We start from the raw sequence: 144,179 nt of genomic DNA on the forward strand, positions 1-144,179 counted from the left end.
TCCATTTTTGATGTTTGACAGAGACATCTCTCAAGCCCTACCGCACTCTATGTTACATAATATGGGATTCCCACGCCTACTCAATCCTCCCACCGTGTTTCTCCACCCCATATCTTCAGTAAACACTACCAAAAAAAATACACTAACAAAAATTCTTGATGTTTATTGGATTTCTTGACGAAACCATTGAATGTACTATGTTCCAAATTTGGGTTGATGCAGCCTAAAACAGAATCAGGGTGTGGTTGAGGGAAGGCTAACCTTGCGTTGGTTACATACATAAAGTCTAAAAGCAGGGTAGAGCCAGGTTTTCTGGGGCCTAAAGTGATAAAATTTGAGGAATTATCTTTTTTTTTTTCCTTTTTGCGTTATGTGGGCCTCTCACTGTTGTGGCCTCTCCTGTTGCGGAGCACAGGCTCCGGATGCGCAGGCCCAGCGGCCATGGCTCACGGGCCCAGCCGCTCCGCGGCATATGGGATCCTCCCAGACCGGGGCACGAACCCGTATCCCCTGCATCGGCAGGCGGACTCTCAACCACTGCGCCACCAGGGAGGCCCCAGGAATTATCTTTTAAAGAAAAAAATTCCACAAAAATACAAAGTTAGGTACAGGGGCTTGGAAGGAGCCCAGATAAGTGAGGGGTACTGAAACTAAAGCTTCATTTGCTTCAAAGTAAACCCACCTCTGCCTATAAGTCAGTGAAATTGTGGAGACTTTTCCTAAAAGAAATACAAATATTGCACAAGACTGTTCTTTACATAAGACAAGAACCACAGAACTCTGGATAGAATGGAGAAAAGATGGGAATATATAAAAATAAAGTTGTTTGTAATGTCAATGCTTATCATTCATTATCTAAATCATTTCCTATATACCTATCATTGACACATTCTTTTAATTAGATGCATGTCTGATATAGAAACCATCTCATTATGCTACTATAATCAGATGGGAGCAGTTTATGTCATTAAACTTAAATATATGGCAATTCCCAGTGTCGAGGTAAGTATATATAGAATGTTGATTGCACTGGTTTCCAGTTACTCTTATTAAGATTTGCAGATAATCTGCATGAATTATAGAGCATACTATTATTATAATTATGGGGTTAAAATAAACAGAAAGTAGGTTGGACTTTTTTTTTTAATTCTTCTAACAATGGGGGATGCCTATCTGAGAAAGAAGAAAGAGGTGTCACATCACTGCCAGCAGGCTTTGACCACCCAACTTTCCTAATCCTGTCCTTCCAGACGCTTGGGGATTCAGCAATTACTTGGCATGTGTAAGCTCTCCAGAATCCTACCTACAAAGTCCTTATACACTTAAGCTGGAAAGAATTGGTATCTGTTGCTTGCAACCAATGTGCCCTAGCATAGGAAGTGAGGTGTTGATATCTCTGTGGAGGGTAAGCTATCACTAAGTTAACAGGGACTCACTTTCTGAGTTTCCAGTTATGTTCAATTCTCCCTATAATCTTGGATCTGAATTTGGGGGAAATCTAAAAGCAATCTTAAAACTAAAAATTCCCTTCCTTTCTCCCTCAAAAAACTATTCATGCAAACTTTAAAACATTTAGTTCCTTTCATACCTCATTAAATCTGCCGTACTGTGTCTAAAAATACAAGCAAAATGCAATATGAGAGTAATAGTGTCTCATATGAAAATCCCCAAAAGACAATTATTTTTTTTAAATGCTTATAAGGTCAGATGAATTTTGGAGTTAAAAAATTCTCTCTTGTGATTTGAGACTTCACTGAGTATTTTTTTTTTAAATCCTCTTTAAGATCTAATGTGCAAGTTTGTAGTCACCCTTGGGGGACTTTTAGTTTCAAAATATTAATTAAAAATGATTAGCTAATTTTTAAATCAATTAAAATATTTTGGCAGATTTATATTTGGGTGTATGTTTATATACCATAAAAGAGATTACTGTTGACAAATTGAAATTAGATAGCCAGTTACCTCTGATAGCAGCCTAATTGCTTTATGTACTTAAACAACAAAAAGAAGTATAGATATAGAGAATTTTCCAAGCACAGCATTTTCCTGATATTTTCACTACCAGCTTAGTGAATCACAAGACTCTCAAATATACACAGAGAAAGTGAGCCCTCTGTGGAATTACTCAGAAGAGACCTCCACTTACCTAGCTTTCTATATCAGATTATGCTGGAGACAGGCCTTTCCTCTTCCCTGATCAAGACTGGACTTAAATTCAACAACTGCAGAGCTACCCACTGTAGTATCTTCAACGTATATTTCTCAGAGTTGGGCCAAATGTATTTCTAGGCTTGTGTATGAAAGTGCTTTTATTTATTTATTTATTTATTTATTTATATTTTGGTCCTCGTTGCTGTGTGCAGGCTTTCTCTAGTTCGAGCGGTGGCTACTCTTTGTTGCGGTGCGCGGGCTTCTCAGTGCCATGGCTTCTCTTATTGAAGAGCACGGGCTCTAGGCGCGCAGGCTTCAGTAGTTGTGGCACACGGGCTTAGTTGCTCCGCAGCATGTGTCATCTTCCCGGACCAGGGCTCAAACCTGTGTCCCCTGCATTGGCAGGCGGATTCTTAACCACTGCGCCACCAGGGAAGCCCCTGAAAGTGCTTTTAAAACAGCAAAGAAATCTATGTCCAATGTTGTATTGTATTAAACATTCATAAATTGCTGATAATTACAAAATAACCTTTGACTTTTTCTGCCTGTACTTCTGAATCACTCAAATTAGGACATGCTCTCTCAAGAAACAGTGTATCTGATCTTTTAGAGATTACTTACTAACCCTAGTTAAAGGCAGGGTATGGGAGTGGAAAGCTATGGTTTCAGCACCACCTCTACACTTCTAGATAACATTTGCTGATATTGAGATTATAGAGATGGTGTGTGCTATAAAGTCAAAGAGACATGCAAATGATAAAAGTCTTGGTGACACCCATATTTGGGGTGTTGTTTAGAAATCAAAATTGAAGTGGAATATTAACTGGGATTTTTTAAAAATAGCAATGTGACTTATGGGGTGGGGAGATGGCTTCAGAAAGTGTGGTTTTGTGGCTCACATAGCAGAGATGGTACACACGGCCATGTTTCCATGTGTCCCAGCTCTGGGAAAGGATCTCAAGTTGTCTCTCTTCAGTCACACCAAGTAAAGGCAGTAGGGTTTTCTCTCCCATGTCCCACAACCCCCTGTTTGTCAAGGGCCTAAATTTCTGGGTTTGTGTGTATTCTGTAGAGGGGCTTGGGAGTGACATTCCAACCTGTAAGTGTTCTGGGTCACTACAAGGGGAAGATCCATACTGAGGGTTTCAGATGGAGCTGAACAGGCATCAGTTTTTCCCATCACATTAGTTCTCACCAAATATCCACTAGAAGGACAGCTGCTGTAGCTACTCTGCATAAAGTGCAGGCACAGGCCACATGGATGGGAATGCATGGGCACTGATGCACTGCCATGCCCTCAATGGTGGTCACATGGCAGGAGCCAGCAGAGGCTCAAGGTTCCTCTGCTCTTCCTCATGTGGTCCCTCCAGATCTTTTCCTCTCATTGCATGACCTCCTCACATGTCACAGTCCATTCATACTCCTCTTGTGCCACCCACCACTGCTGGCCACCCTACTCCAATCTGCTGAGGGCTCTTCATCTGTTTTCTTCACTGGTGATTGTGTGCATGTGTGTCATCCTGCTTCAATTCTCCCTTTGACTAGCTTTACTAGCTTTGCATTCCTACAAGTGACAGTTGCCGGCCTCTGAGTGCACCCCACACAACCTGCCCTTCCCAGAAGGTGGGACACAGTTAAAAACTGGAATGTGTTTCTTCGGAGCAGTAAGCTACCCAAGAGCATGTAGGTTGAACCCAAATCCTAGTGAAGTGCTCACATCTTTCCAGTAGGGAATCACTACTTCTTTCTCTAGACACTCTCCTTTCTCCCAGCATCGCTGACCACACCCACCCCACCCAACCCAGATTGCTCAACCTCAGATAGAGCCACGGCTTCCCTTGAGATCGACAAGCTGGGGCAACACTTGCTCAATGAGGGTGAGCAGCTGCTCTTGCTTAAAGGCAGGGAGAAGTATCGGGTGAAACACCAACACAATCTCCTGCCACTCCTTCTTCCTCCCCAGGGTCACTAAGTCTCTGAGGTGTGGTCACATAGTTAGAATAGTTTTTGTCTCCACTTTCTGGGCCCTGTCTCATGCCCACTCCCACCCCTCCTTCAGATCTCCCAAGCCTGCTCTAGTATCCCAATTCCTAGCTTTAAAGTCTCTTCCTTGCCTAATTATGGGGTGCATCCTCTCGTTTCACAGCAAAGACCTTCTTAATATATCCCCGGTCTCCATACTTTTCACCTAAGATTGTACAGCGTTCTCTCTTCAGGAAGAGTCAATAGTTTCAGCACCTATATGTCTGCAGTTGGGGTCTTTCCATGCCCATCCTTTTCTGTGAAACACTTTCAATCACAGGCCTATGATAGTCTCTGTTCCAAAATCAGCTGGGACTTCAGAAAATTTTCTTCCTTGCTGCAAACCATTTTTCTCATAGGCTCACAACTCTGATTTCAAGCTGGCTTGTTCCAATGCTCATCTAAGATTATATTAGTTTGTGAAGCAGAGGTGCCATATACGAGGATTCTTCATCATTTCAGACAAGTGTCCATGTGTAAGGGATATGAGGTTCAACAATCACAAAAGTTGAGTATACAGAGATAGAGTTTTCTTGCTACCTTCATAACTAAACACACCTCAGACACTCCTTTTTTTCTGCTGATGCTAAAAAAGTAATCATTTATGAACTGATTTTAAATCAATTAAATCACAGTCATTTAAGAATATTAAAATAGAATGTTACAGTCTGAGTTGTGGCTGAAGCCCCCAAATAATGGATGCCAACCATTCCCACATTTGACTTCCTACAGTGGAGGTAATTAAAACAAAAACAAAAACAATTACATAATCATTGGCTCCTAACCCACTCTTGAGTATAAAGGGAGTAGTATGGAATCTTTCCTGCAACTTCTAACTAAGTGAGAGAAAGTTCAACGGGCCCAGTCACAAAGCTTCCCACGCACAGATGGGATGAGAAGCGTTCAACTAAACTGTGTTCTTCTCTCACAATTTTCTTTGCATAATTGTTCAGCATGGAGAGAAAAGGCTAATTTATTCTTACTACTTTAGATGAACTCTAGGGCAGGCCCCTTAGGTTATCTGACTTTCCTCAGATGACACCCTCTAGTCATGTCAGTGCTGCCTAAAACAGACTTGTTTTAGTAATTAACGTGTGCTTTATGTAACAATCCAAAACTTAAATTTCATTCAGAGTTCAAGTTTCCACTTCCCTTAGCTCAAGCCCATGATAGCTGGGAAGCCAGCAGTGGAAAAGGAGAAGGCAGATTCTTCCTTCTTTATTATGGAGATTTATTCTGTCAGCATCTCCGGGAACCTGCTGTATTTACCAGCTACGGTTTCTGATCACTCAGGGCTTGGAGCATGGAAAGGGAGAAAAGATAAGGCAAGAAAAAGTTTTGCTCAATTGGCACCAATCTGGAATTGGTCTCCACAGAGATTGGCGGGTATTTAAGATAGATTCTTTCTCTTGTGGGTGTCTCTTCATAGACTTGGAAGGATGCTCTATGCCAGCCCTGGGTCTGTTTGCTGTCAGATCTACTCTTACTCTACCTGCCCTGTATTTCAACAGAGTCGGTTTCTTTGGGTTTGACCAAAGAAAAGGTGCTGAATGGGGATTGGAAGGTGGGTTGGGGGGAGAAGCCAGGGTACTTCTGCCCATCTCACTTTCCCTCCTGTGGCCTCTCCAGCAGCAAGCAAATGGCTGCACTTCCTCAGAGAGTCGGTCCTGCTGAAAAGTCCCACTCTGATTCCAGCTTCTTTCTGATGGTCCCAGCCCATGGGGTCCAATATCACCACCCCTCACTTTGCTCTCCAACCTGAGGATGTAATGGTTTCCTGCTCTTTCCAATCTCTGGGTTACCTCTCCATCCCCTTTCTGGTTCTCAGCTCCTCTGTTACCTGCGTAAACAGTTCCCTGCAGTAAGTTTCCTTCACTGTAAATACTTGAAGGTGCTTTCTGTTTTCCTAGTTAGACCCTGATGATACACTCCAAGTGTATCTCCCAATACTGGGGATCTCATCTTCAGTTCCCGGACATGAGCATGTACTCTGGCTAACCATTTGCCACTTCTCCCTCCTTCCCTGGTCCTTGGGGATACTTGAGTATCTTTCAGTTGGGACCTCTTTTCCCTGCCAATGGCCATCTTAGATGGAATCTAACTCAAACCAACTACACGTGCCCTAAATCTGATCCTCAAGAAAAACACACTGTAGAAACTGTCAGTGGAAGTCTAATTACTTCCTGTTTTAACCTGGGTTCCCCTAAAAGCAGACTCTGAGCCAAAGGTGTCTGAATAAGCAATTTCATATGGGAATATGATCCCAAGGAATAGGAGTAAGGGATGAGGGAATGAAACATGGATGCTCTATTAGTTTCCTATTACTTCTGCATCTTAAAAACAATACAAATTTATTATCTTATAGTCCTGAAGTCAGAAGTCTGAAGTGGATTTTACAGGCTAAAATCAAGGTGCCGGCAGTGCTGGTTTCTTTTGGAGCCTCTGAAAGTAGGATCCGTTCCCTTGGTTTTTATCACATTCTAGATGCTGCCGGTATTCCTTAGCTCATGATTCCTTTTCCACAAAACTCCAACCTCTTGCTTCCATCATCATACCTTCTACTGCCTCCTTCTTATAAAGACTCTTGTGATTACATTTTGGGCCATCCAGATAACTCGGGATAATCTACCCATCTCAAAATCCTTAACTTAATAATGTCTGAAAATTTCCTTATGCCCTAAAAGATAACATATTTACAGATTCCAGGGTAAGAACATGGTCATCTTTGGGTGTCATTTTTCAACCTAACACAGATGCACTGGCCACTGCTATGGACAAATCATTCCTGCGGAACCTTCTAAGTAGTCTTATGCAATCCATCTCAGGTCCACCCACCTAGGGGAAGAAAGGGAGACAAAGTTCTCTGGCAGCACCCATCCCTTATTGATCAAGCTTATCCCATGGGTGTTAACTCCCCCATAAGTCCAGGAGTCAGTGCGTTAGTGCCGAGTGGGGTCCTACGGCATCCCATGCCACAGCCTCAGAGAACCCCCAGCACAGAAAACAAGAGGTTCTAGGTAAGATATAGTCAATTTTCACTTCCCCAAATAGATTGAAGCCTAGATGGCTAGAGTAAGAGGTGAAACCTAAAGAACCTAAAGGGATTAATAATAGGCATCCAGTTGACTTCCTTGCTCTAATCTGAAGACACAGGAAATTTTAGCCAGTTTGCTTCTCTTTCTCAGGCATCAGGCCTCTCTTTCTTCCTTAGAACACTTCTTACAAGGCTTCAGGTGAACAGGAAGCATCCCATGGCCACATCTCATGGGGGAGAAAGAGGGACAAGGGTACAAACCCTTCAAAAGCCTAAAATGGAAGAATCAAAATATATCTCTAGTGACTACCACAAGGAACCAATACAGAAAAAAGCTCCCAAAGATTGGACTAAAGCACCAAGAAAGGAAATTTTTAAAAAATGTTTCTCCCTCTGGCTAGAGACAATTATTACCAAGAGTTCAAACTCTTCTCAGAGAGCACCAGGGAGAGAGCATTTGAGTCCTAACCTGGCATATTTTCTAAAATGCTACCAAAGTGACAGAATCAGAAGGTAAACAAGATAAGCTTTTCAGGTCATTCATGTTCTCAAGGACAACTGCCCTTTGATGAACAAATATCTGGATTTGTTGAAAACCTTAGGGCTGACTTCACTCTTCTACCATTTATCAGAAATGGGAGAAAAGTATTTGCTTGTGTCTGGGGACTGGAGTTGCAGTAAAGCACAACACCTCCACACTGATGCTCAAGAGTGTGAACTAAGATAGTACTGTCTCGCTTATCAGGTAAGCAAAGACACAAAGGAGAAAATAAATGTAATTTTGAAGAGGGGATGAAAAAATGAACATTCTGACAATTGCTTGGAATGTATAAATTGATCATTTTTGAAAGGCAATCTGGTCTTATCTATCAAAATACAATAGGTGCTTGCCATGTGACTCATAATTATACTTCCGGGAAAAAATATCTTACAGAAATACATAAGCAAATGAGCAAAAAAGTATGTTAAAGCATATTTGTTACAACATTGTTTTGAATTGGAAACCATCTGAGAAGGTATTTTAGAAAGAAAAAGAGTTAGTTCTTCATGTACTGACATGGAAGGCATTCACAATCTATGAAGAGAAATTAGCAATTTGCAGAACAGTGGATGTGTTATGATCCAGTTTATATATTTTTAAAATAATATTTGCATCTGTGAAAACTTAGGTAGGATTTCATTATAATGTCATATCCTTAATATGTTTTGGAACAAACACTGCATTATATTGTCACTATCATGGCCAACATCAAGGTCATGCAAGAGAAGCTGTAGCACTAGAGCTACTTCCTCTGTGGTTCAGATAAACTTTTTGTTTATCATAATAATGGTAAAATGGGTGATTAAGATGATAGGAATGAATATAAGCTCTGTGTTAATGAGAGTGCTAATAGTGATAAGAAAAGAAAATTCATTCTCTTGAACAAAAATTGTATATAATCAAATGCTAGATGTGTCCAGTGATGTTTACATTTTGTTGCTATTCTTATGAGTTACTCAAATCCTCAGAGGTAAAAAATAATTTTGCTTTAAAATTCTAAACTCTACAGTTCCAACTCCTTTTCCTTTTAAAATAATTTATTATGTGCCTTTTTAAAAAGCAAGACAAGATTCCTGAAGAAGACAATTATTGAGCTACAGCAGAACAAATTTATATATGTTCATAAAAATCTAAAAAGTCTGAAGACTTCAGGCTAACATGGCAGACGGAACATGACTGTAACTTTCTTGCAAATCCCCACTAAAATAAGAGTGAAAGAATCAAATCAAGATATAAACCCACCCCTGTAGCATCAAGTTTTATATGTTACATCTGAGGGTGCATTTATTTTCATCTTACTGTTAATAAGATTTATTATATTTATTCAATATTTCTTCATATCGATGTACGTCATTTTTATCATTAGCTTTATGGATGTGATAGTAAATAATGTTTTAATTGTTTTTATATATTATTAAATAGCTTAGGCATAAAAGGCATGAAAATTAATGTTAAGCATTTTTGTACTTTCGAAGCTTAATAAAAGTTAATAATGCATTCAAAAAGAAGATTCACAAGGACTAAGAGAATGTAAAAGGATATAGTAGTAAAAAATCGGTGTCAACACATTTTTGGAAGATGGAAAAATGGAACCAAAATGGAACCAAGGAACCAAAAGCTGAACAAGTGCCCTAATTAGGGGGTGGGGAAAGGGAGGAGCAAGTGAATGAAGCAAGTCACCTCATTCCACAAAGCCCAGAAAGACTCAGGTACTGGGGGCACAGTTGCCTCAAAAGTTGGGCAGAGGACCACAAACAGGAGGAGAGTCTGGAAGCCTGGGATAGGGAGCTAGACGTCCAGATCCCCTTCCTCATCTGACACATCCAGGCAATGGCTGCTGACTGGAGTTCAGAAACATGTGGCTCTCTTGCTTTCCCATCCACAAGATATTGAAACTCCTGCATGGGAGTCGGGGTTAAGATAGTCTCTGGAGGGAGAATAGCAAAAAGATTGGGACTGCCGCCTGCATCTTTGTAACCCTGGGAAAACTGCCACCACCCCAGCAGGAAGGAGGAGGACTCCAAGAGAGTGGAAAAGGCAGAGGAAAAGCTTGAGCCCTTGTAAAGGAGAAAACCAGAGCCTTCTCCAGAAGAACCAGAATTTAACTTCAAGACTGAAAAAGTAAAGCTGTTTAATCAGCATTACATGAAATGATAGAATGTCCCTTTGTAATTGGTTTTGCCTCAAAGCAGTACCCCACCGTTCTGAGAGCACTTTTTAAAAAATAACCATTGTCTACCCTGGGAGAGGGAAAAAAGAAATGTTTAATCTAAGGTGGCTGAAGACATCAAAGTTAAATTCCAGACTTGTATCCACTACAGTCAGCAGAAAACCCTGCCAACATAGATAGCTTATTTGGGAAATACCCAAAGCAGCAAAAACCTAGAGCAAGTATGAGGAGATTTCCTGTCCTTGGAATTAGATAGAAAGAAATCTGGGGACATACTGTGGTGACCCACAACTTCAGTCAGTATGCACAAGCCAAAGACACCAGGGGTTAGGCAAGCACCCAGAACTACCCAGTGTTACAAGAGAAATATTTTTTCACATATGAGATTTCTATTCAAGTCCACTTGGATCAAGAGAAGGGGAACCTATTAAGAAGTGTTCGCTATACCTGGTTACAAAGGTATAAGAGAAGTCCCAAGAAGACGAACAATTTGAAAAATTCAACAAATTTAACTCAACTTGTCAGTGACAGTGAAACTTGGGTCACTATCCAGACCCAGCTGTATGAGTTATCTCTTGCTATAACACTGTTACATAAATACAACCACAAACTCTAAGTGACTCACAAGCATAAACATTTATTTTTCTCACTAGTCTACAGGCCATTTGGGTAATCCTGGTGCTCTGGGACAGGCTTAGCTGATCTTGGCTGGACTCACTCATGGATCTGCAGTCAGCTGGAGCCTGGCTGTCTACAGTGGCCTCAGTACACATCTGGGATATCTCCTGTCTCATTCATGTAGTTCCTCGATTCAGCAGGCTAGCCCAGCCTTGTTCTTATGAAGGAGGCTGGGGTCCAAGAGAGGGAGCAGTAGTACCCGAGGCCTCTTGGGGCCCAGGCTCAGAATGAGCACATCTTTATATCTGCTGCACTGTATTGGCCAAAGCAAGTCACAAGGTCAGCCCAGACTGAAGCGTGGGGAGGTAGAGCGCTTCTTTCTAGGAGGTGCTAAAATTTCACATCACAAGGAGCACGGTTACAGGGATGGGTAATCAACGGAGGCCATTAGGACACTTAATCTACCACACCAGCATTTGACGTAAGAGAATTAGTTCTGTGAGTAAATTGAAAGAACTTGGTTAAAGGCAATGTGATATCCTGGAAGAAAAAAAAAAAATATTAGTGAGAAAACTGCTGAAATCTGAATGAAGTCTGTATTTTAGTTTAGAGTAATATTCATTTCCTAGTTCTGAAAAATTCATCTTGGTTATAAGATGTCAGCAAGAGGGGAAGCCAGGCGAAGAACATATGGGAACTGTACTGTTTTTGCAACTTTTCTATAAAACTAAAATGAATTCAACAATAAGAAGTTTATTTAAGGAGGGACATTATAAAAAGAACCTGGAGTGTAGGCCATGTCGGTGTGCAGCACCCTTAACCGGGAGCATTCCTGGGTCACGGAGACTGCTCTATCCTGTATGCAGAAACCCTACTGGCCTGGGAAACTTTGACAGCATGGGGGGCACTGAAAAGCCAGAGCAGGTGGCTTGGCCAGGGCCATGTCTCTGCAGACCTCCCAGGTGACAGCTACACTGAGCCTCAGGCTTCGGCAGGGCAGGCGCCAGGCCCAGCAGGGCAAGTGTTTGTGCCAGGATCCTTTCTCAGTGTGCATAACGGGGTGTTGACCCAGCTGGGCCTGGTGCTTAGAGCGCAAGGCACACAGCCACAAGGCTGCAGTGCTTGGAGAGTCTCTTTTCTTCCCTTTATAAACAAGTGAAATCCAGACTGAACCATCGTCTTCTGACTTTGTGAGAGGGTCAAACTCTGATCTTCTTCGCCATGCTGTATCTCTGAGTCTAACATGGAGGCTAAATGAGACACAGAAACACACAATTATGGTACAACGCAATAAGTTCCAGGAAGTGGGCATAGGTTTCTTGTCTGTTCTGCTCTCTTCCTTCTGGAAATGCCAACTTCCTTCCAGGGTGGTTAAGATGGGGTATCTCCCCTACCCCTGTGTGCTCCAGAGGCAGGCATATGACATAGGACCCAGACCTGGTTGCTCAGAGCATCCCATCCCTCTGGGCACCGTATGGTTAAGGGAGAGGCACATGCTCCAAGTGGGGTAATCAGACCTTCTCCAACACATCTGAGATAAGGTCTCTGGGAAGAGAAGAGTCTTCTTTCTCTGGTAATAGAAGCAGTTATAAAAATATAAAAACAGACTGCCTGAAGCTAAAGACTACCAGAGGGAAGACCCCAGATATGGAGAGAAAAAAATCATCATAAGGTAGTTTAAGCTCCTGGATGCAGCCAAGCCTGAGGTCAGAGACACCTCTTGGGTCTCCATACTTCTGGCTATAATCTAGTTTGAGTTGGGTTTCTCTCACTTGCACCCACAAGAATTCTGTCTAATGCAGCGATCAGTAGTCAGAAGTGGGGTATTGCAATTGACAGGCATTACAATGTGAATTTGATTGAAAACAAGTGGTATGCTGGGCAGTGAAAGTGACCTTTCATTACCTGGGAATGTGACAGTACTTTGTAAGTGATAACAAAGCAGCTGGGAAGATTTTTCCTATCTGTATCCTGGGGACTCAATCCAGTTCATTTCTGTGTGTCTGGGGAACCAACTATGACAAAGTTAAAATGGGTTGACTGTGTTTTAGTCAACCTTCAGTGTGGTCCTTAAAGTTTCAGGCCAAGCTCGCCTTCTGACAGGAGACAGGAAGGGTCCAGATAGCCTCACCAAAGAGATCATTTCTTTCTCGAGCAATCTTTATGAAGACACAAAAACTTATTTTTCTATATTGAAAGGAGACAATATTGGGGAAACCTAATTTCCCCAGTGCCTACCAAACACTTCAGGCTATACGCTTCCCACCTCAAAAAGACTGTAATTTCACCATTTTAAAGGGACATCCCCGAGGATGAACCCCATCTCATTATCCCAGCCTGTTCCAAGGACAGGGACCAAGAGGCAAAAAGGTAAAGACATTGCTAAGAGACAGAAACTCTGAAACCAAGTTGGATTCAAGGACCATGATGTGGTATGATTGCATCTTAGTTGCTAGCCTATTGGATTTCCAGAAATTGTATAGGCTGGCCTCCCTCTGAGATTTTAAGGAAGTGCTATTTCAGAGACTCTGCAAGCCCTGTAAACAGGCTTTGTGATTGATTGCTCAACCCTTGAGGCAGTCCCCAGGCTGCCGGAAATCTGCACCAAAAGGAAATGGGCTACAGTTCTCCAGCACCTCTTCCTGAACTTCATGGTTAGGTTCAAGGAAAGGACTGCAGGAAGCCATATTTTAGACTGCCTCTGGCCCAAGCCCCAGTGCAGCGTGATCAGCAGTAAACCGGATACTGCATTTTCATGCCCATCTGGCTTGTGTGTCTAACACACAATTGATTCCAAATCTGGAATCAAAGGAAGAAAGGTAAATAATTAAGCTCCACCTCAAACCCCAACACTGGGGAGTTGGTACTTTCTCCTGTAGGCATTCGGGAACAGTAGGGACTTATCACCAGTTTTAAACAGGTTTAAGGCAGATAAAACCTGTGGTGTGCTTCGTAAAGGTAACTATAGCAGCACGGTGGATGGGCAGGAAAAGGGTAAGACTGGAAAAATGAACCAAAAAAAAATTAGTAAGCGATAGCAATAAGAAAACTAATAAAGGCTTGAACAGAGTTACAATGAGTAGGGGAAGCACTGAGAGACACCAAGATTATGCAGAAGATGAAAAGCTCACTAATGTAGGAAACACAGCAAAAGGAATATATCCTGTAAGAGAGCACCAAGATTAAACTTTGTGGATTGTAAATGGATACAAGTCACTGGTTTTGTTTCTGCTGGAGAGAGAAGGAGAGAAGCAGACAGCTGGAATTCTGTCCAAAACAGAAGGGAAGATTTTTAAATCCCTGTTTATTTTACACTTGAAAAGGATTCGTCCTGAAAATTGCCAAGCTGCTAAGATGCTCTTAAGGGATTTTGGCAAGATATACACAAAAGAACGCCTTGGTTAGTTACTGAAACACAGCCCCCTGGGACCTTAAAGCATAGCAGGCACTCAGGAGACTCTAGGTCCACTGCACAAAGTTTTAGGTTAGGTAATGAGGCTAATTACATTCTTTTTAGCTTCCCTTTAACCTGGATGAGAGCACGGTGTTAAGCAATCCTCAGGGACTCAGAAGACTATAGAAATACGCAGACCAGAAAAACTTACAACACACTTTTGTGATTTATAAAGGCCAAAAGAGATGATTACCTGCCCAAGGGAGTTTAGCATCAGTCCTGTTACTTGAACATCCCTTCCCTTACTGGGATTCTATTAAACACTGAATTTCTCAGTGCTGTACATTTCCTGCTTTGTCACAGCTTTATTTTAGTCCCTAAATAATTCTACCAGGGGTGCTGAAATAAATCCTCATTGGTCTCTCAGGCAAATGTAGATCCAGTATGGCAGTTACCGTTTGTCTATCATACAGGGTCTCTGTGAGGATTAAATGAAATCTTGTGGGGTGAGTGTCTAGCTTAGATCCCAGCATGTAATGAGAAAGCACATATGGCGGCTAGCCACAGTTACATGTAGCACTGAAAATTGTGGCTTTAGCTACAGAAGAGTTTAGAGAAAAGACACTTTGCTATTACAAATATCTGATAACCCATCCCTAGTTTCACCCCAGTATGTACATCTTCCCCACCTTGATGCTTCTCCAGAATTACATCTATGACAAGAATTCAGGAACTTAGATGTTTAACTTAAAAAAAAAAATTTAACAGTCATCAAAACACCCCTCAAAACATTCTTTGTCTAGGTCTACGATTATTATTCACTAGCATACTTATGCTTCTAACTCTTTGCAAAGAGTAAAAATTGTTTCTCGTCATGAGTGAGAAGACAAGTTCTTTCCCAGAAACAGCTTAAAGTTCTTCTCCAACTTGGCCAGCTGCACTTGAATTCAGGGTTGCCGCCCTAGAAAGAATGTGGTTGTGTTCGAGTGGAATGAGTCACTGAATTCTAAGCAGAGAAGTTTTCATCTCTTTAAGAGGAGCAGCGGTGAGTTGTTTTTTTTATGGTGAAATAACGCTTAAAGTGGACCAGGACGAGAGCCGAGAGCCGTCCCAGCTCATATCCTCTTTTCCATGCCTGGCAGCTAGAAGAGGAAAAGAAGAACTGATGAGAGAGAAAGAGAATATTTGAACTCTGGCAACGGGCCACTCGGCTTTGTTGATTTACCAAGTAATCCTGGCTCCGAAAAAAGGTCCTTGGGTGACGGTATGGAACATTAAGCCACTCTGGGATGCCCATTAAATACTTGTTGGCCGTCTGTAGGGAGCCCTAGACCTCATCAAGTCCTGCTGCCCTACGTGCTGCTGAGAGCTCTACAGATAGACTGCATCCCAGCTCGATCTTCTTTGGACTCTATCTATAGAGCTCGGCCATTGTTTTTGAGATTTGCAACACTACAGCATGGCTCCATCATCAATCATGTAAAGATGAGTTTTTACTGAGTAGTCCATACAAAGAATGAAGTTTTCAGATGGACTTATGAATATGTGACTCACCCAGGCTTTTTTTTTTTTTTTAATATTGTTGAGGATGGATCGATTTAATGTTACCAATGGTCTTCTATATAATACTTCATGGAATCATCACATCTAATTTGAGAAAGATAAAGTCAATAACATCAGTTCTATTTGATGGACTCACATAATAGGCATATAGTGAACACCTACTAGAGTGTGAGCTGTTCTGCTAGATGTTTTGGGAAATACAAAGCTGAGTAACACAAAGTCCCTGCTCTCTAATAGCTTATAATCAAGAGGAACAACAAAGCAGAGACACATGTAACTACAGTACAAAGTGGGCTATGAAAAGCTTTTTTTTTTTTTTTTTTTTTTTGCGGTACGCGGGCCTCTCACTGTTGTGGCCTCTTCCGTTGCGGAGCACAGGCTCTGGACGCGCAGGCTCAGCGGCTATGGCTCATGGGCCCAGCCGCTCCGTGGCATGTGGGATCTTCCCAGACCGGGGCATGAACCCGTCTCCCCTGCATCGGCAGGCGGACTCTCAACCACTGCACCACCAGGGAAGTCCTATGAAAAGCTTTTGATTGTTTTCCGTAGACTAATGGAAAAGCATTGAAGGATTGTATGTGGGAGAGTGACACAATCGTAACTTTAGAAAGATCACCGGGCCAGCAGGGTGGAGAACAGATTTAAAGAGAGAAAGTGAAGCAAAAAGCATTAGGAGGTTATGGCAACAATCGAGGCAAAATATAAAGGAGGCCCAACCTAGTGCATGGACTACAGAGGGAATGCATGAAAAGATTTTAATCAGAGGAAATTAATAAGATGGGGTGGCAAGTGATCAACTGATGAGGGAAGCAGAGGGAATGTAAAAATGAACAGCGAGGCCTCTGCCTTCGGCAGCTGAGTGGGAAGTAGTATGTTCACTGTAGGAGACCTTGGCAGGGATGGAGACGGGCATTCAGACCAGGCCGAGACAAGAGAGCAAGGGAAGCCCTAGGGAACAATGCCACCCATGACAGAGTGTGGGGTACGTGGAGCAGCTTCACAGCAGACCAGGTCCAGAAAGCAGGCTGTGCAGGATGTGGATGCCAGGCACAGAGTTGGACTTTAATTCAGTGATCAAGGGAGAGACGTTCAAGCAGTAGAACAACATAATAGAAGCAGTTCTCCTGGAAAACTAACCTAATCAACAAAGAGACTAAGATCCCAAAAGGTTAAGTAGTAAGAAGACACCTAGCCAGTGGAACTAAAATGCAGGTCTTTGGACTCCTGGTCCATTCTATACAAGGGAGAGGAACTTGGCTGCTTCTCAGAATTCTAAATGTGCCCTCCTGTCTCCAGTAAGTCTTCCTCCCTTAATGAATTCCCCAGCTATGATATTTAGTTTGGACCAGATATTTAGCACATTAAGAAAATGAATGAATACTTCCACTATTTTTTAGTAACAACCAAAGAGCCCGGTCCAGTGTTCTAATCACAAATGCTCAAAAAAATCCCAGTGATTGCTAAATGCAAATAATGGCAATGGTCTTTAAGACTCCTTCAAAGGTAGGAATCTAGTGGGAATAAAAAGGGTATAAAAACACTTTAAAAATAATAAAATGGCTTCCAAGCACACATCAGTATTATAAGACAGCAATAATAAGAAATACATTTTACTGCGGTTTTATTCTGTGATAGCAGTTATTCCATGAATGATTTTGTTTTGTCTTTACAAATATCTATTTGATAGATGAGAAAACAGACGGAAGGTTAAATAATTTGCTCGATGCCATGTAGTAAATGGTGGAGTCATAATTTAAGCCCCAAGGGAACCCTCTGACACTGTTAGTAGGAATGTAAATTGGTGTAGCCACTATGGAGAACAGTATGGAGGTTCCTTAAAAAATGAAAAATAGAACTACCATATGATCCAGCAATCCCACTCTTGAGCATATATCCAGAAAAAATGAAAACTCTAATTCAAAAAGATACATGCACCCCAGTGTTCACAGCAGCACTATTTACAATAGCCAAGACATGGAAGAAATTTAAATGTCCATCGACAGATGAATGGATAAAGAAGATGTGAGATTATATATATATATATATATAATTGAATACTACTCAGCCATAGAAAAGAATGAAATAATGCCATTTGCAGCAACATGGATGGACCTAGAGATTATTATGCTAAGTGAAGTAAGTCAGACAGAGAAAGACAAATATTATATGATATCAGTTATATCTGGAATCTAAAAATAGTACAAATGGATGTATTTACAAAACTAAAACAGACTCACAGACATAGAAAACAAATTATGGTTACCAAAGGGGAAGGGGGGAGGGATACATTGGGAGTATGACATTAACAGATGCACACTATCATGTATAAAATAAATAACAAGAATTCACTGTATAGCACAGGGAACTACATTGTATTCAATATTTTGTAATAAACTATAATGGAAAAGAATTTTTAGAAAGAATATAGATAGATAGGGCTTCCCTGATGGTGCAGTGGTTGAGAGTCCACCTGCCGATGCAGGGGACACGGGTTCGTGCCCCCGTCCGGGAAGATCCCACATGCCGCGGAGCGGCTGGGCCCGTGAGCCATGGCCACTGAGACTGCACGTCCGGAGCCTGTGCTCCGCAACGGGAGAGGCCACAACAGTGAGAGGCCAGCGTACCGCAAAAAAAAAAAAAAAAGAATATAGATAGATAATGTATAACCGAATGACTTTGCTATACACCTGAAATTAACACAATATTGTGAATAAACTATACTTCAATAAAAAACAAAAAAGAATTTAAGCCTGGATCTAACTCCAAAACCCAGCTTTTAAATAGTCCGCTATTCTGCCCTTCAAAGTAGTTGACTAGAGAGAGTTCAAAAGAAGCTAGAAAGAGAGCAGCAGGGTTTGTTTGTTTTTCTTGTTGTTTTGTTTTCATCAGGAAAACAGTGATTTTCATAGGGCTGTACAGGCCATTATAGCAGACAGTTGTCTTTTACTCAGAGCCAAAGTGAGAATCTACCAACTCAGGAAAAAAACGTTCCCAATTGCAGCCGAACTATTTGGGAAGAACAAGTTCTTATCACGCTGGAAATAAAGACCAGGAAGGAGGACAGGATGAGAGGGAAGTGGGCTGCCATTAACCTCGCTTATGTTAAATAAGCACTTTGATGAACAGAAACAATCACGAAACCTCAGTAAACCAACGTCTAATCAGCACGTGTGCTTTAGGCACGCGTGAGTTTGCATGCACTCATGCTCTCCCAACACGCACAGAACTTGAGGGGAAGCGCTGGAAAACCGAGTAGCCAAAGTCAGCCTAAAGCAGTGGGCTTTCCTGTGAACTTCTCAGAGCTATTATTTTCATGACATAAAATGCTGTGCTTTGGTTCTCCCTTTTCTTTAAGGCCCTTGGGTAGATATTTTTTTTTATGGATGTCATTATTTGCTAAAGTAAATTTAAGAGAGAAATTCCCATGAGAGCAAAATGAGGAGTTTTTTAAACAAATATTTTGTAATATAACTTTACCACAACGGCTCTCTTACCATCTTTATTCATGAGCAGGCAGTGAAGTTTAAATCTGCTCCTTCTGTAATCTATCTCTTGAGAAGAATGAAGGTTGAGCTTGATGAGAGGGAAGGCTCACAGGAGAGAAACTCCTGTGCTGGGCTAAGCAGTCATTCTAGTTGAGAAGGGATTATGGGAAAGAGGAACCATAAAAAATACCATGATCAAAGCAACATGTGGGAAAGGAAACAGAAAGAAGTAGGGTGATAAAAGTACATAAAAGCAACATGATTAGAGCATGCAAAAACTGATTTTTTTTACAAGTATTAATACTTTAATTTTTTTCCAACATTATTTGACCTAATATTCTCAGTTTCATAGTACTGTCTGGATTATATCAAAAGTGTTGACCCATTGTAGTATCAAATTTGGGAGCCATATGGTCAATCCCATCAGCAGCAAAGTATATGACTACTCCAAAATAATCAAGTGTTGATTCAGAGGAGGAGTATACACAGAAGTAAAGGATGAGAATTAAAAAGGCAGGGGGCAGTGGGGGGAGGAAGGGGGTAGGAACCACTCACAAGCACAAGAAATTATTCCTTATGGAACAAAATGCATGTTTAAATTTTATATTTAAGTTGCTAAGAGCAGATAAAACAATTGCAGTAGTTTAAGAAAAAGGAAACAAATAGTAAATCTCAAAGATGTTGTTACTACAGCTATTCAAAACTATAAATTAAATAGATATAATACACACTGAAACTAAATGCATTCCAAAAAAGAGAGGAAATGGAAAATATCAAATAAAGCAACAGATAATCTCAATAAATGTACTGACCCTCAAAATGTTGTAAGTCTAGATGAACACTTAAAGGCAACTTATTCAAGAATACTCAAACCTAAAAGAAAAGTTATTTATTTACATGACAGAATTATCTGAGAGCTTATGAATACCATTTATCATGTTTTACAAGTGAGACAAATGTCTTTAACAGAAAAATAAAAGATTTTTGCACTCAGTATGTCAAATGAGTTGTTAAAAAAAAGTTAAAAAGGACTTGGTCTAGGATCACCAAAGATATTACAAGAAATTATTTACCATAACTCCTTCTTTCTTGGTTTTTCTATAAATAGTAGTTTTACATTGGAAAACTTGGGAAGGATTTACCATTGAATCATAGATCTGGAAAGAATCTCAAGCAGTTGTCTAAAAATCCACATTCTTCCAAATGGTAATGATTTCAAACCAGGCAAAACTTATTCCTATTTAACATTTTCTTACAAGGCTCAGAAAAGGAGAGGCTACAATCAGTCCTGAAAATGCCCAACAACCTTGAAAGATCGTTTTTAACTCTATCATGAGACCAATAAAAATAAAACAATCAACTTTCAGAAAAGACATTTTTCCTAAATATGATTGTCTTTTGGAATTATATTAATGTGTTGCTTTCTTCTTCTGATTAAAATGTATAAACTAAATTATTTTTAGCCTATTTTGCTAAAATCAAAAAATTATTTAGGTTAAGTAAAGAGACCAGTTAGTCCAAGGAAGAGCCTTGGGAAAGACCCAGACAAGCACCAGTCTGGCTCCAAGGAGACCCTATGTCTGCTGTAGGCAAACTATGAAGTGACTGACTCACTGGGTGAATCACAACAGCCTATGTATGTCTGGATATGACAGTGGAGGAGTAACTAACACTCCTGTGCACTATCTATAGTTGGGATCTTCAGCCCTAGACTTGGAAAAGGCCCTCCACAGCCCAGCTTCCTTTTAACAAAGATGAAAAGCTAAGAGAAATTTTCCTCCCTTCTAAATCAATGCCCCTAATTTCAGCTTGGAGGATGTAAAAAAAGGGAAAAGTTGGTACCTTGTGGAAGTCACAGACTCAACAGCAAAAGTGCTCCCTTCTGAATCCTCCCCATCTCCTCTCACACTCTGACTCTCTTAAAGTTCTACCCCAGATCTTCACATCCACAGTTCATCGGTAATTATCATGTATCTCCTATGGGCCTGGAAATATGCTATCTGTTGTTGAATATAGCATAAAAGCATTTTTGCTCAGCTTGCCACCCTAAAAAACCCACAAAAACAACCAAAAATATCTAAAAATACAGAGAAAAACCTCCCACTTCTACAAAACATGGGCAGTGTCACAACCACAAACCACACACCTTGAGGGCCAACCTGCCAGGCACTGTGCAATCTGGACTAAGGTAACTGCCTAGGTGCACAGTTTCTCAGACATCAGGTGGGATAAAGACATCCCCTACTAGAAGTGAAGGTCATAGCCAATAATCTTTGAACTTAAACCATGTGTTCTTGTCATGAGGACAGATGATGAGAGATGCAGGGAATGTTCCTGAACAGTCATAGTGCAATATTACAAAACTGGAGAAAGGAGAAGGAGCTCAGAGTACAAGCATGTCATCTTGCCTTTTCAATGGGATGATCCAGCCTCTTATCCAAGGGAAATAGCCAGACATGAAGCAGAGTGGAGGGAAGAGAGGAAACAGTGATGGGCAGAGAACTGTGAGCCTGTGATCCAAATGGCTTTGTTGTTAGCTATACTATCCTCTATATACCAAAAAAACACAGGGAAATTGTGTCCCTAGGCAAAAGGGGAATGTCACTTTGGGGAGGGAGAAAGTTTTCAAGACAAGAAGCCCTAAGGGGGCAGTGGGTATCCATGACTTACTCCACCACTGCTATCCCTTCAATGTTACCCCCAATACCCCTTCTTTAGACACACACACACACACACACACACACACACCAGGACCAGGAGTAAGGTAAGGCAAGCAAGGAGACCAGGGAAACCCTGAAAGTCTGTTGTTTTTAAATTTTGCACCCCAGGCACCTTGCTTGCCTCACCCTAATCCCAGTTCTGACACACAAATGCTGACCAATTGTCAGTAAACAATTGGTTCTATTCAAAATGAAAAATGAATAAGGAAAAGAAATAAGAGGAAGGTAAGAGACAAATAGCTCTCCTTGGTTTCATAAAAAAGATAGGCAAAATTATCTGAAGGAGGGGGGGAATATAAGCCCAAAGAAAAAAACAGTTCAAAGAAGAGCTTGTTCAATTATAGAAGAATATCATATGCAAGTAAGCAGAGCTCAGGAAATAAATGGAAGAGAAAAATAAAAACATCTCAGAGATAGATGCAACACAAGAAGAAATTAAGAAAATGGAATAAGCAGAACTGAAAATATCCTCAGGGACATAATAAATAGGCTTGAGAAAATTAAACAAAATGAGATGGAAAGAAATAAGATCATTAAAATGTCTAGAAAAAGTGATAGATATGGAAGACAGACCAAAAAAATTAACATACACATAATATTTCTTGAAGACAGAACAGAATAAATGGAACAGAGGAAAACATACAAAGATATCCTAGAAAAATAAATAAATTTTCTTGAACTAGATCCTTCCATGTACAAATTATAAGACTACAACATGTAGCTGTATAAACAGTACCAGTATGATCAATGGAAGTATATACCCTGGCAAAGTTACTGATTGCCATTAAAAAATAACAAACTTTTAAATCTGGGTATAAAAACCAAGTAACTAATCAGGTAGACCCCAGATTTCTCCACAAAATTTCTTAATTCTAGAAAACATTGATGAAATATTTATAGTCTTGAGAGTAAGTTTGAGCCAAGAACTTTATATACAGCCAACTTTTTCTTCAAGGGCTAGAACAAAAGCAAAAGAGAAATATCTTCAAGTGGGCAAGAACTTGGAAATTCCATAACCCATTAAGACCTAAAAAAGGAAAGAAGAATGAAAAACTGGGAATTCCCTGGCAGTCCAGTGGTTAGGACTCAGCACTTTCAGGTTTGATCCCTGGTCGGGGAACTAAGATCCTGCAAGCCATATGGTGCAACCAAAAAATTTTTAATTTAACTTAAAAAATTAAAAAACTACTAGAAGGTAAAATTCAATCAACACAAAAGTGAACCAAAATAAATTACTTTGGAAATGACAGGTGGTAAACATTGAATCAATGTGTACATAGAACTATGCTTAAACAAAATATGTATCCCCAAAATCTTGAAAATAAAAATATTACAATATGAATAATTTAAAAAACTGCCATAGAGGTGAAAGCTGGAGGGAGGAGGTGGACTAATTTTGTAATCTTCAGAGTAAGGAGTCAACAGATACTGTCTAAAATTTAAATCTGTAGTTTTAAAAAATCACTACATTCTCTCTATCCTCTTAGCAGGATTCCTTGAGAGCCACTTTGCCTTACAGTGAAAACTTATCTTAATTTCAGCAATACTTCATTTTAATTCAGTTTCTTCCTTTTTATTAAATTAAAATAAAAATGCCTATCACTTTCAAGTAGCACACCTAGAATAACCCCATCTTCCTTTTTTTTTTTTTTCTTGGAGTATAGTTGCTTTACAATGTTGTGTTAGTTTCAGGTGTACAGCAAAGTGAATCAGCTATACATATACATATATCCTCTCCTTTTTGGATTTCCTTCCAATTTAGGTCACCACAGAGTAGAGTAGAGGTCCCTGTGCTATAGAGCAGGGCCCTCATTAGCTATGTATTTTATACATAGTAGTGTATATATGTCAATCCCAATCTCCCAATTCACCCCACCCCCCCTTTCCCCCACCTTGGTGTCCATACGATTGTTCTCTATGTCTGTGTCTCTATTTCTGCTTTGCAAATAGGTTCATCTGTACCATTTTCCTAGATTCCACATATATGCATTAATATATAGTATTCATTTTTCTCTTTCTGACTTACTTCACTCTGTATGACACTTTCTAGGTCCATACATGTCTGTGCAAATGGTACAATTTTGTTCCTTCTTATGGGTGAGTAATATTCCATTGTACATATGAACCACATCTTTTTATCCATTCCTCTGTTGATGGACATTTAGGTTGCCTCCATGTTGACTATTGTAAATAGAAATAGTGCTGCAGTGAACATTGGGGTGCATGTGTTTTTTTGAATTATGGTTTTCTCTGGGTATAGGCCCAGTAGTGGGATTGCTGGGTCATAAGTTACTTTGTTTTTTAAGGAATCTACATACTGTTCTCCATAGCAGCTGTATCAATTCACATTCCCACCAAAAGTGTAAGAGTGTTCTCTTTTTTCCACACCCTCTCCAGCATTTATTGTTTGTAGATTTTTTGATGATGGCCATTCTGTCCTGTGTGAGGTGATATCTCATTGTAGTATTGATCTACATTTCTCTAATAATTAGTGATGTTGAGCATCTTTTCAAGTGCCTCTTGGCCATCTGTATGTCTTCTTTGGAGAAATGTCTATTTAGGTCTTCTGCCCATTTTTCGACTGGGTTCTTTGTTTTCTTGATATTGAGCTGCATGAGCTTTTTGTATATTTTGGAGATTAATCCCTTGTCAGTTGCTTTGTTTGCAAATATTTTCTCCTGTTCTGAGGGTTGTCTTTTTGTCTTGTTTATGGTTTCCTTTGCTGTGCCAAAGCTTTTAAGTTTCATTTGGTCCCATTTGTTTATTTTTTTTTTATTTTCATTACTCTAGGAGGGGTTATAAACGATCTTGCTGTGATATATGTTAAGGAATATTCTGCCTATGTTTTCTTCTAAGAGTTTTATAGTGTCTGGCCTTACATTTAGGTCTTTAATCCATTTTGAGTTTATTTTTGGGTATGGTGTTAGGAAGTGTTCTAATTTCATTTTTTTTTTACATGTAGCTGCCCAGTATTCACAGCACCACTTATTAAAGAGGCTGTCTTTTCTCCATTTTATATTCTTGCTTCGTTTGTCATAGATTAGGTGACCACAGGTGCATGGGTTTATCTCTGGGCTTTCTATCCTGTTCCATTGATCTATATTTCTGTTTTTGTGCCAGTACCCTACTGTCTTGATTACTGTAGCTTTGTAGTATAGTCTGAAGTCTGAGTGCCTGATTCTTCCAGCTCCATTTTTCTTTCTCAAGATTGCTTTTGCTATTTGTGGTCTTTTGTGTTTCCATGCAGACTGTAAAATTTTTTGTCCTAGTTCTGTGAAAAATGCCATTGGTAGTTTGATAGGGATTGCATTGAATCTGTAGATTGCTTTGGGTAGTAGAGTCATTTTCACAATGTTGATTCTTCCAATCCAAGAACATGGTATATCTCTCCATCTGTTTGCATCATCTTTGATTTCTTTCATCGGTATCTTATAGTTTTCTAAGTACAGAACTTTTGTCTCCTTAGGTAGGAACATAGCCCCGTTTTTCTATAAGTATTTATATCTCTGTGTATCTATCTTTCTAATATACATAGAAAGGTGTCTAAAATAACCATAGGTTATTTCTGGGTGGAGAAATTGAAGAAGATATTTAATTTCAGTTTTTTACTTTTCAGCATTGTTTGATTTTTTAATGGTGAGCAAGAATTTTTTTTTTTTAGAGATAATGTCAGTATTCTTTATATGATCAGGTACAGAGAGAAGGAAACAGGAGGAAGAGGAAAAAGAAGGGAGGGAGGTGTGAAAAGAGGAAATTTTCACTGCATACACTCAAGCCATGTGTGGCCTTTGAGGGAAACAAGACTAACACACATTAAACAATTAGTGAGTTTGGCCCAGAGTCCTACTGCTACACTCTCACCAGCAAAGAGCCCAGGAGTGCTTGTGCGCTTATCTCTCTCTTTCCCAACAAAATACAACCAATTCTACTTCTCCTTCCTTTTGCTCTGATAAGGGGTGCCAATGGGAAACAATGTATGCTTGTGTTGCTCACTCCTTCCCTTGAAATATGCATTTGGTTAGCTTTTTGGTGGACATCGTGCCTTAATATAAAGGGGAAATTATAAGGGTGAGAATTTCTCAAACCATTGCTAGGAAGTGGCAGGGACTTTCTTGTCAGGGGAATTTCAGCTGAATTAAGTTTCTCAGGCTAGTACTTGTCAATTGTTTGTCTAGACCATCCTACCAGAAACAAAACTCTTTATTTCAATGTGGGAATTTTTGATGGTGTGGTTCTGACATGAGGACATTTGTAACTTTCCCTCCATCCTGAAATATTACCCCACACCTGAGCAGTTCAGGAGAGGATGAGCTGCAGGAATGGGATAAGCCCATGACTGGAAAAGGATCCAGGATACAGTCTGGCATAGAGATGGAGTGGGGTATCTATTACACATATTGTACAGTGATTTCTTTTTAAGATGGAAGTTTAACATTTTTTTAAGGTAACCCTCTGCCCATTCAAGAGATAAGTAATGGGGCTTCCCTGGTGGCGCAGTGGTTGAGAGTCCGCCTGCCGATGCAGGGGACGCGGGTTCGTGCCCTGGTCCAGGAGGATCCCACGTGCCACGGAGTGGCTGGGCTCGTGAGCCATGGCCGCTGAGCCTGCGCGTCCAGAGCCTGTGCTCCGCAGCGGGAGAGGCCACAGCGGTGAGAGGCCCGCGTACCGCAAAAAAAAAAAAAAAAAAAAAAAGAGATAAGTAATTGACTCTTTATGCTTAAATGGCTTCCCGCATCTCTCTGCCTGTGTTGGCAGTCTCTGACTCTGGGAGAATCTTTGCAGGCTAGAAGTTGCCCCGGGAGGGACCCTCAACGAATGAGCGGTATGAGTCAGTGAATAAATACTCTGCAGTAGGAGGGTTCTGAGATGTGTTCCACAGTCCTTCAGAAGCCCCCCAGAAGGACTGAGACCCAATTCCTCATACCCCCAGTCCACTCATTACTGCACTTTTCATTGGTTTTCCTCCTTTCTTTGTCTCACATCCCCACCATCTCACAGTGCTTTCTGGGACCACATCCCAAAGAAACTACTGGTACTCAAACATTTATTTCTGTTTTTGGCAGAAGCCACCTATATTAGTCAGCTCAGACTGCTGTAACAAAATACCACAGACTGGGTGGCTTAAACAACAGAAATTAATTTTCTCACAGTCCTGGAGGCTAGAAGTCCAAGATCATGGTGTTGTGAGGGTTGGTTTCTAGTGAAGCCTCTCTTCCTGGCTTGTAGATGGACACCTTCTTGCTGTATCCTCACATGGCCTCTTCTCTGTGTACAGGCACAGAGAGAGGGAGAAAGATCTGATATCTCTTCTTCTTCTTATAAGGACACCAGTCCTATTGGATTAAGGCCCTTACCCTTATGATTCATTTAATCTTTATGACCTTCTCACAGGCCCTGTCTCCAAATAGAGTCATATCGGGAGCTGAAGCTTCAACATATGAACTGGGGGAAGGGGAAGACACAATTCAGTCTGTAACGACATTTCCAGGAGGGAGACATCAGTTCCACTTTGCTTCCCCAGGGACTCTCCATCACAAGTGTGAGAGCCACTTAACCTGAGTCAATAGAAGGATAAGTAAGTTGTCCCACTGTCTGGCTACAGGCTTAACAAGTTTCAACAGGTGTTACCATCAGGGCTGTAGACGAAGCTTCAGAATAGCAGGGCATCACGGCTTGGAGGTCTCCAGCTCTTCTTACCAGCTTAGCTGAAATGAGTAGCATCCAAGTAGTGGCAGTGGTAGGAAGTGTAGGATTTCAACATACTTTCACAGAAGAGAGGAGCTGGCAATTTCTCAAAAGAAATCTCATGGCCTTGAAAGTCAAGCTATAGACTTACGTTTGAATCCAAACCCCAGATACCCAATGAATGGAAGATATTGTTTAAAAAATTACTTATGGTCCATATATTTTTGTTCCTAAGTGACAGAACCATAGTTTCCTCTTTTGCAAAATAGTAAAAATAATACTGAATTGCAGGGTTGTGACGAATAAATGAGACTGAATATGCAAAATGCTTAGCCCAGGGCCTGGCACTCCACAAGCATGATTTCCCTTTCCCCTTCCACAAATATGAGCATCCTTCTTCCTCCCCAGGAAACTGGGACTTATACTGGTCCACTCCAGTATATCATTCACAGGTATTAAGAACCACCTCCAGGTTCTTGTGTCTCCAATCAAATTTTGTTAAATGAAAAAAAAAATTCTCTCTTTTCATTGGACTTCTTAAGCTTTCTGATTTTAACCAACGTGAAATTTTGGATGCACTAAGAATTTTTTGCTCTATTTTTATTTAACATCTTTATTGGAGTATAACTGCTTTACAGTGTTGTGTTAAGTCCTGCTGTACAGCAAAGTGAATCAGCTCTACGTATACATATATCCCCATATCTCCTCCCTCTTGTGTCTCCCTCCCACCCTCCCTATCCCACCCCTCAAGGTGGTCACAAAGCACCCAGCTGATCTCCCTGTGCTATGCAGCTGCTTCCCACTAGCTATCTATTTTACATCTGGTAGAGTATATATGTCAATGACACTCTGTCACTTCATCCCAGCTTCCCCTTCCCCCTCCCCATGTCCTTCCCCTCCCTCTAGTCCTTGTGAGGTTTAAGTCAACAAGGACTAGAGGGAAATGCATGTTAAAATATGTGGAAAATCTATGTGACACTTAATAGGATCACACTGAGTCAAGCTAAACATGGGAGCCAAACTTAAAACGTCTGATTGTGTGTCCATAAGCTAAAATGCAGCTGAATAAGTAGATATTAAAGAAAGCAGCAAACCCAGGCACTGTCCTGCTTCCCATATGAAGTGGGTAAATATTAAAAAGACACTGGGAGGTCATTATAGTTTAGAATCACTGCATAGCAGGCTAAGAATAGGGAAGGAGAAATGGAAGGCAAGGACAGAAGGAAGGAAGAGAAGGAAGGATTAAATCAGTAACAGAACAAACCAAGCCAACCTTCCTCTACAAATACCATTTCTGCCAAGAGAATAGAGGACGCTAATAGTGTTCCATCTTCAATAATCCACCTAACAACAACCTCTAGTGTAGCTACTGTAATGATTTATGCAGTAATTAGCAGAAACCCTCCTTATCTATATTATCTCATGTGGATTTGCAGAAAAGAACATAATGTATAAACCCAAAAATAAGAAAATTCTAAGAGACATAAGCACACACCCAAAGCTACTATTGGACATAGAGAAGTAAAGAGAAAGAATTGTTCTTTCCTGACGTCAGAATGTGGCAGGTTTAACACGAAAAGGGAGGTTATCTGTGGATTTGTCCTGTTTTGTTTGGTTTTGTTTCGATGACAGCATCTGCTGAGAGACTTTTAAAAATGGAAGGAAAAGCTACAGCAGATCTAGCAGAGACAAAATGAAAAGCTATCTTTCCTGAATCCCAAACAGCAGCAAATAAAAAGGAGAGAGTAACAAAAAGGTCATCTCACACTCGTGGCCTTCTGGGTTTGGGGTTTTCCTTTTTCCTTTGGCCACTGCCCTGCCATCCATTTCCATGTTGTTTTTCCTGTTGAATCAAAAGTGATTATTTTCCAGAGGCTCTGCTTGTTTAGGTCATGGGAATTGGAGGTTGTTATCACTGTTGTTACATTTGTGATGATTCTTCAGAGTAGCAACAAAGTCTACAATGTTTATGAATTTATTTTCTAGTTTGATCTTTCTATCACCTTTACTCTTCCAGATGGGTTTCAATTGCATCTGTATTGCCTCCCCTGTTGTTTATGAAAGTACACCTAATGTTCATTATCCAAGGCTGCCCTGCATTAACCTCATAGAGTTATATGAGCAGAGAAATTTTAACACATAAGAGACACAGAGTTTTTCTTAAGTCTTATTAATCATATTTTGAAAGGGATAAATGTCTTGACAAATTAGTCTGATTATCTGGTCAAGTAAAAGGAAGGTCTTCAAATCATCAGACAAAATGTATTCCATTTACATCTCTAGTGTGTCTAAAACTATACCCAGGCACCGTAAGGGACGTGGCATTTTTAAAATACAAGACTTGGTCCTTGCTCCTACATAGTTTAAAATTTAACTGAAACAACTTCGAGAGCCTTGAAAAGGCAAGCAAGAGGAAGAGGGGTCTCAGGAGGAACAGGAATGCCAGCAAGACCTTGAACTCTTAGGATTCATGGAGAGGTAGACAAGGGACTCCAGCCTGGGAATAGCAAGATTAAAGACATGTGGGAGGGTTGCTTTGAGAATTTTCAGGAACACTGAGTAAACCTAAGAGGAAGCAAGCAGAGAAAGCCAATTAACATGTTAAAAGAGAGTTTCAATTATTTCAACTCTAAGAAGGGGACATTTTTCTGCTCATTACAGCTTCAAACGCTCTGACTAGATGGAGTATTTTTCCCCATTTATCTCAAGTTCTACTTCCTTTAATGCACAGCTTTTTTGGTAGTAAACTAAATACAAGACCTGAAGTAGTGTTTCTCCATAACCAAAGTATGACCTCTTTCCTACAGAAACCACGTGTTAGCAGCACATGTTCCTCCCACCACCTGCCCACCCTACTGTCAACCTAGTAATAGTTGGGTGTGGGGGAGGGCTAAGAAAGCATGAGGGCCATATGGGCTGGGTTTGACTTTTTCTGTTTTGGGGGTTTGGTGGGATTTTCCTGTTAGTATTTTATATAGAGATAATATTCTATTAATTACTTAACTTCCACTCCATTGGAAATGGAAATAGTGCTAAAAAGCCACACCTATAAAACTCTGGGCTCTGCTGTTTAACTTTGAAATTTCCCTTTAATTCTCCTCCTTCGATTGGACCAATGTTCAGGTAAAGCTGTGAAACAACCTGAAGACAAATAAAAGGGAAGACAAATAACAATAGGTACCATTTACTAGTATCTTTCGTACGTCAGATCTCTGCCAAGTACTTTACCTGCATTATCTCATTTAATCCTTCCCACCATGCTAGGAGGTCAGCATTATAATCCCTACTTTATAAATAGGGAAACCGACAGGTTGAGCAGTTTCCCAAAGTCACATTCTAGTGAGTGATGGAGCTAGAATTCAAGGCCTAGGCCTGCCCTTAACTACCATGCAAATTTCAATATGGAATGTGGAGAAAGTGAAAGGGAAGAAGGGTTACAGAAGAGAACAACTGAAAAGATGGTACTGGTGTCAAAATGACTGATCTATGGTTCTGAAGCAAGAAGGTCGCTGAATAAGTACCAGGATTAAAGAGTTTAAAACTGATGAGAGATACAGAACTGATGAGCAATACCTAGAGAGTTAATATTTGTTCTCAGCTATAAATACTCTGAGCCATTAAAATACAAATCAAAACCATGAGATAAAAAAAAAACCCATGAATCAAAACCATGAGATAAAAAAATAAAACCCACGAGATACCACCTCATACCTGTCCTAATGGCTATTATCAAAAAGACAACAAATAACAAATGTTGGCGAGGAGGTGGAGAAAAGGAAAGCCTGTTGGTGGGAATGTAAACTGGTGCAGTCACTATGGAAAACAGTATGGAGTGTCCTCAAAAAATTAAAAATAGAACGACCCTACAATCTAGCAATTCCACTCCTGGGTATTTATCCAAAGGAAGAGAAAACACTAGCTTGAAAAGATATAAGCACCCCTATGTTTATTGCAGCATTATTTACAATAGCCAGGATATGGAAATACCCAAGTTTCCATCGATGGGTGAATGAAAGGTAAATGTGGCATATACATACAGTGGAATATCATTCAGCCATAAAAAAAAATGAAATCTTGCCATTAACAACAACATGGATGGTTCTTGAGGGCATTATGCTAAGTGAAATAAGTCAGATGGAGAAAGACAAATACTGTTATCAACTCACTTATATGTGGAATCTAAAAAACCTGAACTCATAGAAACAGAGAACACATTGGTGATTGCCAGAGGCAATCTAGGGTAGGAGAAATGGGTGAAGAGAGTCAAAAGGTACAAACTTACAATTATAAAATAATCAAGTCATGGGGATACAATGTACAGCATGGTGATTGTAGTTAATAATACTGTATTGCATATTTGAAAGTTGCTAAGAGAATAGATCTTAAAAGTTCTCATCATGGAACTTCCCTGGTGGTCCAGCGGGTAAGACTCAGTGCTCCCAGTGCAGGGGGCCTGGGTTCGATCCCTGGTCGGGGAACTAGATCCCACATGCATGCTGCAACTAAGGCCCAGCACAGCCAAAAATAAATAAATAATTTTTTTAAAAAAAGTTCTTATCATAAGAAAAAAAATTTGTAACTATATGAGGTGACAGGTGTTAACTGGACTTATTGTGGTGATCATTATACATGTGGCAATGAATACAAATATTGAATCTTTATAAAACTAATATAATGTTACATGTGAATTACATCTCAATAAAAAAGATGATACGAGCTCTTAAATTCTCTATCTTTACCATAAATTATCTGTGTGGGCTCTGCTCTGCATGGATATAGTCAAAATGAAAAAAGTGACCTTCTCAGAAAAGCCATAGACTAGAAGCTCCAGAGGTGTTGCCCAAGAAGGAGAAATGGTCTCTATTTTTATACTTTCTTATGAGGAAATAAGATCAACAGAAGAACCAAGGAGTAGAGGAATAAGCTCTCTCAACAATATCATGCTTATCTTCAAAGCACACTATCTGGAACATTTTGTCATTTTTTTAGACCACCAGTGTTGAGAAAAGACTATTTAGTCTTTTAATTTAATTTAAATGTAACAGGATCTTTTTTTGTAGGCTAGACCAGGGGTTGTGTTGGACCAGCATCTGGATCTAGGCAACACTCCTGGAAGTACTTAGGATCTTCCCTAAGACCCTAAAAAATTGTCTTTCAGCATCACAGGATGTTCAGGGACATGCAAGACATGGAAAGGACTCAAACTGTGACAACGGCGATATTCAGGTACATTAAAAATAGGTCTTCTGGAAAAGTCCAGGGAAAACTAGATGTCAGGAAAGGACAGCCAAGTGCCCAAAGAAAAGCACTGTAAATAAGGAGAGCATCTGGGATGGTAGATGAGAAGTAGCACAAGACCTGAGTATCCAAAGCTGCAGTGCTGACTGGTCCAGAGCAAGGAGATGCACTGACACCTTTTGAAACTCAGTCTCTTTTTTTTTTGTGTGTGTGTGTGGTACGCGGGCCTCTCACTGTTGTGGCCTCTCCCGTTGTGGAGCACAGGCTCCGGACGCGCAGGCTCAGCGGCCATATCTCACGGGCCCAGCCGCTCCGCGGCATGTGGGATCTTCCCGGACCGGGGCACGAACCCGTGTCCCCTGCATCAGCAGGCGGACTCTCAACCACTGCGCCACCAGGGAAGCCCTAAAACTCAGTCTCTTGATGGTGCCTAAGCCCTTAAACCCAAGCAAAAGGAATTCACTAAACAACACCTGGGCATCTTTGTCTCTTGCGATCCAAGACTCAGGATTTAAGCACAATCCATAATCCTACATATCTGTTCTCATCACTAGTTTGTTCAAGCCTCAGGGAAACTCTTCACATCTCTCATCCTGTCTTTGAAAGAAATGACAACTTTGTCCAAATGCCATGAAGGTTTGTGGGCTATGCCCCTGCCAACTTCAGAGATTGACAACGCTTCAGAGCACATGGATGATGTGAGTAGCAAAAAGTACTTAAGGAAGGGAAAAACATATTAAATAATGTGTCACAATCACCCCCCATATTATGAATATAATGGATTCTTGCATAATGAAGTATCATTTCCCATTACTACTGAGCATCCACTGTCTTCCTTCTCTTCATGTTTCAAATTGGGGTTCTAGAGGCATTCATAAATCACACCACTTACAGCAGTTGCATATGCAAGATGAGAAACGTTCTTCAATATTAAATAGTTCACATTACTCTTAAATTATATGTATATAAGTTTAACTTTAAAACTATGCATAAAGATCTAGACAAAATATGCATGAAGCAAAATATCTTTTTTTTTACACTGGCAACTAGATGGACATTGAACACTAGAAGTAGTAATAGTTTTATTTTTATAGGTATATTTAAATTATTTAATTTATATTCAGAAAATTAAAATACCAGCTTTATTTTTTTAATTGATTAAAATTTATGATATTCATTAATTCCCATTTGAATTTTACCTCTTAATTTCAATAGATCTTTAATATTTCAGAAGAAAAAAAGAACCTTTTGGAAAATATGAAAAGATTTTATTTTTCAATGTTTACATTTATCTTAATTTGTTTTTAAAAAGTGTGTTCAAATTTAGTACACTATAAATAAAATTATTTTTTTCATACTTTAGATCATCAAGGTTGAAAACAAGATAAAATCATGGTAGAAATACAAAATGGAGTTCAAAAAAGTAAAAAGATTGAAATTTTAAAAATAGAAATTTCATTTTAATGGAGGGACATTTGTCAAGAAAGGAGGATAAGATATATTTTATATAACAGTATTTTCACTTGGTTTATACTCAAGAATTTAGACTTTTACATGTGGAGCTCCATTTTTACTCTTCCTCTGGGTCTTCCTCTGTGCAAAACTGTATCAGTAAGACCCTAAGCCACTCTGCTGTATGAATTGCCACTTGGCCACTGGAGAGCTTGTAATATAATTGAAACAGATGTATCTCTTGAAGTCTGTTTATGAGACAGTCTAATTATCTCCCACACACCCATGTGCCCAAGAAGGAGAGAGCTGGGCTCTAGAAGGAGAGGACACTTTCCTGTTGATCGAAGGGTGAAATGAACAGCTTGGGTCAGGAGCAGCAGAATTCCAGACCATGGCAACTCAGAGGATAAACACTCCAGGTCACTAGAGGTCAAGGGCAAGTTGTGCATGCCAAGCAGAGAGACAGCAGCCAACCTACAGGACCAGAAGGGCCCAGACAGCCAGCTTCTGCCCTCTCTTCCTCTGTCTTCTGGAGGATTCCCTGAGTAACACAGTAGCCATAACAAATCAGGGCCTGCCTCTCAAAAGAAGCTGTCATTGACCCATTAAATGAGAGGACTACTACTGTGAAAGTCACCTCAACCAGGGGACTTCCACAAGCTGGTGGAATCTAAGAAATATTCAGCTTCTATTGATACAAATGAAAATATTTTATATGAATGTTATTAAGTAACAATATCCCAAGGCCAGCCCTTAAGTAATATAAAACTTAGAAATAAAGACATTATAAAGAGCTTCCCTGGTGGCACAGTGGTTAAGAATCTGCCCGCCAATGCAGGGGACATAGGTTCAAGCCCTGGTCCGGGAAGATCCCACATGCCGCGGAGCAATGAAGCCCGTGTGCCACAACTACTGAGCCTGTACTCTAGAGCCAGCGAGCCACAACTACTGGACCCACGAGACACAACTGCTGAAGCCTGCATGCTTAGAGCCCGTGCTCCGCAACAAGAGAAGCCACCACAATGAGAAGCTCACACACGGCAACGAAGAGTAGCCCCTGCTTGCTGCAACTAGAGAAAGCCCACGCGCAGCAATGAAGACCCAACTCAGCCAATAAATGAATGAATGAATAAATAAATAAATAAATAAAAATACATTATTAAGCAAGACTAATCCATTTAAAAAATTTCCCTGAATACAATAAAATACTATTTTGAGATATATATTTAAAAATCTGGGATTTTCAGCTTCTTTAGTCTCACACTTTAACTACATAATACAACATATGAGGTACTTTAAGAAACCAAAAAGTCACAGAGATAACTTGGTGAACTTTAGGTTGGCTAGTTTCTTTGAGACATAATTGACATGTTATACTCTTCTACGCCATAAATGTCATAGGTACCACTGAATAAACATACTTGAAAGAGAGGCTCTCTGTTCTAAATCAAGCATAGCAAAGAAAATGTGTTCGGAAAGGATTCTTATTCTAAGAACTATAAAACTTATTATAATCAGCTTTTTTCTGGGGAGAGGATTCCATTCTTTTATAATTGTCAACATTTCCTTGAAAACAAATGGGAGTTTCTCTCTCTGCTTGGGATATTTGTCACCAAAGGACAATTTTACTGAGGAACTTATCTCTCCAGTCATTGGTGAAAATGTGAGAACTTTCCAGAAGAACATGTTCTGTAAGTCTCCCATCGGGAGGAACCTCTAATGTCCTCAGCCACATTCAAATATTTCCAGTGACTAAATTTCTATGCAGGAGGCAGTCTTCCCAGATTGGTCCACTCGAGGCAGATGAGGGGAACTGAGGAATAATGTAATGGAATTGTCTGAATAGTTAATATTTCTCTCTGCTACTTAGGGAGATTTTCTTCAGACCATTTAAATAGGCATAATATTCACCACACGTGTTAGCTGTCCTAGAACTATTTTAAAAAGACTCTTCCAACTGACCTCTTTTAAACAAATCATGCCTCTCTCTGGAGTTGGAGAAGCAGCCCACACTCAAATACCAGTTTCCCACTTGGAACACATAGCCTGGGGAATTTTCCCATTCATCTCCTCATTTTGTTGGCTCTCTTATGTTAGCTATGTCTCTCACTAAGTTATTTTGAGGGCAAGATCTTAATGATCCAGCAATCCCACTCCTGGGTATGTATCCGGAAAAGATGAAAATCGTAATTCAAAAAGGTACATACACCCCAATGTTCATAGCAGCACTACTTACAATAACCAAGACATGGAAACAATCCAAGTGTCCATCAACAGACAACTGGCTTAAGAAGATGTTGTACATAGATACAATGGAATATCACTCAGCCTTAAAAAGGAACAAAATTGGGTCATTTGGAGAGACGTGGATGGACCTAAAGAGTGTCATACAGAGTGAAGTAAGTCAGAAAGAGAAAAACAAATATCATATATTAACAAATATATGTGGAGCCTAGAAGAATGGTATAGATGATCTTATTTGCAAAGCAGAAATAGAGACACAGATGTAGAGAACAAACATATGGATAGCAAGGGAGGAGTGGGGGGTGAGAGGAATTGGGAGACTGGGATTGACACAAATACATTACTGATACTATGTATAAAATAGACAGCTAATAAGAACATTCTATATACCACAAAAAAATCTACTTAATGCACTGTGGCGACCTAAATGGAAAGGAAATCCAAAAAAGAGGGGATATATGTATAGCTGATCCATTTTGCTATGCAGTATAAACTAATACAACATTGTAAAGCAACTATGCTCCAACAAAAATTAATAAAAATAATAACCTATAATAGAAAATAATCTGAAAAATATATATTTATAACTGAATCACATTGCTATACACCTGAAACTAACACAATATTGTAAATCAACTATGCTTCAATAAAAAAATTAAAATTAATTAATTAATTAATTAATTAAAGCTAGTATTTAATGAGCATTCACTATATGTCTGACATTGGGCTATGAGCTATGCATGAATTATCTCATTTAATCCTTTTGCAACACTATGAGTTTGGATCTATTAATATGCTCATTTTTCAGATGGAGGTGCTGAGGTTTAGAGAGATTAAATAAACTGCTCCAAAAATCTGATACCAGAATCCAGACTCTGAAGTATTTAATTGCATTATTTCTAAGAGACATATTTTTTCACATTTAAATATCTCTGGGGGCCTCCCTGGTGGCGCAAGTGGTTGAGAGTCCGCCTGCCGATGCAGGGGATACGGGTTCGTGCCCCGGTCTGGGAGGATCCCATATGCCGCGGAGCGGCTGGGCCCGTGAGCCATGGCCGCTGAGCCTACGCGTCCGGAGCCTGTGCGTCCGGAGCCTGTGCTCCGCGACAGGGGAGGCCACAACAGTGAGAGGCCCGCATACCGCAAAAAAAAAAAAAAAAAAAAAAAAAAAAAAAAAAAGTAGATCTAAATATCTCTGGAATTGCTGGGGTATCTGACAATGTAAAGTTTATTACAATTAAAACTGGCAGTGGTTTTCTTCCTTAATGGTACTTAAAATAACACTGTGCCTCACAACCTATGGCATCTCCATTTTTCTGACCTAGTTTAGTCATTTTTAATTTCTGTCTTAGTCATATTTAATTCTCCCATAGGACCTGACCCCATCCCAGTACAGGGTAGACATTCAGTAATTCCTTGCTTATCCTCCTCATTTACTCCTCTTTTTCCCCCAGTTTTACTGAGATATAACTGATATATAACATTGTATGAGTTTAATGTATATACCATAATGATTTGATATATGTGTATACTGCAAAATGATTACCACAATAAGTTTAGTTAACATCCATCAGCTCACAATAGGGCTCCCCAATGTGTCTGCCCCTTCAGGGTGATTCCAGGTCTCTCTTTCCATTGACCAAGTTGCCCTGTGATTTCAGGGCAAAAGGTGAGACATCCCTAGTAGCTTATTATACTAGCTTGTGAACTGGCACAAGAATGACTAGTGTGTAGTCATACTTAGAATTCAGACCCCCAAAAATTTCATACACATCATACAGCTCAGACAAAAATGACAAAATAACTGGGCGACATGTTGTCTGTAGATCAAATGAGCTTGTCACACCTGCATCTGCTCTTCTCACGAAGCAACGGAGACCACATGGTATAGTGGTCTCCATCACCAGTTATACTCAGCACCCACATGTATCTCCCACATGGGCAAATATCCCACACCCATCAATGTCTGCAGCTCCCTAACACCATCCCATCAAACAGACTTGAGCAGCATCTTTTCTGGTCCCACAAAAACCTCCCAGATGCCCCGCCACTCTTTCCTTTATATACCACTGATGATAGCTTTGGTATAATTCATATAACTTTGCTCTTAGAAAGAAAGCTAGACAGGGGCTTCCCTGGTGGCGCAGTGGTTGAGAGTCCGCCTGCCGATGCAGGGGACACGGGTTCGTGCCCCGGTCTGGGAAGATCCCACATGCCGTGGAGCGGCTGGGCCCGTGAGCCATGGCTGCTGAGCCTGTGCGTCCGGAGCCTGTGCTCCGCAACGGGAGAGGCCACAGCAGTGAGAGGCCCGCGTACCGCAAAAAAAAAAAAAAAAAAAAAAAGAAAGAAAGCTAGACAAAAAATCCAAGTGTAAATATAATGAGAATGACCTGGAGTACCCCTCATTTACATATCATAAAAATGTCTGAGGGACAAACAAGAATCATACTAATTTTTTTTTTTTTTTTTTTTGCGGTACGCGGGCCTCTCACTGTCGCGGCCTCTCCCGTTGCGGAGCACAGGCTCCGGACGCACAGGCTCAGCAGCCACGGCTCACGGGCCCAGCCGCTCCACGGCACGTGGGATCCTCCCGGACCGGGGCACGAACCCGTGTCCCCTGCATCGGCAGGCGGACCCCCAACCACTGTGCCACCAGGGAAGCCCCATACTAATTTTTAAAATAAGACTGCAATGTTTATCTAGAGTAAGGGAGTAATTGCACCCAACTGAGTTGAAGCCAAGACATAAATTTCCGGTGGTGCCGGAAGTAAATCTGCCATGTATATGGGCAGTTCACCTTCCGGCCCTGAGTCTATGAGGCTTTAAAAGCAGGCGACACACACATACCCCAGCACCTCCAAACTATCTGTCTAAATTTGCATTTATGGAGGCTGTTTTCAGGTGAAACTTCTGCTCAAACCTAAAGACAAGCAAGCAAGTCAACTAAATGAAAACAGTAAAAAAGTAAAGAGGAAAAGCCCCTGAGGGGAAAGTGAACAGGATTCGACATCATTTAAATAAATTTCAATCACCTATTGTGGCTCTGCAGGCCTACCAGGGCATTCTCTAGTGCATGTGGTGGGTAAAATGGCATAGAGTGGAGCCAGCCTTCATTTGCCTTCTATGCCTATCACCCTTCTGGCTCATTATTTGAAGCTCTCCTCTTCCTGCAAATTCTTGAGACTTGCAGTCCTCACCTGTCTCCTTATTGGCCCCTTTTTGCTCTAATCTAATTGGTTGACTTAATACAATTCACATTTTCCATCTTCAACAACACCCCCGTCCCTTCCTGTCCCCCCCAGAAGTACACTACACCTTCAGAGCTTGAAATGTTCTATTTTTCCTGCCACATCTTCCCTACCAAACAGACTCTCCACCTTTGTCAGGACAGCCACTAATACTTTAGAGCCAGGAAACGCAAATGCTGAGACCTTGCTGTATACTCGCAGTAGGCTAAATAAATCCCAACCTGCAAATATAAAAAACCCATCAGTCACCCATGAGACTTGGAAGCCAAAGGCGCATGAGCTACCACAATCTGCTGACATTGAAGTCTGAACCACAGGGCAGCCTGAGTGAGCTGGGGACTTGAGGTCAGCTTGGAAGGGCAGCCACCCTTGGAATCCCCATGGCTGCCCACAGTTCCAGATGAAGTTCCCTCCAGCAGTCCCAGGAACACATGCTGAAGTCTCAACCCAGGATCCAATGGGCTTCTGAATTAGTCAGGGCTCTCTAGAGAAACAGAACCAGTAGGATGTGTATACATAGGTTTGTTTTAAGTGATTGGTACAAGTGATTGTAGGGCCTGGTGAGTCTAAATTGTGCAGGGCAGACTAGCAGCCTGGAAATTCCAGCAGAGTTGATGTTATAGTCTTGAGTTCAAAGGCAGACTGGAAGCTGAATTCCTTCCTCTTCCAGGGATCTCAGTCTTTGCTCTGAAGGCCTTCAACTGATTAGCTGAGGCCCACCTACACTATGGAGGTTAATCTGCCTTATTCAAAGTCTAATGATTTAAATGCTAATCATATTTGAAAAATACCTGCACAGCAACATCTAGATTCGCGTTTGACCAATCAACCATGGCTTAGCCAAGTTGACACATAAAATTAACCACCATGGGTTCCAAGAAGCCTGGTCTCTTCCCAGGAAGCTCCAAGCACTATCCCCTCTTCTCCAGGACACTTAGCCTGGGAGCTGATCCAGCCTCCATAAGAACAAAGTCACACACACACACACACACACACACACACTCACACACACACACACACACACACACCCCATAGTCTTATCCCAAACATCGGTGAAGGATCCCAAAGGCCCAGAGACTTCTTAGCCACCCCAGATTCCAAGGGCAAGTCTCTCCTCTTCAGAGCACAACACGCTGTCGGAACATGGAGAGTGGGGTTCTCATTCCCCACACCCTTGCATGGATCATAACAGAACCCCATCACCCCACCAAAAGAATTGAACTGGGCAGTTGATAGAGTCACAAAATCCACCTGTCACATACTTTTAGACTGTGTCTCTTGAACATCCAAACAGAACACTCTTAAGTATTTATTCTTAAATTACTCAGAGATCTCTAGACTGGTATCATTTTACTTAAAAATTGGGCATCTTTAGTATGTCAACATTTATACATGTCAGGAAATGTGTTCATTTAATCTCTAAGCTTACCCTTCATTTCAGAAATAGACCAAGTCCCTACTGTTTTTGGTAACAGAAATGATAGCAGTGAGAAAACACACATATAAGAAGATACCTCCCAGACTCAGAGGCCATGTGAATTTGGTCTCTGAAGCCACAAAGTAAGTCAGGAGGCAGAGATGACTGAAAACAAAACAAGGGGAAAGTGTGTAGAGCGCTCATTTCCCTACAGTTGGTATCACTTCTATACACAGAGGCTTTGTAAAGCATTCTGGAGGCCAAGGGAGAGGAATGTCATTCAGGAGAGTGAAAAACAAAATATGAACCACGGCATCACCACCAGGGAGAAGATTTTCCAAACACCTCTTCATTTTCTGGCAAAACAATTTCAAGCAACAGTCACATCCTAAAATAAGTGACTGCAGATCCTAGTAGCATTGTAGAAATGAAATTAGTTCCTCTATGCTTAGTACAATAGATTATTCAAATAGTAATGGACAGCTGCTGCCAGTGCCCTAAGAGCCTTGCATTCAAGGAGGAAGTGGCCACAATTTCTGCTTCATGCTGGTCTGTTCCCTCCCCTAATCTGCCTTGTTATCATCATTGGTAGTTAATATTTATTAAGCGTCCATGGTACATAAGCATCTGGCAGAGACTAAAGCTACTCAGTGGGCCCCTTGGCCTGGTTTCAGCCCCAAAATGTCAAAAAGACCAACCACCAAAAATCCATAGCAAGAGGGAGCAGACTTGCCTCATCGGACAGAGAGTTGCCTGATTACACAACAGGAAAAAGAAGTGGCCAGAAAAGAACTTGAAAGAGGAAAGCAGATTTCTGGAAATGTGTCATTTCTTTCCTTCACCCATTGGCCTCTTTGGTAGGACTTTTGCAACGAAAGGATAATTATTTACAGAAATGGTTCACAGCCTGCCAGAGAGAAGATCAGAAAAATATTAAAGATTTCTTGTTGAATAGAGGAGGTTTTGATTTCTGAAGAATGACAAAGTTCTTCTCCATTCAAGTTGTAGTTAGTCTCTGGGAAAACCGAACATTTACAGTTGCCCTGGTGCCACAAGTTGAATTGGGCATACAGAGAAAATGTCCTCATACCGAACAGGAAAATGTGCATTCCTGTTTTCTAGTAGGTCATTTGGGCCTGAGTCAAATTCTTGATATACTGGTCATGTGACTTGAAACAACTCACAACTTCTGTGTCTGAGTCTCCTCATTTGTAAAACAGAGATGACAATGAAACCAATCTGAAAGGGTTGTTGTGAGGATCAAGTGAAATAACACATGTAAAAAAAAACTGTACTAACGGTTTAACTAGCACAGTACTTGGCACACAGTAGGTACTCAAAAAATATTAACTATAGTGTGAGAGCACTTTGCAAACATCGAGTATGACACAAATGTCAGTTACCTTGTATGACATGAATGGTTACAGAATCATCTTTTCATTGCTTCCAAATAACATGTTTCCTTTCTGCAAACAGACCCACATGGTAAAAGGTGTCTTGTCATGGTGAGCTTCCTGTCTGGCTAGAGGCCGAATTAAGAGGGAGGTGCCCTCCAGAGCTGGGGAGGAAGGTGAGGGAAGAGGTGCTGGTTCCAACCTCCCCCTCTGCCATTTTAACGGGGTTGGAGAGCCTGGTCCCCTGGAAAGTCCTTCTGTTGTTCATGCAGCCATTCTTCATCTTGCTACGCAATATTATCGCTTTAAAACATTTGAGAGTCACCTGACAGAAAGGGTATCTCCTGGCAGCGTTCGACTGGGGAGGAATGAGGGATTCCCCAGCCCTCACCTTTGTTCCCTTTCTCCTCCTCTACCACACCCTGCAGTGGAGCTCTGGATCTCTGCACAGAGCTGCCATTCCTGCACATGGGAGGCAGCCTAGTGTGATGCTGAAATGTCAGTCAGGGTCAGACGACATGAATTCAAATGCCATGTGACTTTGAGAAAGTTACCTTACCTCTCTGTACCTCAGTTTCCTCATCTGTTAAATGCAGATAATGGAAATGCTTACATCAAAGGTTTGTGGTGAGTATTAAATGTGATAACATATGTAAAAAATAGATAGGTGATCAATAAACATTAGCTATTAGAATCACCATCTTCATCATCATCATTATTGCACACATTCCTCACTCCTTTTAGAACATCCACCCACAAGCTTGACAGTCATTCTCTCTGTGAAAGTACTAAATCATCTTCTATGGCAACCGGTGACACTAAGTGAGAGGAGACAAAGAGGACAAATGCAGAGGGGCCACAAATGCATTACCGGGGGTCTGAAGTAGAATAGTTCACCAGCATGAAAGAGGGCAAGCCCTGCGTGGAGAGTTGAGAGGGGAACGAAATAGGATATCCTTGAAGTCACTAAGGTTTACTATCTAGTACAAGGTTACAGTCTTTAGAAATGACTCATCTGTGCTTCAGGGCTACCTTCTGGTTTCACAGATGAGAAAAGTAGGGCCCTGCAGTAAATGAGTTGCCCAGAAGTTCACAACAGAGACTAGAACCCAGGTCTCCTGACATCTAGTCCAGCACTCTTCCATGACTTCCAGGACTCTCCCTTGTACTGACAAGTTGTACAAACTCTGACCCAGGTTGAGAGGGAGGGAAAGGCAGGCTCAGGGCTGGAGCCTCACTCGTTGGGGGACCATCCCAGCTGCATCCACCAGCAAGCTGACCTTCTTCCTGTCCTGTCCTTACTTCCTTATTGGTCAGTTCCTCTTCCTCTCCCAGGTCCCAGCCAGGCTTGCAAAAAGATACAGCATGAACATGGCTAAAGCAATAAAATGCAGGTTCCCAGGGTCAAAGCCCTCCTCCGGCCCCTCTCCTCTCTTCCTTATTCACCCCACTTCCTCTATGTTCTTGTCCTTTCCATCTAGGACCTGTAGACCTATGTGGCCACTAGCCCTATAGACTCTCCCTTGGACCCCTGCTTTCCCTGATTCCCTTACCTTCTCCTCTCACACACTGCAGGAAATGCCTTTCTTTGCCCTTCCATCCAGCCACCTGGCTATCCCCGCCCCCTCCTGTAAATCTCAATTGCGGCCTCCCTAGCTCAGCATCTTTCTGAATCACTCCCACCCACTGTCAGATGGGATTCAAGAGCCACCCTTCCTGGTTCCCACGTGTGTATTTCTATCTTTGCATCCTTGCACTTACCACACTTTTTACAGTTCGCTTCCCTGGTACCTAGAGCCCTTTGAGGGCAGTGACCATCTGCTTTCACATCCCTGGGACATAGCATAGTGCCTGATCCAATACTAGATTCTCAATAAGTATTTGTTTGAATGAGTGTAACACAAGTAAAGCTCTCCCAGCTATGCCATTTGGTACAACTGCCCCTGTTTGCATGTCAGTGACTTAAAACCCTTTCACGAGTTCCTTAACTGATGAAATAAGCAGTGGTGTTATTTTCTGTTCTGACTCTGATTTTCATACCTCCTCTCATGAGACGTCCCCTCACTTCTTTTTCTTTCTTCCAAAATCTACAGTTTCAAAATTAACCTCTCAACTTAAGAGGTTAAAACGGACTTGATGTCACAGGGGTTGCACAAATTGTGGAATCCTTGACTAAACAGGAAGTACAGTTCTTGCAATGACAGACACACCAAACTGATGGTAGAGAGGTCTCCCTGCATTCAATACACATGCTATAGCTGAAGGAAGGTGCCCTGGAAAACCACACCTCCACACTCAGGGTCACTTACTCACTTGGTGCCACCCAAGAAGTTTACGAGGTGCCCCTGGTGCATTCCTTCTTCTCAGTTTCCTACTTAACCCCTTTCTCCTCAAACCTCCAGCCCCGCCTCCTTATTCTAACCCTCAGCTGCTGTGATCTTGCTTGCCCTTTCACTGGAAAGAGAATCCACCCAAAGGGAACTCCCACAAGCTCGCACCTCTGCACACATACCCCACGCATCCACACCTGTGCCTTTGGACTCTCCTCCTCTATCCTGGAAAAGGCTAACGCTTCCACCTGTGCACTAGATCCCAACCCTTCTCGCCTCTTCTAGGATATTTCTTCAGCTCTTCTCCCCAATCTCACGCAGCATCAATTTTTTCTTCTTACGCTGAGTACATCCATCAGAAAACAACATGCCCTCTACCACTCACCTGACAAAAAAGAAAAAGAAAAAAAAAACCTCTCTCCCTAGCTACTTCCACATTTTCTCCTTCCCTTTATAGCAATGTGCCCCAGGAACTGGCACGAGAAGTGTTTTCAACTTAATGCTCTCTGTTGTGACTTGAATCTACTCCAGTCATACTTTTACCCTCAAAACTCCATCCAGATCCCAAGCCCCCTCCACGTTGCTAAGGCTATGGTCCAAACTCCGTCTTCATCTTACTGATATTTCAGCAGCATTTGAGGCAGGTGATAACTATATTTTTCTGTCACCTCCCTCTCTGACTTTGAGGACCCCTCACTCTCCTGGTTTTTCTCCTACCTGTCTGGACACACCATCCTGATCTTCTTTTCTAGTTCCTCTTCATCTCTCAAATCTCTAAATGTTGGCATATCCCAAGCTCAGACCCCAAATTCTCTATCTATACTCACTCCCTTGATAATCTTATTTAGATTTATAGCTTGAAATGCCATTTTCATGTTGGCCATTTCCAAAGATGTCTAATTAGCATCTTCAGCTTATCATGTCTAAACCTGAACTCTTGATACATACCCCCAAATTAGCTCATTTGATGCTAACTACAACTCAGTTCTTTCAGTTGCTCCATCAGAAACTCTTGGAGTCATCTTCAGCTCCTTTTTCTCTTTACCCTACATCAGCTCTGTCAGCAAATCCTGTTGACTCCACTCATTTTCTGCCTTCATCAGCATCTTCTATTATTATTAAAAAGGTCTAAGCCATACACAACTACAGAAGTTCAAAAGGAACCACAGATGCTGTCAAGAATGCCAGAGAACACAGATGACCCCAAGAAAGAGCCACAACTGTGCCTGACCCTCAGAGCCCTCCTCACTCCCTACCTCCCCTGACACTTCTCCCTTACCCCCTCGTTAGCTAATAACATTGCTTAATTTTTTGTTTTGAAATATTTACAGATTCACAGGAAGTTGCAAAGAAAGTACAGAGATCTCACGTATTTTTTTATCCACTTTCCATTGATGTTACATCTTACATAACTATTGCACATTATCAAAACCAGGAAATTGATATCCGTGTGTATGTATTGCTCCATATCATTTAATCATACATATAGATTCCTGTAACCACCACCACAATCAAGAGACAGAACTATTCCATCATGAAAAAGAAATTTCTCATGCTACCCCTTTATACTATCTACTTCCCCTCACCCTTAACCCCTGCAAATCACTAATCTGTTTTCCATCTCTTTGATTTTTGTCATTTCTTTAATGTCATATAAATGGAACCATATCGTATGTGATCCTTTGAAACTGGCTTTTTTTCACTCAGCGTAATACCCTTGAGGTCCTTAGAAGTTATTGTGTGTAACAATAATTTGTTCCTTTTTTATTGCTAAGTAGTATTTTGTGGTACGGATGTTCCACAGTTGTTTAACCACCCATTTATTGAAGGATATTTTGGTTGTTTCTGGTTTTTTTACTATTGCAAATAAAGCTGCTATGAATAATCCTGTACTGGTTTTTGTGTGATCATAAGCATTTATTTCTCAGAGATAATTGCCCAGGACTGCAATTGCTGGGTTATATGGTACATGTATGTTTAGGGTTTTATGTTTGTTTGTTCTTTTCGTTTTGTTTTAGAAACTGCCTGACTATTTTCCCGAGTGGCTGTACCATTTTACCTTCCCAGACTTTTCCAGAATCCGACCACTTCTCACTACTAGGAGGCTACCCTGATCCGAGTTGATGTCCTCTCTCCCCGGCTCACCTTAATAGCACCGTAACTGCTGCCTCTACTTGGTGTTCTCTCCCTACTCCTTCTATCTACTTTCAATCCAGCAGCCAGAGTGATCCTGGTGAAATGAAATTCAGGTTGGGTTACTCTTTTGCCTGAGACCATACAATAGCTTCTCATGCCACCCTGAGAAAAGCCAAATCCCTGACCATGACCTAGATGGTGTGCCTGTCCTCTGACTCTATTTCCCATTACTCTCCCCATCACTCACTCCTCTCCAGCTATGACAACAGCCCCCTTGACCTGCCCTACACTCTTGTCGACTTCACATTTGCTGTTCCCTCTGCCTGGAACGCCTTCCCACATATCCCATTCCCAGACTCCTCAGAACTTTATTCAAACATCCCTTTCAGGGAGGCTTCCCCCTGAGGTAGGCTCCTCCCTACCAACCTCCTCCCCTGCTTTGTTCTTCTCCTTATACATTATCACCTCCTAACATGTCACATGCTTTACTTACCTTATTACCTCTCACCCTTCACTGGAATGCAAGCACCCTGAAGGCAGATGTTTGTGTCTATTTTGTTCACTGCTGAATCCCCAGTGTCTAGAATAATTCCTGGCACATAATAGATGCTCAACGAACAGGTTTTAAGTGAATGGATGGATAGGTGAGTCAATAATCACTAACTACAAAAATGTGATTGCCAGCATTTCATATTTGTACACAACATCCCTGGGTGGAATGCCATTCGCAGCACATTGAAATGGAAGCCAGAACAAAGCATCAAGATCATTTAAAAATGTTCCCAGGAAATAATGACAAATACATATTTGTAAATGGGCTCATCAGTACTGCACTGGGCCACGCTGCTAGAGTCTTTGCATTTCTGTGTCACTAGAACAAAACTCTGGAACTGTCCCAGTTCTGAAGGGTCACATTGGTACACACAGCTCAGGAAGCTGAACAGCAAATCACAAGTTTATTCCCTGATAACCTGGACAACAAGGACACATACAATTCACATCACCCTTTGGTTGTCGATCCAAACACAAAGATGGAATCCTTCACTCCGACAATGACTGCTTCTCAAAGCCTAAAAGAACAAAATCTCACCTCATTACCCACTGCATTACAGTTTGGAACCAACCTTATACTTGGTAAGAGATAAAATTTAACCAAAACACAAAGAGTTCACAGTGGGTAGAAGAAAGTTCAAAGCCAATGAAAAGACCCTGTTTATAGGCTGACAGGTAGCAAGGCATGGCATGGACATGCTAGAAAACAATTCTGAGGCTAATTTATACTTACTGATATCAATTGCTAGTTTTTTGAGCGCTTCCTCTGAAAATAGCCAGCAATTATATAGCACATATTACGTACCAAGGACTATTCTAAACAGATTACTAACTCAATCAACACCCCCAGCCCAAGACAACACTAGGAGGCAGATACTATAATGAGCCTCAGATTACAGAAAGTTTTACTAATGGGTCCAAAGACACACACCCGATGAGTGAGGCCCCCTGGACTTGAACCTGGGCAGCCTGGCTCTGGAATTTGTGTTCTTCACTTTGCGTCTCCATTTTGTGCTAATGTCTCTGCTAACATGTTACCCTCATTATCTCATTGAATGTTTAAAACCACACCAAGTGGTAAGAGAAGGGGAAACTGAAGCTTAGAGAGGTGAACTAAGTAGCCTGGGAAGTGGCAGCGAAACTGCCAAACTCAAGTCAGCCTGACTCTTTTTTTTTTTTTTTTTTTTTTTTTTTTTTTTTTTGCGGTATGCGGGCCTCTCACTGTTGTGGCCTCCCCCGTTGCGGAGCACAGGCTCCGGACGCGCAGGCTCCGGACGCGCAGGCTCAGCGGCCATGGCTCACGGGCCCAGCCGCTCCGCGGCACATGGGATCCTCCCAGACCGGGGCACGAACCCGTATCCCCTGCATCGGCAGGCGGACTCTCAACCACTTGCGCCACCAGGGAGGCCCCAGCCTGACTCTTAATATCCATCTGCACGGCCTCTTCCGGCCCCTATTACCTTTTCCTATGCGGTTCCCCTGGTGGAGGGTAGGTTGCTGTCCCTTAGCTACCCTCCCTCACTGCCCTCTGTCCAGACTGCAAGTCTCCACACACACAAATTAACTTCTCCTTCCTACACATTTCACTCAGTTCTGTAAGAAAGGAAACGTGGGTCGTGTCTCACTGAGGCTTTCCTTTGAATGAAGTCTGCTGCTTAACTCAAATGAAGTTTTTATCGGTCTGGCTTCAGACACTAAGGTAAGAATCTCAGAGAGCATTATGGATGTATTTTTGACCAAGAAGGTCTCTTTCTGATAGGCCATAAGTCATATCCCCTGAGCAGTCATCTTGATCTATAAGGAAAGCTGGCCAAACCACAGGAGGACACATACTGGTTGTGGGATCTCTGACAAGTCAGATCATCTCTGTGCCTCAGTTTCCCATGTGCAAAAATACACCGACCTCGTGGGCTGTGAGAGGATTCCTTGAGCTATATACAGTGCTTAGAATAGCAGTGCTTAGAAAAGTTCCTGGCACAAGGTAAGTGCTGTGTAAGTGTTTGCTATTGTTACCACGATTATTAAATGCCTGGCTCACTGCCCTGGCACGGGGTGAGGAGATGGGCTCCCTATCTCTTCATTCCCAAACTCCTCTCAATCTAGAAATACTTTCTGCCACGGGTTTTCAAGAAAACTTGCTTTCTGCCTCGTGAAGTGGAGAATTTGGGTTGATTTAATAATACTTGCTATTTATATAGTGTTTTTCTTCCTTGAAAGACCTCTGTGCAACCAACAGTTCTTTCTATGACCCTGAACAAAGAAAGATTCTTTAACGGGAAATTTGTAAAAGAAATGTTGTGGGCCTCATGTTCAGAAATCGCTGAGCTGGTCAGAGTCTGCTTACTGTGAGAAACGTGACACAAACTACCACAAAACGAGAACTTGCAGGGTGCAAGAAAATGCACTTTGTTCAAGTGCAAAAAAAAAAAAAAGCTCTTTTACATTTATCGGTATTTGAGAGTAAATTTGCATTATTCTGAATGCTTTGCATGCTGCTTCTTAGGCTTCTTTTAAAAGAAATTTAAGAGAAGGAAAAGAAAAGAGAACAGCACAATTAAAAAAAAAAAAAAGCATCCCTTTCTTATCTAACTCCCTCAGTGGAGATTTAACAGAATGAGACTGTTAAGCAATGTCATCCCATCTCTTTGCACAATCCACTGACAATTTTCACCTCCCTTGTTGGAAACTTCTACGTTTCCTCCCTCTTCTTCAGTGTACTGTTCATCTTCCTCATCCAGAATCTATTCTTTCCCAACCCCTGAATTTTAAATTATTCACACTTAACTCTTTCCTTACTTTGTGCACTAAGTTCTGAAACATAGGCAGGAAATGCATTCTGCTTCCTACAACTTCAGAAACATCTGAATACACACTTCCATAATAATTCACCACAGTAACTCGCAACATGGCAACTTCAAGTGAAAGGATTTGCTCAGGAAATTATGAGAGAAATCAGGTAAATGGTTAAACACCTACATGGTCAGAGATGAAGGGGTTTGCCTAAGAAGGGTATCATAAGGCACTCTGCTTCCTGTGAGCCTGAGGACAAGAGCTGCAGCCCTCCGAGGCAAATCATCTAGGTCTAGCCAACAGTGACTCCCCTCTTTTACCAATCTGATTAAAAGATCCCCTTTTGTACCCACATGGCTTTCCTTTCCAGATGTCTGGCCTGTATTTGGCATAAAAGACATTGGGCCATTCGCAGCTGGGAGCCCTGTGATTCTGCCCCATGGGTAAGACCTGCCTGGCTGAGGGCCTCATCTAGAATGACAGCTCAGTGGGGTCGGTCTACAGCCATATCCCCCTCACTGTCAATGGCTCTCACACATGTCTTTGACTGTAACCTCTGTGTGCAAACAGTGCCACCATTGCTTTGACTTCTGGTTACCACACAGCCTGTTCACGGGCACAGATAAGAGCTGTGTCCAAATAAGCAGAGTGCTGTTGTATTTTCGTCATTAGATTGAAGGATTAAGTTACCTAATTATGGGTGTCCTTAAGTCCATGGTAGCCAGATTTATACAGTTGAGTAGGATTTGCGTTGCTGGGAAAACATACACTCGCTTTGCATTTTATCCCTGTAGCTTTGCTTGGTTCCAAGAATTCTCTTTGAAGTCAGCACTCTTCAGTTCAGATGATTAGCACATTACTTTAATAAGGTCAAAGCCATTAATCTATTCAGTTGTCAGTTATTGTCACTCAATTCCATGTCACAGACTATACTAGTCCTAGTCAATTGTCTCAGAAATGACAGTAGGTTACCAAGAAGACCAACTTACGAAAATGCAGCCAGGTCAGCGCAAATCCACTATCCTAAGAGATGAAACAATTCAAGCATCTATCCCACCAAAAAGAAATGGGTCATTGTCCTGTGAAAACAGTTGCACTGACTATAGACGTGTTTCATTAAGAGTGCCATTTACCCAGTGTTTATGTACACAACTCCAAGCCAGCACCTGTACTAATACCTAATGTCTGTAATTAATATCTACAGTGTCAAAAGATGAGAGTCTAAGGTTCACACAATTAAGGACATCACCACAACCAAAGCCTTCATGGATTTTCTCTATGGTCTTAAAGCAGAAAATGCAATGAAATTGGCTTTGCCTCCAGAGTAATTGTGGCAAAGTTTAGAATGCCATCAGAATGTATTATATCAGTAAACTGAGCATGAAGGCTGATCACCAATACAGATCATTTTTAACAAAAAACATAAAGAGCCTGAAGTCGGTATTTCCCACATCAAAACAGCCAGAAGAGTGAATGTTCTGGCCCAAGGACAGGGCTCACTGTGTCTCAAGCGTAGATATAGCCCCATCGATGAAGATGAATTAATCGAGCTCCTTTTTCCAAATGCCATGGATTAGTCAAATCACACAACTGACCCTCCTGGTTCTAAATAGAATATCTGTGGCTTGTCCACAGAGATAAGATGCATTCATCTGCTGATACCAGCACTCATATATTAACTAAATTCAACAAATAAGCATTAACCACCTAATTCAGGCTTAAGAATATAGTATCCTTGTGGAGCTTGAATTCTAGACAGCCATTGATCAAAGAATTATATAAATACATATAAACTCCCATCTGTGATAAATATTATGTGTGAAAGGTTTCTAGTCCTAAAAGAGCAGAAAATAATCAGACCATATAAGTATTGTGATTATACTGATCAAGTGGAAATAAACATAATATTTAATTTTCAGAATTCTTGTGGAGATTAAGTTTGATATATACAGAAACATATTCTTAAACGATACATACTTAGATAAAAATAAGGATCATTTTACTATAGTGGATAGACTATGTTGAAATCATAAGTAATAAATAAAATCTCAGTAACTAAATACATAAAAGGTTTATTTCTTACTCGAGCAAAATCACTGGCAAGTCTGGAAGCTCTCCAGGGCAGTTCCTCTCAAGCAGAGAATCAGGAATCCAGTCCACTTGCATTCTGGGGCTCCAACATCTCAAGATGTGGCTTCTAGATCATGGTGGCAACAAAGACTCTCAGAGCAAGGGATCACAGAGTCATGCACTGGTTCTTAAATGCTCCATCTTCCCACAAGGGCACTAGCAAATGTCAGGGAGAGCATGCCTATTCAGTAAATAGTTCTGCCATGAGTGGGAAAAGCATGGTTATTGAACAAGTTATCGAACTTTTTCTGAGACCATTTTCTCACTGATCAAGTGGAAAAGGTGATTCACGCTATCTCACAAGGCTAGAGAATTAATGTGAAGAACTTATACACCGCAAGGAGCCATAGAAAAGGCTGTTACTGCTCTGTCTACCACAATCACCAATGACACCAACACCAAGGGGAAGAGTAAAAATTGAGTTGAAGAATGATAGGCCTGGACTACTTTCTCAGCCTGGCACCTAAGAATTGACAGTATCCTAAATCATGTCATTTGCAGGTAGAGTAGGGGAGTGAAAACAGCATTGAAGAAAACCAGTACAGACCCTGGCCCTCCACACTAACCTCCTGGAAGGCACAGTTTGGCTTCTGGGTCACTGCACATTTACCTAATTTTCTTACTGGGCTAGTCTAAAACTGTCTAATTAAGACACCCAGTTTTTTTTGGGTTTTTTTGTTTGTTTTTTAAGAAAGCTAAATATACCTCATTACCTAAGTACTTTCTCATCCTGAATCATATTATTCTGGATCAGAGATGAGGTATATGACTTGTTTAACTGGCATTATTATTCCCTATTTGACCATTATAGAGCCAATCGTCCTGATCTAAATTACAGACCCTTCCTTACCTAACTAAAAACCAAGAAACCAATAAAGAAGCAATTCCTGGTTATCATTATGGCTCCCAGTTGTCTTTGCTAAGATGGAAACTCAGGTGGTATTTATCCATTTGAAAAATATTGTGCTTATTTATACTCTCTTAAGCAACCATCCTCAGCACCAATATGTCTGCTAAATATGCTCCCTTTATTGCTTTGGTGATAGATTCGACCATTACGTACACCGCATGACAAATGTATCTCTGGGGCCTTGTGCAAATGATGTCAGCTTCTTCATCATGGGTTTTAGTCCCTATCTGCTCGTGCAGGCTATTCACAGCTAGAGTGAAGAAGGCAGTGTGCTGTAACATTAAAGGCAATACCAAAAGCAGAAAAAGGATATTTCTATAAAAAAGGATATTTTTATAAATATTTCTATTTAAAAAGGTGAAAGAGAATGAAAGGAAAGTAATTGACTGTAAGAAAAAAGTCTCAGAGATTCCAAAAATCAAAGATAAAAAATATCCAAATGCTTGGGAGATTAATTTAACCACTACAAAAAGATGATTCTGAGAAAAACAACCTACAAGACCAATTGAAAAATAGATGGCTGTTTCAGAAAATAGAATAAAATTGGAAATGCTGAGAAGGTAGAAAGGATATGGTAGACAAAACGGCACTTATTTATTTAAGAAGGTTGATAGCCAGAAATGTATGTTATTATTAAATACTATGGTGACACAAAGCAAATAAGAAACCCCAGTAACACTCCATTTCTGTTGCCTATTAAGAGAAGTTATAGAATCTTGGGGGCTTTCCTTCAAAAATAAACCTTGAGAAATCACACAAAGGAAAGCGATTCACTATATGACCTTGTAGAGATTCATTCTTAACTAAGTAGTCGAGTGTCTATTTTTAGCTTGTTTTATGAAAATTGTCTATGCATTAATATTACATCATATTAAGAAAATAAATACGCTGGGATGTTTCAAAAGGTGCTTGCGCATGTGTGTTTATGTGTGTATGTTCTGCGGGAGGTGTGAGTACAGGTGGGTGACTGCTTGTATGTGTATGGTATGTTTACTTATGTCTGCGTGACTTGAGTGTGCCCGTATGTGGTTGTGCGTGATGTGTGTGGTCGTGCATATGCATGGCTGTGTAAGTGTGTGGCCTGTGTGTGTGAATATGTGACAGGGTATATGAGTGTAGGTGACTCTATGCATGAGTGTCTGTGGGAGGTATAATTGTGAATATACGCAACTCTGTGTGAATGTGGATGTATATGGGTGTATGTGTTTGTACGTAAGTATGCGTGTATGAGTGTATATGTGAGTGTGACGTGAGTGTGCATGTGTGTGCACATGGGCACATGAAAGCATAAGGAAGAGCTGTTGCTAACAGTAGATCACTTCTAATAACCTCAACGGTAAGGTGTTTCCATGGCTTAGAAGGAGACAAAGAGTAGAGATATTTGGGGGCTAAGTAGCATAGCAACTTGCTTCTTATGAAATCCCTTAGACCAGAACCACGTCAGTGCTGAGTCATTTCCTAAATGGTCCCCTAGAGGCTGAGGTCTGCTTTCCTCACTGCCCCATTCACTGCTCTTTTTATCCTTATGAGCTTAAGAAGGCAAACAAACTCCATCAGTAGCCCTTATTCGCTGCTAACCAGGTCTTTCTCATTTCTAAGTCTCCTCTGTGAGGAAGGTGCCAGGCTCTACCTGTTCATCCCTGCCCATGACACCTTCCAAGCCCTGATTAAAAACACTTTCATTCAAGAAAGCCTCCCTATCCAGCACTCCCTCACACTGATCTCTTCCTCAGCCCTTAAGGATAGCATTTATCATTTTGAATTACAGATTAAATTGCATTAACTGTACAAAGAGATGAAATCACATGGTTATCTTCCCAGGGTGATTATAATAATTATAATAGTTAACTTTTATTGAGGACTTACTATGTGCCTGACATTCTGACAAATAAGCCTTTTATATACATCTCAATTGTCACAACATGCCTTTGACATAGCTACAAACATGACTTCCATTTTAAAAATGAGGAAAGTGAAATCCAGACGGTTTAAGTAACTTGTCCAAAGTCTTCTTTCTCTGTCTACGTTCTCTGCTGTTCATATCGATTATGTTCTATTGATCTGTTCTCGAATTCACAGATTTTATCCTGTCTTTTCTACTCTACTATTGAGCCCACCCAATGAGTTTTTACATTGGTTATTGTATTTTTTTTTGGTTCTATAATTTCCTTTCAGTTCCATTTTAATAATTTCTATTTTATTTCCTGAAATTTCATAATTTTCTATTTGTTTCAAGAGAATTTGTAATTCCTTGGGAAGCACTTTTAGAAGGCTGCTTTAAAACTGTTGTCAGATCATTTCAAAATCAGATTCATCTTGGCATTGGCATCTGTTGACTGTCTTTTCAAATTCATGTTCTGATCTTTCTGGTTCTTGGTATAAGTGATTTCTATTGTTCTCTGAGCATTTTGGCTATAGTACTAGGAGACTCTTGATCTTATTTTATTTTTAGCAGACAGCCCCCCTAGTGAGGTGTACTGCAAGAGTGTATATGTTCAAGTTCCCTCTTGGCCCTGCCAACACCAGCTTGGCAAGAGCAGGGCACTGACTCACCTTGCATCACTGCAGATGGGGTTCCTAGTCAGTTCCCCCTTCCGCCCTGTTGATGTCTTCCTGGTGAAAGTGGGGCACCAGCTCCCACCTTGCTGGGCTCTGCTGCCACCAGGGGAGGGGAGGGAGTGGGGCGTAGTGCCAGCAAGCCCTGCCTCAAACCTCCCAATTCTGTCTTGTTGCTACCGGATCGGAACCGGTGGAGGGTCAGCTCCCCACTGGGTCCCGCTGAGCCCAGGGGAAAGTGGAGGGCTGAGTAGTCCTGGCCTGTACCACCTCCTTAAAGTTCAGTGCTGCCGGGTGAAGGCGAAGACTCAGGTCAACACTGGGCCCTGATGACACTACGTCAGCAGAATTGGTCTGGGAAGATCCCACATGCCGCGGAGCGGCTGGGCCCGTGAGCCATGGCCGCTGAGGCTGTGCGTCCGGAGCCTGTGCTCCACAATGGGAGAGGCCACAACAGTGAGAGGCTCGCATACCGCAAAAAAAAAAAAAAAAAGCATGCTATGACGGGGGTGACTACTGTTAACTAGTTCAGTTCTCATTTACTGGTGCCCTGTGACCATGTGATGCTGGGTGCCAGAGATATCAGACCCTAACGCCCAGGAGAGGAAAGCAACATTAGACCACACTCTAAAGAAGAAGTTGACATTCAGCCATTGGCTCAGCTCACCTCAACTTTGACCTTCCCCAGAATCTCCTTTCGTTTCTAGAATGTAAGTTCCCAACATTCTTGGAACCACCCTTCTGGGTCTCAGGATTAACATTTACTGATTAAAAGAGAGAAGTGTAATTATATATAATTAAATACATATACATATGTATTTGTATACATATATATACATTAAATACATTCGCTCAGGTTTGGCAAAAAAGGAAAGAAGACTAAACCCTCTTCTTACTTCAGTGCAGGGAATGCATATTCTCAAACTTCACAAAATAGATTATCTCCTTGATACCTGACTTTCAGAGAACAAATCATTGACACACATATCAGCTCACTCAATGCGTTGACTATTTTTACTCCAAATCTTCACATTTATATAGCATATATCCATATTCTTAAACTATGGATTTCATGAAACAATGAGAATTCTGAGCACATTTAACATATCTAATATAAATTAGTTAATTATTTGCTCTGTGACCAAAGCAAGGATTGCGCCTTGCTCCCAACCTGGGTTTCATAGATAGAACTGTAGCTCGTGTCCCAAACTGCACTGTGGCCATGAAGAGATGTTCCCACTCACTTTGCACCAAATCTACAGAGCACACATATGTAAGCCTGCCAAGTATCCAGGCTTTTGAAAAGCTCACCCTGTGTCAGAGCTCTGAATTCTGTAGTACCCATGGAATTTCGACACACGAAATAAAGTTAGTTGTGGCAAATGATTAGCAAGGGAAAACTGTGGGTGCCATGGAAAAATTAGAACAATAAAAAGTGGAAAAAAAACCCCAGTCTTTTGGACACTCCCAGAGTCTCTCCCTGTGGATCAATTAACTGACACACTCAGATGCTGGCTGTCCTTCTTGTTTTCAGAAACACAGTCCCAACTACTGGGCTCCAAACTGCTACATTTTATAGCTGAGATGATTTACAGCGGATGTTCTCATCACACAGTACGTGTTCCTCTTTGCTAAACAAAAAGCTCACAGAGAAGAATGGCAATTGAGGAGGGAGAAAGGGAAACAGGCACCTGAAAGACCAGACTCAAAAAGCCAAATGCAAATTAAGGAAAAAAACAGCAGTCTTTGGACTTCGGCCCATATTCTTTTGCATTTGTTGCCAAATGTGTATTTAAAGAAATATCCCCAGTTTAGAATTTACTTTTTGCCTTTGTTGGAAGTGCTGTTCTGCCATAGGGTTTGTTGAACAGTAAACCTAATTCAGTCACCTAAGGACAAAAAACTATCAGTCAATCTATTTTGCTATCTTGCTTTATTTATGACCAAGTCAGATAGACTATCGGAGATCCTTTTCCTTGCTTAATGCTCAGCCTTTAAAAATATTTCTAGTGAAGGGTGGGAAGTAGGCTTCAAATTTAATACAGATGTGGATGAAGCCTCAAACCTATCCCAAGCCATCCGCTGAGGAGGAGAGTTTACTTGCTGTAACAGATTTGGACTATTTGGTTTAAATAAATGAGGCATCCACCTCTTCGATGTGATTGTACAAAACCACTTTTCCCTGACCTGTGGTTTATAAATGAATTTTCTTTTCCAAGTTCTGCCTTGGGAAATTAAGAAATTACACACGATAAAACGGGAATCTAACTCAGAAAATGGTACAGATTTATCTGCTGTAAAACCTTTGTACTCAGGGGTTTTCAGTGAGGGGCGAGAGGGATATTACCTTCCAGGAATCATCTGGCAACGTCTGGAGACACTGTTGGTGCCACAACTAAGGTGAAGGGGGCTATTGGCGTATGGTGGGTAGAGGCCAAAGATTTGGTTAAAGGTCCTCTATTATGGAGGACAGCCCCCCACAACAGAGAATTATCCAGTCCAAATGTCAAGAGTGAGGGGATTGAGAAACTCCGCTTTATACCTTCACGCGAATTAATGATCAGGTCCTTTCATAAATTTAGCTAACTAACAGCAGGTTTCTGTACAGTTTTATCTCATCGAGCAAAGTGCCTTGGGTGAGGAGGAATTAAGAAAAAGGCAGGAGAGACCTCAGAGGGAAAGAAGAAAACTAAAAAGGGCAGTTACTAGAGTTGAACACAAACCTCTCCCTACATTTCACTTGGGCTTAAAAACCAATTACCTACTAGAACCTAATTAATCATCAGCCTTGTTACACCCTCATCTCTTGCTCTAAAAGATGACTTGGCTCCACGCCTGTTCCCACGGGTGTTCAAATTTTCCATTAACTTCTTTGCACAAGGAAACAAATTTCCCTTCCTTTTTTCTCACCTCTTGGGGCTTCTTTCTGGACTTGTAGGTCCTAGAATTTAGCTTTTGATATTCAAGACAGAAAATAGGCCTCATTTACAACAACCTTTGTGTATTATATTTCAAAGTCAATTTCACATTATTCACCCCAAAGTCTATATGTTTTGTCTATGATACAACACTGGGACAGAGGTATCTGCCAACTTAACAGAGAATTCTCATGATATAAAGGGTACTAACCCTCTCAGTTCTTTAGAAGTATTGATACACATCCTAATCTGTCAGATCAGCATTTCCCATCACTTTTCCTTAGAAGAGTAGTTCCTTGTATGTTACCTAGAAAAGAGTCATACAACCATATAAGATAATAACATTATACTACAAATGAGTAACTGAGTGTGGACTATGATCCTGCACTCTGAGGAATGTTTTATATACATTATATTTTTCCTTTCCACAACAGCCTGAGTTGGGACTGGTTTTTCCCATTGTACAGGGAGGTAACTTGCCCAAGTTTCATGGCTAATAGTGAGCCTGGGATTTCAGTACAAGTCTATCTGTGTTCAAATCTGCGCTCTCAAACATGGTGATCTACTACTGGGTTAAACAGTTAAGTAGAAATTCTTTACTGCAGAATTTCTTAGACCCTTTAATATACTACTTCTATTTATAAGCTCTAAATTCATTTCCCAAACTGATTTGTCCTATGCATCCTTTTCACCATGAAGCATCCTACATGATCAGGTCTCCACAGGACCTCTTTAGAATCAAACCATGTTCTGCACCTGGCAGGACCTGGTCGGAGAAAGATCTGAAGAGAAGCTCACACCAGTTAGCTGTTCACTGAGTAAACTGAACTGGTGACCACATAATCACCACTGAAAAGCCTTGAGAAGCACGACAAGTGTCAGGGGGCTGATGAGAGAAGATGTATTTTCTGAGAGCAGAGGCTAAAGGGAGTCAGGCTTTTTGTAGAGTCACTTTTAGAATTTAAATCAAGCACAATTTTCTCCCTACAAGTTTCATGTTGGGGTCTTTACCAATGAACAGCTGGAGAGTATTAAAAGCTGTGTGAATATTTTCTTACATTTGAGAACAAGAGATGTTAAAATAAACTGGCAAGGCAGGTTTGGTGACTTATGAAGTGTCCCGTATTATGAGCAGTCTGGATGACTGCGAGATTGGTTCATAAAGGTCCAAAATGAAGTGTTACCATTGAATGCATTTCCACATTTCCATAATAACACTCTTAGCTTGCTATGCTTTTCAAAACTTTATGTTCCTTACTTTTATAGTCAATACTTAAGTGGGATCATGATTCTGGGAAGATTCAGACTGGGAAACAAAGGAAAGTCAGGTAAAGGGATATAATGTATCCCATAAGTCATATACACTTAGGGAAACCAAGAGGAGAGACAGCAAAATAAAACCAGATGCGAATTTGATATGATTATATCATCCCTTCCAATAAGAGGAACACTTCCAAATTCACATCTTTTTTTTCTCTTGGAATTAGTTGCATCACTGAATTCTTTCAAATGAGTAAAGCGTTGAGCAGCTCTTGCCCAAAAAGAATTACATGAAGCCCACACAGGGCTTTGAACATTCATTTGCATTTGAATGATGCAGATTGTAATTTGGTATAATAAAGTCTATGTGACTGAGCAGGAGAAATTATATGAACAACCAGAACTCCATTCAAGTCCTCTCCCACTTCTAATCCCAACATGCTAACTTCAATCTACATATTCCATCAGAAATGTTTTTCTGTAAGATAAATAATAGCCTTCCTAACCCTGCCACATCTGCCTGGCTTAATAGGATCAAATTATTGGTTATTATGGGCTAGTTTCATTTAATGTATTCTCAAGGATTCCCCATGAACAATATATGTTTCTGAGTCTTCTTTGGTACAGCAGTTACAGCATTATGGTGCCACAATAAGAGTGAACCTAAGACATGTTCAGGATCTGATGTGGAATTAGCACAGTGACAAATCTGTATTATGAAAGATCGTATGTTTACAGGAAAAGCAATATTAATCATTTGACTATCAGACTACAGACCTCTATAAAGGTACCTCCTTATTTTCAAATACAAATAGATAACAAGGCAAGAAAAGCTGTCTGATCTTTCCTCAAAATGGTTAATTTATATAATTTATATAATTTCTAAGCCTGAATATTACACCATAGGATAAGGGGGACTAAGGTATCACAATTTGGGGGAATGCCAACATGAAGGGGAAATGGCATTTCTCTTCACTGTGTGTGTGTTTGTTTGTCACTATAGCATTGTACTGTCCCCTTGAAGCTGAGCTTAAATTTTGCAAAGCACTTTCATAAAAAAGTATGACTTTTTTTAGTCTTTGTATCAACTCCTAGACTTCAGAGAATCTTAGAAGTCATCTAGTGTCCCCACCAGCCCCCTCCAATCAGGACTTACTTCTTCATTGATGGGCAGTAAGGCTCTCTTTAATGGGGAGGCAGCTAAGGAGGCTTTGGGATAGTTACATCCCCTGTTGTGTGTTTCCATGCTTTGAAAGTGCTCCCATAAACAAAAGCAGAATTTACTTCCATAAAGTTCTTCAGTACCCTCAGGAGGAGCAACACAGACAAAATCTAGTCTCTCTTTAAAAGACTAAAAGGCACACTAGTCAACCCTTGGAAGGATCGGCTCTCCCTAGAACCAAACATGGCTGTTCATTCAAGCATTCCTCATGTGATGGTGAGGAGACTCAAGCATCCTTGCCTTCTTTCTCTGACACTCCTTCACAACCTCGTCTTCTCTACCCACCCTCTCATGTTTCGGTTTTCTCATTTTCCTTTCCCTTGTCTTCTCAAACCACACACTCCCAACTGTCATATGGATGAAGACAACCAGTTCTGAATCTCCAATACAGATTTCTCTTTTTAGCTCAACTCCTACCTGAACCACATGCAGGTACCAAAAGCATCTCAATCGCAAAATGTCACAGCAGCATCTTTCCTCTGCATTCCCAATCTCAATCAATGTTATTTACCATCACCCAAGGAAGACATTTTGAGTCATAATAAATCCTCTTTCCCCCCTCAGTAAATTTCCCTTCCAGTAACTCTACTTCCTAGAAAATCCTTGAATTCTGTTCCCTCTTCTCCATACCTCTCCTACTACCCTTCAATCTGGTCTCCTTGGTTCCAGTCTCACCTTATTTCCGTCACTATGGCCAGAGTGATCTTCCCAAAACACAGCATGTTTGTGTCACATCCATTCTAATCACAATACAAGAAACTGTATCTAACAAAACCCCCTTTCACATCATGCAAAAACTACCCTTATTGGTTATGTTCTATCGACAAAAAGTATGCAAATAAATCGTATTCCTTTTTTTAGAAGAAGTTTGAGTTAAACAAAAGAAACAGTTGTCAGAAAGGAAGAACTGCTGCTTTACAAAACATTTCCACCCAGCTCATCAGTTCTCAGCTGTTAGTTGACAGTAAACATATGGGAGGAAACTACAGTATCAGACAAAGATTTAAGAGCCCTATAAAAATACCTGTATATTTAAAGAAGACATTTTCCATACCCTCATATCTATGTAGAATAAAAGGACATGTTCTGAGATTCTTTCATTTTTTAAGAAAGAAGTTTATCTTCCATCTCCCCCATCATTAGTAACTCCACTGGACTTTTACGCCTTTCTACACACACACATTATAGGGAGTTCCGATAGAGTTCTCTAGGAGGGATAAATGCACTGAGGAGGAGTTTGAAAGGATTGTGATTCAGTGGCAGAAACAGAAACCTTTATTACAGTTTTTTTCATGAGGCAGGTTAGCTTCTATTTCATACAAATTGTCCCTGTCACAAACAGCATCACACTATAGATGAAAATGGGTTCCATTAATCTTCAGTCACTTTTATGGAACAAAGCAGGGTGATTTAATTATATATTCTTAGGATCCTAAAATTGACTCTCCTTTTCTTGGCTCTTACAATTTTCAGTAAATACACACTAAGACTCACGACTCTGGAGTTTCTTGATGAGTTCCCAAACAAAATATTTCAGATGTGTTCATTTGTCTAAATTTATTTAGAACAACATATTTAAAGGATGATGATGGAATGGACCCTTCCAGATGAGTAGGATGTCTTGAGTTTTCAAATTTACTTATTTCTTTTTTGACAAAATCCACAGTACAGTCTCATTGGCAGTGGAGTAAAATTAAAGAAAAAGTTCTTTTTTATTATTGTTATCTTTTAAATTGAAATATAGTTGATTTACAATATTGTGTTAGTTTCATTTATTATTGTTATTGGACCTTGAAGAGTAATGAACTCTGAAAAAATAAAACACTAAATCATTAACAATGAATAATTCCAGTTAGGTCCCAGGCCTGAAGTCTGAATTTTTTCATCTCAAAAGAGCTGACATACACTCTAGAAACAAAACTGGTTTTCTTGCATGTTTATAAGTGTTTATGTAAGTGTGAAGCAATGAGTTTTCTTCTTCACTTCCTTCAAAAACAGGAATATTTTGGGTTAGATTTGCTGGTGCAGATCTTCAAAGCCATAGTCAGGTGTTGCCAGCAGCTTCTGAATAAGTTCATTTTTACTTGGTGTAGGTTTAAAAAAAATTGGTCCATTAATGAATATTATTTGAATTGAACTTTCATAGTTCTGTGGAAAATCAAGCAGCACACATGTTTTGGTGGCCATATCACAAGTTCTTCACCCTCCCCAAGGACTTGTGTGGGTGGACATGTTCATGGTCAAGTCACTGCCCTGTTTGTCTACCCAAACCAGATAATCTGGGTCACGATTATGCAGAAAAATGAGACTTGATAGTGTTTCAAAGAAGAAAAAATAATTGCAATAGTTTTTGCTCTAAATTTTGCTATAAAATGATTTTTTAATCCTCTCCAGAAACTTAGAGACTATTTCAGATGCAACAGAAAACTTGAAAAAAAGAATGAAATTGGAAAGAACGGGAAAGACATCCTTAAATATGACGCTTGAACAACATCAATCCCTTACCTAAATGCAACAAAAAATGAGGACAATAGCTCTCTACGGTGGATAAAAAATAAATAAAACCTGTGAGTGTAAAACAAGAGCACTCTGAGAAGATGTGTTAACAGAGGATTAACCTCTGAAATGCTAATAAGATAGGGAGGAAATGATAAGAAAATTAGACTGCATTTCTCCATACTGAGCCAAAGAGATAACAGTGTATCATTAGCCAAAACTTTTATATGTGTTGCCATATATGAAAATCTATATACATTTTGCCCTATTTTTAAAAATGGATGTGAAATAGGAACATTTTAAAACACCTCAAAACAGCACTAGTTTCACATATTTTATTTAACTTTAACCTCTTCTCAGGACCCATAACTCATTAATAAAGGATTCATCTCTATATTTTAGATCTTGGTTTAAGGCCCCTCGTACCACATATGTCGGCATCCAGGGCTATCTAAAGCATTCATTTAAAATGTCAAAAGTGTAATTTTTCTTTACAGCAGAAGTAGAATTATAAAAATTAGATCTTTCAATTACAGGTGACATTTACCACTCTAATCAAGGTTAGCCTTACATGTGGTTGGGGTCAGAGGTTGAATGAGAATGATTCTCTACTCCAAAATAACTCTAGCACAGGTCTGCCTTTGAGATTTTGCTTCCACCTTGGTAAATACTCCCATTATCCTGGTTCTGAGTCATAACAACCATAATCATAGTTATTGCCTTTTATTGTGGATTCTCTATGAACCAAATACTGTGTTCAGCTCTTAATAATTGACATAAATGAGTCCTTAAGTATGGACACTAAAGTCAAGCCCCATGTATTTGAACCCTAGTTCTTGAGAAAATTACCTTACCTTGCCAAACTTCTGGTTTTTCAAGTGTCAAATGACCTTAATAGTATCTAAAATCATAAGATGGCTGTGAAAATGATGAGAAAGATGGTGACCAAGAAAAATTAAACAATTTTCCTAAGGTCACACACAGCTAAGAAGTGGAAGAATCAGATTCCAACCTAGTTCTTATAATTCCAAATTCCCATAACTTTCCACTATATCACACAGCCTCTAAGGGTGCCCAGGATGACACGCAGATAGAAAGTACCAGAGAAGAACAAGACACAAACACACACAGTGTTTCTATTCTTGGGAGGAGACACAGACCTTTTGGGGTCCTGGGATAACCTAAAGAAGACAGATTCTGTTTGACTCTCAAAACCTTAGAGAGTCAATATCGGCGACATGTTGATCTGGACATCATGGGAGCTGACAAGGAGTTTCCAACCAACTGTGCCCAGCATACCATAGAATATAAGAAAGAGAAAAACTCTTTCTCCCAGTAAAACATTTTACAGTCCACTCCCAGCTTCAGCATCCTTTGAACCCCTCAAATACTTACATTTTATGATAGAAGATGAGGGTACATTTCAAGAAAGTTGGGATGAGTGATGCTACTCCTTGGTTGTAAGCTCCACCAGGACAGGAAGACCATCAGTTTTACTGACCACACTACTCATACTACCTGACACAGCCTGAGTTAACTCTCAGTAAGTGTTTCTTGAATTGAATTCAATCCAATTGCTACTATGATCTTCATCCATAATGCACAGATATTTGACCCTCCTGTTTTCTCTTGAACTCTTAATTAACTTCTAGCAAATATTCCATTTGTCATGCATTTGGATCCCACCCGCATTAAGCATCTGCAAGGCAAAGACCCAAAGCCACACAGATCAGACATATCAGCCCAAGGAAAATGGAAACATTCCACATGAAAAGGAATGTGCCTTATCTTAAATGTTTCTGTTTAATATGTAAGATAATTCATGTTGATAGAGAGATGTAATATTACGTGATACTGACCTAGATTTAATGTAGACTTTCCTCCTTCTTCATGGAATCCAGAAAGTCTCTTTTCTTGGTAAGATGTTACAGTCATCTGAAGAATATGTGGTCCAAAATAGCAAGGGGGGAGGTACAATCCTGTAAGACCAAGTCTCAAAGCCACATGCCACCACTCTGAATCTTTGGTGCCATCCTGCAGGCTACCTACCACAGCTTTCCTCCATTAAGTCAAGTTTAGGAAGCTGAAATAGCATTGTTCATAGGACTATATAAATGCAACTACCTTTCTGCGAAGCTATTTGGAAATACATGTCAAAAACCTTTAAAATATGTCTATCCCTTGACTGCATAATTCCTCTTCTCAGAATCTATTCCAAGGAAATAATCACAGATGCAAAGAAACATCTGTGTTATAAGAGAAAATAAGTTTTTCTTTTATAAATAAATAAATTTTTATAAATAAAAGATCCAGAATAACAAAATGGTCTATTAAATTCAGTACATTCATTGATACTAAGACTCACTTTTTTCCAGATTTTAATATCTCTGAAATTGGAATGTGTCCTATGGTAGCTGGCCCCTTATTATCACCATCAGCTACGAAGTAGCCACAAAGTAGCTGTCATCAGCAGGCATGCATTAACTTGGTCACAGATGTTCATCTCGTCATTACCTCAAATGACTGATGTACATTGTTGGTACTACACATGTTGATTTCCCTGCCATTTAAAATGTCTTCAAAAGTAACACTGTGATTCAGTATTGAGATGAAAAGTTATTGTGTACACAAATAGGCATGTAAACAGAGCTGCAGTGGTAAATTTTATATTGGTGAAGCACATATTCATCACAGGAGAAATGATCACTATTCCATATTTTGTTCCAAAGCAAAAAAATCGCGTGTTTTATAGAACCTAAGTAGATGAAACTGTGCTACATTTTGTTCTCTGAGGAATATGCAAAAGAAGCATCTCCTACACACTAAGTAGTGCAACTCAAGGCAAAAGCATTGCCAAACGCTTAGGATAGATGAAAGAAATGTCAAAGCATCAAAAGGCTGGTGTAAGCAACAAATGTGTTTCAGAAGATCATTAAGGCTTTGTGTCATAGCTTAATTGGAAACTTTTTTTTCCTTTCGTAGTAGTATGTAAAATAATGTGTCGTACAGTTAATGGCATCTTAAAATCATTTAAAATAAAGACTTCCTAGAGACCTAGAGAAAACTTTGGGCTTAAATAAAAATATGAAAGAAGAATACAAAATTGCAAACTCACAACTATGTGAAAGAATTTTTTAATAGTGTGGAAAAGTGAAAGAAAATATATTAAAATGTTAAAAATTCTGTAAAGTGAGACTATAATTAATCCTTATTTTCTTCTTCCTCTTTATGTTGCCCAGATTGTTTTTTTTAACTTTCCATGTTTTTTTTCTAATAACAGAATGTAAAATTGGAAACGTTTTTCTTTTTTTTTAATTGAAGTATAGTTGATTTACAAAGTTGTGTTAATTACTGATGTACAGCAAAGTGATTCAGTTATACATATATATACATTCTTTTTTTAAAAAAAGAAGTTTTTTAAATTAGTTCAAAATAATATTTAGAATATTAAAAACAAAGGTGGAAATGCACCCTCCAGGGACTCACCACTCCCTTTATAACCATGACTGTTATTTATCTAAGCCTTTTTTGAATCTGTTTATATTTTATATCCTTATTCTTCTGTGAAATTCATAAGCTTCCAGTTCCACCTCCTGCCAGGTGTTTCTAGATTGGGCCCGTGCATGTCAACCCAATCTATACTCTTCACACCTTCATAATGTTCAATCAAACTTTCTTGGCCTTTGCTATTCCAACCACAAATGCTAATTTATTAAATTTTTTCTAAATATTGAAGCTCTTTCAGAAAAAGTAAGGATCTTTCCAACTCATCTTTCTTAATACTTATAATTATTTTGAGTTCACTACCCTAGGCTATTCTGAGATCAGGTCTATAGCAGAGCACATTTATTCCAAAGTTATTTATCCAATTGTGGCATCTTTCAATTTCTTTTCTGTATGACAGAAACTAAGAGGCACAAAAGAGGAAACACGGGCCTCCCTGGTGGCGCAGTGGTTAAGAGTCCACCTGCCGATGCAGGGGATACGGGTTCGTGCCCCGGTCTGGGAGGATCCCATATGCCGCGGAGCGGCTGGGCCCGTGAGCCATGGCCGCTGGGCCTGCGCATCCGGAGCCTGTGCTCCGCAACGGGAGAGGCCACAACAGTGAGAGGCCCACATACCGCAAAAAGAAAAAAAAAAAAAAAAAAAGAGGAAACACATCCTTTTTCTGGGTATATTATCGATCCAAGGGCTGTCCAGCTGGTATAGTTTGCAGCCATGGACTTTTTGATAGTAACCTTACTATCATAAACTAGAATTTCTGAGTTCACTGAGAAGACGAACAAGGAGAGCATAAGGTGAAGATGGAACAGAAATAAGGAAACACAGAGGCTGAATTAAACCTCAGAACCAGGGGACTCTGGACAAGCTGAATTCATGCTGGGGAACGTATCCCCAGGCCCATCTCTGCCCTGGATCTTTCTAAGTTTTACTGCATTTACAAAATCCGTCTCTGTCTTCTCTGGTCTCTCTCGTTCTTCTACAGTTGCAAAAAAATTGTGCCCAAATGCCACAGGTAGCCTTGGGTTGCAAACAGGAAACAGGATGAACCCCAACTTCACATGCTTGGGCTCCTCCTCAGTCAATGCTGACAGAAGACTTCCCCCAGAGGAGCATCTCTATTTGTCTCTGCAGTGAGCAAGGTTGCATCCTTTGTGCTTCAGGCACAGGCACACTTCTGTCACTCATGGAATCTGTGAGTGGCCCTCCTGCAGATGTGGTGAGACTATCAGAGCAATCAGTTCCACAAAGAAAGATCACTGTGCCCCAAACTAAGCTCTCCACTGGCACCATCAATCAGCCAAGTCCTTCATTCCCCCACAAGTAAACTTATTTGATGGTATAATTATAAAATCATCTAAGCATTTAACCTGCAGCCCATAAGCTTGTTCAGCTCCCTATTTGTGCCCCATCCCACCCCCAACTAGTTAAAATAATAAATAAATAAAATGTGGTTTGATGCTACTCGCTAACGACTGATAATCAATACCTGACTTGGTCTGAGATTGAAGTTCAAGACTTAACTTTGCCGGAGCTAGACTTTTCCCAGCGACTTGGACACAGAGGCATGGTGGGAAAGGATGAGATGCAGAGATGACACGGCAATATAGAGCTTACTGCAAATCAGAGACACAACACATCAGCTCAGCGTGGGGAGAGGGACATCTGGAGTGCAGAGTTGAAGGAGATGGGAGAAGGGTGTGCTGGAAGTGTCTTGTCACCGTCACATTAAGACTTAGACTCTGTGGGACTTCCCTGCTGGCACAGTGGTTAAGAATCCACCTGCCAATGCAGGGGACACGGGTTCGATCCCTGGTCCAGGAAGATCCCACATGCCTCAGAGCAACTAAGCCCGCGTGCCACAACTACTGAGCCCACGTGCCACAACTACTGAAGCCTGCACGCCTAGAGCCTGTGCTCCGCAACAAGAGAAGCCACAGCGATGAGAAGCCCACACGCTGCAACGAACAGTAGCCCCCGCTCACCGCAACTGGAGAAAATCCACGCACAACAACAAAGACCCAATGCAACCAAAAACTTTTTAAATTTTTTAAAAAAGATTTAGACTTTGTCAAGTCGAATCTGCCAAAACTTGTAAAATAAGGATACATCTCATTGCTCTGTCATGTGTGAGATGTTCATTAGCATTTCACGCAGGCAGGCAGAAAATTGCTGGGGAAAAAAGGAAGAAATCACATTCCGAGCTCATCCCCCACCAAGAGCTGCAAATGTGGCATTTCTGCACAGGAGGAAACCATAGCCTGCTGGCAACAGACTCTTCATCCACCCAATCCACAATGAAAACACAAAGCAAGCAAAAGACGCTGCATCTTTACTGCTCTCACTACGTTGAGAGTATGTATCAGTCTTAGGAACATTTCCTGGACTCATTACATAAACTCTCTTTTCACCTGAAGTCCTGTGCTCCCTACCTGAATTCTGTTTAATTCATTAGAACAGAGGTATGATTCCCTTCTTTAATGATCAAATATACTAGAAATCTGGGGAAATGAGGAAAGAGGGAAGGAAAGGCATTACCGCATCCAGAGCACTAGAGGGAGGCTGGGTTTCCTCTCTGTCCCAGCCCCATTCTTCCAGGACTTTTCAGAAGAGGAGACCTCTCGAATCACGTAGGGCTCCCCAGCCCCAAGTGATAAACCACCCTCGCTGCTGGATTTGACTTTCATCTTTCAGGTTATGTTGGTACTTGCCACTCTGCAAGTTCCCCGTTATCCATGGCAACAGGGGACACATGAAGCAAATGAAGGCAAGGCCTTCAAGTACTTTACCTCATCCTTCAACACCCTTTCAGCAAAACCAATGAACATGGAACAAAGTGGACTGTTAGACATTTTACCCCTTCCGCCTTTAATTGCCCTGCTTCTGGTGGAAGAGTAATGAACAGCGACATGGTCTAAAGGCCGGATGTCTACAGAGCACAAAGGGGGCTGGACTATCGGCGCCTGAATTCTGAAGAGTCGGTTTTGTATCTGAGTCACTTCCAAGATGAGGTCATTATCTTGTGGGAGTCTAGACTGACCAGTCTTTGGCCTAAGTAGTGCTTTGCGTTACAAATGTGTGCTGAGGGTGAGGACGAAATAAGAAGCTATTACATTGTCTTAAATGTGTGCCTTTGAATTGACTTTCTGTCACCTGCCTCTAAACACCCTCATGTTGCTGCCTGTAAAGGACCGACAGCTTTCAGCTGCTGCTGTCACCGTTCCTTCCACGCTGACACCTCAGATTGTAGCACCAAAGCTTAGCATCCCTTTCTTTTAATATACCAGGATTTATTCCACATCCTCCAGGTCTGATGGTTCATCACTTAAAACCAAAAGGAACAAAAACCAAAAGGAACCACCTGAGAATATTATTTAGCCGTTTAAAAACCATACTGAGGCAGAACATTCGATGACACGGGAAAGTGCTCATCATATAATATTAAATGAAAACACCCAGATACAAAATTATATATGCAACATGATCTGATTTGATTATGCATATATATGTGTGTGTGATTCCAAAATATTAATCTTGATCATTTCTTGGCAAAGTGGTTAAGAGTAATTTTGATTTTCTTCTTTATGCTTTCAAACATTTACTAAATTTGGTTGAGAATCTGTCTGCCGATGCAGGGGACATGGGTTCGTGCCCCAGTCCGGGAAGATCCCACATGCCACGGAGTGGCTGGGCCCGTGAGCCATGGCCACTGAGCCTGCGTGTCCAGAGCCTGTGCTCCGCAACGGGAGAGGCCACAACAGTGAGAGGCCCGCGTACCGCAAAAAAAAAAAAAAAAAAAAATTTACTAAATTGAGCATGTATTACTTTTATAAGCAGAAAAGAAATAATCTTTTCAAACTGCTACACGGAGGTAAGATAGTCCTCAGTTTAAACCTGCATGTTACTGTTTATTTATACCACATTCTACTCCACTAACTTCACTTCCTATCGTCTGGATTTCCCAAGGCGCACATGGTTCAACTTTGTTTCCAGCATCCGGGATGCAAATGAAGCAAGCAGGCTGACTTCCGAGTGACTCAGTGCATCATGTGTCAGGAAGCAGAAGGAACCAGAAGAACTGTATCCTAGTCCCCATCCTGCCCCCAAGAGTAATCAGGGCCTTGGAAATCCCTGAGCATCCTGGGCCAAACTCTCCCCATATATGAACTGAAAGATTGGGCCCGTCTCACTCAAAATTTCTACTTTCCATGAGCTGCTAGATCCAATTGCAGCAGAATGCTCTAATCGCCATGAGTGTGAGGTTACTGCAAAGTTCTGTTCACAAAGCAAATTATTCTCACGCAACCAGAAGTGGTAAAAGCCAAGAGTCATAAATATGCAGGAGATCCAACATGCTGTTTTATCTCAGAACAAATCTCTCAGGCAAAATATTCATTGCAGATGTAAATACAGCCCAAATTTGGGGCAGGGGCTCAAAAAAGAGATAGGCAAAGTAGTCTTTGAGAAACATTAAATTATGTAATATTCCAAACATAAATAAGGAGTTAATATTTACGTTTAATAGTCTGAATTCATCTGAATCATCAGGTGACTCAAGTATAAACACCTGGAATGATTACAATAACCTGATCTGAACAATTAGTCATAGAAAATATAACCCTTAACTTGGATGGGATTATTGACATTTTAAAGCTAAACTCTGGAAATTATACAAGCAATACATAAATTCACTGTAAAATAAAATTCAAACCATACAGCTATACATAGAGTAAAAACTGGAAGTTCTCCTTCAAGTCTCACCCTCTGCCCACCCACTCCTCTACCTACAGGTAACTTGTTTTAGACCTTGTAAAAGTACATACCTTTACATAGTTCTTATCTGTCTCTCCCAAAACACCACAAGAATATCTATAAATATCACAAGTCTTTGTTCTGTCAAATTTAACCAAAAACTTGACAAATTTCTTACTAAAATGGAATAGTTGCCTTTCAAAGAAAAGTCCATTATTTATAGCTCCTAGAATTGATGCTGACCATTATTCTCTATATCTGCTAAATCTTGTTATCTTTAAAATAATAAGCAAATAAACCTGGATATTAGAGGAAGAAACGTTACTAGGACAGCAAGAACAGCACAGAAGCCTCTGCGTGCACCGTTCTTGGCCTCCCAGACACAGGCATATGCCCCCCTTATTAGCTCTGACTCTTAACTGAGCTCAACAGATGCCCCAGATTAGTTCGCATTTGACAACACATCCTGCCTGTGGGCACTGCTAGGAAACAGCATCACAACTCTTGCTTCTCTGCAAAACCTGGACAGAGCTTCGGGTTCCAGAGGAAGGATCAGGTATTTTGCAGGTACTAGAAGTCCAGAGATGGCACTTAGGGACTAGCCCTTAAGGTTTCATTATTTAAATGCTAACATGGACAATTTATTACTGGCAAAACCAACTCTGTGCAGAGATCATTTAAGTATAGGGCTCACCTAAGAGGGGAAAAATGTAAGGAATTAAATACAATTAGCCAGACAGCTTAGACCCTAAAAATTATTACATTAGGCTCAGGGAGGGGAAATGATGCTTCTGTTAAAGTAGAGGAAATACACTCTCTCTACTAATAAAAACTATCATTTATTGGTGCTTCCTATTCTAAGCATCTTATGTAAGTTAAACAATTTAATTTCACAACAAACCCAGACAAAGGTGCTATTATCATATCCATTTTAAAGATGAGGAAACTGAAGAACAAAGAGGTAGTCAGCTTCATCTCGACAGGATCTTGGCTCTCCCTCCTAGTAGCAAAATGGCTGCAGTAGTGTCAGTCTTTACATCGCCTCACCACACCATTCAGAGGAAAAGAAGCCCTCTTCTGGAATCCACATTCTCACTGGCCTGATTGTGTTACATGCTCTTCCCTTATGGACAGGGAAACTGAAATATTCAGATTAGACTAAGCCAGTCAGAACCATCTGATTACATACCTGGAGGTATAAGTAGGATCAGTGTCATCTAAACTTCCTGGGGGATAACGGATGCTGGAGAGGTGAACACCAAGTGTCTACTACAGTACTCATCAGCCAGAAAAGCACAGAGAGGTCCTCCAACAGTATAATTATAATCATAGTCCAGCTTGAAACTCTTAATTCCCATTGGCACTATTTGTTCTGAAACAATATGTCCTCCATGTAGTTACCATTTTTTTTAAGTCAAAGTTTTATTCTATCTCCTCTTCCCCAGTATCAATTTTTCCTAGGGACAATAGGTTTGCAATACATGTTGGGCACTCTTAGGCATATAGGTGATAATTACTTTAATTAGAAAATTTGATAGTGCAGAAGTAGGACTATCATATACTTTGTGATTAGAGAAAAATCAAGATTTCAAATGAGAAGATTCTTTCTACCTAGTCATCTTACATATGCGTTATTTTACCCCTGAGTTATAGAGTTAGTGCTGTAGATTTAGTGCTTTGCTTACACAAAAGCAAAGCGCACAAGTGAAATCAAGAACTGTATGAGCCCTTTTGAAGTGCTCAGAATTGTTCCTCTGCTTTTATTCTAAACAGATAATTAGCTAACCAATTTAAAAGATGTTCTCAGATGAAGATGCCACAGTGTTCCTTGGGAACACATTTTAAAGTTTAATGACCTTCACTATCAGTGTGACGCTTATACTGAAACTAACAATGAATTCAAGTTAATCCAATAAATATTTGTTAAATTTAGGGTACCTACTATGTAACCATCTTGATCATGCCCATGTCTCAGCAGAAAGCATCCTCTACAGTAGCCTTCATAAACTAGAAGACCACAATTGTACATAAGTTGATCAACACATAGGTATCTGAGCATCTGTGCTAGGAAAATAGGCATGCAAACAAGTGTAAATGTTATGCTCAACCTTACCTCTCCAGGATACATGGTTGAATTCCATTTTCCTAGTTCTTCATCATTTCCATGGCTTTTCTCTGGACCTTCTGCTAGTTTTCCACAGCTACGATAAATTGATGTCTCACAATTGAACTCCACAAATAGAAACAACAAAATGGATTCTAGAAAAAAATAAGTGGTTTATTTTGAGAAGCAGATTCCCAACCACAATGCTTTTACATTAAGTTGTGCTTGAATGGAAAAGAAAAATAAATATAAAACTGAAAGTGTAAACATAAAAGATATCACCTAATAATCCAGGGAGAAACACCACATATGATTGTTACTAGGGACGACTAATCCAGTACATCCCTTGGCTAACACCAGATGTCCATAACTGAAGCAGACCAGCAACCATTCCCAGGCCTACAACATACATGCACGCTGCCGAGAAGGACTAATTCTATCAAAGCCTGAGCAGCTCCAAAGTTCATTCAGTTCTTCTCTTACAGAAGTTTCAGAATCATTTTAGACCTCTCCAGTGTGATTTAAAGCTCCAGAACAGGCCTATTAAGGGGTGATTGAGGTCATCTTGTTTAATGCAAGAATCCCTCTACACCCATGGTTATCCATCGACCCAGAAATGGGAAGCTAAGCATGGCTGCTCCGATGATTGTCAAGTTCCAAGTGTTGGGAAGCCATTCCTTACACTAAGTCAAAGCCAAGTCCTTATACCCCTCCACTCTGCCATTCCTACCAAAATACGTCTAATCCTTCTTCCAATGACAAGTCTTTAAATAGAGGAAGTCAGCTATCATATTCCCTTCTTAGTCATATCTCCTCTGTCTTCTTCATAGAACACCCTGCAGCTCCCATATATTTTGTATCGTCTTTCTCCTTGCCACTTCGGTTAAGCAAGTTAAATCATACAAAATCTAGACATTTTGAAAAATGTACCTGCTTCCTTTTCTACCACACTGCTTTTGTTAAAGGTGTTTATATTCATTTTGCAGTCACTCCGAATTAAACAAATAAGTGAACCAGTCTACAACCCAATAAGCATTTACCCTGAGGATGCCCCTTTTGTCATGAGTCAACATTCATACTGCTTTGTGTCTCTTTAAATGATACTCTACTGATTTCCTCCACCTTTGAGTCTCTCTGTATTCGGCCTTCCCCATTCAGTCATTCTTGCCCAGGAGATTAAGGTCAGGTAGCAAATGCCTCTTTTCTCTATCATCTAATTGATCATGCTGGTGTGACACTTCAACTTCTCCTTCATCTGGAGAAGTATCCTCATGTTAGATGGTAATGCTGTGGAGGAAAAAACAGAAGAAGAAAAAGCCTATTAACCTTCAGAAAATGATCGTACAGTTTGTGCTTCTCAACACCTGATTATTTTCTAAGCAGTAAGACTTTCAGTTTATTAAGCCCTAGGTGGGTAAGTGACGCTTTTACAAACAGAGGACATGAGATACCATTTTTCAGTGATTCTGTGGCAATCACACAAACTGGGAGATATTGAAGTAATGACCAACTATGAAAACCACAGATCTGAGTTCCAAACACAAGGTGTTCTGTCTGCACATTTCTACACTGTTAGTTAGATAGGTAATTCTAACATGTAACTCCAAAAGGCGGAATTCAGACTTGGTCTGAAAGACCTGGGTTATAATTGTAAGTCAGATCGAAGTATTCAGTATAGGCCCAGCTTCTACTGTGTATAGTACCTTTACCTATCTTAACTCGGTATCCTTCAAAACACCCTGTCAAGACCCAGGAAGAAGGGCTCCATTTTACAGATGAGATCACTGAGGCTTGGAGACTTATGACTTGATGAAGCTCACACAAGTGCCAGATGGAGTTAAAATAGGAAATAAATCAATCATTGAATCAGGATTCTATGCTAAGTATTCATCGTAGTAGTCTTCAGTGTTTATTATAGCCTCTCTTCTCTGAGATCTAGTATAACAAAATTAACTTCTGCTTTTACTTGCCTTAGATTTTGACAAGTGACAGAAGCAAAAGTCAAAAGAGAAGAAGGATCCTAAGAAGGTTGCAAACATGTGTCCTGAAGGATACATCCCCAGGGCACTGCCTGGCAGCCAACCCTAATCTTGGCTTCAGTGATGAGAAACCATCACATGCTCTGATAATGCACGAACACAGCAAGGTTATCTTAGCACCTGCTAGTGGCCACGCCTCCTTCTGTTCCTTGCTACAGGCACCTGACTCTAGATACCTATTTCCAGCAAGTATATAGGACTTACAAAATACTGGCTCTCAAGACAGGAGTACCCAATGTTCCACCCTCTCTGGATTAAGGTATGAAAACATTTTTTTTTAATGTACCAGTGTGGGGAGGACATATTTTTTTCTTTCTCATTTTCTGAGATCACTGGGAATTTTCTCACTGAAACTTTTTTAGAAAAAAAAAGAAAAAAAAAATCCTTGGGGGGGGCTGTGCAATTTTCCAGATATTTCTGAACCTTCACACCACTTACTCTGGGATTAATCACATGAATATCGTGAATCATTTTTAGGTAATTTAGCACAGAACAAATTTCTAATCTCTGCTTTGCCATTTTCTTTATAACTGTGGGCTAGTGACATATGTTCCTTCATCTGTAAAATGCTGATAATATTAGCCTACTCCAGGGAGACTTTGTAAGAATAATAGAAGAAAAGACTTTAAGTTGATCTATAGCAACCACCCCCATGGATGAAGATTTCTAAGGGATTTGGGAGGAGTGGGAGGGAGCACAGAGGGAGTGGGATGATATAAGGAACTGAGAGAAAGAAGCCCAGCCCACCCCTCCCCCAAGTATAGCATCCCACCTTATCTTTCTCTAGTACAAGCTCTTTCTTATGATCTACTTCTTCTTCTGGTCCAACAGTTTCTCCATCAGACCTCCTGTAGGTCCCAGGTAACTACAAATCCCATGTTAAGAACACTTGCTTAAGATTTTGCTGGAGCTTCTCACATTTCTATAAATGCATTGCTGATTTTAAGACTACCCAAAATATGTGAAAGCCATGGCTAAAGATTCTTTCATTAAGGAAATTATAGTGATGTGGAGTCTGTTTACTTTTCACCTTGGAAACCAAATACATTACCTGCCACTTCCTGTTTTAGGCTTAATATGGTTGACAAGCTCATATAGCCCCATATCAGTAAAGCAAAAGCTTGTCTCCTGTGTAGACCATCCTGTCATTCTTACATACACAGTCAGCCTTGGAGGGAATAAAGTAAAACCCACCACTGGAGAGCTAAGGAAAACAAAAGAGACTAACCTCAACTGAACACCAGCATGGCAGAATTGTGAAAAAATAAAGCCACAACTTTACTGGATTTAAAAGGAAATTACATAGAGAAAAGCACATTTCTTTTGGTACACCCAAATAAATCACATTTAACTCTGTTAATAACTTCTACTAGTAGTTAATGCCTACTCTCTTCTACTGAAAACACTTAGTTTGCAGACAGTGTGTATCAGTGCTTATAGGTCAAGACACTGACAAAAACTCGATTCAAAATATAACAACTTAGACTCAGTTTTTTTGATCACAGATGTCAGTGTTTTTCAAAATGCTAGAATATCATTTAATAGAACCACTTTTTTAAAAAAGAGAACTCAACTGTATTTGTCTATAAATTTAATGTGATAACCCTTTTTTAATTACATAAAATTTTAGTAACTATATTGAATTTGATGAAGATGTTTACCCATAAATATAGCTAAACAATAACTAACTCCTTATAGGAACAAAATCAAGCAAAGGATATACTCGTCAAGTATAAAATCTGATAATTTTTAGTTTAGCTGCACAAGTCTTAAAAATGACCTAGACTAGATGATTACATATTCGTTCTCCTCTTCCTTTCCAACCACCTGCTTTGTATCATAAGCCATACCCCTCCATGCTTTTGATCCCTTTTCTGCATATGTTAAAAGGCCAGTGGTCCAGTAATTTCAACCCTTCTCTCTCTATGTGTTTCCATCTACCTTTTCAACAGTTATCAAATTAACGATCTGTTCATCTCCAAGTCACTACTGAAGCACCCCGTAAATCAACAGATGTACTTTTGATTCAATACATTACCCTCATTCCTTCTCTGCTAGACCCTAAAGAAGTAATTTAGATTAGGGAAAATTATTTCCAGAAGAGAATCATCAAAGGAGTGTTTCATAGCCTTCAAAAATCTACATCAAATCTGTAAAACTTTGATTGTGAAGTATTGATTAAGCACTACCATTGCAAGGTATCATTAAAAAGTGGCAAATATCTGTGTATATACACAAATGCATATATATATAATAAACCAAATATAAATACATAGGTATAAACTATTTCAGTAGATAGTTGTGTGCATGTGTGTTTAATATTTTTGGCAGCTCGGTATCCACTTATCCTTTCTATAAAATACAAACTTTCTTTTGGAGAATTACATCTTTCCAGTAGTATTGTTTTAGTGGAACAGTAAATCCAGTGCCTGCCTCCCACTAGGAATGTCAAATAAAACAGCATTCCTCACACTTTCTCAGAAGAGTCAGAAGCCCAGGGAATCAGCTGCTGTCTTCCAGGATTTACATCTTATGTGAGAGATGCTGGGATGGAGGAAACTCTTGAAATCATTCTTTCCAGCTATGGTTCCCTGACATGGTGGTTCCTTGTCTGGAAACATTCTCAGCCCTTCAGAGCAACCTTAAGAAATGACTATTGCCAAACCCTGTTCTCAGCTTTCCAATTGATTTGCTGAGCTCCTGGTCAATTTCCAGGAGATTCCCTTCTTAAATTGCCCAAAGTCAGTTTCTATTGCCTACAACCCAAGGACTCTGACCATTACAGTTACTGATGAAATAAACACTGAGTAGGAACACACATCAAATATATTATTTACGTTTTGGGTGATTAGTATATATGGATAGATGCATCCAGTTGATCAACGAGTAAAGAGGATCCAGGGAAGTTGAATTTCCAAGCAGGAAGGCTACCATGAGCTGTCTCCAGGGAAATGACAAGAGCTGAGAAAACATCTTTTTCAGGCATGATACACACACACATATACCTAGCAATATGTTCTGAAATTTCATCCGTACCTCCAATGGAATATCAATTAAAATTGTCAACAGGGTTTTTCAGTGAGAATTCCAATAGGGAAGAAATGAGTCACCTCCCTGTGTTGAAAAATTTTGTACTTTATGCAGCAAGTTTAAAGAACATTTCATCCAACTATTCAATATATTTGTAGATTATTATACTCAAATGGCTGAGGGTATTTCATTGTTCACCCTTGCTATCTCTTTTAATAGCTACTTACTATCCTGATTCCCCTACATCACCCAGCAAAGAGGAGATTTCTTCACTTTGTTGATGCAGAGCATTAACTTAATGTTGCAGAATTTAACGTCTTCTCTTTTATAAACTTATAATACCCTTTCTCTCCCTGTGCTGTAAGTCTGATTTAATTATCTCCCAGAAATCAGTAAAGGTACTATTATTGTCTTTGCTTGCCCTTAATCCTTATTTGATTAAAGTACTACATGTTTAATTGGACTGGGTTTACCTTAACCTTCTCAATTCTAAATATCAAAGGCAACAGTGGGACTGCTGGGGTGACTTTAACAGGCACCCTGGATTCAACAGACAGTTCTGGGATAATCAGTAAACCGATATAATCCACAAAATGCCAGTTCCTCTCCTTCGTGCTGCTCTGTACTGCCAAGCCCCCCGCATCTCCTCTGAGCACAGGTCCCCTTCTCTTTCAGAGTTCTAGCCAGCAAGGGAAGAGAGATATTTATAGGAATCAGGAGGGTGTATGAAACCTATTATTCCCCATTCTAACAGGCTGGAATCTTTTTCAATCTTGTAGGCCTTTGAAAGACTTCAAGTGCTATTTGATTGAAGCCCTGCAGTATTGACAAGAAAGGGCTCACTAAAAATTTCAGCATTTGAAAAAGAAAGAGAAAAACATAGGCCCCTGTCAACACACATTTTAAAAGAAAGTACATGTATCATTGTGATGCTTTTACCAGTGAGTGACCTTTAAGATTCTAGGAGAAATAGAGAAGGAAGGAGGGAAAGGAGAGAGAGAAAGAGAGGGTAGGTTGTCTTAGCTCTAAGAGGGAGCAGTATTACACCAAAATCATTGTCCCACCAGCAGACATTTCCAGGGTTTCCAGGAATACCAGGCACACCTGTAGCATAGGAGAAGACATTTCAATATCACCCTAAGTGTTAGTTTCCTATAGGGCTGTCATAACAAAGCATAACAAATTGAGTAGCTTAAAGCAACAGAATATTTTTCTTTCACAGCTCTGGAGTCTAGAAGTCTGAAATCAAGGTGTTGGCAGGGTTGGTTCCTTCTGGAGCCTCCAAGGGAGAATCCGTTCCATGCCTCTCTCTTGTCTTCTGGTGCTTGCTGCCATTCCTTGGCATTCCTTGGCTTGCAGCCACATGGCACTCTCCCTGTATGTCTCTGTGTCCATGTGTACAAACCTGCTTCCTCTTATAAGGACACCAGTCATTGAATTAAGGCCTCACCATAATCCAGGATGACCTCATCTTTACTTGATTACATTGGCAAAGGCTTTATTCCCAAATAGGGTCACATTCACAGGCACTGCGGGTTAAGACTTCAACATGTCTTTTTGGGAGACACAACCCACAACACCCTCTATAGTACAAAGTAGCCTTGTGCTACTGCTTAGCTATTCCGTGTTCCTCTTTGTATATTCAACCCTTTCTTGAACTGGTTCTTAGTCAATGTGGGCCTTACATGGATGTACTGTCATATTTTAATTTAAATTTTATAGAGTAGAAGACAATTTGCTGTGAATAAGAGGTGAGGAACATAATCTATCTGGATCCAAATAAAGACTGCTCACTAGAACACAAGAATTTTGCCTTGTAAGTATATGAGAGAAGGGCAAGCAATGAGTCCACCGAAATGAACACCACTGGAGCAAACTAGTGAGCAGTGTGAGAAAGGGGAAGGCTTTCCTGGACACCATGAAGCATCACTACACCGCGATAGCAATTGCACTGTAATTGCTGCTCGCTTGTTGTGCTGTTGGGAGACCCTCAATCTCTTGCAGTGTGCTGTCAATCTGTTAATGCCTAGAACACAAAAATGTTAAGAACCTCTGGATTCATTGTTGAGTGTAGATCAAATGCTCCAACTCTAGCACCACTTCCACTGAATAATCGTAATTTACCAGGTGCTTAACTCAGTACATTGTCTACAGATGAGAATTTCAGACCTATAAAGGAAATGATTTGGGGTAGCAGACAACTTTTTCACATTTATTCAGTGATTTGTTCCATGTATATAGGAAAAGAAACCCGACTCAGGGCTTGGATAAAATCACTGAATGTCACTGGAAAAAAAAAAAAGGATCTCAAGAATATGAATCTCAAGACATTTGTAGCTTCTGGAGAGCACCTAGAAGGCTCTGCCCAGGCTCTAACCCCCAGCAGGTCACTGAGGAGCAAGAAATCCTGTCACTGGGGATTTGTTCTGAAGATGTGTGAAGAGCTACTCAACACAATGCAATACCGACCCCCACCTAACAGCTAAGAATTTATAGAGATTCTTTCATCAGATACTTTTCCAGTCAAGAGAGAGAGGAAGGTACCTTTCTGGGACACATAATGAAAGGAGAAGCAAAAGGGACCCAAATAATGTCACCCCTTCCTGGCTGTGCCCAGGGGCTGGTGCTGTAACTCTTCTCCCCATGGAGCTTCTGTACAGCATGTCCCTAGATGACATTTTCCATAACTTGGATGATGGAGGGGGAATCCATGAGGTATGAGATCTGCACCATTATTTTCTCAGAGAAAATTCATGTTCAGTGAAGAGAAATGAGGGAAAGAGACCTGGGGAAAAGGAAAACTAATGTGTTCTGGTTTTGCTCCAGTGATCAACTTCTTCATCTCTCTGCCACCCTAACCTGCTGACTGCTGAGTCCTGTGTGCCTGATCCTGAAAGGCCAAGTGAACGTTAGGTCGGAAAATGAGAGTCTAGGTCCCAGTGGCCTTCCATCACTCTGTACAGTCCACAGCAACCTACTCAAGAAGACACTCCCCATGCCCCACTGAGATGCTGGGTCAGATGCAGAAACATCACCAATTAAATGCCAATAAGAGTGCGTAAATTTGTAGATGAGAGGAGGACTCTAAAAATGTGAGTGGTGCTGAATCTCTCCCGTCCTCACCTTTCCTTCTCTCTCCTTCAGAAACCTCTTCCCTACGTTTCTCCACAAAATCCTCCAGCCAGAACTTCTGGGCCACTATGCTGAGGCTATAACCAAAGTAGCATGTTCTCTTTCATGGGACACACTGGTGCTGCCGAGTTAGTTATGCTTTTTGGTACTGAGGTGCAGCAAGACCATCCTGTGGCAGAGACCGGTAGTCATTTCCCTCTTCTCTCCTGGGCACACAGCTGGACCTCCCTTCCCAGCTCCTTCGTAGTTAGTTAAAACCACAAAATTGAATTCTAATTAGTGGATTGTGAGGGCTGAGTGGCACTCACAGGTCTGGCCCATGAAACTCCCATGCACAGTAATCTGTGTTCTTTCTCCATCCACTAGTCTGATGCAACAAATACAACCACTTTGGAAGCCACATGGAGAGGACAGCAGAGCCACAAGATAGAAGGAGCCTGGGTCTCTGAATCACCCCTAGGAGCCTCCAATCAAACCCTTTAGGGTGTTACATAAGTGAGAAGTAAACTTCTGTTGTATTTGAGCCATTCTACATTCTTTGCTCAGATTTGTTTGTTACAGCAATGAATCTACCTTAATTAATATGCACCTTCTTTCTGAGTTGCCCATTATGGGGCCTGTGTGCTTTCCTATACTGTCTATCACTAAGAGCTTCTGAAACAATACAGCTGGTATAAGAGAACTTGTTCCTTACTGATGATAAAACTTTACTAAACAACAGGCTTCTATATTATTGTACAGAAGAAACAGGGTAAGATTTAGAGTCAGACTGAGCTTGATCCCTTTTCCATAACATTCTGCCCAGGTGATCAATATCAGCTCACTTTATCTCTCTGACCCCAAACCCTTCTCTGTAATTGGGATCACTAGCCCCAATTAAATATTAGATTGGAGTTGCAAAGCATAATGTTTAAGGGGTAGAATCAAAGCATTTAGCACAGTGCCTGGTACACAGTAGATCCTCAATTACTAGAATGTATTATTATTTATATCTATTAGCATTTACTTGATTGTACCCTTTAAGTATAGGAACAATATCTTATTCATCCTTCTATCTTCAACATCAAGCATGAGTTCCTAGACGATGTGGATTATGTCTAATTTATCTTTGTAACTCCACATCTAGAACAGTGCTGATTACTTCAGTGAAAGGAAGCTCTCCTTAGTATTAATATTTTCACCAACTGTGACCTCCAAAGCAAGCATCATGTCTATATATCTTTCTCTAGAATCCAGGAGGGGGACCTGCACATAATAGGCACTCAACAATAGTAATTAATAAACTAGTTTCTCACTGGTAGGAAGATGATGTGATTCTGGTTATGGGCATTGGTAGGAGGCAGTGACCGTTATATCGCAGATGGGTCTGATCCTGAAAGGAGAATCTAGGTTCCAAATCAGTAGTAGCCTGAATTTTCAAAACCTCCGGTACTACGTATGTGGCATCATTGCCCACCACAAACAGAACACTCATTCAAAACTAGGCATTCTCCAGTTCCCACTTGCATAAATAAGGCAGACAATGTAGCCTTCCCAGTGGCCTCACAAAGTTGTCATGAAGGTCAAACACCATAATAGATGTGAAATGATATACATATATAGAAGGATACTATTATTGTTGTTATTATCAAAAAAGCCATCTTCTGTTATCTTTGTTATCAGCACTCTCAGGGTTTGAATTCTTTCCCCTCATCTGGTAGGATATCCTGTGTCATATTCTCTCCCTGCATGAGGCACGACCATAAAGTAAAATATTAAGACAAATATTCTTATATTACATATTACATAAAGACAAATACCTTTGTTATTAAATTGACTGTTTCTTGGAAACACACCCAGAAATGACTCATCCCTTAGAAAATAGGGTAATAAAGCATTTCATTTTGTCCAGGACAAGACTGTATCACACACAAGAAAGACTAGGAGGTGATAAGCCCCATTGCACTTTCTCAGATTGTTTCAACAATGAGTAGACCCATAAGTAGCCTCTGAAATGAAAAACAGGAATTGGGAGGAGAAGGTAGAGCAAGAGCTGAAAAGAGGAAAATAGGATGAAGTTAAGCTTTGACGTAGTTGGACGAAATGTAGTTCAATTACACTGCATGCATATAAATAATTGCCCTGATTACATCAAATGAAGCTTGAAAGAAGGTTAGATGTGTCGCCAGGAGAGCTGCCAGGCTTAGGGCCAAATGACACCACAAAGTTACATTCCCTTGGTGCTTTCTCCAAGTCCTCCCCTTTGGAGGCTCTGATATTTCACGCTGTTAGCACACACAAGTGAATTCATCTCTTGAGGATTTAAGCTCATGGGAGATGGAGGGATAAACAAAAAGGCCAGCACGTGCATTTACGCTGAGCCATGTAGCATTCAGGATCTTCATGCCTGTCTCCTTAAGCCAGCCCAGCCTCTGCAATTATGAATACAACACGGAACACAGACTGAAAGCAGAAGTTCACTTTGTGAGCCTAGCCTTGGAGCTAGCCTGAGGATTCAGATTATATGACTTCTGGTCCATTCATCAGCACAACAGGAACACACCTGTCTCCAGGAGTCCATGCATCAAGTCGGGGAAGATGGGTACCTTTCGCCTTCCCAGGAGAGAGTCTGAAATGTCAATGCCAAAGTTGACCTCTCTTGATTCCCTGCATCCCACACTCACCTGTCCTTTACTCCCCCACCTAAACCTGGATGTCATATTCTTTCTCATTCTTCATAACATTGATAAGGTCAAACAAGGTTCTTGAGCCTCGTGTTGATTGTATGTGAAATGTCTTACTTCTAAGGTTAATATTGCCAATAGACGATCTCAAGGACAATGTGATATTTTTATTCAAGTTGTCACCTCTGCTTAGAAGAACTAGTGTTACTTTTCCTTAGAGAAGAATATATTTGGCCTGTTTTTGATACAAGTGCTACTCATTTGATGGTCGCATCTGCAAATCCTCAGGTATTCAACTTTCTTCTAAGAGACAAATATTCTTTTTATTAAAATCACTTCATAAGCACAAATTCCTTGCCAAAGGAAGTCTGAAATGGCAGATTTTGTAACTAAAATAACAACCGGTACCTGAGGCACAAGGAAGTTGTTGAAATAACAATAGACTGGAATTCAGAATACCTGGGTTCTTGACCTTGTGCAGCCACTAAAGCTCTGGGAAGCCTGTTTTTCACACTTTCATTCTCAGTTCCTTATCTAAGAAGTGAGAGAGCTAGATGAGATCATTTCCAGGGTTCCTTTCTGCTCTAAATTTTTATTATTCTAAGGTACTTGAGCTGACATGCCAGACTACTGGAAAACATTGCTAAGATCGAAAAAAAAGAACTACCAGTGACTACATCTTTACCAAGTTTCAGGTGTTTTGCACACACCATCTCATTCAGTCCCTAAAACCACCCTATGAGTAGGTCCTATCATTATCTGCATTTCGCAGATAAAGAAACTGAGGTCCAGAGCTGTTACGTGATTTGCCCAGTGTTATGGATTGAATGTGTCCCCCAGAACTCATTTGTTAAAGCTCTAAACCTCAATGTGATGGTCTTTGGAGGTGGAGCTTTTGGGAGATGATTAGGTTTAGATGAGGTCATGAGGGTGGGATCACTGCCCATCCTCATGATAGGATTAGTGCCCTTATAAGAAGAGACCAAAGAGAGACTCCCCCTCCCCCTGACCTGCTCCCTCTCCCTCTCTTTCTCTCTCTGCCATGTGAGGACATAACACTACAAGAAGGCAGCCGTCTGCAAGACAGGCATTGAGCCCTTACCAGGAACCAAATCAGCCAGCACCTGGATCTTGGACTTCCAGCCTCCAGAATGATAAGAAATAAATGTCTATTGTTTAAGCCACACAGTCTGTGGTATTTTGTTATAGCAAGCTGAGCTAAGACACCCAATGCCCTATAGTTAGTACAACGTCTGAACCCTGTGCTAAAAACAGAGGCTGAATTAAACTACAGAAATGTCTGAAGAAATTGTCCCCAGGGCAGTCAGCTGAATGCCAAGAGTTCCCGTTCTTGGGTGCTGCTACTCTGAAGGCAGGATTAAAATTAATTAGTGTCAGTGCCAACCCTACCCCCGATTGCATAGCAAATGACCTAGAGATGGTCTGATCTGAAGGACAGGCATCTAGAGGCAGCCTTGTATAGAAGTATCTCATTGGCCCAGGAGCTAGTAAGCGGGGCACCTGCTAAGCCACTGTTCGAAAGTCCATTCTTCAGGAATAAGCACTGCTCTCTCCCCGGGGCTCTCTTTCAAAGTGCAAACTCCAGTGGACTGGGACGCAGAAGCTCATTGCTCCAAGCTAGCCTCTTAGGTGCAGTCGGCAAGGCAAGCAAGCCGCAGATGACGAGAGAGAGGGTGGGGATTGGGAGGACAGAACTGACAAGAGGTGGGAAAGAGAACGGAGGGGGAGGGCAGATGAAGACAACCAGCTACTTCTCCCTTTGCTGGGACCAGTCCTAGAGTAGAGAATTCTCCTCCAGACTCGAGCGTGGACGCTAACACCATTATTTATAGCTTACAGCCCCCCAAACCAGGCAGCAGTACTCATATGGGAAGGGTACCAGAAGAAGCAGGGAGATATGATGGTGGGGACATTACTACCACAGATGGTGGCCATGAAAGCTGTGGTGGCAGCTTGTTCAGAGTGGATTCTGTTCTGCTTTAATGGCATCTGTTTCCAAGTTAGGTTTGAGCTTCCAGGTCTGCTGACTCTGTTCCGCTTGAATCCAAGTCGGTGGTGGGCACCACATCCGGACCTCTCAGCCCTCGGGCAGGCTGCCTTGAGCCCAGGCAGATAATGGAATTTCCCCTTCCTGCCATTACAGGAACCATCTAAGTTCACTTCTCTAACAGAAGCAATTTGGGCTGAATTGAGTCTTGAGCGGTAATGAGCAAAGGCATCAAGCTCCACGATCCTTCCTCTGTCTCAGTAACAAATGCACTGGAGTAAGAAGGAAATCTCTACACACATCCTTACTCCCGTGGGGAATATGCGACTCCATCTGCCGTTTCACATGGTAAGGGCCGTGGATGGCAGCCGTTTCTAAGAAACCATTTAGAAAAGTTTTTTACAGGCCATACTTCGCATGTTTATCTCCGTTAAGTATTTCGCTAGGAAGCAGGCAGAGAACACCATGGGTCACAAAATGTCCTCACTGTCTTTAGCTGTATCTATATTCAAGGGAGCAAGCCATTCTGGAGGTTTCATCTGGAATATTCCAGATAATGAAGTTGCCACATTAATGAGATATTTCTTATAACATGTCTCCTAATCCATTCTTCCATCACCCACGTGTTGACCCAGCTTTCATTTCAGCCTCTTCGGCCCCATCTCAGGCACCAGATTTGTGGTTCAAGTGTGGACTTGTGAGGAAGAAAGCATGAGAATGAGATCATAGGTTTAACCAAACCTCACTGCCTCAAAACACAATGAGCCACTTTTGGCAGCCTGGCCGGTCCAGCAGGAAGGCCAGCGGCTGAGGAACAGCGCCAAGCTTTAGCTAAGCACTCAAGTGTTGAAAGGTTTCATGCAAAAATCCTGAAGCAGAGCAGTGGAATTTTCCGGGAGTGGAGCCCCCTGACTCCTGCCCCGGAAATCGTGCTTATTGGATGGTTCCTGGCTCCCAGCAACCCGGCTCAATTTCCATCAGGCAAATAGAAACGAGCGCAAACTCTCTGTTGCCCCATCCTCCCCACCAGGGGTTTGCAACAGGCTCTGACTCCTCTCAGCACCCTCGGCTCCACACAGAAGGCGGATGGCAAACAGCCAGGCTCTGGGCTGGGTCAGGGCAGCAGAGACTCAAGCAGGGCCCTGGTTCCGTGCAACAGGAATGTGGGCCACCGTGGCGGCGGAGGGGGGATTTGCGGGAGGTTCTAAGTGTCCTTAGGGTTCAATTTCAACAGAAAGGAATCTCGGTCCACCTTCATCATTTACTGATGCAAACACTACCCTGGTGGGGCAGTGGGAACCCACAGTTACACAAAGGCAGAGCCAGGACTAGAACTCAAGGCTCCCAATGACCCTCCATCTACTCCTCCTCTCAGTCTCCTGGTGCAAGGGATGAACAGAGAAAGAAGGTAAAGGGGGTCCTGCAGTGGAAACATGTCAGAACGTCCATCCAAGGGTTTTCTGAATCAGAAGCTGTGCAGTTTTCATCTGTTCTGCCCACAGTCCTCACGAGGTATCTGACTGGCTCCTCCAAAGACCTGTCCTTATCGAGTGGTGCCAGCTCTGGATGCAGGGGAACAGTAGCAGAACTCAGCTCAGTCCCTAGGCACAGGAACCCTCTGCCTCCCAGGGCCTCTTTCTTGCAGGCTGGGCAGCCTGCAGCTAGAGTGGAAACAAGCGGAAACCTAGAAAAGGGAAGCTGTGGTTCAGCCTTAGCAGACAAAATGCAGAGATGGAGCATGGAGGGCTTTCAGCTAACCCACAGCTGCAGAGGCCCCTGCCTTACTGCCTCCACAGGTGCCGTTCAAAAGTCAGAGTGAAAGCAGGTGAATTCCCCTGCCTGTGGCAGAAACCGTCCCATTAACTCATTGTAAAATGGGGCTTTGAGAGTCTAAAAATAAAAGCACAGTTTCTTCTTCTTTAGATTGTGGATCGACATGCAGCACAAAAGCTAGATTTTAAGCTGGGGCTCATGCCATCTTTAGGTAACGTGTATTCATACTGAAATCCAAGCCTCCAGGAGTTTTCATGTGGGTCATGTGGGTCATATTACTTGTTTCGTCCCTTCTTATGTACTGAGATAAAAGTAATCACTCTTTGTGGTCCATGCCAGGGACCTCAAATACATTAGACAGAGTACATGTTCTTATTCCCGTTTTACAGATGAATAAAATGAGGCTGAGAATGTCTGGTTGCATGATTTGCCCGGGATCGTACAGCTAACAGGTAACAGGGCGGTGACTCAAAACCAGGCCTGGACCTGGAAGCTGGGCTCTTTCCACCCATCTCAGGCGCAGCTGGCCAAATCTCACAGTCAGTTCAATCCTACTCTCCGTAAAGCTGAGCACATAGAACCCCCAGTACACCCACTCACCCCACACTCTCCTGGACCACTAAGACTCCGCAAAGGTCAACTCTACTCTCACCATTCCACTGAATGCTAACCGGAGAAAGGCGAACTACCTCCTTTTCTTTGAGATACCTAAAAGCTCTTCTGATATGCCAATCAGGGGTCCACTTTGTAAGTGTGCTCCCCATGCTGGCTGCCAGCAGGCTGGTTTCATCTTTCTCTAACACCTAAACATTTGTGGCCATACTGATGGGTTTACCTGAGGTTACAATCCTAGACAGAAGGAATCTAGACTGTTTAGTTTTTGATTCAGTATCAAATAGAAGATCACTTAGAATTAGGTCTTTAATAAATGTTTGCGCTCTAACTGGAGATAGTGGTGATGATGATGATTGATGAAGATGATGACGGGATAAAGGCCTGTGAGTTTCTGGTCTATAAAAAGCATCCAGAGTGCTTTACCAGAATTCTCTCTTGAGATTTCCCAACAAGTTGCAGTAGGGGACTCAGTGGACATGGGAAGCACAGTCTCTGTGAAAACTGGTTTTCTCTGGTGGTACCAGATACTGGTTAGGGTCTCCTCTCTCCCAGGGCCCTGAAGAAAGGGGCAGAAGAGGCTCAGAGGCTGTGGAAGGCAACTGCTTCAGGAAGAGTGCCTGTCGGCACACGGAAGCATCACCTGCTCCCATAACAGGGAGCCAACCGTGTCTGAGTCATCAAGCTCACAGCCAAACAGACAGGCTGGAGAAAGAAATCAACAAAACCTTCACAATGGTGCATGGATTACTGGTTTGCCTGATAACATGCTGAGCATGACTCAATGGGGGAGATGCGGGAGGAGAGAGCCAGTCCCCTTGGTGAGCCAGCTGCGTGTTGGGGTCTTCTCCCAGAAGGCTCTGCATCCCATGATCGAGCCCACGAAGCAGAGTCAGTGTGATAGCATGGAGCCTCACCCACAAACGGTTAACAGCCATAGCTGTGGTCTGAGTATAAAATGAGGGCAGAAATAATAGGGATAAGAATGGTGGAGACACTCTTGAGCCAGGATGGGACATCCTCCTGAAGAAGACATTCAGACCCTGGCTGTGAATAGCTTTTAAAATGCTCCAAAACTGTTCCCCCAGGTATTCTACATCAGTCAAAAATTACCTTTAGCTTCTAAAGCAATTAAGTGACTGTAAATAAAGAATACAAATAGCTTATGTTATGCCTTGAGTCAATATATCGTACACCCCAGACTAAGAGCTATTGCCCTGATTCCATCTTGCATTTAGGACATTTGTTTTTTATTGCACCCGTGGTTTGCTGAGTGCTTTCAGGGAGAATAAATAAGGCTTTGAAGGAATAGCACAGGAAGTTTATAAACTGGAAGTCTTTTTTACTTTTAAAATAATTTTAGACATATAAACAATTATATGTCAATGGTTTGTAATCTTTTAAGAAGAGGTACATTTTTTTGGAAATGAAATCTTTGCTATGAATACTTTCTGGCTTACTTTAGAAATAGGACACAGAAATTAACCCACAGATTCATATTTCAACCATCTCTAGTCATTTTTGTTATTTTATTCTACAGTTCATGGAGATGAGAACTGGAAAAGAATTAAAATGTGTTTTTTAACTCATAGGTCCTTATTCCGTTTTAACTGCAGGTAAAGATGACACACTATGGCGAAGGCATTTTATTACAGTTCAGAAGGGCAAAGATTGTGTGAGTTATGAGCTGTATGGGATGGGGGGCACTGAAAGATGCATGACAATTAAATTCAGAAATACCCATCACTTCTTGCATGTGGTACTGGAACAGATAAATAACACTCATGTCATTCTTTGCATTTGCTTAAATAAATGGCCTTGGCTTACTAGAAATACTGAATGTTATCTTTTATATTAGAGCAAGCATTAGTAATGATACCACTGTCTCTGCACTTGAGGTCAGTTGGAAAGATGAGCGTGCCAGTTGCTAAGATGATGAACTTTGAGCTTTCCTCCTCTCGGACACCCACACACCCACATGCAAACCATGAGCAGACCTGCCACGTGGTCTCAGAGCCGCAGGGGAGAGTGCACAGTCTGCAGCCAGCCCAAGCCCAGATCCTGACTCTACCACTTACTAGCGCTATGGCCTTGACCAGCTGCTCAGTCACTCACTCTCTGCCTCATTCTCCTCCTGTGGAAAGAGGGGCTAGTAACACCTCCTGTTATGTGGGTTCCTTGACTTATATGGAAAGTGCTTGGAACAGTGTCTGGCACGTAATAAATGCTACATAGCAGCAGCTTTTCCGATGATAAGAATCTTTTTTTTCAGATCGGTGCCTTCCTTACAACCTCCACTTCTACTCCTCTCCAGCTCCTACACCCACCCCTCCCCAGGTCACCTGCAATGAGTAGGATCCTAGCTGAGCTTCCTGCTTCTAGTATATTCCACGCCACCCACCTGCAGTTCAAATCGAACATCCCCTCCTTTGTGGCTCACTCTACCCAGTAGACACTTCTATTACAGCACCTACTGCACTTTTGACTTTATTTATCTATCTATATTCATGTGTAGTGGAGCTGAAAAACACATTAAAATTTTTTTTTCAGTCTTATTGAGATATAATTTTTTTACGTGACGGTATGAGTTTCAAATGTACAGAATAAAGGTTTGACTTATACTGTGAAATGCTTACCACAATAGGTTTAGTGAACATCTGTCATCTCATATAGAAACAAAACTAAAAATACCTTTTCCTTGTGATGAGAAATCTTAAGATTTACTCTCCTAAAAACTTTCATATATAACATACAGCAGCATTAATTATATTAATCATGTTGTATGTTACAACCTTAGTACTTATTTATCTTATAACTGGAAGTACTTTGACTACCTTCCTCCAAGTCCCCCTCCCCTTATCCCCCATCTCTGGTAGACACATATCTGATCTTTTTTTCTATGAATTTGGGGATTTTTTTCTTATTTTAGATTCAACATATAAATGAACTTACATGGTATTTGTCTTTATCTGACTTATTTCACTTAGCATAATGTCTTCAAGGTCCATCCTTGTATATTGTCACAAATGGTAGGATTTCCTCAGTTTTTATGGCTGAATAATATTCCATTATATATATATGTTTATATATGTGTGTATATATACACATATTCCATTAATATTCCTATATATATATATATACATTCCTTGAATATTGCATTATATATATGTGTATGTATGTGTGTGTGTGTGTGTATATATATATATATATATATATCACAACTTCTTTATCTATTCATCAATCAACAGACATTTAGGTTGTTCCCATGTCTTAGCTATTGTAAATAAAGCTGCTATGAATACAGGGGTGCAGATATCTTTTCGAGCTAGTGTTTTTTGTTTTGTTTTGCTTTGTTTTTTTCTTTTTGTGGTACGCAGGCCTCTCACTGTTGTGGCCTCTCCTGTTGCAGAGCACAGGCTCCAGACGTGCAGGTCCAGAGGCCATGGCTCACGGGCTCAGCCGCTCCGCGGCATATGGAATCTTCCCGGACCGGGGCACAAACCCATGTCCCCTGCATTGGCAGGCGGACTCTCAACCACTGTGCCACCAGGGAAGCCCTCGAGTTAGTGTTTTCATCTCCTTTGGATATGTTCCCAGAAGTGGGATTGCTGGATCATATGGTAGTTCTATTTTTAATTTTTTGAGGATCTTCCATACTGTTTTCCATAATGGCTGTACCAATTTACAATTCCACCAATCGTGCACAAGGGTTCCTTTTTTCCACACCCTTGTCAGCATTTGTTATCTCTTGTCTTTTGGGGGATCATTCTAACAGTTGTGAGGTGATATCTCACTGGGATCCTGATTTGCATTTCCCTAATGACTAGTGATGTTGAGCATGTTTTCAGGTACCTGTTAGTCATTCATATATCTTCTTTGGAAAAATATCTGTACAGAAGCTTTTTAGTTTGATGTAGCGCTTTAGGTGTCATATTCAAAAAAAAAAAAAATCATTGCCAAGACCCATGTCAAGGAGCTTTTTTCCTACATTATCTTCTAGAATATTTCATGAAAAACACATATTTTGAGAGCTGATATCAGAAGCAGACTTAGATAGGAAATTGTCTTCATTTAAGAAAAATACCTTGACAGGTAAATTTTGGCAGGAAAGATGAGTCCCAAAGACTCTGACTGTAACGAGAAAAAGAAAGATCTAGTTCCTCTGCATGAGAGGGACACATACATTTGGGGATCAGGGTGAGCAGGGAAGAATAAGTCGGGTAAATGGGGCAAAGGCAGTCAAACAACATGAAAAAAGATTTCAGCTTGCAGAAAAGAGGTGGCCAGTGAGAGACTCCTGGTGACAGGAGCTGAAGGACATTTAAAACAGGAATGGGTCATCTTTAAGTTCAAATTGTTTGCATTTATGAGACGTGAGAAAGACCTAACACTTGGGTAAAGCTTGTTACACACACAAAGGATTTGTGTGAAGTGATTTGGGACCAAATCAAGAAAATGAAGCCGAGTCCCAGGCAGGAGTTAAGATGAAGTAGAGGGAAGAGGGGAACCATGGAAATGAGACAGAAGTGAATGTAGGAGTTCAGAGGCTTACAGCTTGGAGCCAAAATGAAAATATATACCTTCAGGAATTTGCAGAAATCTTGGTCATGAGGTTAGGCTTCCCAGCATATGTGCAGTGAAAGGCTCAAGGCCATATTATTTAAATCCCAAAATGCAAGTGTCTTGGCTTAGGTCTGCCAAGAAGCAGACATGATTGGACGTTTAAGAGATTTACTGGGGAAACATCTGTGAAAGAGTAAAGGGGAGGGAGCTGGAGAAAGTAAGAAGAGACTTCAGAGAGAGATGCCGTTCTGACACTCATGAAACAAGAGGGGCAAGGAAGGAAAATTGAGTGGAAAGAGCCTCAGATCACAGAGCAGTTCTACAAAAGATCCAGCCAGGTTGGTGGAAAGTCCTCAAGTCAAAAACACTGTTGGAGGAGTCCTGAAATAATGTCCGCACCATGCTGGTAGCAGCCCACCAAAAGTGTGTACTAGGTGCAAATGTGATAGTAGATCGGGGGTGGGGGGTGGGCAGCAACTGGGGCCGTCAATTAGCCATGCTCCCAGAGCAGGGCATTGGAGCTGCACATTTTCATCACCAGCACCCAGAGGTACCGCAGCTGATAGGAATCATGCCTGATTCATCATTGGATACTCAACTGCTCAACACATGTTTTCTGAATCGCTAAAGTGATCCAACCTGCACATCAAACAATCATCCTAAATAATATTCAAAACCAAATGTTGTGCACATGGGATTCATTATGCTATTCTTTCTATTTTGTGTATTTAACATTTCCCTTAATAAAAAAAGTTTATTACAGGGAATTCTCTGGTGGTCCAGTGGTTAGGACTTGGTACTTTCACTGCTGGGGCCCGGGTTCAATCCCTGGGAGGGAAACTGAGATCCCACAAGCTGTGCGGCACAGCCAAAAAAAAAAAAAAGAAAGTTCATTACAAATATTATTTAGAAACATTATTGTGTTTCCTCAAAAAATTAAATATAGAATTAATTAAATCTAGCAATTCCATTTCTGGGTATATACCCAAAAGAATTGAAAGCAGGGACTCAACTAGCCCTCTTCATTCTCAAGTTCATAGCAGCACGATTCACAATAGCCAAAAAGTGGAGACAACCAAAATGCCCATCGGCAGAAGAAGGGATAAACAAAATGTGGTACATGCATACACTGGAATATTATTCGGTGTTAAAAAGTAAAGAAATTCTGACACATGCTACAACATGGGTGAACCTTGACAGCATTATGCTAAGTGAAACAAGCCAGTCACCAAAATGCAAACACTCTACAGTTCCACTTATATGAGGTAACCAGAGTAGTCAAACTCACAGAGACAGAAAGTAGAATGGCTGGTATTCACCGGGGGCTAGGAGGAGGGGGAAAAGGAGAGATAAGCTTTAATGGGTACAGAGTTTCACTTTGGGAAGAAGAAAAAGTTCTAGCAATGGATGGTGGTGATGACTGCACAATAATGTGAATATACTTAACGCCACTAAAGCACACAGCTAAAAATGGTTCAAATAGTAAACTGTATCTTATGCATATTTTACCACAATGTGCCGCATGGCATGTGGGATCTTAGTTCCCCAACCAGGGATCGAACCTGTGTTCCCAGCAGTGAAGCTTAAAGTCCTAACTACTGGACCGCCAGGGAATTCCCAAAAAATATATTATTCAGAGGATATATCTGACAGGGAGAAAAAGGTAAACAGGGCTACTCCATGTGACCATGTGGTCTCATGCCCCGAGTCCACCTCTCTGCCTCCAGACCCCTCATGAAGTCAGTACAGCTCCCGACTTCTCCTAGCCCAGCCATGTGGCTGGTGGGCTGGGTCCAGGGCTCTCTCTAATTGTTTTCCTCCCAAAGTCTGCTTAGGGCAACTTCTCAGACTCCACACAGGAGCTTCCTCTCCAAGCAGCCATTCCCAGCCAGCTGATCTCACCAAAGGCCACAAAGCCCAGGAGTCTGTAGCTTCTTAAACCCCAGACGCTGGCCCTGTGCTTTGGCCCCCCCCCCTTTTTTTTTTTTTTTTGAGGTACGCGGGCCTCTCACTGTTGTGGCCTCTCCCGTTGTGGAGCACAGGATCCAGACGCTCAGGCTCAGCAGCCATGGCTCATGGGCCCAGCCGCTCCGCGGCATGTGGGATCTTCCCGGACCGGGGCACGAACCCATGTCCCCTGCATCAGCAGGCGACTCTCCACCACTGCACCACCGGGGAAGCCCTGGCCCCTTTAACTGAGCTTTTGCTTTTTAAAAATAAAAGTTCACTTGTTATGGTAAAAGTAGCTTGATGGCATCTCTTTCCCTCAAAGACTTCTGACAGGATGATGAAGTGAGAAAGAAAACCCAGGTGAGAAGCAAACTGAGTCTTTGTCAGGAGGGTGCTACAATGGGCTGGCCCCCAGGGTACATGTTCTCTGTGTTAACCACACGCTGGATAACGGAGAAGGGGGCAGGAGGCAAGCCTGGGCGTGCCTTTGCTACCCGCTTGCCCCTCTTCTTTTGCTCATGCCTCTGACCCCGATCATGACACCCTTCTCGCTTTCTGCTCTGCTTCAGGCACTAAGTGACTGCAGATGCCCTGTCCTTCTCTGTACTTCCATCTCCCTTCCTGCACATCTGTCCACTCACTCTATTAATTTTATCATTCTAGAAGTTCCAAGTCATCAGGAAGCCTGAGTTCAGAGCTTGGGCTCCACATCCTATGTGTTCCAGGCAGTGCATCAAGTGTGTCAAATAAGATCATATGAAATCAGTAGGACATGTGTGATCCATTATGCTTATAAAGGTGGCAAAGACAGCTAACCCAAGGCACCCAAAAGCCTATAAATCACCTAGATTGATTTATAGATCAAGGCACCTGGGTCTATAACTTGTTCAGAAGGTCAGGGGAAGAGGACAGAGAGGGCACAGGATGTCCAGATGAAGGATGCAAAAGCATGGCTCTTCTCTACCGCGATGATGCTCAGAGTGCCCGGCCCCCTCTGCCCCGAGCCACTTGCTGTATTAGTTTCCTTTTAGGTCATCCAAAACCAGTCTAAAGAGTTTAAGCAGAAAAAAATATGATTAAAAGAGATGAATTCACTTACAGAAAATTTAGAAAAGCCCCTCAGTAGGCTTGGGGGCTAAACAGCCAAGAAGATGCCCCAAATCACATTGAATCAGCCCGGTGGTTACAGAGGTCTAGGTGACCACAACCAACACTGCCAGCGTGGGCACAGCAGGCTCCCCTCGCCCGTCTGTGGCAACCGTCTCCACCAACTGGATGCTCTTCCCACAACACTAGCCAAAACGCACCTCACACCATCCCTGGCTTTACCGGCTTCCAGTTCAAAGTCTGACCGGTGGGACCCACGTCACATGGCTGTGCCCTAACTGGATGGATGCTGGGTAAGGGTGGGGGCACTGGTAGGTCTCTTCATTGGAGAATTCTCCACTCATGGGCACAATCTTCATAGGTCCTACTTATGACTGTTGAGCACTCAAAAAGAATGGCATATGTGCCTGGGGGCACTGCGGCCACCAAAATGCCCTACTTCTATTACTCCACAGCAGTGTCTCACATAAAGCTTTGCTACCTAGAAAAATGAGATTTTATCCTTGCTAAGAAATTGAGAAAGGCCAATTATGTAGACTCAAAAACCCTCCTTAGGGGCTTCCCTGGTGGCGCAGTGGTTGAGAGTCCACCTGCCGATGCAGGGGACACGGGTTCGTGTCCTGGTCCGGGAGGATCCCACATGCCGCAGAGCGGCTGGGCCCGTGAGCCATGGCCGCTGAGCCTGTGCGTCCGGAACCTGTGCTCCGCAACGGGAGAGGCCACAACAGTGAGAGGCCCGCGTAACGCAAAAAAAAAAAAAAAAATCCCTCACTAATACCAAAAGTACCCACAACCTTCAGGAAAAAGAGCAAAGTCCTTAGACCACCATTCAAAGTCATCCACAATAGGCTCCCGGTCTGCCTTTCCAGCATCTCCACTTACCTTCCAAAATTCTCTACCCTCCCACAGCCAAACTGGTGAGCTCCTGCCGCCCGCCCATCCTGGGACCCAGCACGTGCTTTCACCTTGTTTCATATCCCTACAGGGCCAGCCACCATCCGCTCAGCCTACCCAAACCGTATATCCCTCAACACACAGCTCTGGTTCCATATCCATCACCCTCCATAATTCCCTAATAGGAAGGACTTCTCAAACTCCAGTGGTATGTAGAAAACAAATCTGTGGTTACTAGGGAGGAAGGGGAGGGATAAATTGGGAGATTGGCATTGACATATACACACTGCTATATATAAACTAGATAACTAATAAGAACCTACTGTATAGCACAGGGAACTCTACTCAGTACTCTGTAATGACCTATGTGGGAAAAGAATCTAAAAAAGAGTGGATATATGTATAATTGATTCACTTTGCTGTACAGCAGAAACTAACACAACATTGTAAATCAACTATACCCCAATAAAAATTAATTTAAGAAAACTCCAGGAGTAACTATTACCTCATACTCCATTGTCAGTAGATCATGTACCATGTGACATTACTTCTATCATTGTCTCAAACTCTTCTTTGTGTCTTTTCTTATTTATTGATTTATACATAAATACATCTTATCTCCCCAATCAGCCACTAAAGCCCTTAATGGCAGAAGCTCTTGTTAGATTTCTTGGAACACCCATAGCATTTCACATGAGGCTTCTTCATTGCAGGCAGTCCATAAAGATATGTGACTTTAAATTTACTTTACTCCACCGAGTTTTTACTTATCAAAGTGACAATGTATACCCTTGCTCCTTAGCATGGCCCCGCTCTGCATGCTGACACTTGTGCATTTTCTTAAGTAGAACACAGGGAGGAAGAAGTCAGCAGTGGATTCTTCCCCAGCAAGCATGCTGACAGAAACAGAGATAACACCTCAGCATCTCTCATTCATCTGGACACATTGGCCCAATACTTATCGGAATAGTGCTGATTAGGTGTTAGGTATTCTGAGAGCTCACAAATCCTTATGGCAACTCCATCAAGTAAATGACATTATTTCCATTTTACAGATGGGGAGCCTGTGTCAAACTCAACCGGGGTCACACAGCATGTAAGGGACAGACCCAGGATTGAACCCAGACAAGCCAGTTCCAGAGGCAGTGCTTTTAACCACTGGCTAGTGACCAAGATACCCTCTTTCATATTGCAAACTTAATCATGGTGTCTACAGAGTGTATTCTAAGAATTTTAAAGAAAAATTTCACAAAACATTTTGTTTTAACATGGAGAATGGTTCAACAGAAGAAACCTTACCAATATTTCTCTGTTTCTCATTTTATTTGAGGGGACTTCAGAGAGCACATGCTGAGCTTCCTCTCACCCTTCCTAAAGAGTCAAGTCAGATAAAACAGGTGAGAGAAACATCTGCCTCTTTGTGGCACAGAGATTCATGTAGAAACATCTCATACATTCAGAGGTGTCTATGAAGAAACCAAACTTGCCCTCACCTCTTCAAATTAATGGTATGCTAATCATTCTATCTGAGGTATGTCTGAGAATAAACTCCAAAAGCCTCAGTTTTCAAGAAAATACTAAGAGTGTGGTATAGATGGGTATCTACATCCTAGAAATCAAATACGAATTCAAATATTTATAACAAGAGTTAATGGGAAGGTTAACATTTTCTAGTGGCCCAAGTCAAAAACCCTTTTTTGCCTTCTTCTTTTTTGTTCTATTATGCTCTGTTCATCCAAGGAGAGTGTTATTGGTAATCTCTTCTAGGTGCTTGACTCTCTTCTCTCATCAGAAATATAGTTGACTTTATTTTTCCTACCTCAGTGTTTCCTACACAGGATGGTAAGCTTCTAAACATCAGTGTCCGATTAAAAAGTAAGATCTCAATAAATATGTTATGCTGTCAGCTTTCATTGGGGGAAACTATAAAATTACAGAAAATCCATTTACTATGGGAATGTTGTGCCTTCCCTCTTCTGGTGTTTTCTGGAAGCAGGTACCACATGAGAAAATGTCTCTAAACTTCTGTTCTACAAAAAGTTTTGCCTCAAAATCATTTGTCTTACAAAAAATGAAAAGTGATCATGTTTTTTCATTTTACCTTGGCCACCAGGAAACTCAGGACCAATCTCAGGCCAATCATATTTATTTATTTTAGATACAACTAGAATTGAAGCCATTTATGACTCAGTAGGCCAGTTAACAATTTATTGCTTCTCAGCTCTAAATGCATCCTTTTTGTCTGCTCTGTGAAAATGGGCATGGGCCCTTTAAATGTTTTTCCTTTGTCAGCTGGCCCTGTTAACCTTTATCAGCAGTGTGCTCTGGAGAGACAGTTTGGGATGAAAGGATTTTGTTTCCTGGTCTGGTGCTTGCTCTCCAGGCTCCTGCAGGGTGCACAGCTTCTCTAGAATCCTCTGACAGCACACGTGGCTTCCCCAGCACCCAGCACCTGCAGCAGAAGCAGCTTCCCCAGGCCCCAGGGACTCCTGCAAGGCACAGTGGTCAATATTGCCCAGCAGCCAGCAGCTTCCCCAGCATGCCTTTGGGATGACTTACAGCAGAGTCAGAGTTTCTCCGGTCAGGCGCCTCCCTGTGTGTTCACCTCCCAGTGAATAGCTTACTTCAACACCCTGGAGGGCAGATTGCCAGCAAGTTCCTGGGGCAAATTTCTAGATAATTCTACAGCACAGTATCACAGTGACTGCTCTGCTATCCAGTCAGCCACAGCCGTGCCAACCGGGACTGGGTCTCAGCCCTGGGGGAGTCCTCCTCCCACTCTATCTCAACCCTTGGAATAGTGTCTGCTCCACATCTCCGCTATTCCGATATTCTACAGAGTTCTCTTGACTTCCTCCCAGGCAACGCTTTGTTGCTTCAATTCCCTGTTACAGTCAATAATTCTTTACATTAAACTTGCCATGTTCAAATGACTGTGTTTCTTTCTCCTGATCAGTTCCAAACTGAGAGGCTTAGCACATGTGCATTTTATGTTTTTTTCCTACCCTGACATCTACCCAAAAATGTTTTACATTGTGGTTCTATTATTTTTAAATTTAGATTTTACTACTTTATCGTGTGTATGCTTTCTTTAGTCTACTTTAAAGTGTTTATGGAATTTAAAGGTTGTTAATTCACTGAAATGTGTATGCAAATGAGGGTCATGTCTATTTAATTTGCTGTGTACCTTTCCACAAAAGAATCAGACTCAATACAGTAGACCGATTTTTTTTTTTTTTTTTTTTTTGTGGTACGTGGACCTCTCACTGTTTTGGCCTCTCCCGTTGCAGTGCACAGGCTCCGGACACACAGGCTCAGCGGCCATGGCTCACGGGCCCAGCCGCTCCGCAGCATGTGGGATCTTCGCGGAACGGGGCATGAACCCGCGTCCCCTGCATCAGCAGGCAGACTCTCAACCACTGCGCCACCAGGGAAGCCCTAGACCAATTATTTTTGATGAAGATAATGAGGTTGATGATCTTAGGTCTTTCTATCCCAGGTTAGACTTTCCTACAACTGAAATAAGAACTCTAGAAGTTTCAATGTTAGTACAAAGAATAACAAAGCTAGTAGAGAGACCCATGGTAATAATAGTTCATCATTGTGTTCCTCAAATCAAAATTTTCCAACTAGTGTAACAGAGCAGAGGATGACAATTTCAGATGAATATAGGAGAGACTAGTGAGCTCTGTGATGACTAAGAAGTAAAGTCTCAGACCAAATTCTCAGTGTGGCCACAAATTGAAAACTTCCAAGGTTAACCATCAATTCCATTACCACTGCCCAGGGAACTGAGAGCTGCAGTGTGGTGAGAGGACCTGGCTTTTGTCTGAAACCCTGGGATCTACTGAGTACTAATTATATACCCTTGAGCAATTATCTAACCTCAATATCATAACAATGCCTGCCTCCCAAGGTTGCCATGAAGATAAAGATGACCACTGACTATGATATCCTTTTCACAGTGCCTGGCACATAGGAAGTCTTAGCAAATGTAATTACCTTCTCCCCTGATATTAGTTTCCTAGGGCAGCCACAAAAAAATACCAGAAATGTAGTAATTTAGAACAACAGGAGCTTACTGTCTCACAGTTCTGTAGGCAAGAAATCTAAAATCAAGGTCAAGCTTGACCATGCTTCCTCTGAAACCCATAGAGGAAGGGTCCTTCCCTGCCCTTTCCAGTTGCAAGTAGTCCCGGACTGGGCTTGTGGCAGCATAATTCCAACCTCTGCCGCCATCTTCATGTGACATTTTCCCTGTGTCACTTCACGTGGTCTTTCCTCTGTGCATGCCTGTCTCTGTGTCCAAATTTCCCCTTTTTATAAGGATATTTGTCATGTTGGATTAGGGCCCATACTAATGACCTCATTTTAACCTGATTAACTCTCTGAAGACTCTATTTCTAAATAAGGTCACATTCTGAGGTACTGGGGGCTGGGACTTCTACATACCTTTTTTGGGGGGCAGAATGCCCCCCTCTTTAGTTTTTTGCCTAGAGGTTGCAGCCTAGTTCCCTTCCTCCATAGTGAATTATCAATTAGCTCTTTAGAGTATAACTTGTGCTTTATCACAGATTCTGGAATATGGGCTTAAAAAATACACCCATCGAGGTAAAGCATAGGTAAGTCCATAACTTAGAAAGCTCCTAACTCTTCTCGGCTTCCCTCATTCTGGGCACTGGGCATCAATGGCTGCCCTCAGCCTTGCTCCCTCCAGCCTCTCCTGGCCTCTACCTGCTCCAGGCCCTGCCTCTCATTACCAGCCCTGAACTCACCAGATACATTTCCCTTTTCCTCTTTCTTAATCTGATTCCTTAACCAAAGACCCATAACTATCTATCAGCTGTATTAAAAACTCTACACTCTGCTAAACAGGTGCAATCTATAAAAAATGGCCCAGAGGTAAGAAGGACATTTTAATTCACATAAACGGAAGCCCTTCACAGTCCTATGTGGAAGCCCAGGTCCTTAACTGAAATGTAAGAACTTTCAGGATTAATCCTTTGTCAGTTGCTTCATTGGCAAATATTTTCTCCCATTCTGAGGGTTGTCTTTTCATCTTGTTTATGGTTTCCTTTGCTGTGCAAAAGCTTTTAAGTTTCATTAGGTCCCATTTGTTTATCTTTGTTTTTATTTCCATTTCTCTAGGAGGTGGGTCCAAAAGGACCTTGCTGTGATTTATGTCATAGAGTGTTCTGCCTATGTTTTCCTCTAAGAGTTTTATAGTGTCTGGCCTTACATTTAGGTCTTTAATCCATTTTGAGGTTATTTTTGTGTATGATGTTAGGGAGTGTTCTAATTTCATTCTTTTACATGTAGCTATCCAGTTTTCCCAGCACCACTTATTGAAAAGGCTGTCTTTTCTCCACTGTATATTCTTGTCTCCTTTATCAAACATAAGGTGATCATAGCTGTGTGGGTTTATCTCTGGGCTTCCTATCCTGTTCCACTGATCTATATTTCTGTCTTTGTGCCAGTACCATACTGTCTTGATTACTGTAGCTTTGTAGAATAGTCTGAAGTCCAGGAGCCTGATTCCTTCAGTTCTGTTTTTCTTTCTCAAGATTGCTTTGGCTATTCGGGGTCTTTTGTGTTTCCATACAAATTGTGAAATGTTTTGTTCCAGTTCTGTGAAAAATGCTATTGGTAGTTTGATAGGGATTGCAATGAATCTGTAGATTCCTTTGGGTAGTAGAGTCATTTTCACAATGTTGATCCTTCCAATCCAAGAACATGGTATATCTCTCCATCTATTTGTATCATCTTTAATTTCTTTCATCAGTGTTTTATAATTTTCTGCTTACAGGTCTTTTGTCTCCTTAGGTAGGTTTATTCCTAGGTATTTTATTCTTTTTGTTGCAATGGTAAATGGGAGTGTTTTCTTAATTTCACTTTCAGATTTTTCATCATTAGTGTATAGGAATGCAAGAGATTTCTGTGCATTAGTTTTGTATCCTGCTACTTTACCAAATTCATTGATTAGCTCTAGTAGTTTTCTGGTAGCATTTTTAGGATTCTCTATGTATAGTATCATATCATCTGCAAACAGTGACAGCTTTACTTCTTCTTTTCTGATTTGGATTCCTTTTATTTCTTTTTCTTCTCTGATTGCTGTGGCTAAAACTTCCAAAACTATGTTGAATAATAGGAATGTAAATTGATACAGCCACTATGGAGAACAGTATGGAGGTTCCTTAAAAAACTTAAAATAGAACTACCATATGACCCAGCAATTCCACTACTGGGCATATTCCCTGAGAAAACCATAATTCAAAAAGAGTCATGTACCAAACTGTTCATTGCAGCTCTATTTACAATAGCCAGGATATGGAAACAACCTAAGTGTCCATCGACAGATGAATGGATAAAGAAGATGTGGCACATATATAAAATGGAATATTACTCAGCCATAAAAAGAAATGAAATTGAGTTATTTGTAGTGAGGTGGATGGACCTAGAGTCTGTCATACAGAGTGAAGTAAGTCAGAAAGAGAAAAACAAATACTGTATGCTAACACATATATATGGAATCTAAAAAAAAAAAAAAAAAAAACAGTGGTGATGAAGAACCTAGAGGCAAGACGGGAATAAAGATGCAGACCTACTAGAGAATGGACTTGAGGATACAGGGAGGGGAAAGGGTAAGCTGGGACAAAGTGAGAGAGTGGCATGGACATATATACACTACCAGACGTAAAATAGATAGGTAGTGGGAAGCAGCTGCATAGCACAGGGAGATCAGCTCGGTGCTTTGTGACCACCTAGAGGGGTGGGATAGGGAGGGTGGGAGGGAGGGAGACGCAAGAGGGAAGAGGTATGGGGACATATGTATATGAATAACTGATTCACTTTGTTATAAAGCCGAAACTAACACACCATTGTAAAGCAATTTTACTCTAATAAAGATGTGGGAAAAAAATAAAAAAGAACTTTAGGGAAGGGTAATGCATTTTGCCACTAACTCCTTTGTATGAATTGCAGGGATAGGGTTCATATTAGGACACTGTGCTCCCCTGTGGAACAAGAAGACCATAAGGGAAGAAGCATAGACTGTGCACATGTGTGTGAACAGAGACACATAAATGTACACTCGAACTGGCCCAAGCCAAGGAAAACCAGCTAACGGAGCGGGGTCCCTAAGTTTTGTCATAGGCCTAAAGTATTAGCAAAAATGGACATGTAAGCACTGCCTTTCTCTGTGTCCCAGTATAGACACCCCTGCTTCTCCTGCTCTATAAATCCCAGTAGAAAGGGAAAAGCTGGATGGTCTGGAAGAGGCAGCTCCACTTAGGCAGCCACGCGCAGGTGTGCTTCAAGGGAGAAGTAAAGACTTCCCCATGAAAAATCGTCTCCCCAACCCTCCCCTCAGGTCTAAAACTCCCGTCATTAGGGTCGTTCTTAAGTTAAAGACATCTTATCTTCCCAAGACATTTGATAAAAGCAGAACATTTCCCAGGAGGGAAACACTGTGTCCTTGGAGCCCATTAAGATTTTCACGAGCACTGGGTGTTGTATTCCCTGGTGGTCACCTTAGTCAGCTGTCCCAAGGGAATAAGTCCAACCATAGACATATGTTCGTTTTGTTCTCTGCTATGTCCTCAGAGCCATGCAAATCCCTGGATGTAAAATGCAATCTGAATCTGCCTCTATAAAGTGGAGACAGAATAGCACCTAGCACGTCATGTCATTGTGAAGAGTTAATGATTAATACCTCTAAAATGCTTAGAACAGTTCCTGACATATAGTAAGCTCCTGGTTATTATTATTGTTGTTGTTGTTATTTTGACTGATTAAACACACAATTAATGGGAGAGGAAAAAGATCTAGGAACTCTGAACAGGAAGGCCCCATGGGGTGATGTGAATGAGGGGAGGGGTAAAAGAAGCGGGTGGTGGAGGAAGTGCAGGGTGGGCTGAAAGGGAAATAGAGCAGACCAGCTTGTCTTACCATCCGAGAGTGTACAGAACATCCTATGGACACTGCCCACGCCCCAGGCCCACGGCACTGACCAGGGCCCACTAAGGGCCTGGCACTGAACTGTGGTCCTCCTTTTCCTGCAGGGTTGAGCCAGAGGCCTTTGCCTCTCGGCCCTGCTGTGGCCGGGGAGGGGTGATAGAATGCAGAAGAGTGCGGTGGCAAGGAGCCTCCATACCTTAGAAAGTGACTGTGTCTGAAATCTCTGAAACTGAACCAGGTTAACAGGGAGCACACGGCACTGGAAAGTGGGTACCCCAGATTCCCAACCAGGACTCACAGCACAGCCTCCAGCCTAAAGGAGAGGCACGGTGCTGCAACACAGTTTCCCGAAGTGTGTTACTGCTTGCTCGTGAAAAGAAAAAGTATTCAAATAGGTTTCTGGGTTAAATACAGTCAAATGTACTTCTTTAGAATAAGATTTCTCAGAGCCTGTAATATGCCTCAATGTATGGTGAATCTCCAGAGGTAGATAGTAGTAGTAGTGTAGTGTTTCCCAAATGTATTTGACCAGAGAAGCCTGTTGTTAACACAGTATCCAGAGGCCAGTGTCCTGCTAGAAAACCCAGGGGTGTGTGGATAAAGCTGGACACAGTGTCTCCAAGGCCGAGACATCTAGAGTTTCTGAGCCCTCGCTTCCTCATCTGAAAAAAGTGAAGGGTTCTTAATTCAGTGGTTCTTATCTGAGAAGCTGGTAAAAGCCACGGATCCTCTCCCTGAAACTAGGCACATTTATATATGTGTCAGACTCCTTTTTTCATACAAGTTCAGGGAATCCTACATTTCTCAACTATAAGATGTTCTAAGATCCCATCCATCTCTCAGACGGTGAAGGTACCTGAATTAGAAGGACATCATGGTAGACAGCCATCGCTTTCGCCTGCCCAGCATCCCTTCCCTTTCCTTTTGGTAACAGCACTAGTTCCCCTTTGTGAAACCACCTTTTTCCGATTCTTAGTCCACGCAATTCAAGAAAAGGGGACCAACTCCCTTCAACTCCAGAAGTGGGCACGTCACCCAAGCTTAACCAGTCACAATACCTCATTCCCCTTGTCCCAGCAAAGAAATCAGGGATAGCACAATGTTGATGAGAGCGTTCTCTAGGACTTGTGCTAGAGCTATCAGATCAGAAAAAAAAAGAGGAAGGGATGGAGGGGGGGAGGGAAGGAAAGAAGGAGGGAAAGAAGGGAGGGAGGGAGGGAGGGAGGGATTAAAGACTTTACATTGTGGCTTCTAAACTAGCAGAACAAAAGTTGGCAGTCTAGGTAGCAACCTTTATCTTTGAGAGGGAAAGCAATTCCTAATGCTATTAGCTGAATCATCCCTAAAATCTACTTCCTCCCCGCAAATACCCCATTTTTGAGAGCCAATAAATCGTCTCTTCTGTTTAAACTAACTTGCAACTGAAAGAGTGCTACATAATTCAGACCTCAGTCTTGGGACTCCCAGGCCTGCTGTGAGGCTCGACATATATACACTACCAAACGTAAGGTAGATAGATAGTGGGAAGCAGCCGCAGAGCACAGGGAGATCAGCTCGGTGCTTTGTGACCACCTAGAGGGGTGGGATGGGGAGGGTGGGAGGGAGGGAGATGCATGAGGGAAGAGATGTGGGAACAGATGTATATGTATGACTGATTCACTTTGTTATAAAGCAGAAACTAATAAAAAAAGAAAAAAAAAAGAAAAAAAAAAAGAGGCTCACTGTATTAATGCTGAGTCTATACTCAACAGATAATAAGCCTGTAAGGAAGTTTAATGGAGGACTGTGTGTTGGTAGGTTCCGGTAGGACCTGACCACTGAGCCATGCGAGCTGTGCACCAAGAAAAGACCTCAGCTAGTTTCTTCCACCTGCTACCTGCTGCCTGAAATGCCATCCTGGAGCATCTGGGATGCTGGCGGGGGTAGCAGGAGATATGGGGGTATTGCTGAGCCTTTTGAGACTCTAAGGAATCTAATCAATCCTCTTCTTCGAAAAATAAGGGAGGGCTTCCCTGGTGGCGCAGTGGTTGAGAGTCCGCCTGCCGATACGGGGGACACGGGTTCGTGCCCCGGTCCAGGAAGATCCCACATGCCGCGGAGCGGCTGGGCCTGTGAGCCATGGCCGCTGAGCCTGCGTGTCCGGAGCCTGTGCTCCGTAACGGGAGAGGCCACAGCAGTGAGAGGCCCACGTACCTCAAAAAAAAAAAAAAAAAAAGAAAAAGAAAAATAAGGGAACATATTTGCAGGCAGTTTCAGGGGTTTACAAACTCTCGGAAGCCCCACAGAGACTCCTTCCTCAAGGGGTCTCAGGGCTGCATGACCTGACTTAGGTAGAGAGGAGTTGCTAGACTTGTTCCGTGAGAGATCCCAGTCTCCCAAAGGCCTGAAGATGGCAAGGAAGAAAAAAGGGAGACCACCACCAGCACAAGAATGGAAAGGAAGGTGGCCGATAATCCGCAAAGACTCTGGCATTTAAACACACAGCACGAATTAGCCTCACTACCCCCAACTGCCCTTTGAGAAGGTTTCCTGTTCGTGGGACAGGGAGGCAGCATAGCTAGAGTCCCCCTTAGTCAGATTTGGAATTAACCTGTGGCCTAAGGTTTGGATTCCTGTTAAAAGTGATTCCCGGACAGAGAACATTTTAAACTCTTATGAGTCATTCATACCTTTTCCCAGGTAACATATTTTAATAAGAAGAATCGGGAACGCCTGAATAAAAAGCAGGAGGGAGAGCAGAGACGACAGATGTCCTCTGCAGGCGGCTTTGTCTGGGCTGCCTGGTGGAAGCTCTAGTCTCTAAAAAAAGCGATCAATCCTAACTTTGAAACATTTTGCTGAATAACTGTTTTAAGTGGCTACGTTCTTCCCATCTGTGGGAGATTTTCCGAAAAAAACAAAAATTTAGCCAAGATCTCACAACGAAGGAACTACTGAGTTTATAGCTGGCCTTAAATTTCATTGCAAAGTTAGAAGCTGATGGTTTGACAAAGCCTCACCTATTTTTCTTCCCATCCTTAAAATGTTTTTTTTTTAATCAAAACTGGCCTCCCCTACTGAAGTCTGAGTGTTCCACCCCCAGCCCAGCCCCCCAGCCCCCTACTCCCACACCCCACTCCCAGCAAGCCCGTGCTTGGGACCCTGCCCAGCCCTCGTGAGGCCTCCTACACATCCAAGGTCCAAGGCAAGGAAAGGTGGGGACAGCTGCAGCTCAGCTCCTGGCCACAATCCTTTCACCAAACCATCATCTGGGATCTTTTCCTCCTGCCCTACAAGATGTCAGAGCTAGGGTCTCATATGAGGAGTGCTCAGATGAATCTCCTGCGAAAAACACATATCACAATCCAGAGCCTTTTGCCAAGGATAAGAATAGTCTCCCCTGTGCCTATTTCAGGCTCACACTGAGAACAGATAATAATTTACGTGTACTTAACTCCTCCACAGCCTGAAAGTGCTTTTCTTTACCATGCTGCCTGTTTGTTTGTTCTACTCGGGAACCCAGAGGGGAGCCAAGATGTCAAATCTGCTCCATAGCAACTGTCTCCCTCTAATTTCAACAGGACCCGAGTCAGCATCACTATGGCACATGCAGACGCAGCCTGAAATTCGGGCTGGGTCCTCGAGTTCACTTCATGGTGTGGCTGCTGGTAGATGTGAATATTGTTAAAAGTTTGCCACCATAAATCCTTGAAAAATAAGAACAACTTATTTCTTATATGAAATAAGATTTTTACATCTAAAAAGCAAAGAATTAAGCCAAGCCATTGAGTTGCACCTTGTTTTGAAAGACTTGTTTCAGTACCAAAATCACTGAGCTTGGCATATTCCAATAGGAAGCTCATTAAAACCTAAGGAACAGCTTTGGGCAAGTGCCTTACACCATTAGCTCAAATCTGATACAAACACATGTCAAGAATCTGGTCACCAGGATCTGTGCTTTATGAATGACCATGTACTGGCACAGCCTCGGGCATTGAGCGGGGATTTCACCGCGGCACCGCTAAGGAGGCTTAGAAAGTATGTGAGGTTTGTACGGGGGTCCCCTTCTCTCTGTTTTGCACCCTCTTACACTCTGTAGACTCCCTTGGAAGCGTCTCTTTGTTCTGCATCTTCACGTTGCCCGTCCACATCAAAGGGCTTGTGGGGCTTCCCTGGTGGCACAGTGTTTGAGAGTCCGCCTGCCGATGCAGGGGACACGGGTTCATGCCCCGGTCCGGGAAGATCCCACATGCCGCGGAGTGGCTGGGCCCGTGAGCCATGGCCGCTAAGCCTGTGCATCCGGAGCCTGTGCTCCGCAACGGGAGAGGCCACAGCAGTGAGGCCCGCGTACCGCAAAAAAAAAAAAAAAAAAAAAAAAAGGGCTTTGTGCTTTGAACCACCTACCCAGGATGGCAGTTTGAAGACTTTGTGTTGCAGCTCGCCCAGTGAAAGCAGTTCCATGCCCTGGAGATAGCAGGCACCAACTGGCAGGAGGCTTTTGCCTTGGTCCCTGGCAACTGCTCCCACACCCACGCCTCTGCTTACCTTGTTCGCTTCCCTAACTACCAGGGCTCCCCATCCTAGCACACCTCTGACACCACCCTGTCTGTTCACAGCGTTCCCCGTGAACTCCTAGAACCCTACAGAGGGGGATCCCAGGGATTCCACCTCTGGGAGCATGGACTGACTCTCAGCACTGACTCTCATTTTAATCCTGCCAGGCCCGCAGTCTGTTAGTCAAACCCCCCAGTGCCAGCGTCTTAATTCAGTGTTAGACAATCTGGTCAGATAACCCAGTAGATCTCAATCCTGGATGGACATCTGAATCTCTTGGAAGCCTTTAAAAATGACTAACCCCCAGGCACAAGCCCCAGAGATTCTGATTTCATTGGTCTGGCGTAGAGCAGTATTTTTTTTAGCTCTGCAGGTGGTTCAAAGGTGAGTCAGAGTTCTGAATCAAGGATCTAAACCCAAGACAAGCAGAGTACCGAGCCCATTTGCAAATGCACAACACAATTTCTTGCTCAATTATGACTGTTGAGACAAATACTGAAAAACTTATTCCAATTTAATTCAAACCAGTCATTCCTCTAGATTTTTACATTTGTCTAACACTCAATAAAATACATATTTTATAATGATATTTTATAAAAACCAACGAATTTTTTTCACTCTCAGGACAGCTCCATAAAACTGCGTTACCTGCTGAATGTAAACTTTGTCTATGTGACTCCTTGGTTGAATATTATGCACCTTTGGACATAATGCTTTCACGCCTCCAAAGTGCTATGTAAAAGCCTGAAATAGTCAGGTTATGTAATATACAATGAGAATATCATTTACCATTTTTCCAATTAAATCTTCACAACTTTTCACTTAGTCCTCCAATCTGTTGCTGTGAGGTCCATGGAGTAGCAGAATGGTAGAAATGCAGAATCTACAGCCCCCACCCCAGACCAACTGAATCAAAATCCACATTTTAACTAGAGCCTCAGGAGAACCCACAGCTACACTCACGTTTGAGACACACCCTCCAGGAAGCCACTTTTATCTGCCTTTTTGTTAGAGCAGCTTCTTTCAGGGCTCTCCCTTTGTGGTCTTAGCCCCCCATGAATGCTCTGCTTCCACCAAACCACACTGCCCCAGTTTCCAGGCCTCTCAGGCCTCCTCCCCACCATCTGCAAAGCCCTCTCCCCTTCTTTTTGCCTAAAGGCAGCACTCGTATTTCTCAAAGTCCCAGGTGAGTCTCTCAACTCCAAAACCTTCGCAGATCTCCATAGCCCAAGGGCTCTTACCTGCCTCTAATTTTACAGAACCTGTCTAGCTACACTTTCATCCAGCATCTTAGCTGTGCTTGTTCTGTTATTTAACCCTTACTCTGCTCTTAATTTTCCAAGTACTTCTGCTTTGTGTCTCCTGCTAGTCTAACACTTACATGTTTTTGCACCTGTCATAGGACTTTGCACATAATAGATTCAACAAATATTTGGCATTTGGCTTTGACTTGGATCTCTGATGGCAAACTATATAATATGAAAAAACTATAAATCTGAGTCTAGAAACTAGTAAAAAATATTGGGCCTCCCTGGTGGCGCAAGTGGTTGAGAGTCCGCCTGCCGATGCAGGGGATACGGGTTCGTGCCCCGGTCTGGGAGGATCCCATATGCCGCGGAGCGGCTGGGCCCGTGAGCCATGGCCGCTGAGCCTGCGCGTCCGGAGCCTGCGCGTCCGGAGCCTGTGCTCCGCAACGGGGGAGGCCACAACAGTGAGAGGCCCGCATACCGCAAAAAAAAAAAAAAAAAAAAAAAAATATATATATATATATATATATATATATATATATATATACAACCTCCAAGTTTTGCTGGTATTAAACCTTCCAATATGCTGAACCCTGAAGTTGCACAATAATGTATTGTACAAATACTGAACTATTTTTAAAAAACTGGAGAAAATAAATATCAAAAATGAAAATAAGACAACATAATATCAGGTATCAACTAACACTGTAAGTAGAAACATCTTATATTATTGTCGCTAAGGACAACTAAACAAATAAAATCCCTTAGCTACCAGCAGCTGCCATTGACCAAAATACAATGACAGCCAACCCCAACCTATGATGTGCAAAGAAAAGCATACAGGGCTTCTGACCAAAATTGTGTCTACCAGGATACAGGCAGTCTCAAAACTCATTCCATGCCACTCCTGGATAGAATGACCCCATACACTGTGGCAGGAATATTCAGGGGTGTTTTTCTCTATCCTTTCATAAAGTCCATAAGTATTATTGAGAATTTAACAATGTGTCTTATAGCAGGTCATAGAAATACAAAGATGGCTAAGACATGTCCTTACTATCAACGTGCTCACAGTCCTCGTGGGAAAAGGCATAAACAGATCATCCTAACACAATGTGGAACATACAGTACTAGAGTACACGTACACAGGGCATTATGGGAGCACAAGGAAGGGCTGCCTAACTCAACCTGAAGCAATCAAGATTGTGGACTTTCTGGAGGCGATGATACTTGAGTTGAGACTTAGAGATGACAAAGGAATTAGCCAACTGAAAGATGAAGATTGATATTCCAGGTAAGGGGAAGTATGTAAGGAGAGGGAAGAGGACACTGATAACATGGTATGTGGAAGGAGCCTAGAAAGTTCTGCATAGTACGAGGCCAGAAGTGATGAGGTTTTCTCTACAGAGGCAGTGACCACTTGCTAGTTGATAAGCTTGGAGGCAAAAGACTTGGGACTTCATCCAAAAGGCAAATGGAAAATGTCTAGGCTTGAAAAGACTTCATGCAGCTTCCAAGATCTAATAAGCAAAATAAGAAGAGCTTTGATTCTAGATGAACCAACTACATTAAAGCCATAGAATCCTCATCAACATGGCTACTTAGATACTAATTCAAACATTTCATGGATCATCTCTGCAGATGGATATTGGAGGACAAGACCTCTGAGATAAATCCCTTCCAGCCAAGATTCTATTTTCTGATTTTAAATGGCCAACAAAACTATGGATCTATAACATGGATCTGTCCTTCTGAAGGCACTAAACCATACCGCAGGACAAATACCACAGTCTTATTAAGATAGTGAAGTGAAAAGAGCATTAAAAGTGCCATAGAATGGGAGACTGCTTCTTCTCACTTCTAGCTAACTTCTCTTTCCAGCAAACTATATTTTTCTCCAATTATAGCTCACCATGTCAGGAAAATGTATGCGATTATTATGTCTTTATTCTTAGTATTTTAATTTAAATTATTTACTGAGTTTTTTCATTTGCAACCAAACAGTTCAATTATTTGCTTTACACTTATTGATGCACACATACACACACAGATTTTTACTCAATTTTGAGAGGTAAGACGCTGGTTGATTTGAATGTTGGCATTTTGTGAAATTTTGCCTCAGTATAAAAAATAAATTGTTTACTCTGGATGTTCAAAATCATTAACACAGAAAAAAAAAATACCAGCAGGAAATAATTCTGTTTGGTTCAGGCAGATGACTAGATACATTATACCCAATGGTATATATGAGCTGGAATCATTCAACTGCCTGCCTTTTAAATATGTCATGTCTCCAAACTGCACCTTGCACACTGCTTCCTCTAAGGGCTCCTAATCTGGGCCAGACTTCTCAAAATGAATGAAACTAAACTAACTCAGCCATCTTTTGCCAATTTCACTGTATCTGGATTCAGCATTTCATCTTTCCATCTAACCCGTGTAGGTATTATTTTCCTAGCAGTGATTTTACTTTTTGGCGATGGGCAAATGTCCATATTTACAATTTTAGCCTTTTCAGGACTAAAGAATTAAGCAATCATCAGGAAAAAATAACAGTGATGATAAAATTTAGAATAATATTAAAGAGGTAAGTGTGATAGTTAAAAAAAAAAATTTAAAAACCAAGTAGACCAGGGATGAAGGGCATGGGCCCTGGGGCCAGACTGCAGAGTGTAGTTCTTGGTTTCCCCACTTATACTATACTAGTATAGTATACTATACTAGCTTTGGATAGGTCATTTAATCGTTCAGAGGTCTCAGTTATCCAGTATGTAAAATGGGAATAATAATGCTAGTTCCTATCTCTAATGTAGTTGATAAGATTTTTAACAGTAATTTATACACAGCATTTAAATCAGAGCTTGGCACATAAGAAGTTATATGTGCTAGCTATTATTAATATCATCATCATCATCATCATCATCATCATTATAAGGTACAACAATACATTAATCTCAATTCTCAGAAATAGTTTCATGGAATGTCACAAGGTATTTTCACATTCACATGTCCTCTTCTTTTCTAGCACTTCTTGGGATGTTTGAAATACAAGAGAAAACAAAACAAAAAAAACTCTTCTCAAGAGATGATATTACAAAGATTAGTTAGCAGAAAATATGTTGTGGCAGACATTGTTGGTTGAATGACCCAACCCCATTGCCAGTCTCTTCCCTAGGTCCTCTTCCAGCTTGCAATGTGCACATGACACAGCGCAGCAGGAAAAGCATTTTCCCCTCTTCCTACTGAAATGATCGCCAGCCTATGGAGGAAGCCCCCAAAGAATCAGAGACCTCAATGCTAACCTTGCTGACCCCCCTTCAACCAGTGCCAACAGCTACCCGCCCTCAGATTTTTCATCATACATGAAAAATAAACCCCTTTACAATTAAGACTTCGTATTCAGGTTTTCTAATGCATGCAGCCAAAAGCATTCCTGACCGATACATTTATAGACTCCACGTTGCTCATGAGACGACCCGAGAGATCTCAGTCTGCAGCAGTCATTCTCACTGATACCTGATTTCTTTTCCTAGGGTAAAACTAGGTCCTTGGTGCTTGTGCTTCTGTGTTCGGTGTTCCAACTTGCCCTGCATAAGTTGCATCATGGAAAGATCCGGGGAGCCCTTCCTTCTAGGTTTTCCCCATTCCATCTTTCTGCTCCCAGGTGCTGATCCCACTTCCAGCTGCTCATGCTGCAGGCTTTTCATTTCTTGCCCTCCAGGAAGCCACACTCTGGGTGACCAGCATCCCTATACTGGTGCTACTTATTCCCCTTGACACCAAGTTCATAAGTTTTCTCTTCAGTGTCACCTGGTAATGGGGGCAGACATCTTCCCATCACTTGTCTCTCTCCATCTTATCAGTTTTATTACTGTGACCAATTTTTCTTGTCCCCAGTGGTTCTCAAAAAGCCCACCTGCCCAATCACTCCTCAGCCCCTTCTGGCTCACTAACGAAGTCTAGTTGCAGCTGTATACACGATAAAACTGGTAAAAGCTACACAGTTTGCAAATAGTGTTTCCAATTGTCATACTGTATTATTGTTGTTTAGACAATCAAACTGTTCACTGAAATAATTACATTATTAAACTATTTTTAAATTGTCTATGGACTTATTTCAGATAGTACTTCTTCAGCTCTAAAATTATTCAACCATTTTAACAACAAAGAAAAAACTGTAACTTGGACTTGGTGATTGATATTTTCTTCTTCATCAACTTAGTTCACATTTTGGAAACAAAGGTTTGTCTGTTTAATATCATATGAAAAATTATAGTCATCTTGGATAAACAATAGTGTCAATAAATAACATCTACATAAGAATGAAAAAAACTCCTATATTCTTGCTGCCAGCAGACATAACTTTTGTTGACCTTTGAAAGCCAGGGGATTAACTAGCATTTGGGGGAAGATGTTTTGAAAGATACAGAACCTGTCATATTTTCTGCTTCATGAACTAAACATAAACAGTGGGAAGACTGTTACAGCTGTCTGCTAACAGATGAGGCTTTGGAGGTTGTGAGCCAAAGGAACAGCAAAGACCATTCTGTGTTTAATAAACCATATACCCTCCAGTACTGAGATGACCCCTGACAGGGAGTTAACATTTGGGGGAAAAAAAAAACAGTTCTTCCAAGTCATGGAGGTATAATATAAGATCCTGTGATTGTAAAGAAATCACATGGGTTGTGAATAGAAACAATTGTGAGAGATGTCATTTTATAATTTACTATAATTTACAAATAAGAGAGACCTGAGCTGATAAAGTATCATCCAAATTACTATTTGAAAATGATTTATACCACAGGGAACACAAAACAGTATTTCTACTTGTTTTTCTAGCAAAACATACATATGTGCAGCAAAGTGTATCAGAAACTCTTCCCAACTCAGAAAAACTTTAAATCATAATAATCATGAAGATAAAAGTCATTTTCAGGCAGTAGCTCCATAATACACCAAAAATGGAGTCACCACATACATAATTCAGGCATAATGTAATCCTCAAGACACATATTCCTAAAATAAAGAGGCAGATAGCCTGGGTGTGGATGTGGCTCTTGCTGTGTTACATTGTGCAAGTAACTTAATATCTCTGAGCCTCAGGATCCACATCTACAAAGTGCAGGTAATAGCTATGTTGCAGGGTTGTTAAAATAAGTGAAATGAATTGATATTTTTACAGTTTTAGAACAGTTCCCAAACATATAATAAGTGGTACTTAAGTATAAATAACAAATAATAGCAGCTGTGTAGCTTACCTGATGCCTGATGGGATAAATTTAAACTACTCAGTCAGTGGAAGAGCTATGGAAGCCTCCAGTCTAACCTCTTCTCTCACACAAGAATCCTCTAAGAACCAAAACGAAAACCAAAAGCATGACCCAGCAATTCCACTCCTGGGTATATATCTGAAAAAAACAAAAACACTAATTCAAGAAGCCACACATGTCCCAATGTTCATAGCAGCATTATTTACAATTGCCAAGATATGGAAACAACCTAAGTATCCATTAACAGATGAATGGACAAAGAAGATGTGGTATATATATACAATGGACTACTACCCAGCCATAAAAAAGAATGAAATTTTGCCATTTTGCAGCAGTATGGATGGACTTGGAGGATATTATTCACAGTGAAATAAGTCCAACAGAGAAAGACAAATACTGTATGATATCACTTATATGTGGAATCTAAAAAATGCAACAAACTAGTGAATATAACAAAAATGAAGCGGACTTGCAGATATAGAGAACAAACTAGTGGTCACCAGCAGAGAGCTGGGGAGGGGCAGTATAGGAGTGGTGGAGTGGGAGATAAAAGCTGTTGGGTGCAAGATAGGCTATAAGGACATATTGTACAACATGGGAAATATAGCCAATAGTTTTAAATGGAGTGTAACCTTTTAAAATTGTATAAAAAATTAAAACAAAAACAAACCTTGACACACTCTGACCTGAGGAAGGGGAAGCTGGAAAATACCTCGCTGTAATTCCCACCTTGAATTCTAAATCTGAACCTATAACAAATAAATCCAAGTCTGCTTCCACATGGCAAATCATCACAATTTTTAAGGAACCACCATCACCTTCTCTCCTCAAGCCAAGCATGCTCTATCTGTTCATCCTCTGAGACTTTGATGGGGCCCCAGCTCCCTCACCATCTAGGACACTGGCCTCTACAGACAGCAAGTTTGTTCGGTTCCCCAGGAACGTTGGGTGGGAAGTACCGGGATGTGATTCATGTGGCAGCCTATCTGCCACTCTCATTCTGGACCTTGATTTCTGTTAGCTGAGGCTCAGATGGCGCTCCCGTTTTTTGACATCTGTGTCACATTACTGCCTTATACTTAAAACTAGCCTCTTGATCTGCCGAAAAGCCAGAGCACTCAGCTCCATCCTTACAATGACATTTTTAAGCCTAAACTCAAAAATGTATATTTATCCCTATTAAGTCTCACTTGATTATTAATCAGGATAAATGTGCATGCAAATGGAATCACAGTAGTACACCAAATCAGATTTTAAATTCTCTAGAGGAGATTCGTTTTTTTTACAGGAATCTTATGATCAAATTTTGTAAAGCAAATAATTATCCTTCAATTGATATTTTTGGTAACTATCTATTAGCATATTATAGTTGTCTACAGCAGGAAACATATATTAAGCTTTGGAGTCTATCATATTATGTTATTAAAGCAGATCTGCCTTCCTGTACTTTGATTAGGCTAATACTAAAATTAGTTTATTTTCCTTGAATGTACTGCAACCAGAAGATTAGCATGTAGAAGAGAGAGCCGGGAGGCCACAGACCCAAAAACTACGCCCAGGTCTAAAATCTCCTAAAAGTGTACAATCCTCAGAGGGCAAACCAAGAGTTTATTCTTGGCTTAAAATTTCCCTCCCATCCCTTTTATATGAATGAAATAATACTGTGAAAAAAACATTACAACTGACCCTCTCCTATTTGTTCAGTTTCCACTTAATTTTGTTCCACAATTGGGTCACTGTCCTCCAGGGTTCTCTACCAGGTAAGGCCCTTAGGCTAAGCCTTCTACAGGCTGAGTCCAGTTCACCTCTCTTGCCTCATCTCTAATGACGCTCCATCACTGTCACCCCTAGAGTTTCACCAGCCCACTCACCTGTACTCTCAGCTCCATCCATGTCTCAAAACCAGTCCTGACAAAGGAGGCAGTTGGTAAGGTCTTAAACCAATCCCGTGGTAAGACAACTAGTATCTCGTGTGCCTGGGTGAGCCCTGGGAACCAGAACTGAGCTAATCCTACCCAACTGCTGAGCACACTGTGCATGGCCTTCCTGCTCAGATTCTGACTGAGCCTTCCTGTCCCCTTACTGGGGTGGAAGCTCTTCCCTAAGCCTGGACACTTAGCTGAGGCCCTGAGAACTTTCCCAGCCCATTTGCAGATCCCTGTTATTCAGTCATTACCTGGGATCAAGCCAGATCAGAAATCAGAAAAACCTCCACATACCACCATGTACCTCCCATTAGACTTTCAATATCAGTATTACTGCCCATGGATCTCCCACCACATTGGAGTCTGAGCCAAAATTTACCCTGAATCTTTCAACACCACAATTTGAACTACTGTTACTAAAGAAAAACTTGAAGAAGAAATATGCAAACCCATGCATAACTAAAGTCACAACTCCTTTTTCTGAGGAATAAAAGACATCTCAAATAGCTGAAGATACATGGCATGTTCCTGGGAATGGCAAGGAGTCAAGGCCAAGATATACCAAGAATCCAAACCTTTGGCAGCATCAATCTACCCATGGGGAGATTTTTTAATCAGCATGACTCAGGTGTGGAAGACTGATGGTTTGAATTCAGCCAGGCTTGGGATTTTGCTAAGCAGATGTGAAAGAAGAACATGGGGCAAAAGAGTTGATACTGTCAAAGAGAGACAGAAGTGTTGGAACATAAAATCTAAATGGCTTGGGAAACAAATATAGAAAGTGGGTAACAGAGAAAACAAGAATCTAGAGTCTGGAGAGCCTAATGAGACAAAGATGAATGAAACTTGCCAGAGGCTATGTCAAGAGAGCAAGGTCTGGATATAAATTTTCAGTACTGAAGACACTGGTGATGAAAACGTGCTGAGTATGCAAACAGAAGGACATGATGAAGAGGGGCTATGGTAGAAGCTATTGGAGATAAGTAACTAAAAACCCTGAGAAGCCTGTGTCATTGGGCGGGTGTTGAAGTCATCCAGGATACAAGACAGCCTGAGGATCCATGGAAGGACTGAAGCCAAGTGCCAAAGTGGAGCCTCTTTAGAATGGTGGGAGCATTGGCTCATTTAGGACAATAAATTAGACACAGGACAAAACACAGAAACCTGGATTGTCTTTAACTTTTCCATTTCTAAGATTGAGGAAGGGGAGATAAGAGTTCTTGGTTTAAATGTTCTGGTTAGTTTCACAAATCAAATTTAACTTCACTAAGAAAAGTTATGAAACATGGTTCCTTGGCAGTAACAGTACCAGTCAAGTGATAAGGTACCACAGCATGAGATTTCAAAGACCTGTATTTCAACACTAATGAAATAGAATCCATTCTAGAATTGCATTTAGCATGGCAAGAAAATGAACTTAGGGGGATTAATTATTAAAACATAAAATGTAAAAGCATGCATTTGACACATATTTATTTCATTAGTTTAGAAAACTATTTACAAATCACTAAAATTCTTGATACCTATAACCAAAAAGAAAATGGTGGAAGAAAGGAAATGAGACTGATTCTAGCTAGGACAGTGGATAGGAACTAGAACAAAACTGTAGAATGTTATATAAAAGTGACTACCATGGGAAAATTCCAATCACCTGTAGCCTCCCTAGTACCAGCCATCAATTTCCTTGGAATGCCATTCCGTTTCAGTACATCAGTTCAAAGAAGATGTACTTGAAGCACTGAAGTTCTAATATCAAACCAAAAGTAAAAACTCAGTCATGTAAAAGCAAAAGGTAAAGTTCTCTTGGTCCTGATTCCTTTGATAAATAATTAAATAATAATGAAATTGGAGGGCTAATTTCATTTTAAGAATTCCAACTTGTTCAGATGAAAGTCTACTAAAAATGGCATATTAAATGACATTGCTTTGAGGCCCCAGTGCTTGATCCAAGGAAAAAGTCCTTTGCAGTTTTGGTTAAAGTAAAAGCTTCTAAACAAATAATCCCCAAGTATTTTTCTGATTATTACTCATACACTAAGTTCATAAAAACTCAGAAAACTATTAGGTTGGGGAAAGAAAAGATTGAGCAAACTATGACTGACTTTTGGGTTTTCTTATTTCTTCTACGAAGTGAAATTCTGCTCATCTTGCTCATTGATATCTCAGACCACCAGACATCCTCAAGTTCTATACTTTATGCAACATCGAACTGAGAATACGGGAGAAGAGTAACCGACATTATCCACTTCCTCTGCTAAGGTCAGACCACTGTCACCACTGACTAATTTACCATGGAGAGTGGGACTCTTCCTAACACCATACACAAAAGTAAACTCAAAATGGATTAAAGACTAAATGTAAGGCCGGCACTATAAAACTCTTAGAGGAAAACATAGGCAGAGCACTCTATGACATAAATCGCAGCAAGATCTTTTCTGATCCACCTCCTAGAGTAATAAAAACAAAAACAAAAATAAATGAATGGGACCTAATTACACTTAAAAGCTTTTGCACAGCAAAGTAAACCATAAACAAAACAAAAAAACAACCCTCAGAAGGGGAGAAAATATTTGCAAACGAAGCAACTGACAAGGGATTAATCTCCAAATTGTAACACAGCTCATGCAGCTCAATATCAAAAAAAACCAAACAACCCAATGGAAAATGGATGGAAGACCTACATAGACATTTCTCCAAAGACATAGATGGTTAAGAGGCATGTGAAAAGCTGCTCAGCATCACTAATTATTAGAGAAATGCAAATCAAAAGTACAATGAGGTATCACCTCACACTGGTCAGAATGGCCATCATCAAAAAATCTACAGTGAATTCTGGAGAGGATGTGGAGAAGAGGGAACCCTCCTACACTGTTGGTGGGCATGTAAATTGGTACAGCCACTATGGAGAACAGTATGGAGGTTCCTTAAAAAACTAAAAATAGAACTACCATATGACTCAGCAATCCCACTCCTGGGCATATACCTGGAGAAGACCATAAGTCAAAAAGATACATGCACCCCAGTGTTCACTGCAGCACTATTTATGATAGCCAGGACATGGAAACCACCTAACTGTCCATCAATGGAGGAATGGATAAAGAAGATGTGGTATATATATACAATGGAATATTATGCAGCCATAAAAAGGGATGAAATAGTGCCATTTGCAGAAATGTGGATAGACCTAGAGACTGTCATACGGAGTGAAGTAAGTCAGAAAGAGAAAAACAAATATTGTATAGTATCGCTTATATGTGGAATCTAGAAAAATGGCACAGATGAACTTATTTGCAAAGCAGAAATAGAGACACAGATGTAGAGAACAAACTTACAGATACCAAGGTGGGGAAGAGGAGGTAGGATGAATTGGGAGATTGGGATTTACATATATACACTACTATGTATAAAATAGATAGCTAATGAGAACCTACTGTTTAGCACAGGGAACTCTACTCGGTGCTCTGTGGTGACCTAAATGGGAAGGAAATCTAAAAAAGAAGGGATATATGTATATGTATAACTGATTCATTTTGCTGTATAGCAGAAACTAACACAACATTGTAAAGCAACTATACTCCAATAAAAATTAATTTAAAAAAAACAGTTTTGGTAGAACCAGGATTCTTGACAGGAAATTAATTTTTAACTAAACATATTTATTTTAATATTTGTCTTTCTATGCAGTTCCCTCTCTTAAACTTGGGTTGTGTTTATTACTCTTTTTCATTTGAGAATGGATTTTTATTCATCCTGCTTACATATGTTGTACATGGAGACTGAGACCTTTAATTGAAACTACAAAAGCTCTAAAGATGAATAATTTCATTGTTGAGGGCTCATATACCTTAACAGGTAAGTCAACTTTTGATATTAGTATTTGAAACCGGTTTTTGTTTTTAAATTACAAGTAGTAAATTAAGCAAAATAATGAGGGGAAAAAAGGAAGAAACACACACATACACACACAAAAAACTTTTTGTTTTATTCATCTAAAGTGACAAAGATACTATCAATCAGTTTCTGGGTAGCATATGAGTATGTCAGTATAACAGTTAAACCAGACAAGGATTCTGTAACCTCTCTGTTTTAATTTGACAACTTAATCTCCAAGACTCAGTCTGGAACACTTGCTAACCAAAGTATTTTATGACCTATACCTGAAATTATTCAAAAGAAAATAATAAAATATATCATACTGAGTACTTTTTCTTTTTAGAACATCAGGGTAAAATCTTGCAAAGATTTGATTGAGCAGCAGTGTCCCTCCGGAGATACAAGAATCAGAGAGATGTTTTTCTTTTTGTAACTTTTTTTAGCAAAGATGATTTGACCAGGAAAATCTTTTTCTCGCAAGATATGTAAAAAGAGATACAAAGCAATAAGTATTCATTTGTGCTTTTCCTTCCTACGGTGACAATGTACAAAGGTTTTATCTACCTTTATTTTTGATTGCAGCTCAAATTTAAGATAAGCTCTTCCCCTTGTAGACAATCCACTTGTAGATGCTTTGGACCTGGTGCCTGTGTTCTTCCAAGTTCTTTCTCTAAGAAGAAATTCTTTATGCTCAGAAGAAATCTGTCACAAAATAATGCATGCATGGAAAGGGTGAGTATGACTTGGCATTTTTTCCTTTAAAATTAGTCACTTCAGAAGAAGACAGATCATTAAAATTTGCCCTAAATATCAAAGGTTCTAATTCAGCAAAATAAGATTCATGAGTGACTCAAAGTAGATAACGATTAGAGTTTAAATCAAGAGAAGGACTATAAATCATTAGCCAAATTACTGGAGACCAAAGAAGAGAGATAATGATAAATATCAGCAAAACCACTCACAAACAAGTTTTTTACTTTATAAAAGCTTCAAATACAGTGCCATACTAATTCATTGTATTGATTAAAATGACAGTTTCTCAACATGTCAGAATAAAAATAATCAAATAGTTTTGCCTTTAAACATCTTGTATGTTGTCGAGAGGGTATTAATTTATCCTTTCAGTCTTTGAAAAAGATTAGATTTTCAACCAAAATGTGACTAGCAGACTCATAAAAATTGCTATCATATTCACTTGAAAAATATACTGCTCAACCTTTGCCAGATCCCCTGGCTTACCTTTGTTCTTACATCAATGAAGCATTTAATCTTGCCTGTCTTCTTCAACAAAACCAATGAAATAGTCATACCATCCAGCAAGAACTGTTCTTTAGAAATATGAAGCTTTGGTGTCAGATCTTAGCCAGAATGTGCGCTCCCACACACAGCCAGAAATTTATGGTCAGCTGGATAGAATCTTTCTTCTGCAACACCATTTGCCCTTTCTCCAAGTCCAAAGCAAAGATCTTTTTGAGCAAAGTAGCTGAAAATACAGGCTCAGGATAAAGGGCAAATACAGACTGATTTTGTATAATTGACCTTTCTTTAAGCTAGAAAGAAACTAATTTAGAATTTCTATACAAGAATCAGAGAGATGTTTTTCTTTTTGTAACTTTTTTTAAAAGTAAAAATGTACTTTTTACCCAAATTTTGAAGGAAATATTGCTAGAATAAGACATATGAATTTAACACATTAAACTAGGTAAAATCTGAAAAATCTTTTTAGTACAGCTGGCTTATTAATACTTCCCATGTATTATTTCCTCTCACTTTTCTATCTCTCTCTTTGTCAATTTTCTACTCTACTCTCTTTTGTGTTTTCTCTTATCCCTGTCCTCAGGTTAGGGAAGTTTCCATGGTTCAACCTTCTTCCAATTTCTTGTCTCTCTCCACTTGATATTTCATAGTTGGGTCACACTGTATAGCATTTAATACATTATACAGCAATTACCACATTTGATTCTCATAGCCATCCTGTGATATATTCCTGTATAATCATCCATTATACACCTGAAATCACACACCTATTAAGTGGAAATCACACACGCATTAAGTGGTAACATAAAAACTCACAAGAATCTTCCAATTGTCTTCACCCACTTCCAAGAGACCACACAGACCACATAGAAAAAAAAAAATCTGTCTTTTTCATCAATGTGGCCTCAACAATTAGCACAGAATGAGCATATAATATAGTTATACATATACAATATATGACTATACATATTTCAGCAGTGTAATGTGATCAATATATTAAATAAATGAATGAATGAAAGTTAGTTCTACTTCTAATCTTTGTAGGAATCTTTGTAGGAAATCTTACACTTTTCAAAGTACTTTTTAAAATATGAACTTCTCTGATGAACAAAACATTTTATGAATTAGAAAGATCAACTACTCTGGTCCCCTATTTTACTGATGAAGATATTGTGGCTCAGAAAAGCTAAAGAACTTATTCATAAGTAGCCAATAGTAGTGCTAAGCTAGAGCCGAAAGAATATCAATATGAAAAGAATTTTCAATCCCATACGAACCTGTGGGCTATTCTTTACTATAATGTTACAGTTAGGAGTTATGACTAGTTATTTTCATCATTCTGCACAGACCCGATAGTGCATACATATCTATGTAATGTCACATGTGCTAGGCTATCGGGATAGGGGAAAAAAAAACATATATTTTTACAAGCAGATTGCCTTTAAGCTGTGCATTGAATTAAATACAATTACTCAGTTCCTTCTGCATTTTAAAATATATAATTAAAAGATCAAAACATTTTAATAACCATTTAAGCCAAGATAATAGTTCCCCATGTCTTTTCTCTGTATTAACACTCCTTTAAATAGAAAGCATTCATGAACTGAGACATTCCTAACACATTACATGTACGCTCGCACACGTATGATGCACACACACTGTTTCTTGCAATATTCAGCACGATTCACTGCCTTGTCTTTTGGCCCTCCAGATGGCACATTGGTTCTATTCAAACTGAACTCTGAGATTCCTCTTTCCTAATTGCTGGCTTCCAGAAGGAGCCCTTTGTGGCAGCTATTCCCCCCAGTCAACTGCAACATTCCATTGCTTGAGCCTAAGTTTCAACACAGTCTTCAGGCTCTTCCTCTGCCTACCTAGTTCATAGCCACAACCAATCCTTGCTTATCTATTCAGAAAGGGGGGAGGGGTAACAATAATTTAAAATATCATCATCAAAGGAAAATTATTTGAAAGAACAAAAACTATCATACCAGCTCAGACCTGTGATCTCAGTTTTTTTGGTCTCTGAAAGCAGCAACTAGACTTGTGGAAGAATTTGCTTATCAAGATGAAGCGTATATTTATTATTAGTCATATATTCACTCATTTATTCATTCCGTAATTTTAATAAAGAGTGTAGGATATGTAAGACATCAATTAAGTGCCTGGGGGATGAAATTAGGGGAGAGAGAAAGAAAGGAAAAAATAAAAGGAAGGAAAGAGAGGAAAGAGAAAGGAAGGAAAGAAGGAAGGAGGGAAGGCATGCAAATCATTATTTCAAAGCACTTAAATCCTAAATGGAGACCTCCAGCTAACATTTCAGTGACGTGATTTTTTTCTCTCAGCCTCTGTGCTTCCCCACTCTCTCCTCCTACCTAGTTAATGCTGATTCGTCTTTAACATCCAACATCCAATTTGGCCCAGTAGAAACTTTTCCTAAACCTACCTCCCAACCACAGTAGTTGCCCCTCTGATTTTGCCTTCCTCTCCCATCTATTATCACATTAGATCTAATTTTATATTTTAAATATATTATGTTTTATTTTGATTATATTTAAAATATATTTAATATAGGCATTAACTAAGACATTGTATTTAATCATATTCCATTATTATATTTAATAAATATAGTATTATAGATTTCAATTATTTACTCTCTCCCCAGAAGCCTATACCATGCCAACCACTTAATAGGTCTCCAATAAATATTCCTGAATAAAGAAATGAGTTAGTAAATGATAGATATAAGACAAAATGATGTAAGCTCTTAGTGGTCAAAAATGCAAGTTTTGAGTCAGATTTCTGGGTTCAAATCCTTCTTCAAATCCTTACTAGCTGAAAAAACTTGAGAACAGTGCAGAGATTAAAGTTGCCTCAAGCAAGAGGAGATTTTTAGTAAGGATTTTGTGAGGGTTGATTTTATGTGTCAGCTTAGCTAGTCTATGGTACCCAATTGTTTGGTCAAACACCAGGCTACATGTTGCAGTGAAGGTATTTTTTACATGTTATTAACAATTAAATCAGTAGACTTTGAGTAAAGCAGTTTACTCTCCATAGTGTGGGTGTGACTCATCCAATCAGCTGAAGACCTTAGAAGACTGAGGTTCCTCAAAGAGGAAGAAATTCTCCCCCCAAATTGCAACATAGAAACCCTGCCTGAGTTTCCAACTTGTTGCCCTGAAGCATTCGGACTCAAGACTGCAGCATCAACTCTTACCAGAATTTCTAATCTCAGATTTTCCAGTTGCCACAATCATGCGACCCAATTCCTAAAAATAAATCTATTTCTCTCTCTCTCTCTCTCTCTCTTTCTCTCCCTCCTTCCCTCCCTCACTCTCTCTCTCTCTATATATATATATATATACACACATATATGATATAGAATAGTATGCAATATAATAATACATATTATATATTTTACATATATAAATATATATAAATTACATATTATATGTATATTATATAGACTATATAGATATAATATACATACAATATATAAATTATACATGTTTATTTACTATATATTATACATACATAATAATTAAATATTTATATATTATATATAATATGTTTCTCTAGAAAACCCTGCCTAATACAGATCTATACTAGGTAGCCCAAGAGAAGCCAACAGCCCTGTCTCACACAGAAAAGGAAAGAGAATCAGGCTCCTGGGACCAGGGCCATTTAGATGCCCAGTTACCGAGGGCCTCAGCAGCCGGAATTTGTACTTCTCATTCTATGGCTTTGCCATCAATGTGGCTCTGCTACTCCTTCCTGTGTCTATCATTCTCCAGTAGCTAGAGATTGACTCTTCTTATGCTGATCTGTTTATCTGTTCCCTGCCTTGTATCTTCTTACCTGCTTACCCATAGTTTCTGTCTTTTCATCTTCCTCATCACTTCTGCTTCCTCATGACTTTGGTTTGTCATGATCCCCATGGTGTCAACGCTACTCCATCACTTTTCTCTAAGCAGTCTTTTACTTTCAGCTCCCATGGCTGGCCTCTTCTCTATCATTACGATTCACAGACCACCTTCCTGACAGAGAGAATTGAGTCGGCACAGCTCATCTTTTGGAGCCAGCTGATGGTATAGGGCTCTGGATAGCCTGGGAATCAGCTGCCTTTGGGGCAGGTACCCATCTCTGGAACAATGAACTACAACCGGGGACCAGAGTCATGTGATACCTAGCATGGCCACCTGAGACTGTTTCTTCCCATAAAAAAATTTCCCTTGGAAGACCCTTAAAAAATTAAAAATAGAACTACCACATGATCCAGCAATTTCACTTCTGGGAACATACCCAGAGAAAATGAAAACACTAACTTGAGAAGATATCTGCACCCCCATGTTCACAGCAACATAATTCACAATAGCCAAAGCCTGGAAACAAAGTGTCCATCAATGGATGGATGAATAAAGAAGTAATAAATGGAATATTATTCTGCTACAAAAACAAGGAAATCCTGCCATTTGCCACAACATGGACGGACCTGGAGGGCATTATGCTGAGTGAGGGAAGTCAGACAGAGAAAGACACGTGCCATATGATCTCACTTACATGGGGGATCGAAAAGAAAAAAGGTCAAATTCACAGAAAAAGAGATCAGACGCTTGTGTTCACCAGAGGCAGAGGGCGGGGGAGGGGAAATTGGAGGACGGGTGGTCAAAACGTACAAGCTTCCACTTATACAACAAGGAAGTACTAGAGATGTAATGTACAATACGAAGACTGCAGTTAACACTGCTGTATGATATACAGGAAAACTGTTAAGAGAGTAAATCCCGAGACTCCTCATGGCTAGGAAAATATTTTTTCCTTTCTTTTTTTTTTTATTGTATCTATATGAGAAGATGGATATTAACTCAACCTATTGTGATAATCATTTTACAATATATGTAAATCAAACCATGATGCTGTATGCCTTAAACTTATACAGTGATGTATTTCAATTAGTTCTCAGTAAAACTGGGTGGCGGGGAAGAATGTGTAATTTCAGGAACGGCAAAGACGTAACACACTGAATCATTATGATGCATTTGGATGGGCTGAAGTATTAGGTGTAGGATGGCTGTCCTGAGAGATATGTCACATAGGCTTTCTCTTCTGGAGACAATTTGGCTTTTAAATCATTAGGACTCGATGCTCCCTGTTGGTCTAGTGGTTAGGATTTGGCATTCTCATTAGGACTCTACTGCTTTGGAAAACAGTTTGTCTATTCCTTAAAATGTTAAACATAGTGTCACCATAGGAGCCCATAATCCACTCCTAGATATATACCCAAGGGAATTAAAACAGCTTTCCATATCAAACCTGTACACGAATGTTCAAAGCAACATTATTCATAATAGCCAAAAAATCGAAAGAATCCAAATGTCCATCAGCTGATGAATGAAAAACTACAATGTGGCGTATCTACACAATGGAATATTATCCAGCAATAATAAGGAATGAAGTATTGACACAGGCTATAATGCTGATGAACCCTTAAAGCTTATGCTAAGTAAAAGAAGTCACTCACAAAAGACCATATACTGTATGATTCCACGTATGTGAAACCTCCAAAATAGGTAGAACTGCCATGACAGAAAATAGATTACTGTTTCCTGGTACTGGGAGTGATATGATGAGGAGAAATGGGAATTAACTACTTATGAGTACAAGGTTTCTTTTGTGGATGATGAAAATGTTCTAAAATTGATTGTGGGGCTTCCCTGGTGGTGCAGTGGTTGAGAGTTTGCCTGCCGATGCAGGGGACACGGGTTCGTGCCCCGGTCCAGGAGGATCCCACATGCCGTGGAGCGGCTGGGCCCGTCAGCCATGGCTGCTGAGCCTGCGTGTCCGGAGCCTGTGCTCTGCAACGGAAGAGGCCACAACAGTGAGAGGCCCGCATGCCGCAAAAAAAAAAAAAAAAAAAGAAAAAGAAAAAAAGAAAATGGCTATTATATTGTACAGCCCAGATACAGAACATTTCCATCATCACAGAAAGGTCTGTTACACAGTGCCATTTGACACGCTCACTTGATGTTCAGGATGAAAGGAATGGGAACACAGTCTTACTAGAGATTTCCTTACAGAAAAGTGACCTTAAGATTTCTAGGAAGATACTTGTGAAGAAAGTTCCAAGAAAAAGAATGTTTGAGTCCCTTGCCTCTGATACTGAATTTTTAAAGTTCGACCCATTTCCTGGAAAGTAAAGTGAATACACTGCGAAATATGGCCAAAGCCCCAGAGCATGAAATCACCTTTGCAGTGCCAAATGCAGCCCCATTATATCATGAGAAATGTATGCCCAGATATTGGAGCACAAGTTGGGTGTGTAATTCAGCAAAATTGGGGATTTTCAAGAGAAATCCTCTACGAGTCTCTGAGAAAGATTCCTGAAAGCTGACTAAAACAAACAGCTATGATGAACAACGTCAAGTTTGAGGAAGGAAAACCATGGAGTTCAATAGAGTTTCATGAACCCTTCTCTCCAGGGCAGCCATTCTTGCACATGGTTCCTACCCAGCTGTCGGGAGTGCTGAGAAGCTTAATCCTTCAAACAGAACAAAGAAAAAAGGCTAGAAATATTACAGGAAACAGCATAAAGAAGAGGACTTAATGAGTAACTGGAAGTTGGAGAGTGTCTGGGCCTACAGTGTTCAACACTGACAAGTACAACAAGAACAGTTATCCTAGAACCGCCTCCACCAGGTCAGGAGACACCAGAAGGAGACGGGGCTCCACAGTTCCTCACATATTTTTTGTTGTTTTTTCAACATTACTATGAATCACCTCCTTTTACTTTTTAACCCTCCCATAATGGGAAAACAATTAATATCACTATAGCCTCTTGGAATATTTATTTTAACCTTTTCATTGTAATATCTATCGGTCAAGTTCTTTTAACCAGTTGGGTTGGAAACTGGGTTGCCAGTGGTAGAGCCTATAATTAGTGTGTACATACATCCTGGTTTGCTTCGATGGCTCTGGTTTATGTTGTTGTACAGAAGTAATTATTAACAGAGCCCCCTTTCACTCACGGAAGTCCTAGTTTGGACAATAAATATATGGTTCCTTACCCATAATGCTATTCTCTAAATGTGTTCCAACGTGCCAAAGGCAAAATGTGTTGTTTTTCAGTGGCTGGTGGTTTTAGTGCCACTTCCATTTCAGCAAATGTCACCTTGGGTGGAAGACATTACTTCACCAAGCTGGTATTGCTGACCATTTTCAAAACTATTTCATTCTGATGCCATTTTTAACCTCCCTGTACTTCTCCAATTCAATTTTAGTGTCAATTTTGCTGGGCAAAATTGTCTTCTTCCTGTCCTTCACTCTTCAAAAATTGTTTCCTTTGGCTTTCTAGTTTCTTAACTCTGTTGTCTATGTTTCTACATTTACTGTAATGTGTGCCTTCTATTTGTGGTTTCCTTTCTTCCCACATTCAATCTGTCTGTCATGTTTTAAATGACTGTCTTTTTAATAAATGATAGCATTTCACAAACATCCACTGGTAGAAGGTGCAATACCTGATAACTAAACTTTTTATTCTGCCTCAACTATATGATATGGAACTTTAGTCTGAGAGGTTAAATTTTCTAGTTCCTTTCAAACTGTCTGAAAAGCGGTAGTCTGCTGGTAAATGTTTACTAACCAGTTTGGCGGGAGCGGGGAGGGGAGCATGTGGACAGGGGACTGTCCTGATTCGTAGCATTGCTGATTTCTATGGTGTAAACACCCACACCACAGACAACTTCAAGCTACCAACATGACCTCAACCGATCTGTGAAAATTTAATAATTGTTCCAGTTGAACCAATATGAGCCAGTTCCAGCAGACCACTGTAAAACCCTTTGCAGAGATACAGAAATTAAAGTTCCGGGGGGTCAGGTGGTGGGGAATCACATAAAAAAAATCATTCTAATTATTGGAATTTTGTTTTATCATTAAAGGAGAAAAACATACACCGAAAAAATAGATTGAAATCAGCTTATATATGAAAAAAATTACACTGAAGTTTCCATTTGGTAACTAAAAACTGAGTAGGAGCTATTTCTGGGACATAAAAGTGCCAGGTAAACTAACTTGATTCTATCCTCCCAAAGATTATTCTCAAATCCCCAGAACATTATTATAGAGTTAGAACTCCAGGTTACATGACTGCCATGCTATAGCAAATCCATGGGCCAGAAAACTTCCACAAGCTGGAACTGAGCCTCAGGGCAGAAAGTGAAAAAGTCAGATACTATCAGAGCTAAGGTCACTTGACTAGCTATTGAAAATCCTTTGGCATTCAGCAAGGTTCTAAGATTGTCTTTTCTCTGTTCTGAGAGATTCCAGAAGACCTAAAGGTTACATTTGGTATCAGCATTAGTTTTATTCAAAGCCAATTTATAGCTTTGTTGAGTCTTGATGGCATAATACATAATAGAAACTAAAATAGATTAGAGGTGGGGAAAGCCCTTTGAGGAATAAGTTGTCTAAGCACCACTCACGTCAATTCAAATGCTTTCATCAGATGTAAGAGAATATGCACAGAATGCACTAGCTAGAGACACCCAATGAAGGTGTCTAGAGAACATTCTGTAGCCAACACAGTGTTACCTCTGAACTTGAAATATTTGGCCTGAAGGAAAAACATAAAGGCTGAAGATTTACTGACCCCAAATTTATTAAGATAAATGTCTTTGAACACATCAGCCATAAATCATTTTAGATTTTTTTAAAACTCATATGCTAAACTTTATAGAGAGCAGATTAAAAATAAAATAGGTTCTGTTTAGACTTGTAAATTGATGCATCATTTCTAGAAAGGCTCATATTTATTGTTAGACACTGTACTAAAACCTCTCCACAAATTATTTTATTTAACCTATTATAAATCCCAGGAAGTAGATACTATGATCCACATTTTACGATTAGGAAACTAAGACTTGGGTCAGTTACTTACCCAAAGTCACATACCTAGAAAATGGCAGAATCTGAGTTAAAACTCAAGCATGACCCAGAGCACCTACATTTAACCAAATTGCTGCCCTGATAAAAACCTTAAAATTATCTTACACTTTTTGAACTGCTCATCCCACTGTTACAAACCTATCCCAAGCTAGTAAGTCATAGGCAGGCACAATGTAGCAAACAAAAGTTGGAAACAATGTAAATGTTCATTAACTGAAGAATGTTAAATGACCTATTCATACAATAGAATATTTTTCAGTCAAAAAATTGTATTCATCAAGAGCATTTCATGAGATGAGAAACTCATCATATAATATTAAGGAAAAAAAACAAGGTATAAAGCAAGATAGTATTTCACTATACAAAATAATACAAATGTGGATGGGGAGAGCTAAAAGAAAAACAGCAATATATCTGTGATGATCTCTGTGGATTAGGGTTATATTTTTTTTTACTTTTCCTTCAGCATCGTTTTATTTTTCATTTTTTATGATGAATACATACCATTTTTACCATGAGAAAAGAGTCATTTCTAAATTCAACAAAAGCATATACATAGTTCTTATTGCCACATCCAACAAAGGAAATGTTGGCACTATGGAGGGTCAAAGAAAAGTAACTCGAATGGTCAGAGGAATGGATGATAAACTAACATTATCAGATCTGGGAATTATTCAAAAACTCCTGAAATGCGTAGGCGGGGAATGGCACAGCCAACACAGTCCTGGCTGGGGAGCATAATGAATAGGATTCCCAGCCAGGAACAGGACAGAGACCCAGGCCAGCTCCATTGTCTCTCATCTACCTTATAACCAAGACCCTTGGACAATTTGCCTTCCCTCACTACCTCTACCCTCTCATCCCCCACTTACTTTTTAATGCACCATAACCGGGTCTCTTCTGCCTAATTTCCTCTGCCAACTCCAGAGCGATTCTCTCACCACCACCATCAATGTTCTCTTTGTTGTGAAATCCAATAGTCCTATTCAATCCTCGTCTTATATGAATGACCTCTCAGTCACCAATGACCCAACTGACTCCTTCCTTGAACATCTCTTTCCTTGAATCCTGCGACAGAATACCCTGCTGGTTGTCTCCTCAGTAGACATTACCCCAGTTTCCATGTACACACCCCTACTTCTTTGCTAGCACATTGCCAGCTGTGTTCAGGTGTGGGCAGCAGTATGCTCAGAGGAAGTAATCCCCTATCCTAGCCCCAAGAGATGAACCACATTGGCCTAGACCAATCAAGGGAATCTCATTCCCCTTTGCTGTAATTGGTTTAGGAGTTGGTCCTGGCCAGTGGAACCTGAGGATGTGTTCCTCCTGATGTGTAATTCTTGTCTTTAATCTCAGTTTTTGCCAATTGGCCCTGTGACAGCCCTTTTTGTGACCATGAGGGGAAAACCAGAAGAATCACCAGAAGCCAATGTAAAGCTTGGACACTGAAAAAATACTGAATTAATCAACCCTGGAACTACCTACCTCCAGACTATTATGTGAGATAATAAGCCCCTATTGTTTAAGCCACTCTTAGCTAGATGTTCAGTCCCTTGCAGGCAAAGGATCCTAGCTGTTATTGATATACTTCTTTCCTGGCCTCCCTTCTACATTCTGCCTACTCTACAGGCCTTCTCCTGAACTCTACCACCTCCTGCAGGTTAATGTTCCAGAAAGTCTCACCTTTGGCCTACTTCTTTTCTTATTCCATTTACTTTCTCTTCGAGCTTTCTCTCCTCTGCTTGGATGATTTCACCTACATGTATTTATTTGCAGTTTACATAAATATTATTGAAGGACTAGTATGAGCCAGATCCTGTTCCATTTTCTATGCTCTGGGAATTTACTGATGAATAAGACCACTGGGGTCCCTGGACAAGAAAGGGGGGTAAAGGAGGAGGGGAGGGGAGAGGAGAAGTTGAAGTTGAGGATCTTTTCATGAGACCTACTGTACAACATAGTATCTATCATTAACAATTCAATATTGTACACTTAAAAATTTGTGAAGAGGATAGATCTCATGCTAAGTGTTCTTACCACAAAAAAGGAAGGGGGGGGCAGAAGGAAACTTTTAGAGGTAATGGATATTTTATTGCCTTAATTGTGGTGATGGTTTCACAGGTGTATGCATATCTCCAAAATCAGCAAATTGTATACATTAAATATGTCCAGGGTTTTTTTTTTTTTTGTATATCAATTATATCCCAATAAAGCTGTTTACAAATTTTTTTAAATACAAAAAAAAAAGGGTCTTTTGTGAAGATGTTCAAGTCTTTTGCCTCTTTTTCTACAGGACTTTTTTATATTGATTCTAAGCACTTTTTATTCTAAACATTACTCCTCTTTTTCTATTCTCTAAGTTTGTATAGTATTGTATAGTTGTTTCTTGAAGATCTTGTAAAACTTCTCGTAAAGTTATCTGGACCTTAAATGCTCTTTGTAGGATGGCTTTTTATTTCTTCTTGAGTCAGTTTTTGGAAATTATATTTTTCTAGAAATTCATTTATATTTTCAAATGTATTAGCTTAAAGTTTTCTGAAATATAAATTTAGGGCTAAAAATTCTCCTCTGTGTACAGTTTTGGTTGCACCCCATCAGATTTTATACATAGTATCTTTTTTTAGGTGTGATTCTAAATATTTTCTAATTTCTATTATGATTTATTCTTTGACCCATGGGTTATATAGAACCTTGTTTCTTAATTTTAACATATATTTATTTTTTTCTACTTATCTTTTTTTTAGTGACTTTTAACCTAATTGCATTTGTGGTCAGAAAACATGTTGTGTATGATTTTACTATTTTAAATTTGTTTAGACTTCCATTATGGCACAGGATACATCAATTTTTATAAATGATCCATCTGTTCTTAAAACGAAATGTATTCTTCACTTCTTGGATGTAATATATGTGACCATTAGATCAAATTTGTTAATATGTTGCTCACAATTTTCTCTCTCCTTATTGATTCTGTTGTTAACTAGTCCTGTTACTTAGTTACCTAGTTCTGTTGTTAACTACTTCTGTTACATCTCCCACTATGACTGTAAAGTTATTTCTCTCCACAATTCCATTGATTTTGCTTTATACATTTGAAACTGTATTATTTGGAGCATGCAACTTTAATACTGCTACATCATTCAAAGGCACTGAGCATGTTATCTTTATCTCTAGTGATGCTTTTTTGCCTTAAAAATTTTTTTGTTTGGTTTGGTTTTTTTGTGGTACGCGGGCCTCTCACTGTTGTGGCCTCTCCCGTTGTGGACCACAGGCTCCGGACTCACAGGCTCAGCGGCCATGGCTCATGGGCCCAGCCGCTCCACAGCATGTGGGATCTTCCCGGACCAGGGCACAAACCCGTGTCCCCCGCATCGGCAGGCGGACTCTCAACCACTGCGCCACCAGGGAAGCCCAAAAGTCTATTTCTTAATAAAGTAATACAGCAAGTTTTAACTTCCAAAATAAGAGTATTCACTTCTCATAAGAAACAAGAAACAGAACTAGCATTTCTGGAATTATGGTTTGTGGTTTTGAATATCATTGGTTTGCCATGGTAAACACTGTTTTTTCTCTGACAACCAGTTCTTGTTTTTACTGAGCTCAGGGGCTCTGTTAGAAAAACATATATGGGTGGGTGGATGTCAGGGCAGGAAGAGGGAAGATGTGGCCAAGACAGGTAGAGGTGGGTAAGCAATGCTAAGTGTAGAGTGGGTGTCACAAATCCAAATGTCTACAAGGGTCAAACAGCTAATTTAGGCAATTACACAAGTCAGGGGAGAACTGTCTGATCTGGGGATCACTTGCCCTTCCAAAGGCAGCTATTTGTCATCCATTGATCCTTACCCTGTTCAGATGTTGCCAGATCTTTCTAGGAGAAACCTGAATCTAAATCTATTGAATTCGAAAATTTTGCAGCTAATTCATTTTTTAAATTTTATGCAAGTCAAATAAATCATGTCTGTTATCTACATATGCAAATCCTTGCTTCCACTGGCAAATCCTGGAAGAGACTGCACTTAGGAGGAAGAGAACAAGTAGAGAAGGCCTTTCCCAGCCTGCTTATCCTCCCAAATGGGCTAACCCTCTCCTCTTTACACAGAAAAATTCTTCCTGGGAAATGCAAACTTAATTCATGTTCTAGGTCTTCAGAAATAGGTTTTTGAGATCTTTGGCCTCGTTGACTGCCACAAGCAGCATGATACACTGGTCATCCCTAGAGACAGAATTGGAAAACAGTGACAAGCAAAAGTGGGGCTCACACATGAAGGGATACCAAAAAGTTGCTGCTACCAAAACAAAATTCAAAACTTTGTCCAGGGCCCCTGTTAGCAGCCCTATGCCAATGTCCACATTTGAACTAGTCCAGTCTGAGAAATACGGAAAAAAGAAGGAAGGAAAAGACAAGGCGTCCCCTCAAATATATATTATATATATATATATATATATATATATATATATATATACACACACACACATATATACACGTATACATATATAGGTATATGCAGGCGTATGCACATACAAAGTCCTTAATTCTTCTGCTCATTTGTTATTTCAAAATAATAAAATAGGGCTTCCCTGGTGGCGCAGCAGTTGAGAGTCCACCTGCCGATGCAGGGGACGCGGGTTCGTGCCCCAGTCCGGGAAGATCCCACATGCCGCGGAGCGGCTGGGCCCGTGAGTCATGGCCGCTGAGCCTGCGCGTCCAGAGCCTGTTCTCCGCAAAGGAAGAGGCCACAACAGTGAGAGGCCCGCGTACGGCAAAATAAATAAATAAATAAAAATAAATAAATAAATAAAATATATGTGAAATATCTCCAGGGAACCATTGGAATCTACACCACCACCCAGAGGAGGTGCTTTGATGACTGACTGAATAAGATGCTCTTTACAAAAAATAAAAAGAAAGAAAGAAAGAAAGAAAAAGACTGAGTCCCTACTACTTACAAATAACGTTTAGATGTTTTTACATACATTATTTTATGTAATACTTGAAACAAAACTGTGCAGTACTTCCATTTTATAGTGAGAAAACTGAAGCACAAAAGAGATAACTTACTAAGGTCACAGAGTTAATAAGTGTTAGGATTAAAAACCAGGATTCAAAACCAGGTCTCCTGTGTGGAAATCCTGTTTTCTACTCTATCACACCTTCTTTAGCTGACAATCAGGCGAGAATCTCAGCTCCAGCAGCCTGATTCCTAGATCAGCAAGACTTCTGATAAAGTGTGGGAGCTGGGAGGTGCCAGTGTTGAAGACTCAAAACTGTGAAATCAGACTTGAGTAGCAGGACTCAGTGTGTAGCAAAGGCAGGACCATTGGATGGTTGCAAGGAAACACTTAAGTCTGAGTTTTAAAACCCTTTTATTTCTCACCCTCCCCAAACTGAATCCTCCTCCCCTTCCCTCCACACAAACTTCTCCAAACATAAAAGACATTTTACTCCAGATACAAAAACTACTTTTCTATTATTTTGATCTCCTTACACAACTCAATCAACTAATCACTTAGCAAATTTCAACTTTAGATGATACCATTTCACTACCCACCTTCTTATATTTTTAGTATATTAAGATAGGTAAGTCAATGTGTATTGCCTCAGATAAAGAAAACATACTCCTTATATAGGTTAGAACATTTTGAATAACAAAAACATTCTACCGGGCTTCCCTGGTGGCGCAGTGGTTGGGAGTCCACCTGCCGATGCAGGGGACATGGGTTCGTGCCCCGGTCCAGGAAGATCCCACATGCCGCGGAGCGGCTGGGCCCGTGAGTCATGGCCACTGAGCCTGCGCGTCCAGAGACTGTGCTCCGCAACGGGAGAGGCCACAACAGTGAGAGGCCTGTGTACCACAAAAACAAACAAACAAACAAAACATTCTATCTGCTTTCACCATAGTTTCACTTAACAAAATTGTCAGTTGTGCAAAAAAAACTCAGTGTTTTCTTTTGGATAAAAAATAAATAATAAGCAACAGAAAATGGACAATTAAATTAATTCTCATTCTTTTCGATATGCACAATGTAAAATTTCCTAAGGAACTGTGATAAAAGAGATTTCACTGGAAAGGAAAATTCTTAATTCATTTGCCACCTCTCTGGTCAATTCTCAGATTGACACTTCAGAGCAAAGCCTGTCATAAATCTTCAGCATTTAACTTATCGAAGGTTTATTTTACAAATAAAAACTACACATGCGTAACCCACCTCCCAACGGAGTGAAATATAACTTATTCTTGGTCTTTGCTAGATCCATTCCAAAGTGAACAGCTTCTCACCTCTCAATCTGATCTCAGGCCCACCTGGCTCACAAATGCTTTGAATGTGAAAATGCATGAGTGCTCTGATAAAACATTTAAAAGAAAAACAATGTCTTATTTATATCAATCAGTATCTACTGAGGTGCCCTGGACTGAATTATGGAAGGGAGGGAGAGCATCTGAAAAGTGTAAACTCCTAGATTTTGTCCATAAACAAAATTAATCTTTAAGTAAAGATTTCCTCTACCATTGACTCAAGTCTATCTTTGAAGAGTTCAGTGGTGGGGGGGGACCTTCAATATGGCAGAGGGGTAAGACGTGGAGATCACCTTCCTCCCCACAAATACATCAAAAATACATCTACTTGTGGAGCAGCTCCTACGGAACACCTACTGAACGCTGGCAGAAGACCTCAGACCTCCCAAAAGGCAAGAAACTCCCCACGTACCTGGATAGGGCAAAAGAAAAAAGAATAAACAGAGACAAAAGAATAGGGATGGGACCCGCACCAAGTGGGAGGGAGCTGTGAAGGAGGAAAGGTTTCCACACACTAGAAGCCCCTTCGCGGGCAGAGACGGGGGTGACGGAGGGGGAAAGCTTCGGAGCCACGAAGGAGAGCACAGACACAGGGGTGCGGAGGGCAAAGCGGAGAGATTCCCGCACAGAGGATCAGTGCCGACCTGCACTCACCAGCCCGAGAGGCTTGTCTGCTCACCCGCCGGGGTGGGCGGGGCTGGGAGCCGAGGCTCCGGCTTCGGTCGGAGCACAGGGAGAGGACTGGGGTTGGCGGCGTGAACACAGCCTGAAGGGGGCTAGTGTGCCACAGCTAGCCGGGAGGGAGTCCGGGAAAAGTCTGGAGCTGCCAAAGAGGCAAGAGACCATTGTTTCCAGCTCGGCGAGGAGAGGGGATTCAGAGCACCGCCTAAATTAGCTCCAGAGACGGGTGCGAGCCACAGCTACCAGTGCAGACACCACAGATGGGCATGAAACACTGAGGCGGCTGCTGCAGCCACCAAGAGGCCTGTGTGCGAGCACAGATCACTATCCACACCTCCCCTCCTGGTAGCCTGTGCAGCCTGCCAATGTCAGGGTCCCGTGATCCAGGGACAACTTCCCCAGGAGAACACACGGCGCACCTCAGGCTGGTGCAACGTCATGCCAGCCTCTGCAGCCACAGGCTCGCCCTGCATTCTGTACCCCTCCCTCCCCAAGGCCTGAGTGAACCAGAGTCCTCTAATCAGCTGCTACTTTAACCCCATCCTGTCTGGGCAGGGAACAGACGCCCTCAGGTGACCTACATGCAGAGGCAGAGCCAAACCCAAAGGTGAACCCCAGTAGATGTGCGAACGAAGAAGAGAAAGGGAAATTTCTCCCAGCAGCCTCAGGAGCAGCAGATTAAATCTCCACAATCAACTTGATGTACCCTGCAACTGTGAAATACCTGAATACACAGCAAATCATCCCAAACTTGAGGCAGTGGACTTTGGGAGCAACTGTAGACTTGGGGTTTTCTTTCTGCATCTAATTTGTTTCTGGTTTTATGTTTATATTAGTTTAGTATTTAGAGCTTATCATCCTTGGTAGATTTGTTTATTGATTTGGCTTCTATCTTCTTTTTATATATATATTTTTTCCCTTTTTCTCTTTTTGTGAGTGTGTATGTGTATGCCTCTTTGTGTGATTTTGTCTGTATAGCTTTGCTTTTACCACTTGTCCTATGGTTCTGCCTGTCCATTTTTGTTGTTGTTGTATTATTCAGTATAGTTTTTAGTGCTGTTACCATTGGTGGATTTGTTTTTTAGTTTGGTTGCTCTCTTCTTTCTTTCTTTCTTTTTAAAATTAATTTAAATATTTTTATTTTTAATAATATTTTTTATTTTAATAACTTTATTTTATTTTTCTTTCTTTCTCTTTCTTTTTTCCTTTTTCTTCTGAGCTGTGTGGCTGACAGGGTCTTGGTGCTCCAGCCTGGTGTCAGGCCTGAGCCTCTGAGGTGGGAGAGGTGAGTTCAGGACATTGGTCCACCAGAGACCTCCCAGCCCCACATAATATCAAACGGCAAAAGCTCTCCAAGACATCTCCATCTCAGTGCTAAGAACCAGCTCCACTCAATGACCAGCAAGCTACAGCACTGGACACCCTATGCCAAACAACTAGCAAGACAGGAACACAACCCCACCCTATAGCAGAAAGGCTGCCTAAACTCATAATAAGTTCACAGACACCCCAAAACACACCACCAGATGTGGTCCTGATCATTAGAAAGACAAGATCCAGCTGCATCCAACAGGACACAGGCACCAGTCCCCTCCACCAGGAAGCCCACACTACTCACTGAACAAACCTTACCCATTGGGGCAGACACCAAAAACAATGGAAACTATGAATCTGCAGTCAGCTAAAAGGAGACCCCAAAAACAGTAAGTTAAGCAAAATCAGAATACAGAGAAATACAGAGCAGATGAAGGAGCAAGGTAAAAACCCAACAGACCAAACAAATGAAGAGGAAACAGGCAGTCTACCTAAAAAAGAATTCAGAGTAATGATAGTAAAGATGATCCAAAATCTTGGAAATAGAATGGAGAAAACACAAGAAATGTTTAACAAGGGCCTAGAAGAAATAAAGAGCAAACAATGATGAACAACACACCAAATGAAATTAAAAGTTCTCTAGAAGGAATCAATAACAGAATAACTGAGGCAGAAGAACGGATAAGTGACGTGGAAGATAAAATAGTGGAAATAACTACTGCAGAGCAGAATAAAGAAAAAAGAATGCAAAGAATTGAGGACAAAGACCTCTGGGAAACATTCAATGCACCAACATTTGAATTATAGGGGTCCCAGAAGATGAAGAGAAAAAAATAGGGACTGAGAAAATATTTGAAGAGACTATACTTGAAAACTTCCCTAACATGGGAAAGGAAATAGTCAATCAAGTTCAGGAAGCGCAGAGAGTCCCATACAGGATAAATCCAAGGAGAAACACGCCAAGACACATATTAATCAAACTATTAAGAATTAAATACAAAGAAAAAATATTAAAAGCAGCAAGGAAAAAGCAACAAATAGCATACAAGGGAATCACCATAAGGTTAAAAGCTGATCTTTCACCAGAAATTCTGCAAGCCAGACGAGACTGGCAGGACATATTTAAAGTGGTGAAAGGGGAAAACCTACAACCAAGATTACTCTACCCAGCAAGGATCTCACTCAGAGTTGATGGAGAAGTCAAAAGCTTTACAGACAAGCAAAAGCTAAGAGAATTCAGCACCACCAAACCACCTTTACAACAAATGCTAAAGGAACTTCTCTAGGCAGGAAATGGAAGAGAAGGAAAAGACCTACAAAAAAAAAAAAAAACCCAAACAATTAAGAAAATGGTAATAGGAACATACATATCAATAATTACCTTAAATGTAAATGGATTAAATGCTCCAACCAAAAGACACAGACTGGCTGAATGGATACAAAAACAAGACCCATATATATGCTGTCTACAAGAGACCCACTTCAGACCTAGGGACACATACAGACTGAAAGTGAGGGGATAGAAAAAGACATTCCATGTAAACGGAAATCAAAAGAAAGCAGGGGTAGGAATTCTCATATCAGACAAAATAGACTTTAAAATAAAGACTATTACAAGAGACAAAGAAGGACACTACACAATGATCAAGGGATCAATCCAAGAAGAAGATATAACAATTGTAAATATTTATGTACCCAACACAGGAGAACCTCAATACATAAGGCAAATGCTAACAGCCATAAAAGGGGAAATCGACAGTAACACAGTCATAGTAGAGGGCTTTAACAACCCCCTTTCAGCAATGCACAGATCAGCCAAAATGAAAATACATAAGGAAACACAAGCTTTAAATGATACATTAAACAAGATGGACTTAATTGATATTTATAGGACATTCCATCCAAAAATAACAAAATACACTTTCTTCTCCAGTGCTCATGGAATGTTCTCCAGTATAGATCATGTCTTTAGCCACAAATCAAGCCTCAGTAAATTTAAGAAAATTAAAATCATACCAAGTATCTTTTCCTACCACAACACTGTGAGACTAGATATCAATTACAGTAAAAATCTGTAAAAAATACAAACACGCGGAGGCTAAACAACACACTACTAAATAACCAAGAGAGGGGCTTCCCTGGTGGTGCAGTGGGTGAGAGTCCGCCTGCCGATGCAGGGGACACGGGTTCGGGCCCCAGTCCGGGAAGATCCCACATGCCGTGGAGCAGCTGGGCCCGTGAGCCATGGCCGCTGAGCCTGCATGTCCGGAGCCTGTGCTCTGCAACAGGAGAGGCCACAACAGTGAGAGGCTCGCGTACTGGGAAAAAAAAAAAAAAAAAAAACCTCCAGAAAGTAGGCATAGAGGGAACTTACCTCCACATAATAAATGCCATATATTACAAACCCAAAGCCAACATCATTCTCAATGGTGAAAAACTGAAACCATTTCCACTAAGATCAGGAACAAGACAAGGTTGCCCACTCTCACAACTATTATTCAACATAGTTTTGGAAGTTTTAGTCACAGCAATCAGTGATGAAAAGGAAATAAAAGAAATCCAAGTTGGAAAAAAAGAAGCAAAACTGTCACTGTTTGCAGATGACATGGTACTATACATAGAGAATCTTAAAGATGCTACCAGAAAACTATTACAGGTAATCAATGAATTTGGTAAAGTAACAGGATACAAAATTAATGCACAGAAATCTCTTGCATTCCTATGCACTGATGATGAAAAATCTGAAAGAGAAATTAAGGAAACACTCCCATTTACTACTGCAACAAAAAGAAAAAAATATCTAGGAATAAACCTACCTAAGGAGACAAAAGACCTGTATGCAGAAAACTATAAGACACTGATGAAAGGAATTAAAGATGATACAAACAGATGGAAAGATATACCATGTTCTTGGATTGCAAGAATCAACATTGTGAAAATAACTGTACTACCCAAAGCAACCTATTGATTAAGTGCAATCCCTATCAATCTACCAGTGGCATTTTTCACAGAATCAGAACAAAAAATTTTACAGTTTGTATTGCAACACAAAAGACCCTGAATAGCCATAGCAATCT

Source organism: Mesoplodon densirostris, chromosome 17 (genome assembly GCF_025265405.1).
Source record: "Mesoplodon densirostris isolate mMesDen1 chromosome 17, mMesDen1 primary haplotype, whole genome shotgun sequence".
Lineage (NCBI taxonomy): Eukaryota > Metazoa > Chordata > Mammalia > Artiodactyla > Ziphiidae > Mesoplodon > Mesoplodon densirostris.